Source organism: Pseudophryne corroboree, chromosome 1, assembly GCF_028390025.1.
Source record: "Pseudophryne corroboree isolate aPseCor3 chromosome 1, aPseCor3.hap2, whole genome shotgun sequence".
Lineage (NCBI taxonomy): Eukaryota > Metazoa > Chordata > Amphibia > Anura > Myobatrachidae > Pseudophryne > Pseudophryne corroboree.
This window is the reverse complement of record NC_086444.1, coordinates 1068928266-1069072444: the sequence shown is the minus strand read 5'-3', so window position 1 is coordinate 1069072444 and position 144179 is coordinate 1068928266. Positions and strand designations below refer to the sequence as shown.

At 45.3% G+C, this 144179-nt stretch overlaps 1 protein-coding gene across 1 annotated transcript; it reads right to left on the bottom strand.

Annotated features, from left to right (window-relative positions):
- Window positions 1-40460: 40460 nt before the first annotated feature.
- Window positions 40461-120356, bottom strand: CNGA1 (cyclic nucleotide gated channel subunit alpha 1). The gene is made up of 9 exons (XM_063956953.1): window positions 120253-120356; window positions 118638-118754; window positions 96856-96918; window positions 76668-76703; window positions 76319-76398; window positions 76177-76270; window positions 74136-74243; window positions 60933-61039; window positions 40461-41869 (listed from the first exon to the last, which is right to left on the bottom strand). The coding sequence occupies exons 1-9, from the start codon at window positions 120354-120356 to the stop codon at window positions 40461-40463; spliced, it is 2118 nt and encodes a 705-aa protein (XP_063813023.1).
- Between the last annotated feature and the right edge of the window lie 23823 nt (window positions 120357-144179).

The following is a 144179-nucleotide window of genomic DNA, read 5'->3' as shown; positions in this document are numbered from 1 at the left end:
CGGCTCTGAATGTATGTATATTTCTTTTTCATCCACTAGGGGTCACTGGAGTACTCTTGGGATATGGACGGCTTCCACAGGAAGAAGGCACTGAATAAATTAATTTTGAAACTACTCCTCCCCTCCATATCCCAGAGTACCTCAGTGCTTTTTCTGTGCTCGACACAGAAGACTTGTGGAGTTTGTCCACATTCATTGGATTTTTTCTAAGTTTTTTCTCTCAACAATTTACACATCCCTTCCCTCCTTCCAATAGGCGTGGGTCCGGGATAGTGGAAGCTGCTACTAGCAGCTGTGGGTGTCGGGCATCTCTAAAAAGAGCTCCCTCACACCACGTGCAGGCTGCCTGCAGGAAGCTGGACGGAGCTTGAACAAGAAGCCCCATCATAGCCCTCACTACAGGGAGTCCAGGTATGTTGGGTTGGGGCGGTCAACTCACACTGCCGCCCTGCTGTGTGGGGAACTGTATTGGGGAGAGCCGCCCGCCGCCGCTTCTAGCGCTGACGCCGCTAACAAGCCCCGCCGATTCCTGGAGCCGCGCGTGCATAGGTCGCTCCACGGCTCTATGCTGTGCGCTCTCCGGCTCCCGCTAGCCGCCTCCCGGCCGCTACTTCCAGCGCCGCCGCCTCTAACACCCCGCCGATTCCTGGAGCCGCGCGTGCATAGGCCGCTCCACGGCTCTATGCTGCGCGCTACCCGGCTCCTGCTAGCCGGCTCCGTGTAAACCGGCTCCGTGTACAGAGAACAGTACACGGAGCACGGGGTGGGGGGGGCACATAAGAAAAGTGCACTTAGCAGCAACAGTGATGCAGGGTTTTTTTAGTAGGCTATTAAGCCTTGGTAGCAGGATATATATATTTGCAGTTTAGTGGAGATAATCTGCATTTTTGTGTTATACTGGAAACTTGCCATATTTAACCATGCTTCCTGTTTTTTTCCTGTCTGTTTCCAGAGTTCCTATACTACATCTCTACTTCACTAAAAGCGCAGGGGTGTTAGGGGAATTTGGGATCAGGTTTTTCATATTACTGGCGTGCACTGCACTTAGCCAGATATATATATACAAGAACCTTAGTGCTATTTACTGAGTCGTGCAAATTGTCTGTGTTTGTAGTTTGTATTGTCTTTCTGCATAATGAGTAAGGCACCAGCAAAGACTAAGAAGCAATTTCCCTGCCATGTCTGTAAAAGTGTGTTGCCTGAAGGATCTACCACATGTACAGTATGTTTTGTGAATTCAGCTACAAATACAATTTCCACTCCAGTTTTAATGCCAGTTTCATCTCCGGACCCTCCATGGGCTATGCTTGCAAATGTCCTGGTTGGATTGCAATCAGAATTGGCCGCCACTCGTCAATAGCGGGAAGCGGCAAGATCTGAGTCTAAGATGAGACCGCTAGAGTTACTGGAGGGGTCTCAATCTTACCAAAAGTCCAAGTCCACCTTGGGTGGAAAGGATAAGTTTCTTTTCTCTTATGATTTGCCAGTTTCTGCTATGCTAGACCTCACTGCGGATGAGGGCGAGGAGGGCGAAATAGACCAGCAGTCAGATAGTGACGATTTTGACAGCCCAGGCATTGATAATCTCATCAGAGCGGTGCGTCAGTCTCTGAAGTTTACAGAAACTGAGGAGCCTCTGACAAATGATGAAGTAGTCTTTACTAAACGACAGAGATCTCCGATGTGTTTTCCTGTTTCGGAATCTCTTAATAAAATGTTACTAGAAACACGAAAGAATCCGGATAAACGGTTTTCTATACCTCGCAGATTTAAGTCGAGTTACCCATTTCCAGAGTCCATGACAGCTACATGGGAGAATCCGCCATTGGTGGATTCGTCCATATCTAAGCTTACAAAGAAATTAACCATACCAGTACCAACTGCTACTACGCTTAAGGACCCTTCAGACCATAAAATAGAAGCTATGCTAAAGTCCATGTATATAGCAGCAGGAGTGCTGCTGAGACCTGGGTTGGTTGGCATTTGGGTAACTAAGGCGCTAATGGTATGGATAAAAGAGCTCAAGTCGGCTCTACAGGACGATCATCTTATACTTCTCGCTGATCAAATCTGGGAAGCTGCTGACTATCTATGTACAGCTTCTAGTGACGTCTGTCAGCTCACTTCTCGCCTTTCATCATCGCTAGTTACAGCACGACGAGCACTCTGGCTACGTTCTTGGCAAGCGGAGGTAAAAAAAGGTATAGAGGCGTTACCTTACGGTGGCGAGGAGCTGTTCAGTCCTGAATTGGACAGATGGATTTCTGAGGCCACGGGAGGAAAGTCTGTTTTCTTACCATTGCCTCCAACGGTACCTAGACGCAAAAAATCGTTTAGACCTCAGTCCTTTCGTGGGCGCGGCAGAGGAGCGGCCACACTTGGTAGAAGAGGTCGGGGACGTGGTTTCCAACAAACCAACACAAGTCGTCAGGACGCTTAGGTCACCAACAAGCCAGTGGCATGACGGGCTCTCAGCCCATATCGGATCTCCAATTGTGGGAGCACGCCATCAGACGTTCCAGGGGGCGTGGCTTCAGACATCCACAGATGGGTGGATCCGCAATTTAGTGTTAAAAGGTACAAAATAGAGTTCGATTGTCTTCCGCCAATGCGGTTTTTCAAGACAGGTCTGCCTGTGTCGGACAACAAGAAGGCGGTTCTGCAGATTGCCATTTAGTCTCTGCTGAAAGCAGCAGTTTTGATTACGGTCCCTGTACAACAACAGGGGCAGGGTTATTATTCCAGTCTGTTTGTGGTACCAAAGCCGGATGGCTCGGTCAGGCCAATATTGAACTTAAAAGGTCTAAATCAGTACGTCACTTACTACAGATTCAAGATGGAATCTCTGCGGTCAGTAATTGCAGGTTTAGAGCCACAGGAATTCATGATTGCACTGAATCTCAAAGCTGCGTACCTACACATTCCGATTTGGCCACCTCATCAGAGGTTCTTGCGGTTTGCAATACGGCAAGACCATTACCAGTTTCAGGCTCTACCGTTTGGCCTTTCATCAGTGCCTCGGGTATTCACCAAGGTGATGTCGGTGATGATAACTTATCTCAGATCCCTAGGATTAATAATTGTTCCGTATTTGGACGATTTGCCCATCAAGGCTCCGTCTCAACAGATGCTTCTCCAACAGGCGTTGCTAACATACAATGTACTAGTTCGGCACGGTTGGATAGTCAATTTCAAGAAATCACATCTGATTCCATCTCAGCGACTTCAATTCCTAGGTATGATTCTCGATACGGTAAATCAAAGAATGTACCTACCAGAACAGAAAGTACAGGTTATTCGTCATCTAGTACAATTAGTACTCAAGCCACGCACAGTCTCGGTACATTTGTGCATTCGCCTCTTAGGCACAATGGTGGTGGCTTTCGAAGCGCTTCAGTTCGGAAGATTTCCCTCACGTCCTTTTCAACTAGATGTGCTAGCACAGTGGTCGGGCTCGCATCTGCAGATTCACCACAGGGTGAAGTTGTCGCCACAGGCCAGAGTGTCTCTTCTCTGGTGGCTAAAAGTACACAATCTAACCGCAGGGAAACGGTTCGGCGTCTGGAATTGGATAATTCTATCGACAGACGCGAGTCTCAGAGGCTGGGGAGCTGTAGTTCAAAGTTATCGGCTCCAGGGTCTCTGGGCAGATCACGAAAAATTGCTGTCTATAAATGTCCTGGAACTCCGGGCAATTTACAATGCGCTACGACAAGCAGTGCACATGTTTCGGTTTCAGACTGTTCAGGTGCAGTTAGACAATGCGACGGCGGTCGCATACATCAACAAGCAAGGAGGAACGAGAAGCCGCATGGCAATGCGGGAAGTAGCTCGGATCCTCAGGTGGGCCGAGTATCACCAAGTGATATTGTCGGCAGTGTTCATTCCGGGAGTGGACAACTGGGAGGCGGATTATCTCAGTCGTCGGGATTTTCATCCAGGAGAATGGGCATTAAATCCAGAAGTGTTTCACATGTTGGTCCAGAGGTGGGGTAACCCTCAGGTGGATCTGATGGCATCTCGCCACAATCACCAAATGCCCCAGTATGTGTCCAGAACGAGAGATCCAAAGGCAGTGGCGGTGGATGCTCTCACAGTCGCGTGGCCGTACAGCCTCGTGTATCTGTTTCCACCGTTTCCGCTGCTCCCTTTGTTGCTAAAACGGATCAAAAGAGAGTCCGTCACAGTCAGGGCGCCTCATTGGCCTCGGAGAGCTTGGTTCTCGGATCTCCGCGGACTACTCGCAGACGATCCTTGGCCGCTCCCACTACGTCCGGACCTGTTACAACAGGGTCCGTTCCTTTACCCCGATTTAGCGCGGCTGCGTTTGACGGGGTGGCTGTTGAGACCGCCCTCTTAAGAAGAGAGGGCATTCCTGAATCGGTTATACCAACCATGTTACGAGCTAGGAAGCCGGTTATGGCAGCTCATTATTACAGAATCTGGCGTGCCTATATAGGTTGGTGTGAAGCTTGGAAGTTTCCGACATCATCTTTTAAGTTATCTCGTCTTTTGTTATTTCTACAGATGGGGTTAGATGGAGGACTGCGTCTATCCACACTAAAAGTGCAGATATCTGCATTGTCAATTTACTTTCAAAGAAAATTGGCTCTATTGCCGTCGGTACACACTTTTCTGCAGGGAGTCCTCAGAGTACAGCCTCCATTCATTCCACCAACAGCGCCATGGGACTTGAATCTGGTTTTAGATTTCTTACAGTCCTTATACTTTGAATTCTTACAACAAGTGGATATTAAATTTCTCACTTGGAAAACAATTTTTCTTTTAGCCTTAGCTTCAGCAAGGCGTGTTTCAGATTTGGGTGCCTTGTCGTGCAAGCCACCGTATTTGGTGTTTCATGATGACAGAGCGGAACTTCGGATGAATCCCGCTTTCCTACCAAAGGTAGTGTCATCTTTTCACATCAATCAATCAATAGTAGTTCCTGTATTAACAGGAGATTCTGGAAGGTTGGATGTGGTACGCGCATTATGCGTTTATGTATCCCGAACGTCGACAGTTCGTAAGACGGATACGTTGTTTGTTCTCTATGATGCTGCCAAGATGGGTTGGCCAGCTTCTAAGCAGACCTTATCCAGATGGATTAAACTGACCATACGTCAGGCTTACCTTCATGCTAGGTTACAGCCGCCTACATCAGTAACAGCTCATTCCAAACGTTCTGTGGGAACGTCATGGGCAGCGAGTCGTGGAGCTTCTACGACACAGCTATGCCGGGCGGCTACATGGTCTTCAGTGCACACGTTTGTGCGCTTTTACAAGTTTGATACGTTTGCGGCATCAGCATCTAGCTTTGGCCGCCTAGTGTTACAGGTGCCAAACAGCTCTCCCGCCCACGGGGGAAACTTTGGTACGTCCCAAGAGTACTCCAGTGACCCCTAGTGGATGAAAAAGAAAATAGGATTTTGGTACTTACCAGGTAAATCCTTTTCTTTGAATCCATAGGGAGCACTGGACGCCCACCCAGAGCAGTTTACCTGGTTTGGGGTAAGTTCAGTAGATCTTATGGTAACACATTCTCACCGACTGGTTCAAATTTAACAAGTTCTAATCGGTAATGGTGTCAACTGTTTAGTTGTCAGTAATGTTGTGTCAACTTTATTGTTGTCCGTTATGTTATATGTAATTCTCCATGGTCAACCTCTCTATAGCTCCTGTTCGGCTCAGTAAAAAACACTGAGGTACTCTGGGATATGGAGGGGAGGAGTAGTTTCAAAATTAATTTATTCAGTGCCTTCTTCCTGTGGAAGCCGTCCATATCCCAAGAGTACTCCAGTGCCCCCTATGGATTCAAAGAAAAGGATTTACCTGGTAAGTACCAAAATCCTATTTTCTCTTACGTCCTAGAGGATGCTGGGGTCCACATTGGTACCATGGGTATACACGGGTCCCTTGGGAGCCATGGGCACTTTAAGAGTTTGATAGTGTGGGCTGGCTCCTCCCTCTATGCCCCTCCTACCAGACTCAGTTTAGAAAATGTGCCCGGTGGAGCTGGTCACAGCTAGGGGAGCTCCTAGGGGCTTTTCTAGTTTTATTATTTTTTAAAAGCTGTTAGGTACAGGGAGGCTGCTGGCAACAGCCTCCCTGCTTCATGGGACTTAGGGGGGGAGTAGGATCCAACCCTTGAGGTTAATGGCTCCTATCTCCGCTGACAGGACACTGAGCTCCTGAGGGTGTTGATCGCAAGCCCCGCAGCACTACCGCCACCCAATAACCAGAAGATGCGGTGGTGAGTACGATGCTGTCGCCCCGGTAAGCGGCAAGCCGGCAGGAATGGTGGCACAAGGGTGGGCTCAGAGGAACAGTTGCGCAGCGCTGTGAGGGGCGCCCTGGGCCAGCGCAATACCCTAACACTGGTCATCTGAGCTAACAGGGGCTAATCCCACTGTTAGCAACAATCACACCTCAGGCCAGTATAAAATAATAAATGCGGGAAGATGCGCCATTACAGGGGGCGGGGCTTCTCAGAGCGGATCCAGCACTCACCAGCGCCATTTTCTCCCTGCAGATCACACTACAGAGATGCTGACAGGGAGAGCTGCCCTCCACTTCACTCCAGTTATCCTCTACGGTACCAGAGTGTTACAGAAAGGGGGAGCGAGAGTGTAATAATACCCCTTTCACTGACGTCAGCGTTGACGCGGCGGGGGCGGCGCAAGAGATCACGTGATCTCCAAGCGCCGCCTGCTACATAGAGAGTGAACGGGAGCCGGGGCGCATTGATCCGGCTCCCGTTCACACAGACCAGGTTCCCGGGAGGATCCCGGGACCAACCCTGGTCGATTGCAGGGTTGAAATGCCGGGGCAGGAATCCCGGGATTTTGACCCTGTACCCTTTCACACTGAGAAATTTCCTGAGTTGGTGCGCGTTCATGTGCAATAACCCGGGAAATTTTGGGCTGTGTGAAAGGGGTATTATTCACTGTTTAATCTATTAAGGTTACTCAGTCAGCGCCAGGCATTTATCATAATAACTGCCTACTGGGGTGCTGTGTGTGCTGGCTCCTTATACTCTGTGTCTCTCTGAAGGTACTTTGGGGGAAACTGTGTCTGACATTTTCCTGTGTGTGTGTGTGTGTGTGTGTGTGTGTGTGTGTGTGTGTGTGTGTGTGTGTGTGTGTGTGTGTGTGTGTGTGTATGTTATATATCTCACATTACCATGTCTAGGGACCTGGAGAAGGCATAAGGAAGTGATAAACCAGTGATATGTGCAAGGTGATAAACACGCGAGCCAATCGGCTCCTAACTGTTAATTTACATATTGGAGCTGATTGGCTGGTGCGTTTATCACCTTGCACATATCACTGGTTTATCACTTCCTTATGCCTTCTCCAGATTAATACATCTGCCCCTCTGTATCTTGTGCTGCAGAGTGTGTGTCCTCTCCAGAGGAATCTATTCCACATACTCAGGAATGCAATATACAATCTCAGCCTTCTGAATCCGAACCCCCATGGGTGGCTTCTATTAAGGGAATGATATCCCAAATTTCATCTAGGATAGCTCATAATGAGACTGAAACACAGGTTTTGAAAAGATCTGTAGAGGTTTTGTCGTATTCTTCTCCCGCTACCTCAGCCAAAACCCCTGATATATATCCTAAAAAGCGTGCTCTTGCCCAATTAATGCAAGTCGACACGGATACTGACTCTGATACAGGAGACGGTGAGGGGGATATACTGGGGGGTGAGGCATCCCTTGCTAAGGGGGTGCAACTCATGATTGAGGCTATTAGTGACATTTTACACATTACTGATAACTCGGGTACCTGAGCAAGTAGAGGAGGCTTACTTTACTGACAATAAGAAATTCTCCCTTACATTCACCTGCGTCTAAGGAACTAAACGCATTGTTTGAAAAATCCTGGGAATACACAGAGAAAAAATTCCAGATCCCTAAAAGGGTTCTCATTGCTTTACCTTTCCCTGAGGAGGATAGAAAAAGTGGGAAAACCCGCCGATAGTAGACGCTTCTTTTTCTAGGTTGTCTAAGAAAGTGCTTTTGCCTGTCCCTGGGTCCACCGTTTTAAAAGAGCCGGCCGACCGCAAGATTGAGACTACACTCAAATCTTTATACACAGCAAATGGTGTAGCTTTAAGACCCACTATTGCTTGTGCATGGATTTCTAAAGCCATAGTAAAGTGGTCAGGCACTTTACTAGAGGTCAGGCTCTGTTTGGGGAAGCGCTAAATGCGTGGATCTCCACGGCAACTGTGGGTAAGTCAACTTTTCTTTCCTCTGCTACACCACCGACTAGAAAATCCTATCCTACGTCTGCGATGCAGTACTTTCGGACCACTAGAGTCCAAATCCCCCTCCACTTTCTTTAGAGGTGGTCGGGGGAAATCCCAAAAACCTGCATCTGCAGGTTCCCAGGAATAGAAACCTGGTTCTGTTTCTTCAAAATCCTCGGCATGACGGTGGACATCCCAGGCTGGAGATCGGGCAGGTGGGAGCAAGACTAAGAAATTTCAGTCATGTCTGGGCGTCCTCATGCCTGGATCCCTGGGTACAAAATATTGTTACCCGGGGGTACAGACTGGAGTTTCAAGAACTCCCACCGCACAGATTCTTCAAATCAGGCTTGCCAGCTTCGCTGACAGAAAGTGCTATCCTACAGGAAGCCATTCAAAAATTGCTAAGGTCAAATGTCATTGTTCCAGTTCCACCTCTCCTACAACACAAGGGTTATTACTCAAACCAGTTTGTGGTGCCGAAACCGGACGGTTTCGTAAGACCGATATTAAACCTAAAATCATTGAATCCCTACTTGAGGGAATTCAAATTCAAGATGGAATTTCTGAGAGCGGTGATCTCAGGTCTGGAGGAGGGGGAATTCCTAGTATCCCTGGATATCATCGATGCGTACCTTCACATCCCAATCTGGCCACCTCACCAGGCTTATCTCAGATTTGCGCTGCTGGACTGTCACTATCAATTCCAGGCACTGCCGTTTGGTCTCTCCACGGCACCAAGAGTGTTCACCAAGGTAATGGCGGAGATGATGCTACTCCTCCGCAAGCAGGGTGTGAACATAGGTGGTCATTCCGAGTTGTTCGCTCGTTGCTGTTTTTCGCAATGGAGCGATTAGGTAGAAAATGCGCATGCGCATGGTACGCAGCGCACATGCGCTTAGTTATTTAACACAAAATTTAGTAGATTTACACAGGCTCGAGCAACGTTTTTCCAAAGCTTGAGTGATCGTAGTTTGATTGACAGGAAGTGGGTGTTTCTGGGCGGCAACATGGCGTTTTCAGGGAGTGTGCTAAAAAACGCAGGCGTGCCAAGTAAAAATGCAGGAGTGGCCGGAGAAACAGGGGAGTGGCTGGCCGAACGCAGGGTGTGTTTGTGACGTCAAACCAGGAACTAAACGGACCGAGCTGATCGCAATCTAGGAGTAGGTCTGGAGCTACTCAGAAACTGCAAGGAATTATTTCGTAGCAATTCTGCTAATCTTTCGTTCGCTATTCTGCTAAGCTAAGATACACTCCCAGAGGGCGGCGGCCTAGCGTGTGCAATGCTGCTAAAAGCAGCTAGCGAGCGAACAACACGGAATGAGGGCCATAATTCCTTATCTGGATGATCTACTAATAAAAGCATCTTCCAGGGAAAAGCTGTTATGGAGTATTGCTCTCTCAACTCAACTGCTCCAGGATCATGGATGGATCCTGAACCTACCAAAGTCGAATTTGGAGCCGACAAGGAGGCTGTCCTTCCTGGGGATGATCCTCAACACGGAAGTTCAGAGGGTGTTGCTTCCGGAAGAGGAGGCATAAGCGATACAATCAATGGTCTGGGATGTCTTGAAGTCAACCCGGGTATCGGTTCATCAGTGCATTTGCCTTCTGGAGAAGATGGTAGCCTCCTACAAGGCTCTACAGTACGGAAGATTTCATGCACAGTCTTTTCAACTGGATCTCCTGGACAAATGGTCGGGATCTCATCTTCACATGCACCAGAGGGTCCGTCTGTCACCGAAAGCCAGAATCTCTCTCCTCTGGTGGCTGCAAACCTCTCACCTACTAGAGGGCCGCAGGTTCGGGATTCAGAATTGGATCCTCCTAACCACGGATGCAAGTCTCAGAGGTTGGGAGGCAGTCATCCAAGGGCAAACTTCCAAGGAAGGTGATCAAATCTGGAATCCATCCTTCCGATAAACATTCTAGAACTAAGAGTCGTGTACAATGGTCTTCTACAAGTGGCACATCTTCTGAAAGATCAGGCCATTCAGGTTCAGTCGGACAATGTAACGACAGTGGCCTACATAAACCGACAAGGCGGAACGAAGAGCAGAGCTGCAATGTTAAAGGTAACAAGAATCATCTTCTGGGCTGAAAAGCACGTGGTGGCGCTGTCAGCAATCTTCATTCCGGGAGTGGACAACTGGGAAGTGGACTTCCTCAGCAGACACTATCTCCATTCGGGAGAGTGGGGCCTCCACCCAGAGGTGTTCGCAGAGGTGACACGTCTTTGGGGCGTACCTCAAATAGACATGATGGCCTCACGCCTCAACAAGAAGCTTCAGAGGTATTGTTCCAGGTTGAGGTATCCACAGGCAGTGGCAGTGGACGCCCTGGTAACTCCGTGGGTGTTCAAGTCAGTGTATCTGTTCCCTCCACTTCCACTCATCCCAAGAATTCTAAAAATATTCAAAAAAACAAGAGTTCAGGTGATCCTCATTGCTTCAGACTGGCCAAGAAGGGCTTGGTATGCGGATCTTCTGGAGTTACTGCTTTAAGATCCGAGGCCTCTTCCTCTTTGAGAGGACCTTCTGCAGCAGGAACCGTTCGCTTATCAAGACTTACCACGGCCACATTTGATGGCATGGAGGTTGAATGCCAGATCTTACCTCGGAAGGGCATTCCGAACAAAGTTATTCCTACCCTGATACAGGCTAGAAAAGGAGTAACGTCAAAACATTACCATCGGATTTGGAAAAAGTATGTGTCTTGGTGTGAATCCAAGAAGTTTCCTACGGTGGAGTTTCAACTTGGACGGTTTCTCCTCTTCCTGCAAGCATGGGTGGATGTGGGCCTGCGCCTGGGTTCCATTAAAGTCCAGATTTCGGCCTTGTCCATTTTCTTCCAGAAACAATTGGCTGCCCTCCCTGAGGTTCAGACTTTATTGAAAGGGGTTCTGCACATCCAACCTCCCTTTGTGCCTCCTACGGCACCTTGGGATCTTAACATGGTACTGCAGTTCCTGCAATCAGATTCGTTCGAGCCTTTACAGGAGGTTGAGGTCAAGTTTCTTTCTTGGAAGACTGTCACACTGTTGGCATTGACATCTGCTAGATATGTGTCAGAATTGGGGGCATTGTCCTACAAGAGCCCCTACTTCATTTTTCATGAAGATAGAGCTGAGCTCAGGACGCATCAGCAATTTCTTCCGAAGGTTGTGTCGTCTTTTCATATCAACCAACCTATTGTGGTGCCAGGGGCTAATGACTCCTCAATTACCTCAAAGTCCTTGTATGTTGTGAGGGCTTTGAAGATTTATGTGAAGAGAACTTCTCGTCACAAAATGTCAGAGGCGCTGTTTGTCCTTTATGATTCCAACAAGGTTGGGTGGCCTGCTTCTAAGCAGGCGATTTCTCGCTGGATCAGGTTTACTATCCAGCATGCTTATTCTACGCCAGGATTGCCGTGTCCGAAATCCGTTAAGGCCCACTCTACTCGTAAAGTGGGTTCTTCCTGGGCGGCTGCTCGGGGTGTCTCGGCTTTACAGCTTGCCGAGCAACTACTTGGTCTGGGTCGAACACGTTTGCTAAGTTCTACAAGTTCGATACGTTGGCCTCTGAAGACCTAAAGTTTGGTCACTCAGTTCTGCAGGAGCTTCCGCACTCTCCCTCCCGTACTGGGAGCTTTGGTACATCCCCATGGTGCTAATGTGAACCTCAGGATCCTCTAGGACATAAGAGAAAATAGGATTTTAATTACCTACTGGTAAATCCTTTTCTCGTAGTCTGTAGAGGATGCTGGGCGCCCGCCCAGCGCTTCCTTTTCCTGCAGTTGTTACTTGGTCAGTACTGCCTTGTTACTTGGTTGAGTACTGCATTGTTACTTGGTTAAGTACTGTTGTTCAGCCGTTGCTGACTTGTTTCAAGCTGGTTGCTTGATTTTCTGTTGTTATGTGTGAGCTGGTGTGAATCTCACAACTATCTGTGTATTTCCTTCGCTCGAAGTATGTCCGTCTCCTCGGACACAGTTTCTACACTGAGTCTGGTAGGAGGGGCATAGAGGGAGGAGCCAGCCCACACTATTAAACTCTTAAAGTGCCCATGGCTCCCAAGTGACCGTCTATACCCATGGTACTAATGTGGACCCCAACATCCTCTACGGACTACGAGAAAAGGATTTACCAGTAGGTAATTAAAATCCTATTATTACTTCAACCCTCACTTTGTGATCACTATGCAAACAATTTATGCTTAGCAACTTTAACTCTATCATGATTTTCATGCAATTATAATACTTGTACTTCAAATTTTACTTATTAATCCATACTTCATGAATGTCTATATGCTGTTTGCCTAGTCCAATACAGTGTAATCTATCTCCTTTCATCAACATCACATTTTTCTCATTGGTAGCCTGTATTAATTAGCCATAGTCAGTGTCGTACTGGGCATGTAGGGCCCACCGAGGGATTGGAGTGGTAGGGGCCCATGTTTAGGGGTGTGGCCAGTCTGCAGAGGGGGTGGGCTTTGCCACCTCATTTGTTCGACTAACCATTAGAGAGTGCAATGTCTGGGCACCTTTATAAATATATACAGTAAGTCAGATGCTGCATTCATGATAATGTATCAGATTAATAATAGATTAATAACAGCAATGCAGTGTAGAAAATAAACCATTGTCCAGTATAAGGTAACATATGTATAATGTATAATTCAAGTGCACAATAGCAGAAGGTGGGCCCCCAGGCAGTGGGGCCCACCGGTGGTTTCCCCTGTACCCCTGTGGGCCAGTCCAAGCCTGGCCATAGTATTCTTAAATGCAATCTAGGTTCAGCTGTGCTGGTCAACGTGCGTCCACATTAGTAAGGAATTTGTAAATGAACAGCTGAACAACACCAGTAATCAAGTATTTGAATGTTCAACTTAAAAACTTGCACATACATTCATGCTCTAGCCTCAATACCTTCTTTCACAAACACTCCATGCACCTCATATTGTTGTACTTCATTGCACTTCATGGCATTCTCTCCAAAATAAGTACACTGTCTACTTTCCTTGCAACCCACCCCTCTGTACACATTGCTGCCTCAATTATCCACACACATCTTATTAACACTTATGAGCTTTTTACTCATCTTTGTACTTTAACAATAACAGCCACAACTGGACACCATCAAAAACATTCACAAAGCTCATACAAATATATCTACTTCTCTCTCCTACTGCTATTAGCTGGTGACATTTCACCTAATCCAGGCCCCAAACACCTGCCCCACTCGCATTTACCAGATTCACAGCAATATAGAAATACAGCTAACCTCATAAACATCACATGTCTCCTATCACCCTACAAATCACTAAAATGTGGCTTATGGAATGCACGCTCTCTGTTTGTAACAAACTAACATCCGTACATGATCTCTTTATATCTAACAACTTCAACCTGCTGCCTATTACAGACACATGGCTCACACAACCAGACACTGCCTCCCCTTGCGGCACTGTCACATGGTGGTCTCCACTTCACACACACACCACCAGGCCTGTTAACAGTAAAGGAGGTGGAGTTTGATTATTACTATCCAAATCTTTCGCATACACAGTTCTACAACAGGTACCATCACTTATATTTACATAATTTGAAGTACACTCGATCAGAATTTACACTCCTTTTTCTCTGCGTGTTTGCAGCTATCTATCGCCCACCTGGGCAACCCAAACAATCTCTAGATGATTTTTCTGCCTGGCTCCCTCACTTTTTATCCTATGACATCTCCACCATTATCATGGGGGATTTCAATATTGGTAATGATAGTCCAAAATCTACTCTCTCTAACCTCCTCTCTCGGCCTCTCACAATGGACTGACTCCTCTACTCATCAGGAGGGCCACTGCCTTGATCTAGTATTCACCAGACTATGCTCCGTTTCTGAACTCACTAACACTCCTTTCCCACTCTCAGATCACAACCTTATCACCTGCATGCTCTCCTCTAATACTTCAAACTCAGTGCCGCTGACATTCTCCAATCCTCCTCAAACCCACAGAAATATTAATGGAATTAATCTTCAAGAACTTTCCACTTCACTGCAATAACTGCTTTCACCTATTTCAGCATTAATTTCACACCTGAACCAGACTCTAGAGATAGCCCTTGATGAAGTGGCTCCAGCTACCCATCACACTCCACGTAAGCCTAACTGTCAACCGTGGTGCTCTACAGTAACAAGCCACCTACAAAAACTGTCACGTAAAGTTAAATGCCAGTGGCGTAAATTTCGTATTCCAAGTGACTTCCTCACATATAAGACTATCTACCTCTGGACACTGCCAAACAAACATATTTTCTAAATCTTATCTCTGCTCAAGCCTCTAACCCCAAATGACTTTTTAATACATTTAAATCATTTCACAACCCTCCACCCAACCCGCCAGCCACTATCAAGGCGCAAGATCTTGCTTCCTACTTCAAGGACAAGATTGATAAGATCCAAGATGAAATGGTATGCTCTTCCTCAACCAGTGACCTACTCAATTCCTTATCTGAACCCTCTGGCACTTTCTCTTAATTTGATCCCACAAGTGAAGATGAAGTATCAACACTCTTCTCATCCTGCTAATCTATTACCTCTCCTCTTGATCCTATACCTTCACAAATAAGTAAAGTTCTGTCTCCTGCGCTCATCCCAACCTTCACTAATATCTGTAATCTCTCTCTCTCTCTCTCTCTCTCTCTCTCTCTCTCTCTCTCTCTCTCCCCTCTCTCTACTGTTATCCTTCCTTCACTTTTCAAGCATGCAGTGATTACTCCCATTCTGAAAAAAACAAAATTCTGACCCTAACTCTCTCTCAAACTACCGTCCCATCTCTCAGCTCCCATGTCTCTCCAAGCTACTAGAGAAACTTGCCTACACTCGCCTCACACACTTTCTTAACTGATACAACTTATTGGACCCACATCAATTAGGCTTTCGCTCCCAACACTCCACAGAGACAGCACTGACTAAAGTAGTGAATGATCTGGTCACTGCGAAGTCTAAAGGCCATTATTCACTACTTATTCTTCTAGATCTCTCTGCTGCTTTTGACACTGTTGACCACTCTCTTCTCATTCAAACACTGCTTTCCTAGGTCTTCAGGACACAGCCCCTCTCTTGGTTCTTATCCTACCTATCTAATCGCTCTTTCAGTGTCCGTTTCTCTGAATCCATCTCCACTTCGCTACCTCCTTCAGTTGGAGTACTGCAGGGCTCAGTCTTAGGTCCTCTCAATCTATACCTCATCTCTTGGGAAACTAATCAGCTCTTTTGTATTTCAGTATCATCTGTATCATCAGTATCATTTCAGGATTTCAGTATCATCTGCACGCAGTATCATCAGGGGAGGATAGGTAGATTTGAGTATCATCTGCACGCAAATGATACTCAAATCTACCTATCCTCCCCTGATTTGTCTCTATCTGTATTGGGCCGGGTCACTGCCTCTCTGCCATTTCATCTTGGATGTCATCTCGCCACCTCAAACTTAATATTTCCAAAACAGAGTTAATTATATTTCCACCGTGCTGGGCGTCCCCCCGCATGTCAGAGTGAATGAACGTAGATGTGCTAAATTCAGCACATCTACGATCAACTCTGAATTACCCCCTAAGTACAATACATACTGTACACCCGAGCAGCCTCTACATATACATGCATCCTCATCACACATGTTTCAGGAAAGCAACTCTCAGCTACTGATTACTTCTATCTTCACATTGGCTGATTCAGAGACTTAGACTTAGATACGGCAATAATCACAGACACAGATATAGGAGGGTATCCAATTAGCCGTGGTTAGTTAGCCTGGCTAATTGTCCCTCCGGGGGCTATCAAGTTATCCCTGTTAAGCCAGCAAGAAACGCTGGCAGGTGAAACCAAATTCCTGGAAACAGCCTGTTTCTTCCGAAAAAACATTGAGAATGATAATGTTTAATTTTATTTTCTAGACAAGCAACAATGTGACAGGTTAGGCCCATATTAGGAAGGTGATAAAGGGTTTCCAGCAATGCCTGGGTCACTCCCTCACTAGCACACACAATGTCGATATGCCAACACCGAACAAGCAGGAGATGGTGCGGTACTCGCCTGGGGTTGCATACCACCACAACACAATCTCCAGTCTCCTGCACGGCTCGATGGTCTTGCAGTAGTTGGTGCTTCCCCTGGTGAGTGCTGGAGTGAGAAGTTCCAACAGGTAGTAAAACGTACCACGCGACACCTGAAAGTGTGCCATCCACTGCTCTGATCAATTAGTTGCGCTGGTAAATCTCAGGGTAGATGTAATGCTGCCCAAAATCAGGGTATTAGCCTTCTCCACCAGAAATTGCTCCCTTCTCCTCTTGGCATAAGACTGTGTCAGGTAGCACAGTACAAGCAGCTGCTTCAGGCTCTCATTTGCTGTGTGAAACAGCAAAAAACAGCAAGAACTCAGGAACTCCAGGCTACTCAGCAGTAACTCGTCGGCCATGGTTAATGCAATGCTGTGAGCAGTCACCACCCACTTTTCATGACCTCATCTCTGTGTGCCATAAAAACAGTCCATTTCTTATGACACACAAGTCTATTGCAGGGCTGACACGGGTTCTGTCTGAAAGGGGCCGACCCAGGAATAATCCGAGTTAAATGTGGTGTGTGAAAGGGGGTTAGGAACTGTAACCCGGGTTTTTCCCGGCATCACAAATCCTGAAAAAACCTGGGAATTTGAGATTTTTCTGTCTGAAAGTGGTATAAGTTACAGTATCTCGTAATGAGAAAGAGACGCAATACTTAAGACAATCTATGACTGAGTTTATGAAAAGAGACTCAGTACCCAAGCCAGCGTCTCAGTCCCCTGCCATTTGTCCGCAAAAACGCACTTTGGCCCGTATCCTTCAGTCTGACTCTGATGATGAGGGGTCAGGAATGAAGGAGGGTGAGGTGGACTCAGAGGTGGGGGAGGGTACTCTGTCGCAGGGAATAGAGGCTCTCATAGAAGCAATTAGAGAAGTACTAAATATCCCTGATAAGATTCCTCACTCTCCTCTGTCACCTTATTTTAATATAAAAATGAAATCCTCAGCCACTTTTCCTGTGTCAAAGGAACTTTGGGGTTCATTTCGACCTGATCATACGCTGCCGTTTTTTCGCAGCGCAGCGATCAGGTCACTGCTGCGCATGCATATGCACCGCAATGCGCAGGCGCGTCGTAAGGTACAAAGCGGATCATTGCTGTGCGATGGATTTAACAAAGAATCCATTCGCACAGCCAATTGCAAGTAGATTGACAGGAAGATGGGTGTCAACTGACCGTTTTCTGGGAGTGTTTGGAAAAACGCAGGCGTGTCCAAGCGTTTGCAGGGCGGGTGTCTGACGTCAATTCCGGGACCGGACAGGCTGAAGTGATCGCAAGGGCTGAGTAAGTTTTGAGCTACTCAGAATCTGCACAAACTATTTTTGTACTGCACAGCAAATATACACTCCCCTAGGGGGGGGCGACTGTGCGTTCGCACGGCTGCAAAAAGTAGCTAGCGCGCGATCAACTCGGAATGACCCCCTTAAATTTGAAGAACCGTGGGTTAGTCCTGATAGGAAATTTCAAATCCCTAAACCAGAGGTTCCCAAACGCGGTCCTCAAGGCACCCCAACGGTCCTGGTTTTAAATGTATCAATGCTTGGCCACAGGTGACTTAATTAGCACCTTAGTCAATTTGATTGAACCATCCGTGCTGAGCCATGGATATACCTAAAACCTGGACTGTTGTGGTGCCTTGAGGACCGTGTTTGGGAACCTCTGCCCTAAACGGTTGTTATCATCCTTTCCTTTTCCTCCTGAGGATAGGAAAAATGGGAAAATCCACCAATAGTAGATGCATCAGTATACAGGCTTTCAAGAAAAATTGTATTGCTTGTCCTGGGTGCAGCCTCCCTAAAAGACGCGGCTGATTATAAAATTGAGACAATGCTGAAATCCTTGTATGCAGCTGCTGGGGTGGCCCAGAGACCCACTTTAGTATGTGGGTGTATTACTAGAGCCATTGCCAAATGGTCGGGTAACCTGATTGAAGGGTTAGACACCTTGCCTCAGGAGGAGGTTATCTTGTTCCTCTAGCATATACAGTACTCGAATTTTATGGTGAAAGCCATAAAAGAAATAGGCTTGCTTAATGCATGCACTAAGGCTATGGCAGTGTAGCAAATAATTTACCACCCTTTATCTAAGGCGCTTCTCAATGAACCGTCAAGTGGATGTTCAATCTCTGTGATTACAGGCAGTGCCGTAACTAGACATTTTAGCGCTGTGTGCAAGAAACAGCATTTGCGCCCCCCCCATGTTAGTTACGGACATAAAAAATAGGGGTGGGGCTTCATGGAGCATCCATTAGTCACATAACTCTGCATGGTAGCGCCCGTTACTCACACTACACTGCACAGTAGCGTCTGTTACTCACATCACTCTGCATGGTAGCACCCATTAGTCACATTACACCACATGGTAGAGTCCATTAGTCACGTTATGCAGCATGGTAGTGTCCATTAGTCACGTTACGCAGAGTGGTGGCGTCCATTAGGGGCAATACACAGTGCGATAGCTTCGGTCAATTTCATTACACAGCACTGTAACGTCCGTCGGCCACATTACACAGCACGGCAGTGTCCGTCGCCACATTATACAGTACAGTAGCGTTCATCGGCCACATTATACAGCGCGGTAGCATCCGTCTGCCACATTACACAGCACGGCAGCATCCGTCGGCTACACTACACAGCACGGCAGCATCCGTCGGCCACATTACACAGCACAGCAGCATCCGTCGGCCACATTACACAGCACGGCAGCATCCGTCGGCCACATTACACAGCACGGCAGCATCCGTCGGCCACATTACACAGCACGGCAGCATCCGTCGGCCACATTACACAGCACGGCAGCATCCGTCGGCCACATTACACAGCACGGCAGCATCCGTCGGCCACATTACACAGCACGGTAGCATCCATCAGTCACATTACACAGCCAGCAGCATCCGATAGTCACAGACAGCAGTACTCAATGTGTGTGTGTGTATACACACACACACACACACACAAACATACAAACACATTAGATTAATGTATGTGCAGTTTTTGGAGTGTTTTGGGTTTTGTTTTACAAATCTTTCCACTGTATTGTACAACGTGATTTGTTTTAAAAATCACTGAGACACATTCCAGGATGAGTAAGAGAGACTGGCCTTGTGGTTAATGTTATTTAGTTTACTACCCGAAACAGTAATAAACACTAGAGATGTGCACTTGAAATTTTTCGGGTTTTGTGTTTTGGTTTTGGGTTCGGTTCCGCGGCCGTGTTTTGGGTTCGACCGCGTTTTGGCAAAACCTCACCGAATTTTTTTTGTCGGATTCGGGTGTGTTTTGGATTCGGGTGTTTTTTTCAAAAAACACTAAAAAACAGCTTAAATCATAGAATTTGGGGGTCATTTTGATCCCAAAGTATTATTAACCTCAAAAACCATAATTTCCACTCATTTTCAGTCTATTCTGAATACCTCACAATATTATTTTTAGTCCTAAAATTTGCACCGAGGTCGCTGGATGACTAAGCTAAGCGACCCTAGTGGCCGACACAAACACCTGGCCCATCTAGGGGGGAAATTTACTAAGCTCCCGATTTTGACCGAGATGCCGTTTTTTCATCAAAGTGTCATCTCGGTAATTTACTAAACACTAATCACGGCAGAGATGAGGGCATTCGTAATTTTTTGCAAGTCCAAGTAAAAAATTACGAATGAATACACCATCGGTCAAAACGCGGCTGTTTAAGTATGAATCTCGGTCATTTACTAAGAAGTGCAAAGCAAAAAACAAACAAACACTGCCGTGAAAAATTACAACTCGTAAAAAAGTGCTAAAAAAAAACAGACCTTTTTTTTTTATTCGTGATTGGATAGGCATGCACGGATCCATGAGATCCGTGCATGTATATCAGTGGGAAGGGGTGGGAAAGTGCTTATTTTTTCAAAAAAAATTGCGTGGGGTCTCCCCTCCTAAGCATAACCAGCCTCGGGCTCTTTGAGCCGATCCTGGTTGCAGAAATATGGGGAAAAAAATGACAGGGGTTCCCCCATATTTAAGCAACCAGCATCGGGCTCTGCGCCTGGTCCTGGTCCCAAAAATACGGGGGACAAAAAGAGTAGGGGTCCCCCGTATTTTTAAAACCAGCACCGGGCTCCACTAGCTGGACAGATAATGCCACAGCCGGGGGTCACTTTTATATAGTGCCCTGCGGCCGTGGCATCAAAAATCCAACTAGTCACTCCTGGCCGGGGTACCCTGGGGGAGTGGGGACCCCTTCAATCAAGGGGTCCCCCCCCCCAGCCACCCAAGGGCCAGGGGTGAAGCCCGAGGCTGTCCCCCCCATCCAATGGGCTGCGGATGGGGAGGCTGATAGCCTTTGTTGTAAAAGAAAAGATATTGTTTTTAGTAGCAGTACTACAAGGCCCAGCAAGCCTCCCCCGCATGCTGGTACTTGGAGAACCACAAGTACCAGCATGCGACGGAAAAACGGGCCCGCTGGTACCTGTAGTACTACTACTAAAAAAATACCCAAAAAAAGACAAGACACACACACCGTGAAAGTATAATTTTATTACATACATACACACATACATACATACTTACCTTAAGTTCCCACGCAGGTCGGTCCTCTTCTCCAGTAGAATCCAAGGGGTACCTGTTGAAGAAATTATACTCACGAGATCCAGGGGTCCAGGCTCCTCGGGAAATCCAGGGGTAATCCACGTACTTGAAAAAAATAACAAAACGGTGTCCCGACCACGAACTGAAAGGGGACCCATGTTTGCACATGGGTCACCTTTCCACGAATGCCAGAAACCCACTTTGACTGATGTCTAAGTGGGTTTCTTCAGCCAATCAGGGAGTGCCACGTTGTAGCACTCTCCTGATCAGCTGTGTGCTCCTGTCCTCACTGACAGGCAGCACACGGCAGTGTTACAATGTAGCGCCTATGCGCTACATTGTAACCAATGATGGGAACTTTCTGCCCTGCGGTTGACCTAAAGTGACGTCACCGCTGAGCAAGAAAGTTCCCAGCATTGGTTACAATGGAGCGCATAGGCGCTACATTGTAACACTGCCGTGTGCTGCCTGTCAGTTAGGACAGGAGCACACAGCCGATCAGGAGAGTGCTACAACGTGGCACTCCCTGATTGGCTGAAGAAACCCACTTAGACATCAGTCAGAGTGGGTTTCTGGCAGTCGGGAAAAGGGGATCCATGTGCAAACATGGGTCCCCTTTTAGTGCGTGGCTCGAGTGTCCGTTTTGTTATTTTTTTCAAGTACGTGGATTACACCTGGATTCCCCGAGGACCCTGGACCCCTGGATCTCGTGAGTATAATTTCTTCAACAGGTACCCCTTGGATTCTACTGGAGAAGAGGACCGACCTGCGTGGGAACTTAAGGTAAGTATGTATGTATGTGTGTATGTATGTAATAAAATTATACTTTCACGGTGTGTGTGTCTTGTCTTTTTTTGGGTATTTTTTTAGTAGTAGTACTACAGGTACCAGCGGGCCCGTTTTTCCGTCGCATGCTGGTACTTGTGGTTCTCCAAGTACCAGCATGCGGGGGAGGCTTGCTGGGCCTTGTAGTACTGCTACTAAAAACAATATCTTTTCTTTTACAACAAAGGCTATCAGCCTCCCCATCCGCAGCCCATTGGATGGGGGGGGACAGCCTCGGGCTTCACCCCTGGCCCTTGGGTGGCTGGGGGGGGGGGGACCCCTTGATTGAAGGGGTCCCCACTCCCCCAGGGTACCCCGGCCAGGGGTGACTAGTTGGATTTTTGATGCCACGGCCGCAGGGCACTATATAAAAGTGACCCCCGGCTGTGGCATTATCTGTCCAGCTAGTGGAGCCCGGTGCTGGTTTTAAAAATACGGGGGACCCCTACTCTTTTTGTCCCCCGTATTTTTGGGACCAGGACCAGGCGCAGAGCCCGATGCTGGTTGCTTAAATATGGGGGAACCCCTGTCATTTTTCCCCCCATATTTTTGCAACCAGGATCGGCTCAAAGAGCCCGAGGCTGGTTATGCTTAGGAGGGGGGACCCCACGCATTTTTTTTTATTATTTTACAGTGTTTAATTAAAAAAAAAAAAAAAATAAACCCCAGCACGGATCACACAGATCCGGCCGAGATTGATTGTAAAAAAAGTCGGCAGTGTTTTGCTAATCACTGCCGTAAAAATATAAAGAAAACCACGAATGACATCGACATCGGAACAAAAGAAAAACCCGAATACGACAGCTTAGTAAATTAGTCGTAATCAATTCAAAAAGTTGCAGTTTTACACTTTCGATGTCATTCGTGATTGAACTTTGACCTGAAACGGGAAAATACGAATCTTAGTAAATTTACCCCTAGGAGTGGCACTGCAGTGTCACGCAGGATGGCCCTTCCAAAAAACACTCCCCAAACAGCACATGACGCAAAGAAAAAAAGAGGCGCAATGAGGTAGCTGTGTGAGTAAGATAAGCGACCCTAGTGGCCGACACAAACACCGGGCCCATCTAGGAGTGGCACTGCAGTGTCACGCAGGATGGCCCTTCCAAAAAACACTCCCCAAACAGCACATGACGCAAAGAAAAAAAGAGGCGCAATGAGGTAGCTGTGTGAGTAAGATAAGCGACCCTAGTGGCCGACACAAACACCGGGCCCATCTAGGAGTGGCACTGCAGTGTCACGCAGGATGGCCCTTCCAAAAAACACTCCCCAAACAGCACATGACGCAAAGAAAAAAAGAGGCGCAATGAGGTAGCTGTGTGAGTAAGATAAGCGACCCTAGTGGCCGACACAAACACCGGGCCCATCTAGGAGTGGCACTGCAGTGTCACGCAGGATGGCCCTTCCAAAAAACACTCCCCAAACAGCACATGACGCAAAGAAAAAAAGAGGCGCAATGAGGTAGCTGTGTGAGTAAGATAAGCGACCCTAGTGGCCGACACAAACACCGGGCCCATCTAGGAGTGGCACTGCAGTGTCACGCAGGATGGCCCTTCCAAAAAACACTCCCCAAACAGCACATGACGCAAAGAAAAATTAAAGAAAAAAGAGGTGCAAGATGGAATTGTCCTTGGGCCCTCCCACCCACCCTTATGTTGTATAAACAGGACATGCACACTTTAACCAACCCATCATTTCAGTGACAGGGTCTGCCACACGACTGTGACTGAAATGACGGGTTGGTTTGGACCCCCACCAAAAAAGAAGCAATTAATCTCTCCTTGCACAAACTGGCTCTACAGAGGCAAGATGTCCACCTCATCATCATCCTCCGATATATCACCGTGTACATCCCCCTCCTCACAGATTATCAATTCGTCCCCACTGGAATCCACCATCTCAGCTCCCTGTGTACTTTGTGGAGGCAATTGCTGCTGGTCAATGTCTCCACGGAGGAATTGATTATAATTCATTTTAATGAACATCATCTTCTCCACATTTTCTGGAAGTAACCTCGTACGCCGATTGCTGACAAGGTGAGCGGCGGCACTAAACACTCTTTCGGAGTACACACTTGTGGGAGGGCAACTTAGGTAGAATAAAGCCAGTTTGTGCAAGGGCCTCCAAATTGCCTCTTTTTCCTGCCAGTATAAGTACGGACTGTGTGACGTGCCTACTTGGATGCGGTCACTCATATAATCCTCCACCATTCTTTCAATGGGGAGAGAATCATATGCAGTGACAGTAGACGACATGTCCGTAATCGTTGACAGGTCCTTCAGTCCGGACCAGATGTCAGCATCAGCAGTCGCTCCAGACTGCCCTGCATCACCGCCAGCGGGTGGGCTCGGAATTCTGAGCCTTTTCCTCGCACCCCCAGTTGCGGGAGAATGTGAAGGAGGAGATGTTGACAGGTCGCGTTCCGCTTGACTTGACAATTTTCTCACCAGCAGGTCTTTGAACCCCAGCAGACTTGTGTCTGCCGGAAAGAGAGATCCAAGGTAGGTTTTAAATCTAGGATCGAGCACGGTGGCCAAAATGTAGTGCTCTGATTTCAACAGATTGACCACCCGTGAATCCTTGTTAAGCGAATTAAGGGCTCCATCCACAAGTCCCACATGCCTAGCGGAATCGCTCCGTGTTAGCTCCTCCTTCAATGTCTCCAGCTTCTTCTGCAAAAGCCTGATGAGGGGAATGACCTGACTCAGGCTGGCAGTGTCTGAACTGACTTCACGTGTGGCAAGTTCAAAGGGCAGCAGAACCTTGCACAACGTTGAAATCATTCTCCACTGCGCTTGAGACAGGTGCATTCCACCTCCTATATCGTGCTGAATTGTATAGGCTTGAATGGCCTTTTGCTGCTCCTCCAACCTCTGAAGCATATATAGGGTTGAATTCCACCTCGTTACCACTTCTTGCTTCAGATGATGGCAGGGCAGGTTCAGGCGTTTTTGGTGTTGCTCCAGTCTTCTGTACGTGGTGCCTGTACGCCGAAAGTGTCCCGCAATTCTTCTGGCCACCGACAGCATCTCTTGCACGCCCCTGTCGTTTTTTAAAAAATTCTGCACCACCAAATTCAAGGTATGTGCAAAACATGGGACGTGCTGGAATTTGCCCAGATTTAATGCGCACACAATATTGCTGGCGTTGTCCGATGCCACAAATCCACAGGAGAGTCCAATTGGGGTAAGCCATTCCGCGATGATCTTCCTCAGTTGCCGTAAGAGGTTTTCAGCTGTGTGCGTATTCTGGAAACCGGTGATACAAAGCGTAGCCTGCCTAGGAAAGAGTTGGCGTTTGCGAGATGCTGCTACTGGTGCCGCCGCTGCTGTTCTTGCGGCGGGAGTCCATACATCTACCCAGTGGGCTGTCACAGTCATATAGTCCTGACCCTGCCCTGCTCCACTTGTCCACATGTCCGTGGTTAAGTGGACATTGGGTACAGCTGCATTTTTTAGGACACTGGTGACTCTTTTTCTGAGGTCTGTGTACATTTTCGGTATCGCCTGCCTAGAGAAATGGAACCTAGATGGTATTTGGTACCGGGGACACAGTACCTCCAACAAGTCTCTAGTTGGCTCTGCAGTAATGATGGATACCGGAACCACGTTTCTCACCACCCAGGATGCCAAGGCCTCAGTTATCCGCTTTGCAGCAGGATGACTGCTGTGATATTTCATCTTCCTCGCAAAGGACTGTTGGACAGTCAATTGCTTAGTGGAAGTAGTAAAAGTGGGCTTACGAGTACGACTTCCCCTCTGGGATGACCATCGACTCCCAGCAGCAACAACAGCAGCGCCAGCAGCAGTAGGCGTTACACGCATGGATGCATCGGAGGAATCCCAGGCAGGAGAGGACTCGTCAGAATTGCCAGTGACATGGCCTGCAGGACTATTGGCATTCCTGGGGAAGGAGGAAATTGACACTGAGGGAGTTGGTGGGGCGGTTTGCGTGAGCTTGGTTACAAGAGGAAGGGATTTACTGGTCAGTGGACTGCTTCCGCTGTCGCCCAAAGTTTTTGAACTTGTCACTGACTTATTATAAATGCGCTGCAGGTGACGTATAAGGGAGGATGTTCCGAGGTGGTTAACGTCCTTACCCCTACTTATTACAGCTTGACAAAGGCAACACACGGCTTGACAAATGTCCGCATTTCTGTTGAAATACTTCCACACCGAAGAGCTGATTTTTTTGGTATTTTCACCAGGCATGTCAACGGCCATATTCCTCCCACGGACAACAGGTGTCTCCCCGGGTGCCTGACTTAAACAAACCACCTCACCATCAGAATCCTCCTTGTCAATTTCCTCCCCAGCGCCAGCAACACCCATATCCTCCTCATCCTGGTGTACTTCAACACTGACATCTTCAATCTGACTATCAGGAACTGGACTGCGGGTGCTCCTTCCAGCACTTGCAGGGGGCGTGCAAATGGTGGAAGGCGCATGCTCTTCACGTCCAGTGTTGGGAAGGTCAGGCATCGCAACCGACACAATTGGACTCTCCTTGTGGATTTGGGATTTCGAAGAACGCACAGTTCTTTGCGGTGCTTTTGCCAGCTTGAGTCTTTTCATTTTTCTAGCAAGAGGCTGAGTGCTTCCATCCTCATGTGAAGCTGAACCACTAGCCATGAACATAGGCCAGGGCCTCAGCCGTTCCTTGCCACTCCGTGTGGTAAATGGCATATTGGCAAGTTTACGCTTCTCCTCCGACAATTTTATTTTAGATTTTGGAGTCCTTTTTTTACTGATATTTGGTGTTTTGGATTTTACATGCTCTGTACTATGACATTGGGCATCGGCCTTGGCAGACGACGTTGCTGGCATTTCATCGTCTCGGCCATGACTAGTGGCAGCAGCTTCAGCACGAGGTGGAAGTGGATCTTGATCTTTCCCTAATTTTGGAACCTCAACATTTTTGTTCTCCATATTTTAATAGGCACAACTAAAAGGCACCTCAGGTAAACAATGGAGATGGATGGATACTAGTATACTTATGGATGGACTGCCGAGTGCCGACACAGAGGTAGCTACAGCCGTGGACTACCGTACTGTGTCTGCTGCTAATATAGACTGGATGATAATGAGATGAAATCAATATATATGTATATATAATATCACTAGTACTGCAGCCGGACAGGTATATATATTTATTATGTAATGACTGATGACGGACCTGCTGGACACTGTCAGCTCAGCAGCACCGCAGACTGCTACAGTAAGCTACTATAGTAGTATGTATAAAGAAGAAAGAAAAAAAAAAACACGGGTAGGTGGTATACAATTATGGATGGACTGCCGAGTGCCGACACAGAGGTAGCTACAGCCGTGGACTACCGTACTGTGTCTGCTGATAATATAGACTGGATGATAATGAGATGAAATCAATATATATGTATATATAATATCACTAGTACTGCAGCCGGACAGGTATATATATTTATTATGTAATGACTGATGACGGACCTGCTGGACACTGTCAGCTCAGCAGCACCGCAGACTGCTACAGTAAGCTACTATAGTAGTATGTATAAAGAAGAAAGAAAAAAAAAAAACCACGGGTAGGTGGTATACAATTATGGATGGACTGCCGAGTGCCGACACAGAGGTAGCTACAGCCGTGGACTACCGTACTGTGTCTGCTGATAATATAGACTGGATGATAATGAGATGAAATCAATATATATGTATATATAATATCACTAGTACTGCAGCCGGACAGGTATATATATTTATTATGTAATGACTGATGACGGACCTGCTGGACACTGTCAGCTCAGCAGCACCGCAGACTGCTACAGTAAGCTACTATAGTAGTATGTATAAAGAAGAAAGAAAAGAAAAAAACCACGGGTAGGTGGTATACAATTATGGATGGACTGCCGAGTGCCGACACAGAGGTAGCTACAGCCGTGGACTAACGTACTGTGTCTGCTGATAATATAGACTGGATGATAATGAGATGAAATCAATATATATGTATATATAATATCACTAGTACTGCAGCCGGACAGGTATATATATTTATTATGTAATGACTGATGACGGACCTGCTGGACACTGTCAGCTCAGCAGCACCGCAGACTGCTACAGTAAGCTACTATAGTAGTATGTATAAAGAAGAAAGAAAAAAAAAAAACCACGGGTAGGTGGTATACAATTATGGATGGACTGCCGAGTGCCGACACAGAGGTAGCTACAGCCGTGGACTAACGTACTGTGTCTGCTGATAATATAGACTGGATGATAATGAGATGAAATCAATATATATATATATATATATATATATATAATTATATAATATCACTAGTACTGCAGCCGGACAGGTATATATATTTATTATGTAATGACTGATGACGGACCTGCTGGACACTGTCAGCTCAGCAGCACCGCAGACTGCTACAGTAAGCTACTATAGTAGTATGTATAAAGAAGAAAGAAAAAAAAAACACGGGTAGATGCTAGGTGGTATACAATATTATATATATATTATATACAATTATATATATATATATATATTAAACTCATAAACTGGTGGTGATTATTAAACTGGTGGTCAGGTCACTGGTCACACTATCAGCAACTTGCAAGTAGTACTCCTGAGTCCTAAGCAGACAATCGCAATATATATTATACTGGTGGTCAGTGTGGTCACAAACAATGGCAGTGTGGCACTCTGGCAGCAAAAGTGTGCACTGTACGTTATATGTACTCCTGAGTCCTGAGTCCTGCTCTCAGACTCTAACTGCTCCCCACTGTCAGTGTCTCCCCCACAAGTCAGATAATACAGTCACACTATCTCTATCACTTCAGCAAGTACTAGTAGTAGTAGTACTCCTCCTAATGCTCCCCAAAATTACTACTGTGTTTCTCTCTGTCTCAATCTCTTCTCGAATCTCTATAAACGGAGAGGACGCCAGCCACGTCCTCTCCCTATGAATCTCAATGCACGTGTGAAAATGGCGGCGACGCGCGGCTCCTTATATAGAATCCGAGTCTCGCGATAGAATCCGAGCCTCGCGAGAATCCGACAGCGTGATGATGACGTTCGGGCGCGCTCGGGTTAACCGAGCAAGGCGGGAAGATCCGAGTCGCTCGGACCCGTGTAAAAAAACCTGAAGTTCGGGCGGGTTCGGATTCCGAGGAACCGAACCCGCTCATCTCTAATAAACACATAATGGACCGTAAATAATACCTACATGATAAGACTCTGCACGAGGGACGGAGAGGAGGAAAGAGACTTCACTCCTGTGAAGCCAGCAGCAGCCGTCTATGAGATGAGTCATCTCCAGCACCCGGCAGTGTTTGCACAGTGCTAGAGCAGGAGGGGGGCGGACCGAGCAGAGGGGGACTGAGTGTGGGGAGAGAGCTGCGCCGCTGCCTGCTGTGACTAATGTAATGTATATTAGCAGCGCTGCCTCCGGCAGGGAAGGTGCCGGGCACAGCGCTACTAATATTACATTACACTACAGCGGGCAGTGCTGTAGCTGATGAGGAGAAATGAGTGTGGAGCGGATGTTGCACCCACAGCCTAACTGCGCTGTGTGCGAAGCCCCCTTCGCACACACGTAGTTACGGCACTGATTACAGGGATGATTGCCCTTAAAAGATAGAACATAACACAGACATAGCATAATACTGTGACAGCAATGAAGCACACAATAAATGGATAAAAGATCCAGACTGGTACCAAAAGGAGTGGTCTACTAATAGTAGACAATATCGCTTTTTATGGAGCGGATCACCGACTTGGGAGTGTTCTGAGCCGTCTTACTGCATGGAAGATTTTTCTTTCTTGCTTCAACCAATTTTACATATGTAAAGGAAATAGTACTGGGATAGTGTATTACCATAAAAAATTTATTTCCACAAACAACATAAGATCTCTAAAAGATGGGTTCTCACCAGACTGAGTGGTCTACACAAAGGTAGACAAAAGCGTTTGTTTATGAAAACTACCAGGCGTCCCCAGGAGTGATCGTCCCCAGCCAGGCGAGAGATCCACCAAAGTCGTGCTACCTTGATTAGTTTGTGCCCTTATCCCTGGGTCATAGATCTTATTTCCCATGGCTACAGACTGGCGTTCCAGGAGCTCCCACCTCACAGATTCTTCAAATCAGGCTTACCAGTTTCACAAGAGGCAAGTATAACTTTACAGAATGCCATTCAAAAACTGGTACAGACTCAGATCATTGTTCCAGTTGCACCTCATCTGCAAAACAAGGGGTACTATTCCAACTTGTTTGTAGTACCTAAACCGGACGGTTCGGTAAGACCGATTCTGAACCTCAAGTCACTGAACCCATACTTACAAGTGTTCAAATTCAAGATGGAGTTTCTGAGAGCGGTGATCTTTGGTCTGGAGGAAGGGAAATTCCTAGTGTCTCTGGATATCAAGGATGCGTACCTTCACATTCCGATCTGGCCGCCTCATCAGGCTTCTCTACGGTTTGCACTGCAGTACTGTCACTACCAGTTCCAAGCCCTGCCATTTGGTCTCTCCATGGCACCAAGGGTGTTCACCAAAGTGATGGCAGAGATGATGTTTCTATTCCGCAAACAAGGAGTGAACATAATTCTGTACCTGGATGATCTTATGATAAAGGCACCGTCCAGGGAGCGGTTGTTGGACAGCATGGGCCTCTCAACCAGACTACTCCTGGATCACGGGTGGATTCTGAACCTATCAAAATCTCACCTAGAACCAACACAGAGGTTGGCTTTCCAGGGAATGACACAGAGTCTCAGAAAGTGTTCCTTCCCTTGAAAAAGGCAATGGTAATCCAGTCAATGGTTCAGGCTGTCCTGAAGCCAACCTGGATGTCTGTGCATCTGTGCATTCGCCTTCTGGGGAAACATAGTGACCTCTTATGATTCAGTGTGGAAGGTTTAATGCGAGGCCCTTCTAGATGGATCTGTTGGACAAATGGTCCAGATCGCATCTTCACATGCACCAGAGGATCCGTCTTTCGCCACAAGCCAGGATCTCCCTCCTGTGGTGTTTACAGACGTCTCACCTAGTGGAGGGTCGGAGGTTCAGGATTCAGAATTGGATTCTGCTATCCACAGACGCAAGCCTCAGATGTGGGATGCAGTCATCCAGGGGGTGCAGTTTCAGGGAAGATGGTCAAATCAGGAAGTCGTCCTTCCGATAAACATCCTGGAACTCAGGGCCATATACAACACCCTTCTGCAGGCCTCATCTCATTTTCAGAATCAGGCCATTCAGGTCCAGTCGGACAATGTGACGGCAGTGACATACATAAACCGACAGAGTTTAACGAAAAGCAGAGCCGCAATGTCAGAGGTGTCAAGAATTCTTCTGTGGGCGGAAAAATACGCGTGGCATTGTCAGCGGCCTTCATTCCGGGAGTAGACAACTGGGTAGCAGACTTCTTCAGAAGACACGACCTGCACCCGGGGGAGTGGGGCCTTCACCCAGAGGTGTTCCGGTGGTTGGCACGTTGGTGGGGATATCCACAAATCGACATGATGGCCTCTCGACTCAATAAGAAGCTCAAGCAGTATTGTTCCAGGTCGAGGGACCCACAGGCAGTGGCGGTAGACGCTCTGACAACTCTGTGGGTCTACCAGCTGGTGTACGTGTGTCCTCCACTTCTGCTGATCCCAAGAATTCTAAAAAGAATAAAAAGGGAAAAGGTTCAAGCAATCCTCATTGCCCCGGACTGGCCATGAAGGGCCTGGCATGCGGATCTTCTCAAGATGCTCCTCGAAGATTGGTGGCTTCTCCTCTTTGCAAGGATCTTTTGCAACAGGGCCTGTTCGTCTATCAAGACTTACCGCAGCTAAGTTTAACGGCATGGAAGTTGAACGGCTGATTCTAGCCAGGAGAGGGATTCCTGACAACGTCATCCTCACTATGATCCAAGCCATGAAGGGGGTAACGTCTAAACATTACCACTGTATTTGGAAGAAATATGTCTTTTGGTGTGAGAGCAGACAATATTCTGCGGTGGAATTTCATCTGGGACATTTCCTGCTTTTTCTGCAGTCGGGAGTGGATGTGGGCCTATGTCTAGGTTCCATAAAAGTACAGATTTCGTCCGTGTCTGTTTTCTTTCAGAAACAATTGGCTTCTCTCCCTGAGGTCCAGATGTTCTTAAAAGGTGTTCTGCACATCCAACCTCCCTTTGTGCCTCCCACGGCACCTTGGGATCTATATTTGGTGCTGCAGTTCCTCCAATCGGACTGGTTTGAACTGTTACAGGAGGTTGACGGAAAGTACCTTATGTGGAAGACTGTCACACTGTTGACCTTGGCTTCAGCAAGACGTGTGTCGGAGCTAGGGGCCCCTACCTAATTTTCAATGAGGACAGAGCTGAACTCAGAACTCGTCAGCAATTTTTTCCTAAGGTGGTGTCTGTGTTTCACATCAACCAACCTATTGTGGTTCCGGTTGTTACGGACACCTCTGCTACTTCAGAGTCTTTGGATGTTGTGAGGGCTTTGAAGGTGTATATAAAGAGGACAGCTCGTCACAGGAAATCGGACTCGCTGTTCGTTCTCTGTGATCCCAGTAAAATTGTGTGTCCTGCTTCAAAGCAGTCCATTCCACGCTGGATCAGGCTCACTATCCAGCATGCTTATACCACGGGAGACTTGCCAGTTTCAAAATCTGTACAGGCCCACTCTAATAGGTCGGTGGGTTCTTCTTGGGCGGCTGCCCAGGGTGTCTCGGCTTTACAACTCTGCCGAGCAGCTACTTGGTCAGGTTCGAACATGTTTGCAAAGTTTTACAAGTTCGATACTTTGGCCTCTGAGAACCTTCAGTTTGGTCAATCACTTCTGCAGGAACCTCAGCACTCTCCCACCCGGTTTGGGAGCATTGGTATTTCCCCATGGTACTAAATGGATTCCCAGTATCCCTTAGGATGTAAGAGAAAATAGGATTTTAATTACCTACCGGTAAATCCTTTTCTTGTAGTCCGTAGGGATTACTGTGCGCCCGCCCGATGCTTCGTTCTTCTTGCACTGTTACTTAGTTAAGTATTTTGGTTTGTTCAGCTGTTGCTGTTCCTGGTTCAAGTTTGGTTAGCATGGCTTTCCTCTTGTTTTGTGTGTGCTGGTTCGTAATCTCACCACTTTCCTTATCTACCCTTCTCTCAAAGTAAGTCCGTCTCCTCGGGCACAGTTTCCTAGATTGAGTCTGGTAGGAGGAGCATAGTGGGAAGAGCCAGCGCACACTATCAATTTCTTAAAGTGCCCATGGCTCCTAGTGGACCCGTCTATAACCCAGGTACTAAATGGATTCTCAGTATACCCTATGGACTATGAAAAAAGGATTTACCGGTAGGTAATTAAAATCCTATTTTTTGTATTGGTTTAAAACAAAAAAGTGACTTGAGGAAACATATTTATAGACCTCTACTTGGCCTGTTCGGTGTTAAGATGCACTGTAAGGAGTATATAGGGGCATTTTGTTATTTTTTTTGAATTAACCAATGGTTAACGTCCTCTCTCTTAACCTTAAAGGTCTCAGTTCCCCAAATAAATGGTGACTGGCCCTCTCTACAGTTCACCAATACAGAGCTGACATTGTGGCCCTCCAGGAGACACATATTTTTTCTTCATCACACCCTGTTTTTAAAGATCATAGATACCCCACATGTTATACTGCTAATGGCTCCACTAAACGCAATGATGTCGCTATACTATTCCACAGGAATACCCTTTTTACTCTACGATGACAAATTATTGATAAAAATGGACAGTATCTTATACTTGTTGGTGATTTAAATGATACCTTAGTTACTCTGATCTCATTATTTGCTCCCAATTTCCACCAAATCCCCTTTCTCCGGGACACTTTTGAGGAACTTTATAAAGTTAGACAAGATGCACTTATACTAATGTTTTTTTTTTATTTAGTTCTTGATCCAAAGTTAGATATATCCTCCTTTCAAACTCAACACTCCTTTTCGAGAGATGTAGGCCCTTCTCTGGCTTTTAAGAAGCTTCTTTCGAAGTTTGACTTGTACGATGCCTGGCGCACTTCTCTGCATGACGAGAGAGAGTACACCTTTTTCTCCGCTGTCCATAATAGCTATTCCAGAATAGACTTCATTCTTTTGGATAAGTGGGTTCTCCAACACACTCGGAGAATAAAGATTCTCCCCCTTACTTGGTCCGACCGTGCTACCATGTTATGGACTTGGGACACGGGTCAATATTTTCCCCCTGAACGTCCCTGGTGATTTCCAGAATATCATTTAACAAACCCTGAGACTCTGAAAGCTCTTACTGATTCTTTAACGCTGTTTACGCAAGCAAACTCACCAGATGATACTTCTATCTTCACTTATAGGTGTGCCTTAAAAGCTGTACTTCGTGGTATATTTATCTAGAAAGGCGCACAACTCAAAGCCCGTTCCAGAAAAACTCAGGCTGACTTGGAGTCGACCCTCCGGTCTTTGGAGTTACGGAACCAGACCCATCCCACTAGAGTTGTACGTAAGCAGCTTCAGGAGGTCAGAAACCAGCTTCAGAAACTCTCTATTCAACGCATGCAGTCTGCTCTTGCCCGCCTTCGGCAAACATTTTACACAGCTGGCAATAAAGATACTCGTCTCCTAGCACACAAACTCCACGGGTGGCCATCCCTTAACTGCATTATGGGGGTCATCCGAGTTGATCGCACGCTACCGATTTTTGCTGCGGTGCGATCAGGTCTCTACTGCGCATGCGTATGCTCCGCAATGCGCACGCGCGTCATACGGGTACAATGCGGATCGTTGCTAAGCTATGGATTTATCGAAGAATCCATACGCACAGCCGATCGCAAGAAGATTGACAGAAAGAGGGCATTTATGGGTGTCAAATGACCGTTTTCTGGGAGTGGTAGGGAAAACGCAGGCGTGTCCGGGCGGTTGGAGGGCGGATGTGTGACGTCAATTCCGCCATCAAAAAGACTGAAGTGATTGCAAGGGCTGAGTAAGTCTAGACCTACTCTGAAAGTGCATAAAATGTTTTTGCAGAGCTCGGCTGCACAGGCGTTCGCGCCCTTGGAAAGCTAAAATACACTCCCCCGTGGGCGGCGACTATGCATTTGCACGGCTGCTAAAAACAGCTAGCGAGCGATCAACTCGGAATGAGGGCCTAAATGTCTTATCACTTCTTCAGGTAAACCATGTCTCAACCCTCTCAATATTGCTAATTTGTTTTCAGAGTTTTATGCCAAATGATATAACTTGCATGAGGACTCCTCCATTCCCCAACCCTCTACCACTTCGATATCCTAATTTCTAGATAGTCTCTCCCTCCCGTCCTTGGATGAGCATAGCCTGGCGTCTTTGAACGCCCCCTGGTCCTTGGAGGAGATTCAACTTGTCTTTCGACAATTACCAAAAGGAAAAGCTCCCGGCCCATACAGTTTCATTAATTCTTTTTATTCTGCATTCAGTGAGGTCCTTTCCCCCCTTCTTCAGCTTTACTCACAGGCTTCCAGTTCTGGCTCTTTTCCAACAGAAATGGTCGAAGCCCAAATTGTGACTGTACCAAAATCTGGTAAGGACCCCTCTGCTTGTAAGAACTATCGACCCATAGCCCTCCTTAATACCGATATTAAATTTTTTGCCAAATTGATAGCTAACCAACTGAACCCTCTACTCCCACAGCTGATACATCCGGACCAGGTGGGATTTGTTATTGGACGCCAGGCTTCTGATAACACCCGTAGGGTCTTAGACCTGGTTAAATGGACTTCACGTACTAATTCACAACTCCTTCTCCTCTCTCTTGATGCCGAAAAGGCGTTTGATCACCTTCATTGGGGATACATGTACCAGGTATTGTGCAGGTTCGGACTCCAGGGGGACATTCATCGCTCTATACTGGCCCTTTATAATGGCCCCTCAGCTAAAATTTTTAGTAATGGTTTCCTTTCATCTCCCTTTCAAATCTCCAATGGCACTAGACAGGGATGCCCCTTTTCCCCTTTTATTTGTAACCAACCCACCTTGTTGCTCTCCTTACATATTATAGTAGAAAGTTTTAGGGCTGCTTCATATTACAAATTGAATACTACCAAATTTGAAGCCCTCCCCATTAACATTCCTACTACAACCCTGGCATCCCTGAAGATGCATTTTCCATTCACCTGGAAAGACTGTTCCTTATTATACTTGGGTATATTGATTCCCTCCCACATTCAGAATGTTCACACTGTTAATTATGTTCCTTTGCTGACTCAATTGACTTCCTTAACTTCTACTTGGATGAGCCACGAGGTCTACTGTTTGGGCCGCCTAGCCACATTCAATATGATGTTGTTACCAAAGTTGATGTATCTGTTTCGGGCTATCCCCTATACTATCCCCCGTAAATTATTATGTCAAATGAGACGGTTGCTGTTAGCATATGTGTGGAAACGTAAACCCCATCAGTTAGCTTATAGCTGTATGATCTGTTCTAAATCACAGGGAGGTCTTTCCCTTCCCGACTTATCGAGGTACCATGAGGCTGCTATGCTTTCCCAGTTATGCGATTTCTTTCTCCCCCCACATTCTAAGCCCTGGGTAGATTTGGAGTGTGGCCTTTTTCAAGATTTTTCTCTCCCTGACCTCCTTTGGTTACCTCAACAACTCCGACCAAATTCTATATTATCCCCACCTACTGTCCTTGACACCTTGAAAGTTTGGGACCTTAGACACACCACTCTTTTTGAGCTTACTCTCCCCACTAGAAACCTGTCGCTCTGGGCACTTGATAAATTATTGCCTCACCTCCACATCTCTTATTGGATGCGCCTTGGTATTGAATCCCTTGCAGATATGTTTTCCCCATCCTCCACCCTATCATTTACTGATTTTAGTGCCAAATTCAACTAGGATCCCTCAGCTTGGTTTTATTATCTTCAGCTTAAGCACTGGGTGGATGTAATGGCTGCTACTCCCAATGTTTCTCAAACCCCCCCCCCCCCCCCTCCAGACTGTATTTTAAAGAGAATAACCAGATCTTCTTCCCGTAGCGTCATCTCCTCTTGGTATAGTCTACTCTCACCTCCAACCCTGACCGCTAAATCTACGTCTCAAATTTACTGGGAGTCCGACCTTAACCGTACTTTTACACTTAAAGAATGGAAAATGATTTATCTCTCTTCTTTTTCCCTATCTAAATGCACCAACCCTACGGAAATGCATATTAAGCTATTACATAGATTATATTTCACCCCTTCTAAACTACACAGAATATTGCCTGCTACTTCCAAATTTTGTTGGTGCCTTTGTCATTGTGAGGATAGAATTTTCCATGTTTTCTGGGAATGCCATACGCCCCTTTTGGCTTAAGGTGTTTAACCTACTACGAGAGGTCACCGGCCTTACTTTACTCCAGGATCCCTCCCTAGCCCTCTTTCATTGGTACCCCAGTATAGTTCCTAAATCTGCCCGTTATGTCCTTGGCCATATTTTAATTTCAGCTAGAGCTACTATTGCTCAACATTGGAAGTCTCCCTCACCTCCTCCATTCGAAAAAGTTATTTCCAAAACCCAATTCCACTTTTAAATGGAGACCAGGGAAATCTTGTACTCTGCCGCCCCGTCCTCCCCTATCATGAAGTGGCTCCTTTGGCATATCTATTATCTATATCACACAGGGTAAAGGCACCCCCTCCTCACGCTCTCCTCAGAGCCCTCCAATTAATTAAAATGGACTTCCGACTGAGGAAACTACATGACTTGTGTGACGTTTTTTATGTTACTGTTTGATGCTATTGGATAACCTGTCTACCCCTTTCTTTATATTTTTTGTCTCCCCTATATTGCTAGGGTGGTATTCATGTGATCACATGACCTCCACCGACATCCCGCCCCCTCACTATCTCGCCCCCTCACTATCCCGATGGTCGGCATGCCGACCAACAGGGACTATTTCCACTCGTGGGTGTCCACGACACCCATAGAGTGGGAATAGAACCCGTGGCGACCGCAAGTCGCCACCGAGCTCGAAGCGTGGCGAGCCCAGCGAGCCCGCAAGGGGCTAGCTGCACTTGCCCTTCCCCGCCAGGATCCCGTCGTCGGTATGCTGCCGGGATCCCGGCGTCGGTATGCTGACCGCCGGTCAGACTTACTACACCCATATTGCTACCCTTCCTTTTTTTTTTTTTCTCTTCTGTACCCCTGTTTATTTGCATAAACTCAATAAAAATCTAATGTAAAAAAAAAAAGAATTGGAGGTGTTACCGCTAGGAACCAATCAGATTCTACTTATCATTTACCTAGCACCTTATAGAAGATAATAGCTAGAATCTGAGTGGTTGCTATAGGCAGCATCTCCACTTCTAAAAACCCACACCTTAGTACCCCTAAAAGTGATTGCTGCATTTCTGCAGAGAATGTACATAGCAGACAAAGACATATAAGATAACAAACAAATTATCACACACGTGAAAATATGGTTTCAGTTTATTTGTAAAATTTTTTTGTTTCCAGAAACATTTTTCTTCATAAAAATTTAACTTAAAGATTTAGTAAATCTCAAACATTATAAAAAGTCTTGAAGTGTTACTAAATAGATATCTCCATTGATATTCTAAGTTACTACATTCACCACAACCTCTGCGAGCAATTAAATTATTGAAAATTCCAATAGCATTCATACTGTATTAATATTCTCCCAAATGTTCCTTGGGGATCAGTATGTAATGCTGGCGGCCGGGATCCCAGCTGTCAGTATACTCACCAGGCTGCGGGCACGGTGGCTCGCTGCGCTCGCCACAGGATGTATTTTCCCTCTAAGGAAGGTATTCAATTGTTTGAAAACTCAGTTGGGTGTCTGTTTTTTCCTATCTAATAGACAGGAAAAAACAGACGCCCAACCGACTTTTCAAACAATTGAATTCCACCCTATGGGTTTTGTGAATAGCTATATTGCCTGACTCTGGGTGCACCACCAATTTGATAATATTGAGGGTATCCCCTTCAATCTTTTTATTTTGGTTTCTTGAAATCTTCTTCAATTCTTTACTAACTGGTGCAGACTCATCCTTTTTGTGTTACCCATAGAGGGAGAAAAGCCTGTGGCAGCGGGATTCCAGCGGTAGTCGGGATTCCGGCATCGGCATTGTGACATCCGGGATCCCGACTAGCGGTATGTTAACTGCTTCCCGTTCCTTGATATACTGATACACATACTGTACCTTATAGTAGTGCCCTAGTTGATTTTATGATTGATAGTGCTACCTAGTATATGTTATGCCTGCAGCAGTGCCTTAGCAGACATTATACTGTACAGTGTCCATGGTTCATATTATTCCATATTACAGTGCCCCAAGTAAACAATATGCCCCATTGTATTATCGCCAGTACACATGCCACACAGTGCCCCACTTCACATTTAGGGAGATATGTACTAAACATTGGAGAGTGATAAAGTGGAGAGAGATAAAGGGAGGAATTCAATTGTTTGAAAAGTCAATTGTGTGTCTGTTTTTTTCCAAATAATTGAATACCCCCCAATGTATGAGCCAATCAGCTCCTACCTGTATTGTTACAGTGTTTGAAAAATGACAGGAGATGATTGGTTGGTATTTTCTCTCTCCCCATTTTATCACCCTCTAAGGCTTGGTACATTTGAATCAGGAAGTGGGCCCCCTACGTCTCTGGGCCCCATAGCAATGGCACTACCTTTACCCACTATAGCTATACCCACATTTGGGACAAAACATGTCCATGACCACTTTTGGTATTTATTTTAATTCTAAGTCTTCTTATATCTACTTTTATAATCTTGTAGTGGCTCTGGTATGCACAATGATTCAGTTCAGCTACAGTCAGAAAGACAGCATACTACTATATCCTGAACGTACAATATGTATGTATCACTTCTTAATCCAACCAATAGCATTTAACACCAAGAGGACTACGTCTAGAAAATATGGGGCTGATTCCGAAGAAAGCAATAACAGCAAGTACAATAATTGCACCTTAGCAGGAACATGTTGCACGCCATTGGGGGAAGATGGAAAATGTGCAGTGAGATTTAGATTTGGGTGGGTCATGTACAAACTCAAATTGCAGTGCAAAAATATAGATGTCTAGTATTTGTGGGCTACATGCAAAAGCAGCCACTATTTAGCCTCATGCCAAGGAAAAAAATGATTTGTACCCATTGAATTTCAACATGGTTTGTTCCATATATAAAGTTACTTGCTATTTTGCTTTTGCTCAGAATCAGCCTCTAAATGTATAAAATTGTGTTGACTGTTAAAGTAACTATTAAAATGTATTTTCTTTATTTTTTTATCCATAGTTAACACACTTATTAATTGCACATTATGGTTCTTTCAACCGTTTATTCTACTTTACATGTTATGTATGTTAGACAATTTGCTCTATGATTAATTCTATAATGTTCATATTTCATAGCATATTATTTAAAACATTTTTTTTGAGAAAACATATATGCAGCAACTGTGCTTTCAATCAGTTCAGTTCTATGCCATGCTCCTGATAATGTCACCATGTCACCAATATTCCAAGCTGGTGTTAAACTAACACGGCAATATGTCTAAGTCTGTCCTCTCATAATTATCCTGTAAAATTAATGGACATATATTTATATTCAAAACAGTAATAATCTTCTCTCTCTCTCTCTCTCTCTCTTCGTTCAGTGTCACCGTATATAATGCTGGTGTTATAAGGTAAGTGATAGATTGGTTACATTCCTCACTCAGTTGGTGTCCAGATACTTTAGTGAATTTAACTACTATTTTGTAGTTGGTTCTGGCTCTTCTGTTTGTGCCTCTGTTTCTACAACCTCAGGTGCCTCAGCCTCAGGCTTTAGCATTTTCTCAATTTTGGATACTCGCTGTTTAAGTTTCTGTTGCGCTGAGTCATACTCAGCTAACAGTCTAGCAAATTTTGTTTGCAGATTGTCAACTAAGCCTTCCATGTGAGCCACCTTTTCTTCAATGTCTTTGGGATCGACGCCAGAATTGGCAATGTCTAAGTCTAGAAGGCCGTCCTTCATGAGGATCTGCCTTCCCTTTTCCTCCAACATTGCTTTAGCATCAGGGTATTCTGTTAGAGCTTCCATTAGGTCATCTTTAGAGAGACAGAAGAGATCAGAATACCCAATACTTTTAATGTTTGCTGTTCTTCTGTTACCAGCTTTGCTGCCTTTGATGTTAAGGATACTGATCTCACCAAAATAGCTACCATCGCTCAAAACCACAAATTGCGTAATTCCATCATCTGCAACAACGGCAAGTTTACCTTCTTTAATAATGTACATTTCCCGCCCAATATCTCCTTTCCTGCAAATGTAATCTCCAGGGCTGTATACCTGAGGTTGTAGCTTCAAGACCAATTCAATCAATAGTCCAGCTTCACAATCAGCAAAGATACGGACTTTCTTCAGGGTGTCCAGATGGACATTTATAGCGATTTCCGCTCTTAATTTGTCCGGTAAGTATTTCAACACGTCTCTTTCATCAACAGCTTTTTTATTTGTCCATAAATAGTCAAACCACTTAATTACTCTTTTTTCTAAATCCTTGCTGACTTTACGGAAGTGCATGTACTGTTTGATAGCATCAATTCTCCCTTGGAACTCTGCTCTGGCTGCATTCATGTTTGATATCATGGAACCGACATTACCGACGATGGTAGCGAAAATCAAGACTCCCACTAAGAAATCAGCAACCACAAACCAGAACTCAGAGTCTTGAACAGGTGGTGGGGTTTCACCAATAGTAGTCAGGGTCAGTGTTGACCAGTACAGACTATACACATACTTTCTGGCCAGACGACCATAGTCTGGGTCTGAAATGTTAGGGTAGACCCAAGTATCTTCTCCAAAACCTATGGCTTTCGAAATTGAATAGTAAACACAAGCATTCCAGTGGATGATGATCACGATGTACATGATGAGGTTAGAAATCCTGAAGATGTTTGGATAGTTGGTCCTTGTTTCGGTTCTCTGGAAGAATTCAAACATGCGAGCGATTCTGAGCAGTTTATTGAGCCTAAGTTCTGGATAGTTCAAGCCGAATTTCAAATATAAAATGTCTGTTGGTATAATGGACAAAATATCCAGCTTAAATTGCGTCGTCTTTTTGTATTTATCTCTCAGTTTGCTTTCATCTTTGACAAGAAGACCTTGCTCCAAATAACCTTGAAATTAAACAATTAATGTCAGTGAATATGGAACTGTTAAAATTTTTGCACAATGTAAAATAGTTTTCATATACATCTCATAGGTTGCACTATATTATAGCAAGTTAAAAAAATATTGAGAAATCTGTCTTGTTCAGGAATATGTTTGGACTCCGCATCAACACTGAGCTTAAATAAATACTCGTAAATATCGTTTTCCTTCCTAAAAAAATCAGCATTATTAATCAAGGGTTCTCTCTGGCAGTATTACATTACCAGCCCACCATCAGAAATACCCCCAAAACGTAACAAGTATGGCCACTTCATCTTCACAGTGACCTTTTCATAACTAAATAATTTTTTAGACACTGTAATTTTGTATTACAATACCTGTAAAATACCACTTATTGCGGTATAGGCCTGATTGAGATTTGGTTGGAGTAACTGTGTGTGTCGAAAAGTACCGATGTTCAGTACTTTGCGCATGCTCCGCACCCGTACTGCGCATGTGCAGTATGGGCGTATGGGTCTGCGAAGTCGGTTGCACTACGGCATCAGACGGTCAGTGATTGACAATCTAATCTAGGCAACGGCCTCCGTTTTGCCACACAGAGGCATGTTTCCACCTTTACAGGGGAGGGACGAGGTCAGGATTTCTGTCAGAGGATGGAGATTTGCTGGCCTCTAGGTTGGACTTACAGCAGCTAGCTTGTGCAACCCCGATAGCACCAGGGAATGATCCTTTACTTGGACGCAGTTCGGGTCAGTAATGCAGCAGGAAGTGTGACACGTCCCTGCTGCATTACCATATATCTATGTAAGTAGCAGCGATACCTACTCCAGCCACATCTGAATCAGGCCCTATATCTATACATATACTGTAATAAACTGTAAGGGTTGTGTCTGTACATAGTTTCTTTTTTCTTAGAAATATATTTCTAGGGACTGTTTATGAACTCTGTTCTGGCATCACGTAAAACTGGTGGATGAATTTGTTTTCACTATTATATAGCTTAGTGACCTAGAAAGAAACTGAGGTATGTATGATCTTGATGTGACACCAGGGAGAGGAGCAATAAAGGAAAAAACAGACGCTTGACCCTCGGCGCACTGAAAGTTGGTGCTGTGTTCATGTTTCTGCAGAACTTGACTCCGCCCAAGTTATGCAACAGAACCCAACTTAAAGTAACTGCTCTGCAGGGGAACCTAATTGAGGCAGAGATTCTAATGTGACACAGGTGAGACTGTGTTTATACCACATATAACCCTTATCTACAACAATTTTTCTTTTCAGTTTAAGTTCCTTCAGTTTCCGGTAAGTGTCTGCTTTGCTATGACGATCAACAAGTCCTAGGGGCAATTGCTCAGGGCTGAAGGTGTAGATCCCAGGACCAGCTGCTTCTCCCATGAGCAGCTTGATGTGGCTTGATCATGAGCTAGTAGCCCCAAGTATCTGTTTGTGTTACTCCCTGAAGGAAAAGTTGCAAATATTGGGCCTAGTGCAGGTCTGATCGCAGCAGCAAATTTGTTAGCTAATGGGCAAAACCATGTGCACTGCAGGAGGGAGGGGGGGACGGGACAGATATAACATGTGCAGAGAGAGTTAGATTTGGGTGGGGTGTGTTCAATCTGAAATCTAAATTGCAGTGTAAAAATAAAGCAGCCAGTATTACCCTGCACAGAATATAACCCACCCAAATCTAACTCTCTCTGCACATGTTATATCTGCCCCCCAGTGCGCATGGTTTTGTCCATTAGCTAACGAATTTGCTTCTGCAATCAGATCTGATTTTGGCCCATTGTTTACAAAGAAATTTTGTAATCAATGTGTACAATGTAAAATATATATCACAACATTAGATAGCACTACTGTCTTTGTAAAACTAATTCCGCTCAGCAATAACAAAAATACATGCGAGCTAAGCTGCAGGCAAACGCTAGTGCATCATCATCATCATCATCATCATAATAATAATAATAATAATCCCTTAATCCCTTTCTAAAGGTTTTCAGCCATACTAATAATAATCATCCCTAGTATAAACTTTTAATGCAACGCAAAAAACTAAGTTCAACGATTATTTTATCTCCACCCCTCCTAACTCCCTCCTAACTATTCCATCATTTCAGAGATGTTTTCTCTATATCAGTGGTTCATACTTGCCTACCTGACCCTCTCCATGAGGGAGAAAATGCTCTGTTCCTGGACTTTCCTGGTAATGTATGATTGCCATCACCTGTGGTGAAACGCCTTTCTTATCAATTAACTAGCTCACCACAGGTGATGGCAATCATACATTACCAGGAAAGTCCAGGAACAGAGCATTTTCTCCCTCATGGAGAGGGTCAGGTAGGCAAGTATGCAGTGGTTCCCAACCTCGGTCCTCAAGTACCCCCAACAGTTCGTGTTTTCCAGGTCACCTAGCATTTGAACATGTGTATTCATTACTCACTGACAGGTGGAGCTAATTATTTCACTTGCAATCCGTGAGGAGACCTGGAAAATATGAACTGTTGGGGGTACGTGAGGACCGCGCTTTGGAACCACTGCTCTATACCTTTCAAACTCCAACTATTTCAAATTATACTGAGCAGATTTAAGAGCCTATCAGACACTTTTCAGGTCCAAGTATCAGTAAAGGTACAGTATGTGCATCATGTCCAAACGGACCTAAAAAGAAGACAATTTACCAAGTACATAGGATTTGGGGCTGCAGAGTTGTTAGCAAACCAAAAAAGTTAGCAACTGTGCAAAACCATGTGCACTGCAGGTGGGGCAGATATAACATGTGCATAGAGATTAAGATTTGGGTGGGTTATATTGTTACTGTGAATGGTAAATACTGGTTGCTTTATTTTTACACTGCAATTTAGATTTTAGTTTGAACACACTCAAATCTAACTCTCTCTGCACATGTTATATACCACCCCACCTGCACTGCACATGGTTTTGCCCAACTGCTAACTTTTTTGGTTTTCTAACAACGCTGAATAACCCCCATGTTGCACTGCAGGAGGGATCACATACAACACAAAAATAAAGGTAGTATTACAGATAGTAAATACAATAACAATGTTTCTGCAGCAGGGTACACTGTGTTCCACAGGGAATACATTGGGGTGTAGAGATGGATCTTGATCCAGAGGCACCAACAGGCTAAAGCTTTAGGCCCTCATTCCCAGTTGATCGCTAGCTGCCGTTGTAAGCAGCGCAGCGATCAGGCTAAAAATTGGCATTTCTGCGCATGCGTATGCTCTGCAATGCGCAAGCGCGACGTACGGGTACAAAGTCCTTTGTGGTTTTGCAAAGGTTCTAGCGTCTGTTTCATTCGCACTGGTGGCCGCAAGAAGATTGACAGGAAGGGGGCATTTCTGGGTGGCAACTGACAGTTTTCAGGGAGTGTTTGCAAAACGCAGGCGTGTCTAAAAAAACGCAGGCTTGGCTGGGCGTTCGCTGGGCAGGTGTGTGACGTCAAATCCAGACACGAATAGGCTGAAGTGATCGCAAGCGCTGAGTAAGTCTAGAGCTACTCAGAAACTGCACAAACTGTTTTTGTAGAGCTCGGCTGCACTTGCGTTCGCACTTCTGCTAAGCTAAAATACACTCCCCAGTGGGCGGCGGCATAGCGTTTGCACGGCTGCTAAAACTAGCCAGCGAGCGATCAACTCAGAATGAGGGCCTTAGACTGTCCCAGGATGCATTGCGGGGCCTCCTCTATATAACCCCGCCTCCAGGCACTGTGAGCTCAGTTTTAGAGTTGGTGCCTGCATTAACAGGGGGGGCTGCGTATGATGAATTTATGATTAATCTGTGACAGGTAGTCATCATAAATTCACCTTCCCTATGCCAATTATATACTTACCTCTGCCATACCAAATATACACTCACCTGTATCCTGATTCCTAACAAAATGGTTACCAATACTCCAAGCAATACTAATTCTACGATTTGTAACAATAACATGCACATACTTACCTCTGTTAGGCTCCCGCAGCAATTACCCACCACTGCTAGGCATCCACATTTAAGTCACATTCTTTATGGCAAAAATATATGCTTATTATAATGGTGGTCATTCCGAGTTGTTCGCTCGCAAGCTGCTTTTAGCAGCTTTGCACATGCTAAGCCGCCGCCTACTGGGAGTGAATCTTAGCTTATCAAAATTGCGAACGAAAGATTCGCAATATTGCGAAAAGACTTCTCTGTGCAGTTTTTGAGTAGCTCGAGACTTACTCTGCCAGTGCGATCAGTTCAGTGCTTGTCGTTCCTGGTTTGACGTCACAAACACACCCAGCGTTCGCCCAGACACTCCTCCATTTCTCCAGCCACTCCCGCGTTTTTCCCAGAAACGGTAGCGTTTTTTCACACACTCCCATAAAACGGCCTGTTTCCGCCCAGAAACACCCACTTCCTGTCAATCACATTACGATCACCAGAACGAAGAAAAAACCTTGTAATGTCGTGAGTAAAATACCTAACTGCATAGCAAATTTACTTGGCGCAGTCGCACTGCGGACATTGCGCATGCGCAATAACGACTAATCGCTCCGTTGCGAGAATAAAAAATAACGAGCGATCAACTCGGAATGACCACCAATGTTTACCTGGAATAAACTATCATTTTAAATAACACATAGCCCGTTTATCATACCGGCCTTTGTAAAATATACACACACATATATATTTACTATGCTCATATACACTCATTATGCTCCGTCTATGAAACTTCCGATACTTTATTAATTTATCTTTGTTTGTGTTTTCTTCTGATATGTCATCCCGTTATATATGAACATATATGGTCCTAAATAAATATAAACAATGTTCATGGTCCTTAATAACCAATAACAAGGACCTACAGTATATGTTAACTCATTATCGGTAATGGGCACCCATGTGCCTGAAAGTAATTATAACTACATAGCATGCTTCTTACCATTAGGGACACAGATAGTGGTAAATTTATACCGACAATCTTAACATGCTTGCAGTGACTATATGCTAGCAATTTACGTGCTCCCTCCCATTTAATATACAAAGAGTAGGAGTAGATTTTGACCAATTGGAGGAGGGGGGGAGGCCCCTATGACGCTTTTTATAGCGTCACTGGAATACCCAGCCGTAGGAGTGATCAAGCCCATCAGTCGGGCGAAACGCGTCTCCACGGCAACCAGCAGCAGGAAGTACGCGGCGCCTTCTGGACCTACGTCAGAAGTAACCCTCACAGAAGTCCGCGGTCAGCTGCCCGTCCTCAATGAGCAGGGAGGACGCGGCACCCCCGGACTCAGCAACAGCGGCAATCTTCATTCCAGCCCGCGGTTAGCTGTTTGACCCTAACAAGGTGTCCTGCTCCAATACAAACGGTAACGGGAATTAACCCGGGATTTCCTCTTACTTAGCCCTGCTCCATTGGAATTTTCATATACTGTACATTCTGCTAATAATGATAAAACAACATTAACAGATGCCCATATTAACGGAAGCTTTTATGACAGTGCATGAAGAGGTTTTCTTGTTCACACTTTCGGAATTTCTTCTTGGGGTTATTACATTTTGAATTTTCCTTTATTCTGTCTGACCAGCAATTGTTATATATTGGCGGTTGTGATAATAGGTATTCTACCAATATTGGTTTACAGAAATAATCGGGGATCCACCCAGGATTTTCTCATATTTTGTTCTGCTATATTGGAATATCATATACTGTGTATTCCCCCACAAGTGATAAAGCATTGGTAATAGATGTTTATATAAATGTAATATAGCAGTTTTAGTGACAGGGTATGAAGAGGTTCCCTTGTTTACATTCCTGGATTCTTTCTACGTTTTGGGGTCTCTAAAATTTGAATTCCCCCTCCCCCCCTTTTTTTCAGACATGTAATTGTTACATATTGGCTGTTTCAAAAATAGGTACTTTAATAATATTGGTTTATAGAAACATTACCGACAAATATTCAATATAGTTATAGTAAATACTGTATGTTTCTTATATATTTCCTCCTCTGTCTGCTTTCTCTGTACTCTCATTGGTGATTCAGCCTAATACCAACAATCCCTGTGTCAGTTTTACAACTGACGGGTTTAGCTGTCTAACACCAACAGCAGATCCATCTCGTTTATCTATATATCTATGTCTACAATTTTGAAATTTTTCCACATCCGTGAACTCTCATCAACGATTCAGGAGGAGATGCACTTATAATTTACTACCAAACCACACTTAAATTGCCTAATCTCGTCTGATCTTGGAAGCAACAAAAGGGGTCATTCCGAGTTGATCGTAGCTGTGCTAAATTTAGCACAGCTACGATCATCTTCCCTGACATGCAGGGGGACGTCCAGCACAGGGCTAGTCCGCCCCCCGCATGTCAGTCTGCCCCCCCCCACCGCACAAATACAAAAGCATCACGCAGCTGCCGTCGTCCAGCCCCTCCCGCCCAGCGACTGCCTCTGCCTCAGAGGCGATCGCTAGGCAACGACGACTGCCATGCGCCGGCGCACTGCGGTGCTGACGCATGCGCAGTTCCGACCCGATCGCTGCGCTGTGACAAACTGCAGCGCGTGATCGGGTCGTAATGACCCCCAAAGTGTTGGGCCGGGCAAGTATCAAGAGGGGGACCTCCTGAGAATACCCGATGTAGTAAGTTCTGGATCCTAATTTGTTTCTTTTGAAAATGCATTGGTTAATTTTTTCTTTTATTCAATTGTTTTAAGACCTCGATTCTGCTTTATGAAATATCAGTATGGAATAAATTCGATGTGGGGTCAACTTTACTGCTACTTAAAATTCAATATAGAAAAGTGTTATACTTTTGGTCACTAGAGGGCGCCGTGGTACAGTCAGGACCATAGAAACACTCCTGCTGCATATAAGGCATTGAGCCAATAATTCAAATGATCCTTTTTTCTTAACATAATAGATAAGATACAGATGTGACTAAAAAATTATTTTTCTACTCCTAACATATCCTTGAAAACCTTGAAAAAGTATTACAGGGCGTACCGTATTTTCTAATTTTTACTTTATCTATAATAAAGGTTATGTTTTAAATTTATAAATTACTATATACATAATAAAACCTTTCAATAATTTATTTACTGTAATGAGTGCGCCAGACAAGGGTCTTTTCTTTCTTGTCTGTTTGAGGAAACTACAACGCAAGTTGATGTCCCTGACCTGATGGAGGCTATTAAGCTGATTCTATAAATCGATGATGATGCAGATCCCACTACTGCGTCTAAGAAGCCTGATAAATTTAAACGTCAGAAGGTAACTAAAGTAGTCTTACCGCATTCTGACCATCTGGTTGACATATGTCAGGAACCCTGGTCTTCTCCAGGAAATAAATTTTCCCTGTCTAAAAAGATGCTAGCTCATTATCCTCTCTCCGCTGAGTTGTGTAACAAGTGGAAAATCCACCGCCGGTGGATTCCCATATCACTCGTCTTGTGGTGTAATCTGCTCTACCTGTCACCACTGTCACCTCACTGAAGGAACCGACAGATAAGCGCGTCGAAGGATGCCTGAAGACTATTTACTGGTGCTGTACATAAACCCACTATAGCAGCCTCCTGGGCCGCAAAAGGAATTGAAGCATGGGTTCAGGCAATAGAGGAAGAGCTGCCTCAGGATATATCTGACACTGCCAGACAATATCTGTCTCATATTGCCACCGCCTCCCACTACATTCAGGAGGCGTCCTTTGAGTCAGGTGTAATGGCGGCCAAGGCACCGACTACGTCCATCCTGGCTCGGCGAATTTTTCTGTGGTTGAGGTCATGGAAGATGGACCTGGACTCCAAAAAGACCTTGTAGGTAAGGAAGATATCCTGTTTGGGGAGGATCTGAATATGATTGTAACTGACTTAGCGGCTGCTAAGATTGCATTTCTCCCAAATACTAATCCTTCTGCACAGAAGGCAAAGAGTACCACTTTTCGTTCTTTTTGACCTCAAGAGAAAGCAAAAGGTCAGGCATACACGAGACAAACTCGTGCTCCCAAAACCACTAAGCCCAAAGCAAAACAATCCTGGGCTGCCCATCAGCCTGCTTCTAAACAAGACAAATGCAGTGGACAAAGATGTGGAATCTAAATAGAGTGCGCACTAGTTATCAGCTTGATAAGGTGCAAGACACACAGAGGCAACTCTCTAAAATACCTCCACCCCAAGCAAGTTGGGAACAATTGCAAAAAAGAAAGTGGTGTCAATACATACAACCAAGCGCGTCAATAGGGAAATTTCATCCTGGCACTAGCACGTGTGGTCCTATCCCTGAGGATCTCAGATTTGATGTAATACCAAATGGGGGAAGGAATAAAGTGCATATAGTGAAGCACAGTTATAACCGGTATAGGTCAGAATAAAGTGCATAAAGTACAGCACAATTAAAAACAAATTTAATACAAATAAATGCACATATAGCAGCAGAAAAGATGGGCACCAGGTTCGCTCCAAGTTATGCTAACCTCTTTATGGGGGCATGGGAGGAGCAATACGTTTGGGATAATAATCCCTTTGGAGCGAGCCTGGTGTCCTGGGTCAGATACATAGATTACGTGTTTTTTATATGGAGGGGGGATGCTCCCACACTGAATGTTTTTATGACTATTTAAACCGGAATTCCATCAATGTATCTTTTACTTTTGAGAGTAGCAACAAAGAAATACACTTTCTGGATGTGACGGTATATCCAAAAAATGGTGTACTACAAACCAAGAATTATAAAAATAAACACGGATTCCAGAGCATATCTTAAACAAAACAGCTGTCACCACCCAGATAGGTTGGGGTCTATACCCTGCGGACAAATACGGCGTCTACGGAGAAATTGCACCGAGACTGCCGTCTTTGAGGAACAAGCGAGCAAAATGCAGAAGGATTTTATAGCGTCAGGTTATTTGTCTGATAGGGTTGGGGACACAACCAGGAAAGTGGGAAAAATAGAGAGGAGAGAACTTCTTCATAAAAAAAGAAAAAACATCGAACCTCCAACCCACACCCTTTGAATGGGCTTTTATCACGTATTTTAATAGTCGGTATAGGGAGTTGGAGAATATTTTAGGGAAACATTGGGATATCCTCAAAAGAGACCCCATAGTGGGAGAGAAACTCCCAAGTAAACCGAAGTGCATTTATAGGATGACCCCGAATTTGAGTAATGCATTAGTTAAGGGTTCATTACCCCCCGCAAAATCACTACCAACAATCAAATCTAAAGGGTTCTTCTGATGTGGTATGTGCATCGGGTGCCGTACAATTAAAGGGGACGGCAATAATAAAACTAGTGAATTTAAGGTGAATGAGAAGAAGGTGAGGAGGATTGACACTTTTGTCACCTGTAACACCAAAAATGTGGTGTATGCAGTTGAATGCACATGTGGACTTTTTTATATTGGTAGAACCTCCAGACCCCTGAAGGTGCGGATAAGCGAACACCTTAGAAATTATGGAAATGGCCTGGCGACGCATGCCCTGTCAGACCATTTCCGCACCGTACATAATAAAAACCCTGCTGACATTAGGAGATTTTTAGGTGTACAGTGGGTTAAAGACAATTGGAGACAAAGGGATCTCCCAACACAATTGGCAAAAGTGGAAATAAGGTTCATCTATGAACTAGGCATGCTGCAGCCAGGTGGGCTTAACCTCGATTTCGAGGTGAAATGGTTTTTGTGACATATTACTCCTTCTATGTGTATGCACATTTCTGCACTTTATTTCCTGCATGTTACACTTTCAGGATTTAGACATTCTTGGGATTTTAATTGTGATACTGTCATATGATGTAATCCACTGAGTTTCTGTTGTCTTTTTGTTTTTTCATATATTCTTTCCGGCATGTTTATTATAAATTATATACCCTCTTTTGGACTTATGAGAATCTCCACGTCTGGCAACTAACATGGATTCACCCTCTGCTGACAATGGAAAAAGCGGGTTTCCATGGAGACGGACGCGGCTGGCCGGGCTCCACAACTACAGACAGGATGGGCGGAAGCGGAAGGTGACGGTGAGGCGCAGAAAGGGCTCATGGGACATGTAGTAAATGGATGTATAGGAGCCACCTGCGCCCGCCGCTCCGCGATTGGTAGGGATTGCATTTAAATAGAGGAACTAAAGGAAATGGACACTATACTGCTGGATGCCTTGAAAAAGACCCGATGTAAAGGTTAGAAACGCGTTGGCTGAATCCAAACTTTGACTGACCCAGGAGATCCAGTGTGGAGGACCAGTGGACACGGTGCTGGAGGTGCTGCGGTTGCTGTGGACTCACAGACTTATATGCTCTTTTTTCACCTGCTTCTGGTAATTGCACTTTATTGGACTCCCTGTGTGGATAACATCTTTTCTGCTGCTATATGTGCATTTATTTGTATTAAAATAAGAATTTACTTACCGATAATTCTATTTCTCGGAGTCCGTAGTGGATGCTGGGGTTCCTGAAAGGACCATGGGGAATAGCGGCTCCGCAGGAGACAGGGCACAAAAAGTAAAGCTTTAGGATCAGGTGGTGTGCACTGGCTCCTCCCCCTATGACCCTCCTCCAAGCCTCAGTTAGGATACTGTGCCCGGACGAGCGTACACAATAAGGAAGGATTTATGAATCCCGGGTAAGACTCATACCAGCCACACCAATCACACTGTACAACCTGTGATCTGAACCCAGTTAACAGTATGATAACAGCGGAGCCTCTGAAAAGATGGCTCACAACAAATAATAACCCGATTTTTGTAACTATGTACAAGTAATGCAGATAATCCGCACTTGGGATGGGCGCCCAGCATCCACTACGGACTCCGAGAAATAGAATTATCGGTAAGTAAATTCTTATTTTCTCTATCGTCCTAGTGGATGCTGGGGTTCCTGAAAGGACCATGGGGATTATACCAAAGCTCCCAAACGGGCGGGAGAGTGCGGATGACTCTGCAGCACCGAATGAGAGAACTCCAGGTCCTCCTTAGCCAGGGTATCAAATTTGTAGGATTTTACAAACGTGTTTGCCCCTGACTAAATAGCCGCTCGGCAAAGTTGTAAAGCCGAGACCCCTCGGGCAGCCGCCCAAGATGAGCCCACCTTCCTTGTGGAATGGGCATTTACATATTTTGGCTGTGGCAGGCCTGCCACAGAATGTGCAAGCTGAATTGTATTACACATCCAACTAGCAAAAGTCTGCTTAGAAGCAAGAGCACCCAGTTTGTTGGGTGCATACAGGATAACAGCAAGTCAGTTTTCCTGACTCCAGCCGTCCTGGAACCTATATTTTCAGGGCCCTGACCACATCTAGCAACTTGGAGTCCTCCAAGTCCCTAGTAGGCGCAAGACACCACAATAAGCTGGTTCAGGTGAAACACTGACACCACCTTAGGGAGAGAACTGGGGACGAGTCCGCAGCTCTGCCCTGTCCGAATGGACAAACAGATATGGGCTTTTTTGAGAAAAAAACCACCAATTTGACACTCGCCTGGTCCAGGCCAGGTCCAAGAGCATGTTCACTTTTCATGTGAGATGCTTCAAATCCACAGATTTGACTGGTTTTAAAACAATGTGTTTTGAGGAATCCCAGAACTACGTTGAGATCCCACAGTGCCACTGGAGGCACAAAAGGGGGTTGTATATGCAATACTCCCTTGACAAACTTCTGGACTTCAGGAACTGAAGCCAATTCTTTCTGGAAGAAAAATCGACAGGGCCGAAATTTGAACCTTAATGGACCCCAATTTGAGGCCCATAGACACTCCTGTTTGCAGGAAATGCAGGAATCGACCGAGTTGAAATTTCTTCGTGGGGCCTTCCTGGCCTCACACCACGCAACATATTTTCGCCACATGTGGTGATAATGTTGTGCGGTCACCTCCTTTCTGGCTTTGACCAGGGTAGGAATGACCTCTTCCTGAATGCCTTTTCCCTTAGGATCCGGCGTTCCACCGCCATGCCGTCAAACGCAGCCGCGGTAAGTCTTGGAACAGACATGGTACTTGCTGAAACAAGTCCCTTCTTAGCGGCAGAGGCCATAAGTCCTCTGTGAGCATCTCTTGAAGTTCCGGGTACCAAGTCCTTCTTGGCCAATCCGGAGCCATGAGTATAGTTCTTACTCCTCTACGTCTTATAATTCTCAGTACCTTAGGTATGAAAAGCAGAGGATGGAACACATACACCGACTGGTACACCCACGGTGTTACCAGAACGTCCACAGCTATTGCCTGAGGGTCTCTTAACCTGGCGCAATACCTGTCCCGTTTTTTGTTCAGACGGGACGCCATCATGTCCACCTTTGGTAATTCCCAACGGTTTACAATCATGTGGAAAACTTCCCCATGAAGTTCCCACTCTGCCGGGTGGAGGTCGTGCCTACTGAGGAAGTCTGCTTCCCAGTTTCCATTCCCGGAATGAAACACTGCTGACAGTGCTATCACATGATTTTCCGCCCAGCGAAAAGTCCTTGCAGTTTTTGCCACTGCCCTCCTGCTTCTTGTGCCGCCCTGTCTATTTACGTGGGCGACTGCCGTGATGTTTTATCCCACTGGATCAATACCGGCTGACCTTGAAGCAGAGGTCTTGCTAAGCTTAGAGCATTGTAAATTGCCCTTAGCTCCAGTATATTTATGTGGAGAAAAATCTCCAGACTTGATCACACTCCCTGGAAATTTTTTCCTTGTGTGACTGCTCCCCAGCCTCTCGGGCTGGCCTCCGTGGTCACCAACATCCAAAACTGAATGCCGAATCTGCGGCCCTCTAGAAGATGAGCACTCTGTAACCACCACAGGAGAGACACCCTTGTCCTTGGATATAGGGTTATCCGCTGATGCATCTGAAGATGCGATCCGGACCATTTGTCCAGCAGATCCCACTGAAAAGTTCTTGCATGAAATCTGCCGACTGGAATTGCTTCGAAGGAAGTCACCATTTTTTTACCATGGCCCTTGTGCAATGATGCACTGATTTTAGGAGGTTCCTGACTAGCTCGGATAACTCCCTGGCTTTCTCTTCCGGGAGAAACACCTTTTTCTGGACTGTGTCCAGAATCATCCCTAAGCACAGGAGACTTGTTGTCGGGATCAGCTGCGATTTTGGAATATTTAGAATCCACCCCTGCTGTTGTAACAGTATCCGAGATAGTGCTACTCCGACCTCCAACTGTTCCCTGGACTTTGCCCTTATCAGGAGATCGTCCAAGTAAGGGATAATTAAGACGCCTTTTCTTCGAAGAAGAACCATAATTTCGGCCATTACCTTGGTAAAGCCCCGGGGTGCCGTGGACAATCCAAACGGCAGCGTCTGAAACTGATAGTGACAGTTCTGTACCACGAACCTGAGGTACCCTTAGTGATAAGGGCAAATTTGGGACATGGAGGTAAGCATCCCTGATGTCTCGGGACACCATATAGTCCCCTTCTTCCCGGTTCGTTATCACTGCTCTGAGTGACTCCATCTTGATTTGAACCTTTGTAAGTGTTCAAATTTTTTTAGATTTAGAATAGGTCTCACCTAGCCTTCTGGCTTCAGTACCACAATATAGTGTGGAATAATACCCCTTTTCTTGTTGTAGGAGGGGTAATTTAATTATCACCTGCTGGGAATACAGCTCGTGAATTGTTTCCCATACTGCCTCCTTGTCGGAGGGAGACCTTGGTAAAGCAGACTTCAGGAGCCTGCGCAGGGGAAACGTCTCGACATTCCAATCTGTACCCCTGGGATACTACTTGTAGGATCCAGGGGTCCTGTACGGTCTCAGCGTCATGCTGAGAGCTTGTCAGAAGCGGTGGAACGCTTCTGTTCCTGGGAATGGGCTGCCTGCTGCAGTCTTCTTCCCTTTCCTCTATCCCTGGGCAGATATGACTCTTATAGGGACGAAAGGACTGAAGCTGAAAAGACGGTGTCTTTTTCTGCAGAGATGTGACTTAGGGTAAAAACGGTGGATTTTCCAGCAGTTGCCGTGGCCACCAGGTCCGATGGACCGACCCCAAATAACTCCTCTTCCTTTATACGGCAATACACCTTTGTGCCGTTTGGAATCTGCATCACCTGACCACTGTCGTGTCCATAAACATCTTCTGGCAGATATGGACATCGCACTTACTCTTGATGCCAGAGTGCAAATATCCCTCTGTGCATCTCGCATATATAGAAATGCATCCTTAAATGCTCTATAGTCAATAAAATACTGTCCCTGTCAAGGGTATCAATATTTTTAGTCAGGGAATCCGACCAAGCCACCCCAGCTCTGCACATCCAGGCTGAGGCGATCGCTGGTCGCAGTATAACACCAGTATGTGTGTATATACTTTTTATGATATTTTCCAGCCTCCTGTCAGCTGGCTCCTTGAGGACGGCCCTATCTATAGACGGTACCGCCACTTGTTCTGATAAGCGTGTGAGCGCCTTATCCACCGTAAGGGGTGTTTCCCAATGCGCCCTAACTTCTGGCGGGAAAGGGTATACCGCCCATATTTTCTATCGGGGGGAACCCACGCATCATCACACACTTCATTTAATTTATCTGATTCAGGAAAAACTACGGTAGTTTTTTCACATCCCACATAATACCCTCTTTTGTGGTACTTGTAGTATCAGAAATATGTAACACCTCCTTCATTGCCCTTAACGTGTGGCCCTAATAAGGAATACGTTTGTTTATTCACCGTCGACACTGGATTCAGTGTCCCTGTCTGTGTCGACCGACTAAAGTAAACGGGCGTTTTAAAACCCCTGACGGTGTTTTTGAGACGTCTGGACCGGTACTAATTGTTTGTCGGCCGTCTCATGTCGTCAACCGACCTTGGCGCGTGTTGACATTATCACGTAATTCCCTAAATAAGCCATCCATTCCGGTGTCGACTCCCTAGAGAGTGACATCACCATTACAGGCAATTGCTCCGCCTCCTCACCAACATCGTCCTCATACATGTCGACACACACGTACCGACACACAGCACACACACAGGGAATGCTCTGATAGAGGACAGGACCTACTAGCCCTTTGGAGAGACAGAGGGAGAGTTTGCCAGCACACACCAAAAACGCTATAATTATATAGGGACAACCTTATATAAGTGTTTTCCCTTATAGCATCTTTTTTATATATTTCTAACGCCAAATTAGTGCCCCCCCTCTCTGTTTTAACCCTGTTTCTGTAGTGCAGTGCAGGGGAGAGCCTGGGAGCCTTCCCTCCAGCCTTTCTGTGAGGGAAAATGGCGCTGTGTGCTGAGGAGATAGGCCCCGCCCCTTTTTCGGCGGCCTCGTCTCCCGCTCTTAACGGATTCTGGCAGGGGTTAAATATCTCCATATAGCCCCCGGAGGCTATATGTGAGGTATTTTTAGCCAAAAATAGGTTTTCATTGCCTCCCAGGGCGCCCCCCTCCCAGCGCCCTGCACCCTCAGTGACTGCCGTGTGAAGTGTGCTGAGAGGAAATGGCGCACAGCTGCAGTGCTGTGCGCTACCTTAAGAAGACTGAGGAGTCTTCATGCCGCCGATTCTGGACCTTCTTCTTGTTTCAGCATCTGCAAGGGGGCCGGCGGCGAGGCTCCGGTGACCATCCAGGTTGTACCTGTGATCGTCCCTCTGGAGCTAATGTCCAGTAGCCAAAGAAGCCAATCCATCCTGCACGCAGGTGAGTTCACTTCTTCTCCCCTAAGTCCCTCGTTGCAGTGATCCTGTTGCCAGCAAGACTCACTGTAAAATAAAAAACCTAAGCTAAACTTTTCTAAGCAGCTCTTTAGGAGAGCCACCTAGATTGCACCCTTCTCGGCCGGGCACAAAAATCTAACTGAGGCTTGGAGGAGGGTCATAGGGGGAGGAGCCAGTGCACACCACCTGATCCTAAAGCTTTACTTTTTGTGCCCTGTCTCCTGCGGAGCCGCTATTCCCCATGGTCCTTTCAGGAACCCCAGCATCCACTAGGACGATAGAGAAATTTGTTTTTAATTGTGCTGTACTTTATGCACTTTATTCTGACCTATACCGGTTATAACTGAGCTTCACTCTGCACTTTATTCCTTCCCCCATTTGGTATTACATCACATCTGAGATCCTCAGGGATAGGACCACACGTGCTAGTGAGTCCAGGATGACATTTCCCTATTGACGCGCTTGGTTGTATGTATTGACACCACTTTCTTTTTTGCAATTGTTCCAAACAAGACAAGCCTGCTGCATGACGGGGCGAGCCTCCCCCTGGCGGATCCAAGGGTGGGAGGCCGACTTCTGCAATTCAGCCACGTCTGGTTAGAGACCACTTCAGACGCATGGGTGTGAGAAGTCATCTCTCATGGGTACGCAGTCTCTTTCAAGAGACGTCCCCCTCGCCAGTTCCGATGGTTATCCCTTTGGACCTGTTGAAGGCGCAAGCTCTACACCTGGTTGTGCGTTCCCTCCTGGATACAGGAGTGGTAGTGCCGGTAGCCCTGCTCCAGAGAGGCGGAGGTTACTACTCGACCCTGTTTCTTGTCCCAAAATCCAATGGGTCTTTCTGGCCTATACTCAACCTCAAATCACTGAACAAATTTGTGAGAGTGTCCAAGTTCCGTATGGAAACGCTGTGCTCGATTGTACTGGCCATAGACCCCGGAGATTATATAATATCCCTGGATATACAAGATGCCTATCTGCATATACCTATTGCCATATCGCATCAGCAATATCTGCAGTTTGCTATTGGCAATCTTCATTATCAGTTCCAGGCTCTGCCGTTTGGACTGGCCACGGCCCTTCGGATCTTCACCAAGGTTATCTGGACGACCTGCTGATCCTGGTAAACTCCCAAGATGTCCTCCTCAGTCATCTGCAACTGATGGTAAACTTCCTACAAGCCCACGGGTGGCTCGTCAACTGGAAGAAGTCCTCGCTGGTCCCTGCTCAGAGCATGGTGCACATGGGGGCACTACTGGAGACACACAGTCAAAGACTGTTTCTGTCTCTGGAGAGAGTCCTGAAACTTCAGGACAGGATAAGATGCCTCCTCTCTCGCCCACGAGTGACGATACACTCGGCGATGCAAGTACTAGGCGTCATGGTGTCGGCGTTCGACATATTAGAGTACGCTCAATTTTATTCCCGCCCTCTACAGAGGTTAATCCTTTCCAGGTGGGATGGCCTGCCTCATCGGATCAGGTCTCAAATGATCTCGTTGACTCCGGAGGTTCGTCTGTCACTGACCTGGTGGCTACACAGGACCAGCAGTTAAGCAGGGGCAATCCCTTCTGGATTCTCAACTGGATCCTCCTGACTATGGACGCCAGTCTAAGGGGTTGGGGCGCGGTACTGGAGCAACACTCTCCCCAGGGTCGGTGGATCAGGGAGGAATCTCTCCTCCTGATAAACATTCTGGAATTGCGGGCAGTGTTCAGTGCTTTGACTCTTGCCCTGCCTCTGATACGGAACAGGCCTGTTCAAGTACAATCAGACAATGCCACCATGGTGGCTTACATATATCATCAAGACAGCACTCCAAGCCGCATGGCAATGATGGAAGTGTCAAAAATTCTTTGTTGGGCGGAACGCCATCTGCCAGCAATATCAGCAGTGTTCGTTTCAGGGATCCTCAACTGGGAAGCGGACTTGGATGTGGTAAGGGCTCTCCGTGTTTATGTGGAGAGGACTGCCTCTATTAGGAGGTCAGATGCCCTTTTTGTACTTTTTGGTTTACACAAACATGGCTGTCCTGCAAATAAGCAAACTTTGGCCAGATGGATTTGAATGGTGATTGCACAAGCTTATGCGCAGGCTGGGCTCCTGGCTCCTGCTGCTATTAAGGCCCATTCTACTCAGTCTGTTGGACCTTCTTAGGCGGCCTGCCATGGCATGTCCGCAGAACAGTTGTGCAAGGCGGCTACGTGGTCCTCAGTGAACACGTTCATTAGGTTCTATGCCTTTGATTCTTCCACCTCCCAGGATGCTTCCTTTGGACGCCGGGTTCTCATACCTGCTAAGGTGCATCCCCTCCCTTGAAGAACTGCTTTAGGACATCCCCGATGTATTCCCTGTGGAACACAGTGTACCACACTGCAGAAAAGGAGATTTATGGTAGACTTACCATGGTTAAATCTCTTTCTGCGAGGTACACTGGGTTCCACAAGCGCCCACCCTGACGCACTTAGCTTCTTTGGGTTTGTATGGCATTACCCACTGGTCCCTTCTCCTATCGTGAGAACGTGGTTCTGTGTGACTAACATCTGCCTTCTCTTTTACCTGCTTCTGCATTGGACTGGTTAACTAAAACTGAGCTCACAGTGCCTGGAGGCAGGGTTATATAGAGGAGGCCCCGCAATGCATCCAGGGAAAGTCTAAAGCTTTAGCCTGTTGGTGCCTCTGGATCAAGATCCATCTCTACACCCCGATGTATTCCCTGTGGAACCCAGTGCACCTCGCAGAAAGAGATTTAACCATGGTAAGTCTACCATAAATCTCCTTATCTGGACCCCTTGCATCGCATGTTTTCTACAGATACAAGTTTGCACCCTTTGGCAGGATTTGCTTATATCTCTAAATGAGGCCCAGAGGCAGATTATGGGATGTAGTTACGAGACCGGCAGTCGGGATCCCGGCGGTCAGCATGCCGAAGCTGGGATCCCAACTGCCAGAATGCCGACAGGGGGCCGAGGGCTATTACCACTCGTGGTCCACTACACCCATGGAGTGGGAATAGAACCTGTGGCAAGTTCAGAGAGCCACGAGCCTGCAAGGGCTATCGGAGTTTTGTCGGTCGGGATCCTGGCGTCGGATTGCTGACAGCTGGGATTTGACCGCCGGTCTCGCATACCCAACCCAGATTTACTGAATGTCATATTTCCAAGCGGCTGATGATTAGTGATTCTGAAAAATTGATTTAAAGCGGCAACAGAAATAAATGCTAAACTAACCTGGTTTAGCATTTATTTTGTTTGCTGCTTTAAATCCAACAGTCAAAGCCTCAGATTCCCAGATATTCACAAAGGACACATTAATGGGCGCTGTATTCTTCATAGACCAATGATTACTCTTGTTATATGCATTTATCTTCCATTCACAACAGGGCAAACATATGTGCCGACAGGTTCTCAGAAAAGCTATACGGATGTACTGTATGGATACATATGATTACCTGTCCTTGTTCTTACAAACATGTCTGCAATATAGATGGCATCGGAGAGGTAGTCCAGCACATACCATGCTTCCAAATAGTCTTGTTGGAGTTCATCAAAGCAGGCTCTACGGAAAGAGAACATGGACAGAGTCTGGTCAGTGCTATGGGGTTTCTCATCCTTGCTGATACAAACTATAATTTAACATAGGGGGTTATTCAGGTTTGTTAGCAAACCAAAAAAGCACACTGATGGGCAAAACCATGTTGCACTGCAGGTGGGGCAAACTAATATTAATTTACAACTAATAAACTGATGGCTGAACATTATTACTCCTGAATAAAATGACTTTAGTATGTATATGTAGATGGATGGCATTCCATAATGTTTTCCAGCCTTTCTCTTCTAAAGAACGACTTCAGTGTTCTGGGCCGGCCCCTTTATGATTTCACGGCTTTACCTTCTTGCCCTGGGCTCCAATACCTCCACCACCAACCCTTGTTTGCCTCCTCCTCAGTCTCTTTCCCTGTCTCTACATGTCTCCTATTTCCTTATTATTATTATTATTACTACCAGTTATACTGTATATACAGTATAGTGCACATATATTCCGCAGAGCTTTAAAGAGAATATTTGGGCATTCACATCAGTCCCTGCCCAAGTAGAGCTTTCAATCTGTTTTCCCTACCATTAGTACACGCACGCACATTAAAGCTAGGGTTTATCTTGTTGGGAGCCAATTAACCTAAATGTATATTTTTGAATTGTGGGAGGAAACCAGAGTACAAGGAGAATATACAACCATTACACCACCATATGTGCAGCACATTTCACCATCCGCACTGTATTACAATAATACGGAGGGTCTCCAGTTATTCTGACTCTCTTATATATATCTACATACTGTATATCTCACAAATGTTATCATCTCTGTAGTCATTTTACTATCCATATTTTGTGATTATGTTATGCTCATTATTATTTGTGCTTGCCTGACCTCTGGGCCATTTTACAGGTATGGGCACACTGGGCAGCTGCTCAGGGCCACACAATCCTGGGTGCATATGAGTAGGTGCGGGTGGTGGTCACACAATCAGAGCGGTGTGGCAGCATTCTCTACCTGTCTCCCAGCCTGCAGACAGTGAATGGCTGTCAGCATGCTGATTAGTGAATGGCTGGATCGCTGACAGCCATTCATTGTATGGAAGATTGTGGAGATACGGTGCAGGGCATTTTGTATGTTTTTTTTTATTGGTTCCTGTGAATGGGTGTGTAGGGTCCCCAGTGCCATTGGCATTTTTATTACGGGTGCAATATATATGGTGCATACGGGACCTTTGGCCCAGGGGGGCCCACACCACACACACTGCACCCATGTTGTTTTAATACTTTCCTTTGCTGGAGTCCCGCAACGGGTGCTGGAGCCACAGCAGCCGCAGTAAAAATCACACCCAAAATGGCCGCAGCGCATGAGCAGTACAAAATTTGTCTCCGGACCACAGTTGGCAGCATGTTTCCGGAGACCTACACATGCACGTAGTAGACACAATGCTGGAGCCTACAGTGCAGACTGGATGCATTGTGTTGCCAAGGGCCAACAAATTTGTGAATACAGCCCTGTCTGACTTTGGATATAAATACAACTTAAAGACAAAAATAAAGCATTTCTCTATGCCCCCACTGCACAGGCAAGATCACAGAAAGACAGGTCTTGCTTTACGCACAAGGTATGACTGGCTAGAGAGTAGCGCTCAGCATAGTAAGTTATGCTATCTCCCATTGTGGCCACCTCTTTCCATCTCCCAACTTAGTTAGTGCTTGCGCAGCAAAGGACCTGAATGATGGAAGTTACCCATAAATTAGTATACAGCCTCCTGAGCTAATTCAGTGTAATCACTTAAAGTATGGCGCTCTCTCCCGAGTAGAAGTGAAGACACATAGAAAAGCTTATGTCTATTGTAGAGATGAGCGCCTGAAATTTTTCGGGTTTTGTGTTTTGGTTTTGGGTTCGGTTCCGCGGCCGTGTTTTGGGTTCGACCGCGTTTTGGCAAAACCTCACCGAATTTTTTTTGTCGGATTCGGGTATGTTTTGGATTCGGGTGTTTTTTTCAAAAAACCCTAAAAAACAGCTTAAATCATAGAATTTGGGGGTCATTTTGACCCCATATTATTATTAACCTCAAAAACCATAATTTCCACTCATTTTCAGTCTATTCTGAATACCTCACACCTCACAATATTATTTTTAGTCCTAAAATTTGCACCGAGGTCGCTGGATGACTAAGCTAAGCGACCCTAGTGGCCGACACAAACACCTGGCCCATCTAGGAGTGGCACTGCAGTGTCACGCAGGATGTCCCTTCCAAAAAACCCTCCCCAAACAGCACATGACGCAAAGAAAAAAAGAGGCGCAATGAGGTAGCTGTGTGAGTAAGATTAGCGACCCTAGTGGCCGACACAAACACCGGGCCCATTTAGGAGTGGCACTGCAGTGTCACGCAGGATGTCCCTTCCAAAAAACCCTCCCCAAACAGCACATGACGCAAAGAAAAAAAGAGGCGCAATGAGGTAGCTGTGTGAGTAAGATTAGCGACCCTAGTGGCCGACACAAACACCGGGCCCATCTAGGAGTGGCACTGCAGTGTCACGCAGGATGGCCCTTCCAAAAAACACTCCCCAAACAGCACATGACGCAAAGAAAAAAAGAGGCGCAATGAGGTAGCTGACTGTGTGAGTAAGATAAGCGACCCTAGTGGCCGACACAAACACCGGGCCCATTTAGGAGTGGCACTGCAGTGTCACGCAGGATGTCCCTTCCAAAAAACCCTCCCCAAACAGCACATGACGCAAAGAAAAAAAGAGGCGCAATGAGGTAGCTGTGTGAGTAAGATTAGCGACCGTAGTGGCCGACACAAACACCGGGCCCATTTAGGAGTGGCACTGCAGTGTCACGCAGGATGTCCCTTCCAAAAAACCCTCCCCAAACAGCACATGACGCAAAGAAAAAAAGAGGCGCAATGAGGTAGCTGACTGTGTGAGTAAGATAAGCGACCCTAGTGGCCGACACAAACACCGGGCCCATTTAGGAGTGGCACTGCAGTGTCACGCAGGATGTCCCTTCCAAAAAACCCTCCCCAAACAGCACATGACGCAAAGAAAAAAAGAGGCGCAATGAGGTAGCTGTGTGAGTAAGATTAGCGACCGTAGTGGCCGACACAAACACCGGGCCCATTTAGGAGTGGCACTGCAGTGTCACGCAGGATGTCCCTTCCAAAAAACCCTCCCCAAACAGCACATGACGCAAAGAAAAAAAGAGGCGCAATGAGGTAGCTGACTGTGTGAGTAAGATAAGCGACCCTAGTGGCCGACACAAACACCGGGCCCATTTAGGAGTGGCACTGCAGTGTCACGCAGGATGTCCCTTCCAAAAAACCCTCCCCAAACAGCACATGACGCAAAGAAAAATAAAAGAAAAAAGAGGTGCAAGATGGAATTGTCCTTGGGCCCTCCCACCCACCCTTATGTTGTATAAACAAAACAGGACATGCACACTTTAACCAACCCATCATTTCAGTGACAGGGTCTGCCACACGACTGTGACTGATATGACGGGTTGGTTTGGACCCCCCCCAAAAAAGAAGCAATTAATCTCTCCTTGCACAAACTGGCTCTACAGAGGCAAGATGTCCACCTCATCATCATCCTCCGATATATCACCGTGTACATCCCCCTCCTCACAGATTATCAATTCGTCCCCACTGGAATCCACCATCTCAGCTCCCTGTGTACTTTGTGGAGGCAATTGCTGCTGGTCAATGTCTCCGCGGAGGAATTGATAATAATTCATTTTAATGAACATCATCTTCTCCACATTTTCTGGATGTAACCTCGTACGCCGATTGCTGACAAGGTGAGCGGCGGCACTAAACACTCTTTCGGAGTACACACTTGTGGGAGGGCAACTTAGGTAGAATAAAGCCAGTTTGTGCAAGGGCCTCCAAATTGCCTCTTTTTCCTGCCAGTATAAGTACGGACTGTGTGACGTGCCTACTTGGATGCGGTCACTCATATAATCCTCCACCATTCTTTCAATGTTGAGAGAATCATATGCAGTGACAGTAGACGACATGTCCGTAATCGTTGTCAGGTCCTTCAGTCCGGACCAGATGTCAGCATCAGCAGTCGCTCCAGACTGCCCTGCATCACCGCCAGCGGGTGGGCTCGGAATTCTGAGCCTTTTCCTCGCACCCCCAGTTGCGGGAGAATGTGAAGGAGGAGATGTTGACAGGTCGCGTTCCGCTTGACTTGACAATTTTCTCACCAGCAGGTCTTTCAACCCCAGCAGACTTGTGTCTGCCGGAAAGAGAGATCCAAGGTAGGTTTTAAATCTAGGATCGAGCACGGTGGCCAAAATGTAGTGCTCTGATTTCAACAGATTGACCACCCGTGAATCCTTGTTAAGCGAATTAAGGGCTCCATCCACAAGTCCCACATGCCTAGCGGAATCGCTCCGTGTTAGCTCCTCCTTCAATGTCTCCAGCTTCTTCTGCAAAAGCCTGATGAGGGGAATGACCTGACTCAGGCTGGCAGTGTCTGAACTGACTTCACGTGTGGCAAGTTCAAAGGGCATCAGAACCTTGCACAACGTTGAAATCATTCTCCACTGCACTTGAGACAGGTGCATTCCACCTCCTATATCGTGCTCAATTGTATAGGCTTGAATGGCCTTTTGCTGCTCCTCCAACCTCTGAAGCATATAGAGGGTTGAATTCCACCTCGTTACCACTTCTTGCTTCAGATGATGGCAGGGCAGGTTCAGTAGTTTTTGGTGGTGCTCCAGTCTTCTGTACGTGGTGCCTGTACGCCGAAAGTGTCCCGCAATTCTTCTGGCCACCGACAGCATCTCTTGCACGCCCCTGTCGTTTTTTAAAAAATTCTGCACCACCAAATTCAAGGTATGTGCAAAACATGGGACGTGCTGGAATTTGCCCATATTTAATGCACACACAATATTGCTGGCGTTGTCCGATGCCACAAATCCACAGGAGAGTCCAATTGGGGTAAGCCATTCTGCGATGATCTTCCTCAGTTGCCGTAAGAGGTTTTCAGCTGTGTGCGTATTCTGGAAAGCGGTGATACAAAGCGTAGCCTGCCTAGGAAAGAGTTGGCGTTTGCGAGATGCTGCTACTGGTGCCGCCGCTGCTGTTCTTGCGGCGGGAGTCCATACATCTACCCAGTGGGCTGTCACAGTCATATAGTCCTGACCCTGCCCTGCTCCACTTGTCCACATGTCCGTGGTTAAGTGGACATTGGGTACAACTGCATTTTTTAGGACACTGGTGAGTCTTTTTCTGACGTCCGTGTACATTCTCGGTATCGCCTGCCTACAGAAGTGGAACCTAGATGGTATTTGGTAACGGGGGCACACTGCCTCAATAAATTGTCTAGTTCCCTGTGAACTAACGGCGGATACCGGACGCATGTCTAACACCAACATAGTTGTCAAGGACTCAGTTATCCGCTTTGCAACAGGATGACTGCTGTGATATTTCATCTTCCTCGCAAAGGACTGTTGGACAGTCAATTGCTTACTGGAAGTAGTACAAGTGGGCTTACGACTTCCCCTCTGGGATGACCATCGACTCCCAGCAGCAACAACAGCAGCGCCAGCAGCAGTAGGCGTTACACGCAAGGATGCATCGGAGGAATCCCAGGCAGGAGAGGACTCGTCAGAATTGCCAGTGACATGGCCTGCAGGACTATTGGCATTCCTGGGGAAGGAGGAAATTGACACTGAGGGAGTTGGTGGGGTGGTTTGCGTGAGCTTGGTTACAAGAGGAAGGGATTTACTGGTCAGTGGACTGCTTCCGCTGTCGGCCCAAGTTTTTGAACTTGTCACTGACTTATTATGAATGCGCTGCAGGTGACGTATAAGGGAGGATGTTCCGAGGTGGTTAACGTCCTTACCCCTACTTATTACAGCTTGACAAAGGGAACACACGGCTTGACACCTGTTGTCCGCATTTCTGGTGAAATACTTCCACACCGAAGAGCTGATTTTTTTGGTATTTTCACCAGGCATGTCAACGGCCCTATTCCTCCCACGGACAACAGGTGTCTCCCCGGGTGCCTGACTTAAACAAACCACCTCACCATCAGAATCCTCCTGGTCAATTTCCTCCCCAGCGCCAGCAACACTCATATCCTCCTCATCCTGGTGTACTTCAACACTGACATCTTCAATCTGACTATCAGGAACTGGACTGCGGGTGCTCCTTCCAGCACTTGCAGGGGGCGTGCAAATGGTGGAAGGCGCATGCTCTTCACGTCCAGTGTTGGGAAGGTCAGGCATCGCAACCGACACAATTGGACTCTCCTTGTGGATTTGGGATTTCGAAGAACGCACAGTTCTTTGCGGTGCTACTGCTTTTGCCAGCTTGAGTCTTTTCATTTTTCTAGCGAGAGGCTGAGTGCCTCCATCCTCATGTGAAGCTGAACCACTAGCCATGAACATAGGCCAGGGCCTCAGCCGTTCCTTGCCACTCCGTGTGGTAAATGGCATATTGGCAAGTTTACGCTTCTCCTCCGACAATTTTATTTTAGGTTTTGGAGTCCTTTTTTTACTGATATTTGGTGTTTTGGATTTGACATGCTCTGTACTATGACATTGGGCATCGGCCTTGGCAGACGACGTTGCTGGCATTTCATCGTCTCGGCCATGACTAGTGGCAGCAGCTTCAGCACGAGGTGGAAGTGGATCTTGATCTTTCCCTAATTTTGGAACCTCAACATTTTTGTTCTCCATATTTTAATAGGCACAACTAAAAGGCACCTCAGGTAAACAATGGAGATGGATGGATACTAGTATACAATTATGGACGGACTGCTGAGTGCCGACACAGAGGTAGCTACAGCCGTGGACTACCGTACTGTACTGTGTCTGCTGCTAATATAGACTGGTTGATAAAGAGATGTAGTAGTAGTATGTATGTATAAAGAAGAAAGAAAAAAAAACCACGGGTAGGTGGTATACAATTATGGACGGACTGCCCAGTGCCGACACAGAGGTAGCTACAGCCGTGGACTACCGTACTGTACTGTGTCTGCTGCTAATATAGACTGGTTGATAAAGAGATGTAGTAGTAGTAGTATGTATGTATAAAGAAGAAAGAAAAAAAAACCACGGGTAGGTGGTATACAATTATGGACGGACTGCCCAGTGCAGACACAGAGGTAGCTACAGCCGTGGACTACCGTACTGTACTGTGTCTGCTGCTAATATAGACTGGTTGATAAAGAGATGTAGTAGTAGTAGTATGTATGTATAAAGAAGAAAGAAAAAAAAACCACGGGTAGGTGGTATACAATTATGGACGGACTGCCCAGTGCCGACACAGAGGTAGCTACAGCCGTGGACTACCGTACTGTACTGTGTCTGCTGCTAATATAGACTGGTTGATAAAGAGATGTAGTAGTAGTAGTATGTATGTATAAAGAAGAAAAAAAAAAAAAACCACGGGTAGGTGGTATACAATTATGGACGGACTGCCCAGTGCCGACACAGAGGTAGCTACAGCCGTGGACTACCGTACTGTACTGTGTCTGCTGCTAATATAGACTGGTTGATAAAGAGATGTAGTAGTAGTATGTATGTATAAAGAAGAAAGAAAAAAAAACCACGGGTAGGTGGTATACAATTATGGACGGACTGCCCAGTGCCGACACAGAGGTAGCTACAGCCGTGGACTACCGTACTGTACTGTGTCTGCTGCTAATATAGACTGGTTGATAAAGAGATGTAGTAGTAGTAGTATGTATGTATAAAGAAGAAAGAAAAAAAAACCACGGGTAGGTGGTATACAATTATGGACGGACTGCCCAGTGCCGACACAGAGGTAGCTACAGCCGTGGACTACCGTACTGTACTGTGTCTGCTGCTAATATAGACTGGTTGATAAAGAGATGTAGTAGTAGTATGTATGTATAAAGAAGAAAGAAAAAAAAACCACGGGTAGGTGGTATACAATTATGGACGGACTGCCGAGTGCCGACACAGAGGTAGCTACAGCCGTGAACTACCGTACTGTGTCTGCTGCGACTGGATGATAAATAATGATATAAAAAATATATATATATCACTACTGCAGCCGGACAGGTATATATTATATAATGACGGACCTGCTGGACACTGTCTGTCAGCAGAATGAGTTTTTTATAGAATAAAAAAAAAAACACCACACAAGTGAAGTCACACGACGAGTGTTTAACTTTTTCAGGCAATCACAATATAGTATACTATACTACTAACTATACTGGTGGTCAGTGTGGTCAGGTCACTGGTCAGTCACACTGGCAGTGGCACTCCTGCAGCAAAAGTGTGCACTGTTTAATTTTAATAATAATATGTACTCCTGGCTCCTGCTATAACCTATAACTGGCACTGCAGTGCTCCCCAGTCTCCCCCACAATTATAAGATGTGTGAGCTGAGCACAGTCAGATACGAGTGTTTAACTTTTTCAGGCAATCACAATATAGTATACTATACTACTAACTATACTGGTGGTCAGTGTGGTCAGGTCACTGGTCAGTCACACTGGCAGTGGCACTCCTGCAGCAAAAGTGTGCACTGTTTAATTTTAATAATAATATGTACTCCTGGCTCCTGCTATAACCTATAACTGGCACTGCAGTGCTCCCCAGTCTCCCCCACAATTATAAGATGTGTGAGCTGAGCACAGTCAGATATATACATAGATGATGCAGCACACTGGGCTGAGCAGTGCACACAGATATGGTATGTGACTGAGTCACTGTGTATCGTTTTTTTCAGGCAGAGAACGGATATATTAAATAAAACTGCACTGTCTGGTGGTCACTGTGGTCAGTCACTAGTAAACTCTGCACTCTCTACAGTTCTACAGTACTCCTAATCTCCAGTAAATCAGGTCAATCTCTCTCTCTCTCTCTTCTAATCTAAATGGAGAGGACGCCAGCCACGTCCTCTCCCTATCAATCTCAATGCACGTGTGAAAATGGCGGCGACGCGCGGCTCCTTATATAGAATCCGAGTCTCGCGAGAATCCGACAGCGTCATGATGACGTTCTGGTGCGCTCGGGTTAACCGAGCAAGGCGGGAAGATCCGAGTAGCTCGGACCCGTGAAAAAAAACATGAAGTTCGTGCGGGTTCGGATTCAGAGAAACCGAACCCGCTCATCTCTAGTCTATTGTATATGCAGGTTCTCTCAGGGGCGTAGCCAGAACTTTGTGGGCCCCATTGCAACATTTTGAAGGGGCCCCCATCCCAATGCTTCTAGAGAGACACTTCTCTGCAGCAGTTGTTAATTTATGCCATATATTATTAGTGCCCTAATTCATTTTCTGAACCATAGTAGAGCCTTATTTAATGTTATGCCTCATAGTAGTGCCCTAGTTTCTTTTATGAATCGCAGTAGTGCTCAAGTTCACCCTATGTCACATTTCAGAGCTGCCAGTACACATTACGGCGCACAGTACCCCCAATTCACATTATGATATACAGTATAGTGCTCCCAGTTCATATTGTGCCTTATTACAGTGCCCCGGTTCATATTATGTAAAATTAAAATGCCCTCCAGTTAATTTTATACCACACTACAATGAGCAGGTCCAGGGGCATACCTAGATATAGTGCAGGCCGCAAGGAAAAAGTTTGAAAGGGCTCCTATGTTTCACTCAATGGCGAAAAAAGTATATAACACATGTAACTTTGATAAGGAAAGTGTGCCCCTCTCAGCTCTGGGCCCCATAGCAGCTGCACTGCCTGCACCTATGGTAGCTACGCCCTTGGGTTCTCTGTATTGCCTAATTACTGTAATGTTAGATCAGCTCTGCAATGTTACCTTAGCGAACTGTCATAAGTATAATGTACAATTTTCTTTCTGGATTAAAGTTGCATGTGAATTAAATACAGCAATTTAAAGCAATATGAAAACTTTCTTGTTAAAATACGAGTTATATTCCTTTGTTACTAATTCAGTGTATTAGGGGGGTCATTCTGAGTTGTTCGCTCGGTAAAAATCTTCGCATCGCAGCGATTTTCCGCTTAATGCGCATGCGCAATGTCCGCACTGCGACTGCGCCAAGTAAATTTGCTATGCACTTAGGAATTTTACTCACGGCTTTTTCATCGTTCTGGCGATCGTAATGTGATTGACAGGAAATGGGTGTTACTGGGCGGAAACAGGCCGTTTTATGGGCGTGTGGGAAAAAACGCTACAGTTTCCGGAAAAAACGCAGGAGTGGCCGGAGAAACGGAGGAGTGTCTGGCCGAACGCTGGGTGTGTTTGTGACGTCAAACCAGGAACGACAAGCACTGAAATGATCGCAGATGCCGAGTAAGTCTGGAGCTACTCAGAAACTGCTACGAGGTGTGTAATCGCAATATTGCGAATACATCGTTCGCAATTTTAAGATGCTAAGATTCACTCCCAGTAGGCGGCGGCTTAGCATGAGCAAATCTGCTAAAATCCGCTTGCGAGCGAACAACTCGGAATGACCCCCTAGGTGTATGGCCAGATTAAGGCTTGTTGGGACTCCATAGCAACCAATTTGTGAGGGCCCTACCAATAACATTTTCAATAAAATATGCTGGCTGTGTTATTAAAATGTGTTAAACATAATGTATTGCCCCCAGTTCACATTGTGGACCAGATGTACTAAGTCTTAGGGGGATATTCAGTTACCCGCACTGACTGTCGAGTGTAAAAGTATCGTCGGGGTGGGGGGGTATCTAATTAGTCCCAATAAGCCGGCGCATGCTGCGGCTTTACAGGGATTTGTTTCACCTGCCTATGGCAGGTGCAGCAAATTCCCCGAAAGCAGCCCCGTTCTCACCAGAAAACGGGGCTGTTTCTAGCGAAAATACACAGGTTTCACTGAATCAGCGTCTTTTCGGGTGAAAAGGATGTTTTTTCCAGGTTCAAAAACATTGATGAAACATCGGGAAATATCACCCGAAGCTTCATCGGCGGAAATTGAATATCCCCCTTAAAAAGTGATAAAGTGGAGAGTGATAAAATACCAGCCAATCAGCTCCTAACTGCCATGTCACAGTGTCACGATCCGGGTAACTAAACGCCATTTCCTACCGGTCAGGTGTCTCCTGAGATTGGCTCAGCGTGCCAGGGCCAGGTTATAACTATGTTTTCTTATAACTCTTTTGGGATTGCCCGCAGCGCTGGCTCAGCGGCCTTCTTAGTGTACTCACCTAAATGTGGTATGGCGCTTTCCGTCCCGTCACTGCCGTGCCCGTAGTCTCACCTCATGGAAGCTGAGTGAGGCGCCCTCCGTCTGCTGCGGCCGCTGCTGCCATCCCTGTGGCCACTGAGCGTAGGTGGGAATGAATAGAGCCTCTGCTGCTGCGGCTTCCGCCGCCATTGCCGTTTGACACATGGTTCCTCAAGAGTATCTTTTCCCCTTCAAACTGGGTCATGGGCGCAGCCATGTTGGAGTGAATCACATGTTGCTCTCCTCTCCAATCCGCAGCGCTGCTGCTGCCTCTGCATAATTGTCAGCCAATCCCTGTTATCCTACAGGTATAAATATCCTGTCCCAGCACCCAGAAGATTGTCAGTGCTTCAATTGTCTCTCCAGTGAATCTAGTCTGCAGCTTCACTAATGACTTTCCTGTGAATGCTCTCTGCAGTATAGCCTGACTCTCTTGTGTCTACCCTCTGCAGTGCAGCTCCAACTCCCCTGGGGTTATATCCTGTGGTGCAGCCTGTCTCCATTGCTCCCGCACCCAGTATCAGCAGAGTGTGTACTCCGGCTTCCAGCAGCCACTCTCCAGCGGTTCTCTGTTTCCACTAAGTACTTTACCTGCGATCCCCAGCATCACTAAGTACTTCACCTGCGATCCCCAGCATCACTAAATACTTTACCTGCGATCCCCAGCATCACTAAGTACTTCACCTGCGATCCCCAGCATCACCTAGTACTTTACCTGCGATCCCCAGCATCACTAAGTACTTCACCTGCGATCCCCAGCATCACCTAGTACTTTACCTGCGATCCCCAGCATCACTTTATGCTTTATCTACACTTCAAGCTTCACAAGGCATCTCAAACTAAAGCTCAGGTTACTGGTCTCAAACCAGTAGGAACTCAGAGACTCTTTCTTTGATAGTTATTATTTTGTTGCACTTTCTTTGACTTTATTACTTAATAAAGACCCTTAAAGGCACTTTCTGTTGTCGTGGTCACGCTTTCGGGCTTTGGTACTACTGCTTCTGCGCATGTCTAGGAGTCCCATCTCACCTCCTAAGTTCAGATACCCGTCAGCCCCTACAACTGAGGCTTCCCGCTACCGACACCAGCCCTCAGTTGTGACACACATGCTGTTTGAAAATTTACAGTTATGAGCTGGTTGGCTGGTAGTTTATCACTCTCAACTATATCACTTTTCTAGGCTTAGTACATCTGGCCCTAAGCCTGAAAGAATCCCTAGTTCACATATGCCACAGTGACCCCCATGCTTGTGATGTAGGTTCTGTGTGGGAGGGCCCCTGGGCGACCAGCACATAGGCCCTATTGTTAATACAGCTCTGACTAGGTATAATCTAGTTGCCGGGTAAATTTTAAAACAGTGACAGATATAGATTATAGTTAATTTTTTTAAATACATATGGCCCCCATTTATCAAGCTTTGGAGAGTGATAAATAGCACCGTGATAAAGTACCAGCCAATCAGCTCCTAACTAACATGTTACAGGCAGTGTTTAATAAAATGACAGGAGCTGGTTGGTTGTTACTTTATCACCGTACTATTTATCACTCTCCAAGGCTTGATAAATCTTGGCCTATATAGAGTAAAGGGGGGTACACGCGGAGCGATAATCTAAGCAATCTGACTAGATTGCTTAGATTTTCAGCAAGATCGCTCCGTGTGTAGCCCTAACAGCGATAGCGATGCGCAGCCCCGCGCATCGCTATCGCTGCTGCAAGATTGGCCTGCATGCAGGCCAATCTAGCGGGTCGCTCACTTCACCCGCTGGGTAAAGTGAGCGGCCCCCCGTCTCCCCCCGCACGCTCAGCGCAGATCGCGCTGTGCTGAGCGGCGGAAGAGATGTGTGCTGAGCGGTTCGCTCAGCATACATCTCTACAGCATCGGGCCGTGAGTACTGGCCTTAAGCATTTTCTCTGGAGAAAAGATTGGGCAGCAAATTACGAACTGTAGAAGGTCACCTTGCTATAAGCATGGTCCAGTTGTACATTACCGGCATTGTAATACAAAATAGCCAGTTGTAGTACAGGTTCCCAGATGGGTCAATAACATAAATCTCTTTTTTTTTCCTGGAGAGAAGAAACAGAAAATGCAGAAAGATTAATAATAATAATAATAATAATAATAATAATAATAATAATAATAATAATATCAATTATGGTTTGCATTATTATTTATATAGCACCTAGAACATCTGTGTAATACACACTCAGGACATTATAAAAGTTAAATGCTTTTAAAATGTTTTCAAACATTATGCAATGAGAGTCTTGCTCAAAAGCTTAGTAGTATATTTACTAGAATGTAGGTTTTAGAAGTGGATATTTTTTGCCCATAGCAACCAATCAGATTATTCTTATTATTTATCTATCACCTTCTAAAATATAATACAGGGCATCCGGAAAGTATTCACAGCGCTTCACTTTTTTTCCACATAACAGCCTTATTCCAAAATGGAATAAATTATTTTTTTCCCTCAAAATTCTACACTCAATACCCCATAATGACAATGTGAATTGCAAATTTATTAAAAATAAAAAACTGAAAAATAACAAATGAGCAAAGTGGCCTTCATCATCCGTAAATGGAAGAAGTTCAGAACCACCAGGACTCTTCCTAGAGCTGGCCGCCATCTAAACTGAGCGATCGGGGGAGAAGGGCCCTAGTCAGGAAGGTGACCAAGAACCCGATGGTCACTCTGCTACAGCTACAGCGTTCCTCTGTGGAGAGAGGAAAACCTTCAAGAATGACAACCATCTCTGCAGCAATCCACCAATCAGGCCTGTATGGTGGAGTGGCCAGACGGAAGCCACTCCTTAGTAAAAAGCACATGGCAGCCCGCCTGGAGTTTGTTGCCAAAATGCACCTGAAGGACTCTCAGACCATGAGAAACAAAATTCTCTGGTCTGATGAGACAAAGATTGAACTCTATGGCATGAATGGAGGAAACCAGGCACCGCTCATCCCCAGGCCAATACCATCCCTACAATGAAGCATGGTGGTGGCAGCATCATGCTGTGGGGATGTTTTTCAGCAGCAGGAACTGGGAGACTAGTCAGGATAGAGGGAAAGATGAATGCAGCAATGTACAAAGACATCCTGGATGAAAACCTGCTCCAGAGCGCTGTTGACCTCAGACTGGGGCGACTGTTCACTTTTCAGCAGGACAGTGACTCTAAGCACACAGCTAAGATATCAAAGGAGTGGCTTCAGGACAACTCTGTGAATGTCCTTGAGTGGCCCAGCCAGAGCCCAGACTTGAATCCAATTGAACAAAAAATAAATTTATTCCATTTTGGAATAAGGCTGTAACATAACAAAATGTGAAAAAAGTGAAGCGCTGTAAATATTTTCTGGATGAACTGTACCTAGAATGTGATTGGTTGTTATGGGCAACATCTTCACTTCTAAAATCCCGCACTTTAGTACCCCTTCCAATCTGAGAGAAAAACTAGGTGGTGGAAGATTTACGTTGACAAACTGTGTAAAGAAAGAATATGTAAATCAGATTGTGGTGTGAGAACTTTCACTTGATCTGACAGATTGTGAGCTCCTACCAATACAGACATTTGAGTGCGTGTACCCATTTGAAATAAAAGATATCAGATAGCAGAAAATAATACTTTGTTAAAGGCTTAAGAAAAGGGCAGCATAGGTGGAAGGGGGGTGAGGCCATCCCCGGGCCTCTTATTTATTTGAGATGGTGTGGACAAACCTCACTCAGCTCTTATTAATGAAAGTCCACAGCAGTTTTCACAATAGGAACACAAAATTGTACATGACCCCTTAATACTGGGACCCAAAAAGTTTCTTGGTGGCCCTGATTTCTGACAGGTAAAAGAGAGTAAGTGCCTTTTCTATTTAGCCGGGAGTGGGTCATTGTCTTCTCTAGTAGTTGTGCTGTTTTTTTGTTGGGTTTATTGAGACTGAAAACCAGTTTCTATAAGGAATTATAGGAAAGATGTTGTCCCTGAATCTTTCATTTTTAAGTTGTGGACTTACTCATCTTTTTTGTCTTTATCTTTGTCCTTGTCTTTGTCCTTATCAGCCTTCTCTTTCTCCTTTTCTTTCTCCTTTTCTTTCTCCTTTTCTTTCTCTTTTGCGTTGTCTTTATTATTTTCCTTTTCTTTTTTGTCTTTTGCACCTTTTTCTTTGTCTTTGTTTTTTTCTTTGTCTTTCTTCTTTTCTTTGTCTTTTTTCTTTTCCTTTTTATGATCGGATTTACTATAAAGGAATAACATAGAAAATAGGAAGAAGCAGTAAAAGCAATATAAAACTATTAGAGGCTCCCCAGCTACAAGCATGTTTTATAATGTGGCTTTTCAATATTTTCTTCAGATGATCTTATAGTACTGATTAATTGTTTATATCTAATAATTAGCCATCATACCCATAAAACCCAGTCTATTGGAGCATTTGCAATAGATTTATTAAGCCATGATGTAGTAAATACAGTATATACAGATGTATGTTCTAAATATTTCCATACATACTCCTTCTTTTCTTTTTTCTTTTTCTTTTTTTCTTCTCTGAAAAAAAACATGGAATAATGAAAAATATAATATATGTATTGCATACACTAAATGTTGGGCTGGCTGCACAAAATGTATATTTTAGGATAGTGGCAAATATTGAATCCTGTTTTAAAAAATGTTGATGAAGTGGCGGTGACTCTAGACCTTCTACAGTATTCAAGCGTTGTCACAATTGTTGCTGCATTTGATGTACTATGGCAGACACACCTACCCTTCCCGACATTGAAAAGGGAGTGATCTATTTCTACCGTAAGTGGGGGGCCACCGCTGAATGCCCGCCACCTGTCATTCATTTTGTGATCACATCCTTCCGGCAAAGTTGATTGCGATTTTCAGCTGTCTGCGACCAGGTCTGAATAGCTCCCTTTGTGTGTAACTGAAAGCACTGATGGGAGTTCTACGTGGGGACAGGGATTACTGTCTGAAGCACTAAGAGTATTTCACACATAGAGTATGAGGCCTATTGGATTTCCTTTCATAGCCTCCCCCCACCCCATTATGTATTTACCTTTGTATCCCCTGTTGATTTGTCTTGGTCAACCTATAAAGGTATATTTAATTTATTATTCTCAATCAGGTCTTTATTAACAGGATACTTATCCAAATGATATGAGTATTCATATCACCCTTTGGAATGCATGATTCTGGATATATTAATATATATAATACCTTTCCCCTTGGTGCTGCCATTATTTTGTAGTAACCTCTGGCTGGCCTTAGATGTTATTGCACTCATATTTTTGTTTTTGTGACTGTGATTGCACTTATGGAATTTAGATCTGTCTTTTATATTCTGTTCATAATTGTTTTTGTGAAAAACTCAATAAAGATATTTTTGGAAAAATAAAAATCATGCACTATATTGAAATCATATTTGCATATTGAAATAAAGCAGGAGATGCCTATGCAGGAAGTTAACATGAGATATGCAGGAGATACATTAAAAATCTGATTTAACCTGGGCTTACTTACGGTAATTTATATAGAGCAATCCTTTTACTTTAATAAGAAGACTAAGCAGAGAGTCATTCAGGAAACAATCAGTGCTAAATTTGGGAGTAGACCAATACCACTTTGACACAGGTAAGTAGATAGAGATGTATGTAGAGAAATGTAAATAAGTCAGGAACTTTACTGGCCGTATTATACAAATGTTTTATTTGCTTTAATGATAGACAAAATTCGATGAAACGTAATAAATATCAGGCTATTTATAGTATACTTGCTTGTATAAAAATATAAGATTTACAGATGAGTCCACATTACCCTGACCTACAATCTCGCCATATAGCCCTGTTTGGTGCACCATGGACTTTGCGTCAAAGCCACACCATTGCATGCAGCAGCTGCGACTGGGTAGCAGTTGGTTTACTGACGGCACAATATCGACGGTCATAACCCTGACAGACAAAATACCGACACGGTCAAACTACCGACATTCATTATGCCGACATGTTCAAAATGCCGACAGTCAGAATACCAACATCATTTGAAATGCCAACCCTGTCAAAATGCCAACATGCATTTTTAAGGAATTTTTGCCCCAAAACAGACTTCTTCATACTTTACCCATCCCAGTGGACCTGGAGGGGGAATATTCTAGTGTGCTGAGCGCAGTGAGGAACCATGGGGGTCATTCCGAGTTGATCGCTCGCTGCCGATTTTCGCAGCGCAGCTATCAGGTAAAAAAATGGCAAAACTGCGCATGCATATGCACCGCAATGCGCACGCACGTCGTACGGGTACAAAGAGCATCGTTGCTGTGCAATGCTTCTAGCGACAAATCCATTCACACCGCCGATCGCAAGGAGATTGACAGGAAGAGGGCGTTTATGGGTGTCAGCTGGCCGTTTTCAGGGAGTGGTAGGGAAAACGCAGGCGTGACCAGGCGTTTGCAGGGCGGGTGTCTGACGTCAATTACGGGACCTCTGTCGCTACGATCATCGCACAGGATAACTAACTTCAGGGCTGGTCTTGTTTTGCACAAAATGTTTTTTGTACCGCTCGGCTGCACATGCGATCGCACACTTGCAAAGCGAAAACACACTCCCCTGTGGGTGGCGACTATGCGTTTACACGGCTGCAAAAAGTAGCTAGCGAGCAATCAACTCGGAATGAGGGCCCATGTCCAAAGCATAGTGAGCCATGTGAGGGGATGCGGTACATTTTACAGTGTCCATGTTGACCTATGTCGACAATGAAAACCCCCCAGAAAAACTCATGTCTGTATTTTGACATGTCATCATTTCAAATGTTGGTATTCTGACTATGGGGGTAATTCTGAGTTGATCGCAGCAGGATTTTTGTTAGCAGTTGGGCAAAACCATGTGCACTGCAGGGGAGGCCGATATAACATGTGCAGAGAGAGTTAGATTTGGATGGGTTATTTTGTTTCTGTGCAGGGTAAATACTGGCTGCTTTATTTTTACACTGCAATTTAGATTGCAGATTGAACACACCACACCCAAATCTAGAGATGTGCACCGGACATTTTTCGGGTTTTGTGTTTTGGTTTTGGATTCGGTTCCACGGCCGTGTTTTGGATTCGGACACGTTTTGGCAAGACCTCCCTGAAATTTTTTTGTCGGATTTGGGTGTTTTTTTTTTACAAAAAACCCTCAAAAACAGCTTAAATCATAGAATTTGGGGGTCAATTTGATCCCATAGTATTATTAACCTCAATAACCATAATTTCCACTCATTTCCAGTCTATTCTGAACACCTCACACCTCACAATATTATTTTTAGTCTTAACATTTGCACCGAGGTCGCTGGATGACTAAGCTAAGCGACCCAAGTGGCCGACACAAACACCTGGCCCATCTAGGAGTGGCACTGCAGTGTCAGACAGGATGGCAGATTTAAAAAAATAGTCCCCAAACAGCACATGATGCAAAGAAAAAAAGAGGTGCACCAAGGTCGCTGGATGGTTAAGCTAAGCGACCCAAGTGGCCGACACAAACACCTGGCCCATCTAGGAGTGACACTGCAGTGTCAGACAGGATGGCACTTCAAAAAATAGTCCCCAAACAGCACATGATGCAAAGATAAATTAAAGAAAAAAAGAGGTGCAAGATGGAATTGTCCTTGGGCCCTCCCACCCACCCTTATGTTGTATAAACAGGACATGCACACTTTAACAAACCCATGATTTCAGCGACAGGGTCTGCCACACAACTGTGTGTCTGAAATGACTGGTTGGTTTGGGCCCCCACCAAAAAAGAAGCAATCAATCTCTCCTTGCACAAACTGGCTCTACAGAGGCAAGATGTCCACCTCCTCCTCATCGTCTGATTCCTCACCCCTTTCACTGTGTATATCCCCCTCCTCACAGATTATTAATTCGTCCCCACTGGAATCCACCATCTCAGGTCCTTGTGTACTTTCTGGAGGCAATTGCTGGTGAATGTCTCCACGGAGGAATTGATTATTCAATTTGATGAACATCATCTTCTTCACATTTTCTGGAAGTAACCTCGTACGCCGATTGCTGACAAGGTGAGTGGCTGCACTAAACAATCTTTCGGAGTACACACTGGAGGGGGGGCAACTTAGGTAAAATAAAGCCAGTTTGTGCAAGGGCCTCCAAATTGCCTCTTTTTCCTGCCAGTATACGTACGGACTGTCTGACGTGCCTACTTGGATGCGGTCACTCATATAATCCTCCACCATTCTTTCAATGGTGACAGAATCATATGCAGTGACAGTAGACGACATGTCAGTAATCGTTGGCAGGTCCTTCAGTCCGGACCAGATGTCAGTACTCGCTCCAGACTGCCCTGCATCACCGCCAGTGGGTGGGCTCGGAATTCTTAGCCTTTTCCTCGCAACCCCAGTTGCAGGAGAATGTGAAGGAGGAGCTGTTGACGGGTCACGTTCCGTTTGACTTGACAATTTTCTCACCAGCAGGTCTTTGAACCTCTGCAGACTTGTGTCTGCCGGAAAGAGAGATCCAACGTAGGTTTTAAATCTAGGACCGAGCACGGTGGCCAAAATGTAGTGCTCTGATTTCAACAGATTGACAACCCGTGAATCCTGGTTAAGCGAATTAAGGGCTCCATCCACAAGTCCCACATGCCTAGCGGAATCGCTCTGTTTTAGCTCCTCCTTCAATCTCTCCAGCTTCTTCTGCAAAAGCCTGATGAAGGGAAATGACCTGACTCAGGCTGGCAGTGTCTGAACTGACTTCACGTGTGGCAAGTTCAAAGGGTTGCAGAACCTTGCACAACGTTGAAACCATTCTCCACCGCGCTTGAGTCAGGTGCATTTCCCCTCCTTTGCCTATATCGTAGGTAGCTGTATAGGCTTGAATGGCCTTTTGCTGCTCCTCCATCCTCTGAAGCATATAGAGGGTTGAATTCCACCTCGTTACCACCTCTTGCTTCAGATGATGGCGGGGCAGGTTCAGGAGTGTTTGCTGGTGCTCCAGTCTTGGCACGCGGTGGCTTAATGCCGAAAGTGGCCCGCAATTCTTCGGATCACCGACAGCATCTCTTGCACGCCCCTGTCGTTTTTTAAATAATTCTGCCCCACCAAATTCAATGTATGTGCAAAACATGGGACGTGCTGGAATTTACCCACATGTAATGCACACACAATATTGGTGGCGTTGTCCGATGTCAGAAATCCCCAGGAGAGTCCAATTGGGGTAAGCCATTCTGCGATGATGTTCCTCAGTTTCCATAAGAGGTTGTCAGCTGTGTGCCTCTTCTGGAAAGCGGTGATATAAAGCGTAGCCTGCCTAGGAACGAGTTGGCGTTTGCGAGATGCTGCTACTGGTGCCGCCACTGCTGTTCTTGTTGCGGAAGGCAATACATCTACCCAGTGGGCTGTCACAGTCATATAGGCCTTAGTCTGCCCTGCTCCACTTGTCCACATGTCCGTGGTTAAGTGGACATTGGGTACAACTGCATTTTTTAGGACACTGGTGACTCTTTTTCTGAGGTCTGTGTACATTCTCGGTATCGCCTGCCTAGAGAAATGGAACCTAGATGGTATTTGGTACCGGGGACACAGTACCTCAAGCAAATCTCTAGTTTCCTGTGAATTAACGATGGATACCGGAAACACGTTTAACACCACCCAGGCTGCCAAGGCCTGAGTTATCCGCTTTGCAGCAGGATGACTGCTGTGATATTTCATCTTCCTCGCAAAGGACTGTTGGACAGTCAATTGCTTACTGGAAGTAGTACAAGTGGTCTTCCGACTTCCCCTCTGGGATGACGATCGACTCCCAGCAGCAACAACAGCAGCGCCAGCAGCAGTAGGCGTTACACTCAAGGATGCATCGGAGGAATCCCAGGCAGGAGAGGACTCGTCAGTCTTTACAGTGACATGGCCTGCAGGACTATTGGCTTTCCTGTCTAAGGAGGAAATTGACACTGAGGGAGTTGGTGGTGTGGTTTGCAGGAGCTTGGTTACAAGAGGAAGGGATTTAGTTGGCAGTGGACTGCTTCCGCTGTCACCCAAAGCTTTTGAACTTGTCAATGACTTCTGATGAATGCGCTCCAGGTGACGTATAAGGGAGGATGTTCCTAGGTGGTTAACGTCCTTACCCCTACTTATTACAGCTTGACAAAGGCAACACACGGCTTGACACCAGTTGTCCGCATTTCAGTTGAAATAATTCCACACCGAAGAGGTGATTTTTTTTGTAATTTGACCAGGCATGTCAATGGCCATATTCGTCCCACGGACAACAGGTGTCTCCCCGGGTGCCTGACTTAAACAAACCACCTCACCATCAGAATCCTCCTTGTTAATTTCCTCCTCAGCGCCAGCAACACCCATATCCTCATCCTGGTGTACTTCAACAGTAACATCTTCAATTTGGCTATCAGGAACTGGACTGCGGGTGCTCCTTCCAGCACTTGCAGGGGGCGTGCAAATGGTGGAAGGCGCCACCTCTTCCCGTCCAGTGTTGGGAAGGTCAGGCATCGCAACCGACACAATTGGACTCTCCTTGGGGATTTGTGATTTAGAAGAATGCACAGTTCTTTGTTGTGCTTTTGCCAGCTTAAGTCTTTTCATTTTTCTTGCAAGAGGATGAGTGCTTCCATCCTCATGTGAATCTGAACCACTAGCCATGAACATAGGCCAGGGTCTCAGCCGTTCCTTGCCACTCCGTGTCGTAAATGGCATATTGGCAAGTTTACGCTTCTCCTCAGACGCTTTTAATTTAGAGTTTTGGGTCATTTTACTGAACTTTTGTTTTTTGGATTTTGCATGCTCTCTACTATGACATTGGGCATCGGCCTTGGCAGACGACGTTGATGGCATTTCATCATCTCGGCCATGACTAGTGGCAGCAGCTTCAGCACGAGGTGGAAGTGGATCTTGATCTTTCCCTATTTTACCCTCCACATTTTTGTTCTCCATTTTTTAATGTGTGGAATTATATGCCAGTAATATATCAATAGCAATGACCTACTGTACCGTACTGCTATATATTATATACTGGTGGTCAGCAAAATTCTGCACTGTCCTCCTACTATATATACTGCGCAAAACTTAAATGCACCACAGGTATGGATGGATAGTATACTTGATGACACAGAGGTAGGTAGAGCAGTGGACTACTGTACCGTACTGCTATATATTATATATTGGTGGTCAGCAAAATTATGCACTGTCCTCCTACTACTGCGCAAAACTTAAATGCACCACAGGTATGGATGGATAGTATACTTGACGACACAGAGGTAGGTAGAGCAGTGGACTACTATACCGTACTGCTATATATTATATACTGGTGGTCAGCAAAATGATGCACTGTCCTCCTACTACTGCGCAAAACTTAAATGCACCACAGGTATGGATGGATAGTATACTTGACGACACAGAGGTAGGTAGAGCAGTGGACTACTGTACCGTACTGCTATATATTATATACTGGTGGTCAGCAAAATTCTGCACTGTCCTCCTACTATATATACTGCGCAAAACTTAAATGCACCACAGGTATGGATGGATAGTATGCTTGATGACACAGAGGTAGGCAGAGCAGTGGACTACTGTCTACTGTACCGTACTGCTATATATTATATACTGGTGGTCAGCAAAATTATGCACTGTCCTCCTACTATATATACTGCGCACAACAACTAAAATGCACCACAGGTATGGATGGATAGTATACTTGACGACACAGAGGTAGGTAGAGCAGTGGACTACTGTACCGTACTGATATAATACTGGTGGTCACTGGTCAGCAAAATTCTGCACTGTCCTCCTACTATATACTACAATGCAGCACAGATATGGAGCGTTTTTCAGGCAGAGAACGTAGATATTTTCAGCACACTGAGCACAGATATTTGCAAGCACACTGAGCACAGATATTTGCAGCACACTGAGCACAGATATTTGCAGCACACTGAGCACAGATATTTGCAGCACACTGAGCACAGATATTTGCAGCACACTGAACACAACTGAGAGAACGCTGCACACGTCCTCTCCCTATCATCTCCAATGCACAAGTGAAAATGGCGGCGACGCGCGGCTCCTTATATAGAATACGAATCTCGCGAGAATCCGACAGCGGGATGATGACGTTCGGGTGCGCTCGGGTTAACCGAGCAAGGCGGGAAGATTCCAGTCCGCTCGGAACCGTGTAAAATGGGTGAAGTTCGGGGGGGGGGGGGGTTCGGATTCCGAGGAACCGAACCTGCTCATCACTACCCAAATCTAACTCTCTTTGCACATGTTATATCTGCCTCCCCTGCAGTGTACATGGTTTTGCCCAACTGCTAACAAAAATCCTGCTGCGATCAACTCAGAATTACCCCTTATATCGGAATTTCTACCATGTTGGCATACTGAATGTCGGTATTTTGACCGTGTCGGTATTTTCACTGTTGGTCAGTGGCTGTCGGGGATTATGACTGTCGGTATTGTGTCCGTTGGTAAATCATACTGAACCCACTGCGAGCAACTAGGTCACTAAAAGTGATAGACTGAAGACTGCTACAATTGAGCTGCGCCATTCATCCCACCACTCAGCGTTGTGCTTAATCTATGACTCTATGCCAACTCCATTGTGACATAAATTCTAAGCACCAAGGACACGAATAAGTGACTTTGTATGTAGCTCTGATGTAACAAAGATGTTGAATTCAGAAATAAAAACAAATATCCTGGAATCGCTACCCGTCAAACTCGTGTCATGCGTCTCGTGCCACATGGCGCAAAGAGGATAGGTGTATGATCACACATCTGTAATAAGATGTATGTTTCTATAATCCGAAAAATACTGATATGAAATTATTGCTTAACTCATGGCTTTGAATATGTAACAGGTTTTTCTTTGGAATCTGTTGTGCATATTATTATCTTGTGCCTCTACGTATATAAGTGTATTGCCATGTATGGATTTGTTATTTAGATGCATGAAAGTGTGATTCCGTATAGAAAAGGGGAAGAGAGCACTGTCTGCCCTTTATACTCAGTGTTGATCTATTCCCAATTTTTGGGAGTTTCTATAACAAAACTTCCAATGCAGGTTTAGTGTAATGGTCGGGCTGACGTGCCGGAAGCGGAAGTGAGGAGGAAGCCGGGAGTCAGCGAAGCGGCGCCAGGCGGAGCGGGCAGCGGGTGATCGTCAGGAGGAGCGGAGCGGGCAGCGGTGAGCACGCAGCAGGGGATCGCTGCCGCTGTGGTCTGTGTGTGTGGGCAGTGTGTGTGAGCGGCTGGGAGCAGAGTCCAGCGGGGGATCGCTGCTGCCACTGTTGTGTGAGTGCGAGGCTGCTGGGCTAACTACAGTGCTGCGTGAGTGTGTTTGTGGAATTGTGAGAGTGAGAGGGCACTGCTGTTACCGCGGTTTGTGGATGGATTGATTGATTGTGTGTGTGTGTGTGAGGAAGAGGGAAAGGTGAGTGCTGCTGCTGGGTGAGTGTCTGGGGGTGCGCTGCTGGAGGTAGGAAAGAGTGTGAGTGCTGCTGCAGGGAGAGAGTGAGTGAGAGAGTACTGCCAGGGGAGTGAAAGTGTGTGAGGGCTGCTGCTATGGGAGTGAGTGTGTGCTGCTGAAGCCACAGCCTGCGCATGTGAGGTCTGCGGTCTGTGGACGAAACAGGAGCCGGAAGCTGAATGAAAAGGAGGTGCAGAAGACTGGAACAACTGCAAGGAGGGGTATCGGTGTAGCAGGAGAGTTTCCACTCAGATAAGTATTGATTACCTACTTATTGTGTATTGATTGTATTGGCTAGTTAGTTTTTATTCTTTTATTTTTCTTTCGGAAAGTAATAGGGAGTTAGGTTATTTATTTTTTTACCTACTTATTGTGTATTGATTGTATTGGCTAGCTAGTTTTTATTTTCTTTATTGTTCTTTCGGAAGGTAATAGGGAGTTAGTTTTTCAAACAGATGGGAGGGGCCGTGATTGAGAGTCTCACTCAGTGCGTGTCGTGCAAGATGTATGCGCACCTGGAGCAGCCGACCCAGGGCGAATACATATGCGCGAGATGTGAGCGAACGGTTGCCCTGGAAGCCCAGGTAACTGATCTAGAGTAGACCGTTACGCGACTGAGGGATATTCACAATCTTGAGCGAAGTTTAGATAATCAGGTAGGCAGTTGGGTCACTGTTAGAAGGAAGAAAAAGAGGGGGAGGCACGACATCTCGGATCAATCAAACCCGAACAAATTTGCCAGATTGGACGAAGATTCGGTGGATGATAGCGATGAAATGACGGAGTCGGAGGAGACTGCAACCTCTAGCAACTGGAGGAGTGGTCCCTCTGGCTCAGATGGGATGAAAGCTAGAGAGGCACCCAGGCAGATGGTGGTGGTAGGGGACTCTATCATCAGGAAGGCAGATAGGGCAATCTGCTACCGGGATCATGATCACCGTGTGGTATGTTGTCTCCCATGTGCTCGGGTATGGCACATCGTGGACCGGATAGATAGATTATTGGGAGGGGCTGGAAAAACCCGGCGGTCTTGGTACACGTTGGCACCAACGACAAAGTTAGTGGTAGGTGGGATGTCCTTAAGAAAGACTATAGGGACTTAAAAAAAGGACATCTAAGGTAATATTCTCCGAAATATTACCAGTGCCACGCGCTAGCCCAGGGAGACAGAGGGATATTAGGGAGGTAATGTGTGGCTTGGGGACTGGTGTAGGAAAGAGGGGTTTGTGTTCTTGGAACACTGGGCGGACTTCTCAGTCAGACGCCATCTTTTTTCTCGCGATGGATTGCACCTGAATGAGGAAGGGGCTGCGGTGCTGGGGGGAAGGATGGTTAGTAGGTTGGAGGAGCTTTTAAACTAGGAGCCTGGGGGGGAGGGTTTAGCTAGAGACTATGGGTCATGCAGTGAGAATAGTAGGGATGGTGGTAGAGAGATAAAAGCGGTTGGAGAAGGGGGGAGGGAAAGTGCAGCCGGTAAGGGTATTTACATGGGTTCTAATAAGGGTATCAAGAAAGGTATTGCCAAAGCATGAACTACTAACAATTATGTGTCATCTTCACAGCCTATAGAAAATGATGTACAGGACATAAGGGAAAATACTAATGTCAGGGTGGTAAATTTAGACGGGAATATTGGGTTGATCAAAGAGAAAAGTAATGTGGGCAATACTAAGTTCGGTGGGGTTGGAGAGGGAGCGAGAAGGACAGTCTGTATCAGTAACTCAAGGGATGCACTAGTAAAGGATAGGATATCTTTAAAAAAACAAGCGAATAAAGGAACCACTAAACTAAAATGTATGCTTGCAAACGCCAGAAGTCTAGCAGGTAAAATGGGGGAATTGGAATTGTTAGCATCAAAGGCTGAGTATGACATTATAGGTATTACGGAAACATGGTGGGACGACTCTCACGACTGGGTTGCAAACTTAGAGGGGTATTCTCTTTTCAGGAGGGACAGGGCAAGCAAAAGAGGAGGAGGTGTATGTCTTTATGTTAAACCATCACTTAAACCATACTTAAAGGAGGTTATCTATGAGAAAACTGGCGATGATGTGGAGTCACTATGGGTTGAAATCTCAAGTGGGGGTATTGGTGCAAAAAAACTAGTCATAGGCACATGCTAAAAACAGCCGGATATTAGCATACATGAGGAAGAACAACTCTTGCTGCAAATCGAAACGGCTGCGGGATTGGGGGACACCCTTGTGATTGGGGATTTTAATTACCTAGATATAAACTGGAGTAACGATTCATGTGCTAAAACGAGGGGCAACAGGTACTTAAATATGTTAAAGGATCACTACTTGTCTCAATTAGTCGAGGACCCAACTAGGGGTAAAACTACCTTGGATCTAGTAATTACTAATTATGTGGATATTATATCAAACACTAAAGTTGGGGAGACTTTGGGTAACAGTGATCACTATATGATCACATTCGACATCAGTTTCAGGAAACATAGCTACAGGGGTTCCACCAAAACTTTTAACTTTAGGAAGGCTAATTTCAGTATGCTGAGATGTGCACTTAACGACATAGAGTGGGAGATTCTGTTTAATAACAAGAACACTTCGGAAATGTGGGATGTTTTAAAGGGGTTGCTGGATAGCAATATTCATAAATGTATTCCCATGGGCAGTAAACGCAAGAGTATTAAACTCAAACTGATGTGGCTTAACAAGAAGGTTAAGGCAGAAATGGATAAAAAAAAGCGAGCTTTCAAAGCAATTAAATCTAATGGAAAGGAAGAGTCTTTCAAGTATTACAAGGAATGTAATAAGAAACGCAAAAAAGCAATAAGAGCAGCTAAAATGGAAAATGAAAAGCAAATTGCTATAGAGAGTAAAACCAATCATAATTTTTTTTTAAATACATAAACGGTAAAAGGTTAAAAAAGGAGACTATAGGTCCAATAAAAGATGAATTTGGAGAATTGATAAATTATGACGAAATAAAAGCGGAAATACTGAACAAATTTTTTTCATCAGTATTCACCAGAGAAGAACTGATGGTGGAAGTAGAGCATAACAATTGTGACAGTAATGATTCATGGTTAGATACTTGTCTAAGTGAAGGAGTAATCCACGAGAGACTAAGCAAAATTAAGGTTAATAAATCACCTGGTCCTGATGGACTTCACCCGAGGGTTCTTATGGAGCTTAGTTCACAACTAGCATGACACCTATACTTGATTTTCAATAGTTCAATTAGATCAGGCATGGTACCGAAGGATTGGCATATAGCTGAGGTAGTGCCATTATTTAAAAATGGATCCAAAAATCTTCTGGGTAACCACAGACCAGTTAGTTTAACGTCTATAGTGGAGAAAATATTGGAAGGAATTCTAAGGGACAACATACTGGAGTATCTACAGACCACTAGGATTATTAGCAAGAACCAGCATGGGTTTGTGAGGGACAGGTCATGTCAGACTAACTTAATTAGCTTCTATGAGGAAGTGAGCAATAATCTTGATCAGGGAAAAGCAGTGGATGTGGTCTTCCTAGATTTTGCAAAAGCCTTCGATACATTGCCTCACAGGAGACTGATCATCAAATTAAAGGAGCTGGGCCTAGGAAAAACTATTTGCACATGGTTAAGCAACTGGTTGGATAGCAGGGTACAGCAAGTAGTGGTCAACGGGAAGTCCACAACCTGGTCCCCAGTAGTCAGCGGAATACCACAAGGGTCCGTACTCGGACCACTACTGTTCAACATATTTATCAATGACCTAGAAATAGGCCCTCAAAAGCACAGTATCAATCTTTGCAGATGATACTAAACTGTGTAAGGTAATTAACTCGGAATTGGATGTGGAGTCCTTGCAGAATGATCTATCTAAACTTGAACTCTGGGCATCTAAATGGAAAATGAGGTTCAATACAGACAAATGCAAGGTTATGCATTTCGGGACTAAAAACAAACTCGTTGCCTACATATTAAATGGGGAACGCCTAGGTGAAACAGATTTGGAAAAAGATTTGGGGGTACTCATTGATAATAGGCTGAATAACCATACACAATGTCAAAGCGCAGTAAAGAAGGTAAGTAAGGTGCTTAAAATAAGAATTTACTTACCGATAATTCTATTTCTCGTAGTCCGTAGTGGATGCTGGGAACTCCGTAAGGACCATGGGGAATAGCGGCTCCGCAGGAGACTGGGCACATCTAAAGAAAGCTTTAGGATCACCTGGTGTGCACTGGCTCCTCCCCCTATGACCCTCCTCCAAGCCTCAGTTAGGATACTGTGCCCGGACGAGCGTACACAATAAGGAAGGATTTTGAATCCCGGGTAAGACTCATACCAGCCACACCAATCACACTGTACAACTTGTGATCTGAACCCAGTTAACAGCATGATAATAGAGGAGCCTCTAGAAAAGATGGCTCACTACAACAATAACCCGAATTTTTTGGTAACAATAATTATGTACCAGTATTGCAGACAATCCGCACTTGGGATGGGCGCCCAGCATCCACTACGGACTACGAGAAATAGAATTATCGGTAAGTAAATTCTTATTTTCTCTGACGTCCTAGTGGATGCTGGGAACTCCGTAAGGACCATGGGGATTATACCAAAGCTCCCAAACGGGCGGGAGAGTGCGGATGACTCTGCAGCACCGAATGAGAGAACTCCAGGTCCTCCTCAGTCAAGATATCAAATTTGTAGAATTTTACAAACGTATTTGCTCCTGACCAAGTAACTGCTCGGCAAAGTTGTAAAGCCGAGACCCCTCGGGCAGCTGCCCAAGATGAGCCCACCTTCCTTGTGGAGTGGGCATTTTAAGATTTTTGGCTGTGGCAGGCCTGCCACAGAATGTGCAAGCTGAATTGTACTACAAATCCAACGAGCAATCGTCTGCTTAGAAGCAGAAGCACCCAGTTTGTTGGGTGCATACAGGATAAACAGCGAGTCAGATTTTCTGACTCCAGCCGTCCTGGAAACATGTATTTTCAGGGTCCTGACCACGTCAAGCAACTTGGAATCCTCCAAGTCCTTAGTAGCCGCAGGTACCACAATAGGTTGGTTCATGTGAAATGCAGAAACCACCTTAGGTAGAAAATTTGAGGACGAGTCCTCAATTCTGTCCTTTCAGAATGAACTATTAAGTAAGGGCTTTTATATGATAAAGCCGCCAATTCTGACACCCGCCTGGCTGAAACCAGGGCTAACTCGTCACTTCCATGTGAGATATTTTAAGTCCACAGTGGTGAGTGGTTCAAACCAATGTGACTTTAGGAAAACTCAACACAACATTGAGATCCCCAAGGTGCCACTGGAGGCACAAAAGGAGACTGTATATGCAGTACCCCTTTTACAAATGTCTGAACTTCAGGCACTGAAGCCAGTTCTTTTTGGAAGAAAATCGACAGGGCCGAAATTTGAACCTTAATGGACCCTAATTTTAGGCCCATAGACAGTCCTGTTTGCAGGAAATGGAGGAAACGACCCAGTTGAAATTCCTCTGTAGGGGCCTTCTTGGCCTCACCCCACGCAACATATTTTCGCCAAATGCGGTGATAATGTTTTGCGGTTACGTCTTTCCTGGCCTTGACCAGGGTAGGGATCTTCAGGATCCGGCGTTCAACCGCCATGCCGTCAAACGCAGCCGCGGTAAGTCTTGGAACAGACAAGGCCCTTGCTGGAGCAGGTCCTTTCTTAGAGGTAGAGGCCACGGTTCGTCCGTGAGCATCTCTTGAAGTTCCGGATACCAAGTCCTTCTTGGCCAATCCGGAACCACGAGTATAGTTCTTACTCCTCTCCTTCTTATGATTCTCAGTACTTTTGGTATGAGGGGCAGAGGAGGGAACCCATACACTGACTGGTACACCCACGGTGTTACCAGAGCGTCCACCGCTATTGCCTGAGGGTCCCTTGACCTGGCGCAATATCTGTCTAGTTTTTTGTTTAGACGGGACGCCATTATGTCCACCTTTTGTTTTTCCCAACGGTTTACAATCAGGTGGAAGACTTCTGGGTGAAGTCCCCACTCTCCCGGGTGAAGGTCGTGTCTGCTGAGGAAGTCTGCTTCCCAGTTGTCCACTCCCGGAATGAACACTGCTGACAGTGCTATCACATGATTTTCCGCCCAGCGAAAATCCTTGCAGCTTCTGCCATTGCCCTCCTGCTTCTCGTGCCGCCCTGTCTGTTTACGTGGGCGACTGACGGGATGTTGTCCGATTGGATCAAAACCGCCTGACCCTGAAGCAGGGGTTTCGCTTGACTTAGGGCATTGTAAATGGCCCTTAGTTCCAGAATGTTTTTATGAAGAGATGTCTCCAGGCTTGACCATAAGCCCTGGAAATTCCTTCCCTGTGTGACTGCTCCCCAGCCTCGCAGGCTGGCATCCGTGGCCACCAGGACCCAGTCCCGAATGCCGAATCTGCGGCCCTCTAGAAGATGAGCACTCTGCAACCACCACAGGAGGGATACCCTTGTCCCTGGTGACAGGGTTATCCGCAGAAGCATCTGAAGATGCGACCCGGACCATTTGTCCAGAAGGTTCCACTGTGCGTGGAATCTGCCGAATGGGATTGCTTCGTAGGAAGCCACCCTTTTTTTTTTTTTTTTTTTTACCCAGAACCCTTGTGCATTGATGCACTGAGACTTGGTTCGGTTTTAGGAGGTTCCTGACTAGCTCGGATAACTCCCTGGCTTTCTCCTCCGGGAGAAGCACCTTCTTTATGGACTATGTCCAGAATCATCCCTAGGAACAGAAGACAAGTCGTCGGAACCAGCTGCGATTTTTGGAATACCTGATATAGTGCTACACCGATCTCCAACTGTTCCCTGGATCTTACCCTTATCAGGGAATCGTCCAAGTAAAGGATAACTAAAATTCCCTTCCTTCGAAGGAATATCATCATTTCGGTCATTACTTCAGTAAAGACCCGGGGTGCCGTGGACCATCCCTACGGCAGCGTCCGAACTGATACAGTTCTGTACCATAACCTGAAATACCCTTGGTGAGAAGGGTAAATTTTGACATGAAGGTAAGCCTTCTTGATGTCCCGAGACATCATGTAGTCCCCTTCTTCCAGGTTTGCAATCACTGCTCTGAGTGACTCAATTTTGAATTTGAACCTCTGTATGCAAGTGTTCAAAGATTTTAGATTTTAGATTTTAAAATCGGTCTCACCGAGCCGTCTGGCTTCGGTACCACAATAGTGTAGAATAATACCCCGTTCCCTGTTGCAGGAGGGGTACCTTGATTATCACCTGCTGGGAATACAGCTTGTGAATGGCTTCCAAAACTGCCTCCCTGTCAGCGGGAGACGTCGGTAAAACAGACTTTTGGAAACGGCGAGGGGAATACGTCTCGAATTCCAATTTGTACCCCTGAAATATTATCTGAAGGATCCAGGGGTCTACTTGCGAGTGAGCCCACTGCGCACTGAAATTCATTGAGAACGGGACCCCACCGTGCCTGAATTTGTAAAGCCCTAGCGTCATACTGAGGGCTTGGCAGCGGCGGAAAAGGGTTTCTGTTCCTTGGAACTGGCTGATCTCTGCAGCCATTTTCCTCTCCCTCTGTCACGAGCAGAAAAGAGGAACCCTTTTGTCCGCTTGCCAACCAGGACTGCGCCTGATAATACGGCGTCTTATTTTGAGAGGTGACCTGGGGTACATCCCCTCTTTTAAGGCAATACTTCCAAATGCCGTTTGGAATCCGCATCACCTGACCACTTTACTGGAATAATTGGACAACGCACTTATACTTGATGCCAGTCGGCAAATATTCCGCTGTGCATCCTGCATACATAGAAATGCATCTTTTAATTGCTCTATAGGCAATACTATACTGTCCTTATCTAGGATATCATATTTCCAGTCAGGGAATCCGACCACGCCAACCCAGCACTGCACATCCAGGCTGAGGCGATTGCTGGTCGCAGTATAACACCAGTATGTGTGTAAATACATTTTAGGATACGCTCCTGCTTTCTATCAGCAGGATCCTTAAGGGCGGCCATCTCAGGAGAGGGTAGAGCCCTTGTTTTTACAAGCGTGTGAGCGCTTTATCCACCCTAGGGGGTGTTTCCCAACGCACCCTAACCTCTGGCGGGAAAAGGAATACTGCCAATAACTTTTTAGAAAATATCAATTGTTATCGGGGGGAAACCCACGCATCATCACACACCTCATTTTATTTCTCAGATTCAGGAAAACTACAGGAAGTTTTTCCTCACCAAACATAATACCCCTTTTTTTGGTGGTATTCATATTATCAGAAAGGTGTAAACTTTTTCCATTGCCTCAATCATGCAATGTGTGGCCCTATTGGAAATCACGGTTGTCTCTTCACCGTCGACACAGGAGTCAGTACCCCTGTCGGCGTCTGTATCTGAGGTAACGGGCGCTTTAGGGCCCCTGTATGAGACGTCTGGACATGCACAAGCTGAGTAGCCGGCTGTCTCATGTCAACCACTGTCTTTTATACAAAGCTGACACTGTCACGCAATTTCAACAGTACATCCACTCAGGTGTCGACCCCCTAGGGGGTGACAACACAATTTCAGACACTCTACTCCGTCTCCTTATCATTTTTCTCCTCATACATGTCGACACCAACGTACCGACACACAGCACACACACAGGGAATGCTCTGATAGAGGACAGGACCCCACTAGCCCTTTGGGGAGACAGAGGGAGAGCTTGCCAGCACACACCAGAGCGCTATATATATACAGGGATAACCTTATATAAGTGTTTTTCCCTTTATAGCTGCTGTATTGTTATATACTGCGCCTAATTTGTGCCCCCCTCTCTTTTTTAACCCCTTTCTGTAGTGTAGTTTGACTGCAGGGGAGAGCCAGGGAGCTTCCCTCCAACTGAGCTGTGAGGGAAAATGGCGCCAGTGTGCTGAGGAGATAGGCTCCGCCCCTTTCTCGGCGTCCTTATCATCCTTTTTCTGTATGTTATGGCAGGGGTTAAATGCATCCATATAGCCCAGGAGTTATATGTGATGCATTTATTTTAGCCATATAAGGTTTTTTATCGATTTATTGCGTCTCAGGGCGCTGCCCCCCCCAGCGCCCTGCACCCTCAGTGACCGGAGTGTGAAGTGTGCTGAGAGCAATGGCGCACAGCTGCGGTGCTGTGCGCTACCTTATCTGAAGACAGGATCGTCTTCTGCCGCCGATTTTTCCGGACCTCTTCGCTCTTCTGGCTCTGTAAGGGGGACGGCGGCGCGGCTCCGGTGACCCATCCAGGCTGAACCTGTGATCGTCCCTCTGGAGCTAATGTCCAGTAGCCTAAGAAGCCCAATCCACTCTGCACGCAGGTGAGTTCGCTTCTTCTCCCCTTAGTCCCTCGATGCAGTGAGCCTGTTGCCAGCAGGTCTCACTGAAAATAATAAACCTAAACTAAAACTTTCACAAAGAGCTCAGGAGAGCCCCTAGTGTGCACCCTTCTCGTCGGGCACAGAAATCTAACTGAGGCTTGGAGGAGGGTCATAGGGGGAGGAGCCAGTGCACACCAGGTGATCCTAAAGCTTTCTTTAGATGTGCCCAGTCTCCTGCGGAGCCGCTATTCCCCATGGTCCTTACGGAGTTCCCAGCATCCACTAGGACGTCAGAGATAACGGGGAATTGAGTCAAGGGACTCGGATGTAATCCTGCTGCTGTCTAAAGCATTGGTACGTCCGCACCTGGAATATTGTGTTCAGTTTTGGGCACCTCTGTATAAAAAAGATATCGGTGAACTCAAAAGGGTTCAAAGGCGAGCTACTAAATTGATTAAAGGCCTAGAGGGGCTGGTTTATGAGGAAAGGCTTACTAGGTTGAATATGTATACACTAGAAAAGAGGCGTCTAAGAGGAGATATTATTAATATCTTCAAATATGTAAAGGGACATCACAAAGAGTTATCAGAGGAATTATTTATTAAAAGAACACAGTTTAGGACACGTGGGCACTCGCTTCGGCTGGAGGAGAGAAAGTTCAGAACGCGACGGAGGAAAGGGTTCTTCACTGTTAGGGCAATTAGGATGTGGAATTTCCTGCCAGGGAAGGTGGTAATGGCGGACTCTGTAAATGGATTTAAAAAAGGAATGGATACATTTCTGAATGAAAATGATATCCAAGGTTATAATATTTAAAATATCAACATGGTTAATCCGGGGGTTATATGAGTTATAGTAGTTAACTAGTCATAAAACATTATTTAGCGGGTATGTGGAATCATCACAACTTAATACAGGTTGAAAACGATGGGCAATTTGCCTCTTTTCAACCTCAATTACTATGTTACTATGTATATGTTACTATATATATATATATATATATGTGCAAAAAGAAGCTGGCAGCGCCACAGATACAGTATCTAAGGTTTATAAACAACAGTAGAGGAAAAAATATATATATGTTCTGTAGTAAATAGCAGAACAACACCTGATGGACACTCCCTTATGCAGTTTAGGGCGTCAGCTCAGGCACCTCAAAAAATTGTAAGCACTGGTATATATGCCTACTGGTTTCTAAAAATGGTGGGGGGGATATGAGGTATTTCAAGCGACCAAGGTGTCTAATCAATGATGAAGAAAAACAGGTACTATAAAATAGTAGAATTTAATATTAGGAGTACAAAGCACTAAAAAACTACTAAAAAAGAGTAACATGCAAAAAAAATGGAATTAAAATGTAGCTAAGTCGGTACAAAAAAGAAGTAAAAAGGGAAGGGGGTTTAGGCTAAAAAATATCAAGGGCACACGTAAATTTTTTTAAATACAAAATGCATAGGATAAAACACAGGAAAAGGTGAGGAGAGGTAGCTTATCTTTTAAGAGTATGAGATGAGGGTGACATTCTGATTTCATCTCATACTCTTAAAAGATAAGCTACCTCTCCTCACCTTTTCCTGTGTTTTATCCTATGCATTTTGTATTTAAAAAATTTTTTTTTGTGTTTTTTATGTATTCTTATGAATTCTGATACGTGTGCCCTTGATATTTTTTAGCCTAAATCCCCTTCCCTTTTTACTTCTTTTTTGTACCGACTTAGCTACATTTTAATTCCATTTTTTTTGCATGTTACTCTTTTTTAGTGCTTTGTACTCCTAATATTAAATTCAACTATTTTATAGTACCTGTTTTTCTTCATCATTGATTAGACACCTTGGTCGCTTGAAATACCTCATCCCCCCCCCCACCATATATATATATATATATATATATACACACACATATATATATATATATATATATATATAAAATAGTATTATAATGATATACTTACTCATCCTTGTTGTTACTGTTGTTTATGTTACAGCCCGCAGTTGTGCCAGGAAGATGGTGCTCCCTAATAATTATAAGAATAAAATAATTACTTACTCGGAGCATAAAGGGTGTTAAGCACTAACAAATGCCCATCAGCCCAGATTGTGTACACACTGGAACAATTTCAATAAAGGATGGAATGATCATGTTCTATCCTTCATTAGCATATTGCAGGATGCTAGCAATATCGCCTGGTTTGATGTGCAGTACATCAAACCAGGCATCCATCCCTAGTGACTGCGGGAGCGTGCAATCCCCCGTACACACTGAGCGATATGCTGTTTCATTACGAAATGGCATATTGTCACGACATCGCTCCAGTGTTCCCAATCTGCAAATGATTTGTTTTCATTAGAATTCAACAGGATTACAGAGTAATAATATAATGCAGCACTTTACTTAGTAATGAATACAAGAAACTGTATATTCATATCTAAGCTAGGTGGCGGTCTGTGGAACCCAAAGCTGGAAAACTGACAATTAGTAATGTTTCTTACACGTGTAATGGGTGTATTTGCACCTTACCCACAAATACCATGGGTAGAGCTTGCAAAAACTTGAGTAATCATTTCTCATGGAGGATCTCGTCTGGATACACAGGCATGAGAGACCAAATAACAACAGTACTTTGAAGAGCACTATAGATACCCTGGTAACCTGGGATAAAATGATACATCTCACTCAGGAACTTAAGGGGGGTACACACAGAGAGATCCGTGCTTAATTTCTAAGCAATCTGACTAGATTGCTTAGAAATTAAGCACGGATCTCTCCGTGTGTATGCCCCATAGTGATGCACTTCACTATCGCCGGTACTAGATTGGCCTGCATGCAGGCACAATCTAGTACATCGCTCACTTCACTGTGCTGTGAAGTGAGCGCCTCCCATCACCCCCTCGCTTAGCACACATCGCGCTGAGTACTGAGCGGGGGGAAAGATGTGTGCTGAGCGTTCTGTGATAGATCGCTCAGCACACATCTCCCCGTATGTACGCCCCTTTAGCCTTCTCGCTACTAACATCAATAAATTAATCCACAAATACACAAGTTACATGAATATACATACAGCATATATGTATACTCTTGTAATAACTGTCAAAGTCAGAAAAATGTCTCAATGCACGTTGCCATATTTGCACCGCACACTGGTCCGCGCTGCGCGTGCATGCGCTCTCCCGTGGATTCGCATACCCGCAATAACGTGCACTCGCAGGCGCGGTATGCGTATTTACGGTAGAGTTTATGTAGTCGTAGCGTGCGACTCATTCGTTACAAATGTTCACAATTAATGTAGTTTATAGATCATGGTCCCTTTGATAGATTCTGAAAGTTTGGTTAAAATACAATGTCCCAGAGCTGAGGAATCCCTCTTTATATCGTACAAAGGGTCTAACAGGAATCATACAGCAGTGTTTGGTACCCATCGGAAGAGTATTTAATTAGCAATATTCCGGTGTTGGTTTGGAGCGTATTAATCGCTCGTGCGAATAGTTATGGACATAAGAAGTTTATGTCCATTTCTATTATTTACACATACTCAGGTATGCGGCGGGAAACCCAGTTTCCCACCCACCTGAGCTGTTGGAAATCGTCACAGCCCACCTGTATGAATCACCCTATGACCTTTTGTTATGATGCAGGGCCGAATTCCTTCGGCCAATGGACAATGGGATTGTAGGACCAGGAGATTGCATTGTGTGTGGGGCATAAATAGGCAGGCCGACCACATCCAGCTCTCACTCTCTCATCAACGGTTATCTGCTGATAGCCGGGAGCTGGATATCGAGGCGCAGGCGATCATACCCTTTGTGCGTAAGTTTCTCTCCGTTATCATTGTCTTTCTGTGAGCCAATTTCTCTCATCTCATCTCTCTCTCTCTCTCTCTCTCTCTCTCTCTCTCTCTCTCTGTTCTGTTCTCTCATATCTCCCCTAGACTAGGCTAGTATTGTATTGTATTAGATAGTATTGTATTGTATTGCATTTAGGTCAGTGTAGTATTGTCTTTTTGTATTTATTGTTTAGTTCTGTGGTTAGGAAGTCTCTGTTATATTGTAGTGTATCATTTGTACTGTTATCCCCTTTTTACAAGTATATTAGATATAATACAGTTAATAGGCTTTGGAACCTAAACCAGCATCTGTGTATTTCCTATAGTGTTAAGTGTTCACTTGAGCGTCGGTGACGCTCAAGCAGCTTTGTAGTTAGTCAGGTTACACAAGGTTGCACTTACACGCTGTACTCACATTAAGGTATTCAGTGTATTTCATTGGTATAAGGTTTTATCATAAAGGTATAGTGTTGTAAGCGTCTGCATCGCTGGTGACCTCCTCGTGGTCTCGAGCGTATGCTACGCTACAGCGAATCATTCCCCTAGACATAACCAATAACGTGTCCTGTGATCGCTGGGCCGTGAGCGAACGTGACGCTTGAGCGTCTCGCCTACGGCTGAGCGATCGTTACGCAACTAGCGTACCATTACGGTACTTCTTAAGTAAACAGCGTACAGTGTTCTTAGCTTCATAAAGGGTTGTTATAAGGCAAAGGAATTTAGCATTGTCAATTGCGGGCTCGTCCTATACTTCTCACATCTGCACTAGGTAGATCAGCAGACATTATCCCCCAGCAAAGGGTGGGAGGTTGTCTCACAGTGCTGGCGGGATAAGCGTCTGCTTCGCTTAGATAAAGAGTGCTGAAGGAACCCGGTAACCGGAAGTAAGAACAAAACGCTTGTGTCTTTTTAAAACTGTTTATTTTTCTTCTGTCTTGCGTATACACGCACGCATACATATATCTGCATTTTCTGTTTCATTTTCGTATATCACTATTCCTGTTTGCCAAATTTTATAGTTGATAGAAAGTGCTAAAAAGAGATTTGCTGTTATTTAATAGTAGAGGTGATAGTTAAAGTATAGAACAAACACACGGTTTGTCTGAGATACAAGGCAGTCAGTGTGGATTGCGGTAGATGATCAAGGATCATTTACATTGATAAAAATATATTGTGTTACGGTGGATCCTTTGCATTGCATACACGTGTCGCTAACAAAGACTAGCGTACGCAATCCAAAAGGCAGACGCACGCAGCGTTCATTACGCAACGTAGCGTCCGGTTACGCCCACGTAGCTCAAGTTGTGATAAAGTGAAGTAACGCAAAGGCGATAATTAACGCACAGCGGTAGATAACGCGAAGCGGTAAATAACACAAATCTATTTTTGGAAAATCTGAAATTTAGTTTAACAGATCCTGCTCCTAATTGGTAACACTTTTGGCCTAAAGACAATTTCTGCGCAGAAATAGATATAGAAACAAAAGTGTACATGTGTTGAGTGAGTGTGTTTTGTATACAAAAGTTTATATAACTTTAAGGTGGAACCAAAAGGAAAGCCGGGTACTCGTCAAGGGACATACGTGTAAGTGACATATACGGTGGCCAGGGAGGCATCCCTGGTTAAATAATATTTGAGCATTAGAGTATAGCGGACCATAACAAGACCAGGAGGTCATAAGGAACAAGACCAGGAGGTCGTAAGGTAAAAGGTCCGCTATAAAAGTCCAGTGGCACAACGCCTGGGGTGTTGGTGCAGAACCCATATAGGCCATACAAGCTCTGGCTGAAGGAATCGCAGCCGGAAACATAGATTCCATTGATCTTTCAGTACATGACAAGTAGTGCTCGTGTACTGAACGATTGGACCGCACGTAATTGTGTGCAGTAGTTAGTAATCTGACCTAATACCATTAGAGTAAAGTGGTCACAAACGCTATCTGTACATTCTGACGTGATTTGTGTAATTTTTTATTTTTGGAAGGGAAGTTCGCTGGTCACTCAGGAACTATCTAACAACCCCAACTTTACTGGAAAGAGTAAGTGTCCTGCGGGTAACCCTCATATGTTCCAGTAAACTAAAGGTTCACAGGGGCCCTAGGTTGGGTACAGCAGCTCTGGCTACAGTGATTGCAGCACAGGCCAACGTGGGCGAGAAGTAAGTGGGGTACTTGATAAACCACCACCGCCGGCCTGCCCAAGGACATCTTGGTTTGTTTGTAAGGGTTCGCTGAAAGCCTTGATATTCAAGGAGGAATAAGCAACGCCTGCAGATTATGGGGGCCATTTGTTCAGGTAGGGGGCGATCAACCCTGGTTCAGGTTGATTCTGTGAACCGACCAGTTGGGTCGGCACGATATGTAATGTGTGAAAAATATGGAATTCACACCGAATCTTTATGTGATGAATGGGAGAGAATGACTGTACAAGACAGGGACAAGTTCCCAAGAATAGGTAGCTTTAGTCCAGAAGTGTTACAAAATTTAAGGAGGAGGATATGTCTCGTAAAATCAACAAAGAGACGAATTCAACATCATGATTGTTTACAGTTATGGCACCAGGAAGGTGAGATACAGAGAGGTTTGGCTCTGGCGGCAGGATCTGGGGCAGTCAGGAAGTTGATTGCCACAGCTCCTCCTCCACCATACATTGCAGGAGAGAAGTTGATTGCGGAGAGAAACGCACTGGGTTGTAAAACACAAACTCTTAGTAACCCTGTAAATGTTAATGATGTTAACCAAATAACTCATGCAAGTATTAACCCGTGCAAGATGTACCCTGTTTTGAACCTTCCTCAGGAGTGTGATCAAGAAGACGAGTCAGCAACAATTTCAGCTCTCTCTCTTGCAGCCACCATAGCAGAGACCACAGTAGGCACAGCGACACCCACGAGATTAGTGAAAGCCCCTAGCGGAGGGATAGGTGAGGTCGTGTCAACGGGTAAGTACGGCACCATGCACTACACTGAAACAATTGTACCACAACAAGCAGTAGAATCTACACAGGAAGAGGCTGTTAGAATTGCTCCTGTAAGGGTAATAGCAGTTCCCAATGGAAAAACAGATGTGTCTGGAGCCACTCCCATAAGGAACATTGCCATGTACACTCCATTTTCCAGAATGGAATTAAGAACAATAGTGTCCGAATTTCCTGACCCCAGGAAGGATTTAGTTGCTAGCCAAAAATACATCAGGGATCTAGGTAACACTGTAGAACCCAACAACAAGGATTGGCAGATACTGCTAAGAGCTTGTTTACCTTCCAATGTTGATGCAACTCAGTTTTTAGCTGATTGTGCATTGGATAAAGATGTACCGCTTACAGACGTGTACAACAAGGATAATGTAAAAAGGATAAATTTACAGCTAAAAGAGTATTTCCCAGCCGTTGTTAAATGGAATAAAATATTTTCCATTAAGCAAAAGGAGTCCGAAACGGCAACAGAATATTTTCACCGGGCACTATTAGAAATGGCAAAGTACACTGGTATAGAAGACATTAAGACCAACCCAAACCATCGAGAAGTAGCAGTATCTGTACTGATGGATGGTTTAAAGGAAACATTAAAGACTAGGGTTCAGACCACGCAACCATGCTGGCGAGGTCTGTCAGTGTCCGGCTTGAGAGAGGCTGCTATTGATCACGACAGAAACATCACTAGGCACAGGGAATCGCAAAGTGATAAGTTGATGTCCGTAAGTATACAGGCGCTGACCACAAGGCAGCCTGCGTATGTACCACCGAATCCTGTGGGTAAGGCAAGTGTAATAACATGTTTTTCTTGTAACAGACCGGGACACTTTGCACGAGAATGTAGAACAAAGAATGTACAAAGATCTTTTAAACCCCCTAGACAACAACACAACACACGACATTGGGAGCAGGGTCCACAGAGGCGGAGTTTTGAGCCACATACAGGGGAAACAAAAAGATATCCCCCGAACAGAGATTGGCATGCCTCTGGTAGTTCCCAGCTAACTCCCTCACAAGTAGTTGCTGCCAGCGGGATTCTGGGAGGTCAGCATACCCAATAGGGGTGTGGCCATACCTGTAATCTGCAGCCAGTTAAGTTGATTGCCAGTCTTGGAAACGAACCAGAAATTGCAATCAATGTAGCTGGTAAAACTTTAAACTTTCTTGTAGACACAGGGGCGGCCAAGTCAGTGATAAATTCGACAGTGGGCATGAGAACCACTGGTAGGACAATTCCAGCCATGGGAGTAACAGGAGTAGTCCAGCACTACCCTGTTAGCAAACCAGCCGAGATTACAATAGGGCCTTTGCATACCAAGCATTCCTTTTTGCTGGCTGCATCTGCACCAACTAATCTCCTGGGGAGAGACTTACTATGTAAAATGGGTTGCGTCATTTATTGTACTCCTGAAGGTGTATTCTTGGACATTCCTGAGAATCACGCTCAGGAAGTACGAGACATGTTAGACTCCCCATCAAAATTAATGTCACATTCCATTATGACAAATAGGAATCCATCCCAAGTAGAAGAGATGATATCTCAGATACCAGAGTCACTTTGGACAAAAGATGGACAGGACACTGGATTAATGGCAAACGTAGCTCCAGTAGTTGTGCAAGTAAAAGATGGTAGGATAGCTCCAAAAATCCCACAGTATCCTCTGAAGCCAGAGGTGGAGCTAGGAGTTTTTCCCGTAATAGAGCGCTTGCTACAACAGGGCATTCTAGTAAGAACGTCCAGCACCGCAAATAGTCCCATCTTCCCTGTTAAAAAGAGTGGGGGGAGGGGTTACAGGCTAGTGCAGGATCTAAGGGGGATTAACAAAATAGTTGAGAGTCAGTTCCCCGTAGTGCCTAATCCAGCTGTCATCCTAATGCAAATTCCTCCCACTGCCAAATTTTTCACTGTTATTGACCTCTGCTCCGCTTTCTTTTCGGTACCTCTGCACCCTGACAGCCAATATTTGTTTGCATTCACATACAGAGGAGTCCAATACACGTGGACTCGGTTACCCCAAGGTTTCATAGATAGTCCAAGTATATTTTCTCAGGCTTTGCATGATTGTTTACAGTCTTTCCAACCAGACAGTGGATCAGTATTGATACAGTATGTGGACGATTTATTATTGTGTTCAGATTCACTGGAAGCATCTCTGAAGGATACGAAACAGCTCCTGTTTCATCTTTCAGACACAGGTCACAAGGTTTCCAAAGACAAGTTGCAATTATGCCAAGCTAAGGTAAAATATTTGGGACACTGTCTAACACAAGGACTGAGACACCTGACCGCTGATAGAATCCAAGCCATTAGAGACATGACACTGCCACAAACCCAGCAACAGATCAGGACGTTTTTAGGAATGTGTGGGTATTGCCGTAATTGGATCCCAGGGTTTTCCATATTGGCGCTACCTTTGCAGGAAATGGTCTCTTCAAACAAACCTGATCGGATTTCGCATACAGACGAATCTGAAACAGCATTTGAGAGACTCAAACAGTGCCTAACGCAGGCACCAGCACTAGGTATGCCAGACTATGGGAAACCCTTTGAACTATACGGAACAGAAAGTGCTGGGTGCGCAGCAGGTGTACTAACACAAAAACACGGTGATGCCAGCAGGCCAATTGCATACTACAGCGCTCAGCTAGACACGGTAGCGCGATCCCTCCCCACATGCTTGCGTAGCGTTGCGGCGATAGCATTACTAGTGACAAAAAGCGAAGATGTCGTGCTAGGCCACAACCTCACAATCCATACACCGCATGCGGTATCTGCCTTATTGAATTCTGCCCAAACCAGACACGTCTCATCAGCAAGGTTTACAAGATGGGAATTGGCATTAATGGCCCCCGTAAACATCACCATAAGGAGATGCAGCGCATTAAATCCTGCAACATTTCTCCCAGGTGTGCCTGGTCAGACACAAAGGGTGGAAGGTGAGAGTGATGGGGAAGGAGGATTTAATGCAAAGGAAGATACACATGATTGTATGGAATATTTGACCCAAAATTTTACCGCAAGGCCTGACATCAGTGACAATCCACTGAAAGATGCAGAACTCACGTTCTACACGGACGGTAGTTGTCACAGACAGTCAGACTCGGGAGACTTGTGTACTGGATACGCAGTCGTAGATGACCAAGACACCATAGAAGCGGAACCGCTAGGCCCACCTCACTCAGCCCAGGTTGCTGAACTGGTCGCCCTAACCAGAGCATGTGAATTGGCTAAGGGTAAGTCAGCCAATATCTACACCGATTCCAGATACGCGTTCGGGGTAGTCCATGATTTCGGAGCGCTATGGCGGCTCAGAAATTTCATGACGGCAGCTGGTACACCGATAGCGCATGCAGCTCACATAAAAAGGCTTCTAACAGCGATACAGGAACCCGACAGAGTGGCTGTTATCAAATGTAAAGCACATACATATAGCCAAGACCCAGTATCCCTTGGTAACAGCCGAGCAGACGAAGCCGCAAAGCTTGCAGCTGCTACCCCCACATGGACAAACACCACACAGTTGATGGTATTTAATACCATCAACACACAGAAGTTGTGTGAGATGCAGAATCTGTGTTCCACACAGGAAAGAGCAGTCTGGAGGGCAAAGGGATATGGCCAGGAGTCCTCAGGGCTCTGGACGGATGGACATGGTAAACCAGTGGCCCCCAGGGCATACCTTCCATGTCTGGCTGAAGCAGCTCACGGGCTGACTCATCTAGGCAAGGAGGGGATGTGCAAATTGGTAAGAGCATACTGGTGCGCCCCAGGATTCTCCTCTCATGCGAGTAAAAGAGCAATGTCATGCCTTACCTGTCTGAGAAAGAATATTGGAAAAGCAATACCTACAGAACCATCCCATATCCCACCTGCCGGCGGCCCTTTCCAGGTAATACAAATTGACTTCATTCAATTACCCCCATGTCGAAATTTGAAATATGTACTTGTCTGTATAGATGTTTTCTCGAATTGGGTCGAGGCTTTTCCAGCAGCTACAAATACCGCTATGTTTACAGCTAAGAAAATTGTGCAGGAATTTGTATGTAGATATGGTATCCCTAGAATCATTGAAAGTGATAGGGGTACCCATTTTACAGGTGATGTCTTTCAAGGAATGTGTAAATTGATGGGTATTGATAGCAAGCTGCACACTCCGTACCGTCCACAGGCGAGTGCGAAGGTCGAAAGAGTGAACAGCACTATTAAAAATAAATTGAGTAAAGTAATGGCAGAGACAGGATTGACGTGGCCAGAAGCTTTACCCATTGTTTTGTATAGCATCAGAACCACTCCCAGGTCCCCTCTTAATCTGTCTCCTTTTGAAATCTTGTTTGGTCGACAACCGCATGTCATGATTAACCCTCAGGATGATTTGAAATGTAACAATGAAGTAACTGTAAAGTACTTGATTAACATGAGTAAACAGTTGAGGAATCAAAATGATAATCTGAAGTTGGTGATTCCTGATTTACCAGATAGTAATTGTCATGACATTGAACCTGGGGATTATGTAATGATACGAAATTTTCTACGCTCAGGTTGTCTTATTGATAGATGGGAAGGACCATACCAGGTCTTATTGACTAGCACCACAGCATTGAAGGTTGCTGAGAGAGAGACTTGGGTCCATTCATCCCACTGCAAAAAGGTTGCTGATCCAGAGAAGTCCCGCGATAAGGAACAGACGGTAGAGGTTGTATCACTGGAGTGTCTGTTCCAGGAGGATTGAGGCGGCACCTGAGCCTTGAAGACCGAAAGCAGTTGTCGACTCCCTTCTCCCTTTTATTGTTTTTCTCCACTTCCCAGCCCCTCTCCCTTAAAATTTCTTTTTCCCCCTCCTCATTCTTCTCTATTTCCTCCTCAAAGATGGACTTGCCCCAAGAGACTGTGATCCGGATTTTGATGTTAACCATGATGTTGACCAGAGCAGTCTGTTCCGGCGAGAGTACCATAGAGGTCGAAAGAGGTTCTGGAATGGGTTCCGATTATGATGATGGAGGCGTAGTTTTCCAAGATCAACCAAACCAACAAGCAAAGGCGAGTATCAGAAAACGATCCGATAGAAGAAATTGTGATGGATTGTTAGCTGAAGAAAATTGTATCTGTAGGCTCTGTGATAATCTGGTTGAAGATGGATGCATAAAGAAATGCCAATCTAGTTTTAATATCCATATAGACCGGCATCCATTGAGTGACTATCACTCCTTAGTGGGTAACGTGTTAAACCAAACAGATTGTTGGGTATGCTCTCAAGTACCTCAGGGTCACAGCAAATCAGGGCTAGTACCATTTCCTTTAACGTTAGGGGAGGTACTTGAGCTAAGTGGTGGGAGACCGGTGGACCGGAGGTTTAACATCTCCAGCCCTCCTAGTTTGAAGCTCCACCAATACCATGTGGATAGGTCCCTCATATGTTTTAACATCTCCAATCCCAGAAAACCGGGAAATTGGGAAGTGTCATGGAGCAACCTTACCATGACCTTTTCACACAGAGCAGATAGAATGCCTACAGATACAGAGCTCGTACGCCACATAGCCAGTAGAGGAAAATCTTTCCGGTATCGATATACCTTAGGAAATAGGATTACTAGAGTTGGAGAGGTATCACCAGGATACTGTGCTCATATCGTACAAACCGATACGTGCATTAAGCAGTTGGAAGAATTAGGGTCAGGAGATTTCACCTGGAAGGTTTGTAACATGGTCATGTCCTTCTCCGTCCCTTATGTTCTCCCCGATGATGCATATTTCATATGCGGGAGAAAGGCGTACAAATGGCTAGCCCCAAACTCTGAAGGATTGTGTTATATTGGAAAAGTATTGCCTGAAGTGATGACTGTTACACATGACAAAATGAAGGACATACACCGTGGTGCCCAAGCTCCTTATACTCACACTCACTACGAGCACCGGGTTAAAAGACAACTGTCAGAAAGGTTAGAGCATCCGGCCTCTGATCTTATCCATGAATCCACCGGGATTCAGGTTCTGGTAGCGTTAGATTTCACTCGTACCGCTCGGGGAGTGATGAATTATAAATACATTTCCGCACTCGCCAATTTGTTAGATAATATCACTGAAATGTATGATGACACGTTTAGATACACTGGAAGAGAACTTCAAGCTTACAAAACAGAACTAGTTCAGCATAGGATGGTTCTTAATTATCTTACAGCAGTAACAGGCGGATATTGTGTTACATTGGCAACACAGTACGGCATAAAGTGTTGCACGTATATCACAAATAGCACCGAGGATCCGGTAGAGGTCATAGACCAAAAGATGGACGATATTCTCCAATTGAAGTGGGAATTTCGTCGAAAACACAATCTCACCCTTGCTGCTGTAGGTAATGAGCTGACTGGTTGGGTGTCATGGTTGAACCCGCGAAATTGGTTCTCCGGTTTGGGAGACTGGGCTCAAGGAGTCATAATGGATGTTGGAAAGTTTCTACTATGTATCTTAGGTGTCGTTATATCGATTGGATTGATATTTAGATGCGGGCAGGCTTTAATGAGGTGCAAACAAAGTACAAAAGTGATGAGCTTGAGGAGTGAGGAAACTGTAATTAACCTGGATTTGATTTATGACCCAATGATAGAAACCAGAATGTGATGAAAATGCGATTATACGGTCCGTTTCTTTCACCTGTTTTTCTGCTTTTCTCCAAGATACAAAGACCCCCTTGGACGAGGAAGCTGACGAGACGAGATGTATACAGACAACGGATTGACCAAAGAAGAAGATTTGACAACTTTAAATATGGACACTTGATGAACTTTGCCATAGATCCCCAGTTTCCCTAGTATCTTTAAACTCACGCTAGCCCAACATTTTTGTAAATCTGATGGCTCAGACAAAGCTATTTGCTCATGCCTAAGGAGCAATACAGCGCAAAGAAGACGACTCTCAACAGATACCGAAAACAACTTCGACGACAGATGTACATTTCCCTGACATAGAATATCATTGCATTTTTCGTAAGTGTTCTTTATCTTCATCTCTACAACCCTCAGGTAACGACACACATAGACGATAGGGAATACAGGCACAGATATCAGCAACCACATACCTCCCCCATTCATGTATCATCAACTAAAATGTGCATCCCCATTTTGTTACAACCACAGCCGAAAAGAGCTCGGTAAAGTTTGACAGCCCATCCACAGACCTGTACCACAGGATAAGAAGGAATTCAAATGTATACTTCGCAATACCTCGAAGCTTGATTTACAACACGTACGGCACGATGATACATGACCCCCCCAAACATGGATTCATACACACATGCTTCTGCTATCTCACTAGGTCATACCCTCTTCACACCTTCTCCTCTCTCCTCCCCTACCCAACCATGGAAATCAATTAACCCCTGACTTACATTTTTCTCCTTAAATGTTTTGTGGCAGTTATTATTGACTGCCAAAGGGTGGACTGTCAAAGTCAGAAAAATGTCTCAATGCACGTTGCCATATTTGCACCGCACACTGGTCCGCGCTGCGCGTGCATGCGCTCTCCCGTGGATTCGCATACCCGCAATAACGTGCACTCGCAGGCGCGGTATGCGTATTTACGGTAGAGTTTATGTAGTCGTAGCGTGCGACTCATTCGTTACAAATGTTCACAATTAATGTAGTTTATAGATCATGGTCCCTTTGATAGATTCTGAAAGTTTGGTTAAAATACAATGTCCCAGAGCTGAGGAATCCCTCTTTATATCGTACAAAGGGTCTAACAGGAATCATACAGCAGTGTTTGGTACCCATCGGAAGAGTATTTAATTAGCAATATTCCGGTGTTGGTTTGGAGCGTATTAATCGCTCGTGCGAATAGTTATGGACATAAGAAGTTTATGTCCATTTCTATTATTTACACATACTCAGGTATGCGGCGGGAAACCCAGTTTCCCACCCACCTGAGCTGTTGGAAATCGTCACAGCCCACCTGTATGAATCACCCTATGACCTTTTGTTATGATGCAGGGCCGAATTCCTTCGGCCAATGGACAATGGGATTGTAGGACCAGGAGATTGCATTGTGTGTGGGGCATAAATAGGCAGGCCGACCACATCCAGCTCTCACTCTCTCATCAACGGTTATCTGCTGATAGCCGGGAGCTGGATATCGAGGCGCAGGCGATCATACCCTTTGTGCGTAAGTTTCTCTCCGTTATCATTGTCTTTCTGTGAGCCAATTTCTCTCATCTCATCTCTCTCTCTCTCTCTCTCTCTCTCTGTTCTGTTCTCTCATATCTCCCCTAGACTAGGCTAGTATTGTATTGTATTAGATAGTATTGTATTGTATTGCATTTAGGTCAGTGTAGTATTGTCTTTTTGTATTTATTGTTTAGTTCTGTGGTTAGGAAGTCTCTGTTATATTGTAGTGTATCATTTGTACTGTTATCCCCTTTTTACAAGTATATTAGATATAATACAGTTAATAGGCTTTGGAACCTAAACCAGCATCTGTGTATTTCCTATAGTGTTAAGTGTTCACTTGAGCGTCGGTGACGCTCAAGCAGCTTTGTAGTTAGTCAGGTTACACAAGGTTGCACTTACACCCTGTACTCACATTAAGGTATTCAGTGTATTTCATTGGTATAAGGTTTTATCATAAAGGTATAGTGTTGTAAGCGTCTGCATCGCTGGTGACCTCCTCGTGGTCTCGAGCGTATGCTACGCTACAGCGAATCATTCCCCTAGACATAACCAATAACGTGTCCTGTGATCGCTGGGCCGTGAGCGAACGTGACGCTTGAGCGTCTCGCCTACGGCTGAGCGATCGTTACGCAACTAGCGTACCATTACGGTACTTCTTAAGTAAACAGCGTACAGTGTTCTTAGCTTCATAAAGGGTTGTTATAAGGCAAAGGAATTTAGCATTGTCATAACATAGTAATCATTTATAATAATGATTATTTAAGTACACACTGAATAATTATTGGTGATTTGTAAATTTGTTTGTGCTAAGGAATAGCATACTCCTTACTCTTCAAATACCACTAGGTAATTGGGGCATATGTATCAAAGCTTGGAGAGTGATAAAGTGTACAGAATAAAGGGGTCTATTCATGTAGAAAGCAAAAACTAAATTGTTACTTATCACTATAGATCGCAACAGTTCAATGCGATACAGTATATAGCTTTGATAAGTAGCAGTTGATGTATACTTGTGCTTCTGGCGATGCAATCTGGTATCCAGGGCACCAGCGGTGCATTCTTCTCCTGTGGTCCCCTCAGCGAGGCTGGCAAGTCCCCTTTGCGCATGCGCCACCGGCTGCAGTCCCGGAAGGCTGCAGGTGCTGCTGGGAGTTCAGGGGGTGGAACTAGAGCCGGGCAGAGAGTATTGAGCGCCCCTGCAGTTTCCACACTGAAGTTCAAATTGCGCCAACCTGAGATGGTGAATCTGAACTTCATGGAGAAGCAGAAAGCTGAGCTTCCCGTCCTTTTATGAATAGCATTCACCTTACGAAAGTATGGTGATGCGATTCAACCATGGAGCAGGTGTGATGCTGGAGAAGTCAGGAACTTCTCCACAGTAACCCGCTCTGTGAATAGCCCAAAGCAGAGAAAAAGAAAACAGGGATTTCCTCTGCTTTATGAATAGACCCCAAAGTACCAGCGAACCAGCTCCTAACTATCACGTTACAGGCTGTATTTGAAAAATGTCAGGAGCTGATTGATTGGTACTTTAAGGTAGATGTATGAAGCAGTGAAAAGAGTGGAGAAGTTGCCCATGGCAACCAATCAGCTGCTACGTATAATTTTATAGCATACACTTGATATGGGTGGTCTTCAGGTTGCCGGCTGCCGGGATCCTGGAGCACAGTGTACCGGCGCCGGAATCCTGACAGCCAGCATACCGACACTTTATCTCCCTCTTGGGGGTCCACAACCCCCCTGGAGGGAGAATAAATACGCTGTCGGTATGCCGGCGGTCGGGATTTCGGTGCCGGTATGCTGGTCACTGGGAGCCCGGCCGCCGGCATACAATACTACACCCACTTGATTTATGTTACTTAACAGCTGATTGATTGCCATGGGCAACTTCTCCACTGGCACATTTTCCCCTTATCGCTCTCCACTTTATCTCTCTCCAAGTGTTGATACATATCCCCCTATGCCCTGTATAAAAGCACTTATAACTTTATTCCTTATGAGTTCTTATATGAGTCCTTGCTCATTCTTGCCGCTAGCTGCATCAAACCTGGGTCATTTCCCAGCGACTTGCATGCCCACAGCCATGCATGTACACTACGTATGCACCTGCGATCCATAGGATTGCATATACTCCCGGGATAGCAGAACAAGGACACATCTGTACTAGTGTGTGTGATTGTGCCATATCTCAAACAGGTAAACCACCTAGTTTATTACAATAGACAGTGGTGGGTAAATGGGAGATGGCATTTGATTGTGTTAAAACACATTTAGATGAGATTATTATTTCTCTGACGTCCTAAGTGGATGCTGGGGACTCCGTCAGGACCATGGGGAATAGCGGCTCCGCAGGAGACAGGGCACAAAATTAAAAGTTTGACCACTAGGTGGTGTGCACTGGCTCCTCCCCCTATGACCCTCCTCCAAGCCTCAGTTAGGTTTTTGTGCCCGGCCGAGAAGGGTGCAATCTAGGTGGCTCTCCTAAAGAGCTGCTTAGAATAAAAGTTTGTTAGGTTTTTTATTTTCAGTGAGTCCTGCTGGCAACAGGCTCACTGCAACGCGGGACTAAGGGGAGAAGAAGCGAACTCACCTGCGTGCAGGATGGATTGGCTTCTTAGGCTACTGGACACTAGCTCCAGAGGGACGATCACAGGTACAGCCTGGATGGGTCACCGGAGCCGCGCCGCCGGCCCCCTTACAGATGCTGAAGAGAGAAGAGGTCCAGAAATCGGCGGCTGAAGACTTCCCAGTCTTCTTAAGGTAGCGCACAGCACTGCAGCTGTGCGCCATTGCTCTCAGCACACTTCACACCGCGGTCACTGAGGGTGCAGGGCGCTGGGGGGGGGCGCCCTGGGCAGCAATGTAATTACCTTTACTGGCTAAAAATACATCACATATAGCCCCTGGGCTATATGGATGTATTTAACCCCTGCCAGGATTACAGAAAAAACCGGGAGAAGAGCCCGCCGTGAAGGGGGCGGGGCCTATCTCCTCAGCACACAGCGCCATTTTTCCCACACAGATCCGCTGGTGGGAAGGCTCCCAGGCTCTCCCCTGCACTGCACTACAGAAACAGGGTTAAAACAGAGAGGGGGGGCATTTTTTGGCGATATTATTATATATTAAGCTGCTATAAGGGAAAACACTTACTATAAGGTTGTCCCTGTATAATTATAGCGCTTTGGTGTGTGCTGGCAAACTCTCCCTCTGTCTCCCCAAAGGGCTAGTGGGGTCCTGTCCTCTATCAGAGCATTCCCTGTGTGTGTGCTGTGTGTCGGTACGTGTGTGTCGACAGGTATGAGGACGATGTTGGTGTGGAGGCGGAGCAATTGCCTGTAATGGGATGTCACCCCCTAGGGAGTCGACACCGGAATGGATGGCTTTATTTATGGAATTACGTGATAGTGTCAACACGCTACAAGGTCGGTTGACGATATGAGATGGCCGGCAAACCAATTAGTACCTGTCCAGGCGTCTCAAACACCGTCAGGGGCTTTAAAACGCCCATTACCTCAGTCGGTCGACAGACACAGACACGGACACTGACTCCAGTGTCGACGGTGAAGAAACAAACGTATTTTCCAGTAGGGCCACACGTTACATAATCACGGCAATGAAGGAGGCGTTACATATTTCTGATACTACAAGTACCACAAAAATGGGTATTATGTGGGCTGTATAAAAACTACCTGTAGTTTTTCCTGAATCAGATGAATTGATTGAACTGTGTGATGAAGCGTGGGTTACCCCCGATAGGAAGTTGCTAATTTCAGAGAAGTTATTGGCATTATACCCTTTCCCGCCAGAGGTTAGGGCGCGCTGGGAAACACCCTCTAGGGTAGATAAGGCGCTCACACGCTAATCAAAACAAGTGGCGTTACCGTCTCCTGATACGGCCGCCCTCAAAGATCCAGCTGATAGGAGGCTGGAAAATACTCTAAAAAGTATATACACACATACTGATGTTATACTGCGACCAGCAATCGCCCCAGCATGGATGTGCAGTGCTGGGGGGGTTTGGTCGGAATCTCTGACTGGAAATATTGATACCCTGAATAGCGACAATATTTTATTGACTATAGAGCATTTAAAGGATGCATTTTCTTTATATGCGAGATGCACAGAGGGATATTTGCACTCTGGCATCAAGGGTAAGTGCGCTGTCCATTTCTGCCAGAAGAAGTTTATGGACGCGACAGTGGTCAGGTGATGCGGATTCCAAGCGGCATATGGAAGTTTGCCGTATAAAGGGGAGGAATTATTTGGGGTCGGTCTATTGGACTTGGTGGCCACGGCAACAGCCGGAAAATCCACCTTTTTTACCTCAGGTCACCTCCCAACAGAAAAAGACACCGTCTTTTCAGCCTCAGTCCTTTCGTTCTCATAAGAACAAGCGGGCAAAAGGCCATTCATATCTGCCTGAGGCAAAGGAAAGGGTAAGAGACTGCAGCAAGCAGCTCTTTCCCAGGAGCAGAAGCACTCCCCCGCTTCTGAAAAGTCTTCAGCATGTCGCTGGGGCCTTACAAGCGGACTCAGGTCCGGTGGGTGGGGGTCGTCTCAAGAATTTCAGCGCGCAGTGGGCTCACTCGCAAGTCGACCCCTGGATCCTGCAGGTAGTATCACAGGGGTACAGATTGGAATTCGAGACGTCTCTTCCTCGCAGATTCCTGAAGTCTGCTTTACCAACATCTCCCTCCGACAGGGAGACGGTGTTGGAAGCTATTCACAAGCTGTATTCCCAGCAAGTAATAGTCAAGGTACCCCTACTACAACAAGGAAAGGGGTATTATTCCACGCTGTTTGTGGTACCGAAGCCGGACGGCTCGGTGAGACCTATTCTAAGTCTGAAATCTTTTGAACACTTACATACAAAGGTTCAAGTTCAAGATGAAATCACTCAGAGCAGTGATAGCGAATCTGGAAGAAGGGGACTTTATGGTGTCCTTGGACATCAAGGATGCTTACCTCCATGTCCCAATTTGCCCTTCAAACCAAGGGTACCTCAGGTTCGTGGTACAAAACTGTCACTATCAGTTTCAGACGTTGCCGTTTGGATTGTCCACGGCACCCCGGGTCTTTACCAAGGTAATGGCCGAAATGATGATTCTTCTTCGAAGAAAAGGCGTATTAATTATCCCTTACTTGGACGATCTCCTGATAAGGGCAAGATCCAGAGAACAGTTAGAGGCCGGTGTAGCACTAACCCAAGTAGTGCTGCAACAGCACGGGTGGATTCTAAATTTTCCAAAATCCCAGCTGAGCCCGACGACACGTCTGCTGTTCCTAGGGATGATTCTGGACACAGTTCAGAAAAAGGTTTTTCTCCCGGAGGAGAAAGCCAGGGAGTTATCCGAGCTAGTCAGGAACCTCCTAAAACCAGGAAAAGTGTCAGTGCATCAATGCACAAGAGTCCTGGGTAAATGGTGGCTTCTTACGAAGCGATTCCATTCGGCAGATTCCACGCAAGAACCTTTCAGTGGGATCTGCTGGACAAATGGTCCGGATCGCATCTTCAGATGCATCAGCGGATAGCCCCGTCTCCAAGGACAAGGGGGTCTCTTCTGTGGTGGTTGCAGAGTGCTCACCTTTTTGGAGGGCCGCAGATTCGGCATTCAGGATTGGGTCCTGGTGACCACGAATGCCAGCCTGAGAGGCTGGGGAGCAGTCACACAGGGAAGAAATTTCCAGGGAGTGTGGTCAAGCCTGGAGACTTCACTTCACATAAATATACTGGAGCTAAGGGCAATTTACAATGCTCTAAGCCTGGCAAGACCTCTGCTTCAGGGTCAGCCGGTGTTGATCCAGTAGGGCAACACCACGGCAGTCGCCCACGTAAACAGACAGGGCGACACAAGAAGCAGGAGGGCAATGGCAGAAGCTGCAAGGATTTTTCACTGGGCAGAAAATCATGTGATAGCACTGTCAGCAGTGTTCATTCCGGGAGTGGACAACTGGGAAGCAGACTTCCTCAGCAGACACGATCACCACCCGGGAGAGTGGGGACTTCATCCAGAAGTCTTCCACATGATTGTGAACCGTTGGGAAAAACCAAAGGTGGACATGATGGCGTCCTGCCTCAACAAAAAACTGGACAGGTATTGCGCCAGGTCAAGAGACCCTCAGGCAATAGCTGTGGACGCGTTGGTAACACCATGGGTGTACCAGTCAATGTATGTGTTCCCCCCTCTGCCTCTCATACCCAAGGTACTGAGAATTATAAGGCGAAGGGGAGTAAGAACGATACTCGTGGCTCCGGATTTGCCAAGAAAGACTTGGTACCCGGAACTTCAAGAGATGCGCACGGAGGATCCGTGCACTCTACCTCTAGACTTACCGCGGCTGCGTTTGACGGCATGGCGGTTGAACGCCGGATCCTGAAGGAGAGGGCTCCGACGGAGGAATTTCAACTGGGTCGATTCCTACATTTCCTGCAAACAGGATTGTCTATGGGCCTCAAATTGGGGTCCATTAAGGTTCAAATTTCGGCCCTGTCGATTTTCTTCCAGAAAGAATTGGCTTCAGTTCCTGAAGTCCAAGCTTTTGTCAAAGGAGTACTACATATACAGCCCCGGTTGTGCCTCCAGTGGCTCCGTGGGATCTCAATGTAGTTTTGGGATTCCTCAAATCCCATTGGTTTGAGCCACTCAAATCGGTGGATTTGAAATATCTTACATGGAAAGTGACCATGCTACTGGCCCTGGCTTCGGCCAGGAGAGTGTCAGAATTGGCGGCTTTTTCGTACAAAAGCCATATCTGATTTTCCATTGGGACAGGGCAGAACTGCGGACGCGTCCTCAGTTTCTCCCTAAGGTGGTATCAGCGTTTCACCTGAACCAACCTATTGTGGTGCCTGCGGCTTCTAGCGACTTGGAGGACTCCAAGTTGTTCGACGTTGTCAGAGCCTTAAAAATATATATATATATATTTCAAGGACGGCTGGAGTCAGAAAGTCTGACTCGCTGTTTATACTGTATGCACCCAACAAGCTGGGTGTTCCTGCGTCTAAGCAGACGATTGCTCGTTGGATTTGTAGCACAATTCAACTTGCGCATTCTGTGGCAGGCCTGCCACAGCCAAAATCTGTAAATGCCCACTCCACAAGGAAGGTGGGCTCACCTTGGGCGGCTGCCCGAGGGGTCTCGGCATTACAACGCTGCCGAGCAGCTACGTGGTCAGGGGAGAACACGTTTGTAAAATTCTACAAATTTGATACCCTGGCTAAGGAGGACCTGGAGTTCTCTCATTCGGTGCTGCAGAGTCATCCGCACTCTCCCGCCCGTTTGGGAGCTTTGGTATAATCCCCATGGTCCTGACGGAGTCCCCAGCATCCACTTAGGACGTCAGAGAAAATAACTATTTACTTACCGATAATTCTATTTCTCGTAGTCCGTAGTGGATGCTGGGCGCCCATCCCAAGTGCGGATTGTCTGCAATACTTGTACATAGTTATTGTTACAAAAATCGGGTTATTATTGTTGGAAGCCATCTTTTCAGACTATCCTCTGTTATCATGCTGTTAACTGGGTTCAGATCTCAAGTTGTACAGTGTGATTGGTGTGGCTGGTATGAGTCTTACCCGGGATTCAAAATCCTTCCTTATTGTGTACGCTCGTCCGGGCACAGTATCCTAACTGAGGCTTGGAGGAGGGTCATAGGGGGAGGAGCCAGTGCACACCACCTAGTGGTCAAACTTTTAATTTTGTGCCCTGTCTCCTGCGGAGCCGCTATTCCCCATGGTCCTGACGGAGTCCCCAGCATCCACTACGGACTACGAGAAATAGAATTATCGGTAAGTAAATTCTTATTTTCTATTGTTAATTTACAGGGCCGGATTAAGGTCTGTGGGGGCCCCTGGGCAACAAATTTGTGGGAGCCCCACACACTGTCCTCACAACTGCAATAAAAACCGTCCTCCTCGGCAGCTGAGCTGTTCCTTTACTGCTGCGGTCGCCGAGGAGCTTCACTCACAGCAGTGTGAAGTCTCGCGAGATAATGTCAAATCTCGTGAGACTTCACACTGCAGTGAGTGAAGCTCCTCGGCGGCCGCAGCTGTAATGGATCGTTTCAGCTACCGAGGAGTACGGAGAGGAGACAGATAAATGCTGTACTGCTACTCCGATGTTTTTTTTGCAGTAGTGAGGACAGTGTATGGGGGCTCCACTTGTGTGGGGGCCCTGGGACGACCGCACTTTCCACCCCGCTGTTAATCCGGCTCTGTTAATTTATAAGGATCTCACAATGGTTGGTTAATTTGGTACTTTGTTTAATCGTAAAATCATACTTGCCACCTTATAAATATTCCCCTCCAGGAAAGCTCCCAGTGGGGAGATGCAGCTGATCACTGAGGGGTAGGTGTGGGGTGCTTCTGTTCATTAGGTCCTCAAGATGACGGGGGTTCTCTGGGATTTGTGTCATTGAACCCCACATCCCACCCATTTCAGTAGAAAGTGGCCGGGTTCTGGGAGGGTGACCTACTCCTCCAAGAGTCCGTGGGAGTCACCAAAATTCTGGAGTCTCCCAGAGAGGAGGCAAGTATGCATAAGACATCTGCAAACAGAAACAGCTTAATGCTGCCTATACAGATAGATTTATCAAGCCTTGGAGTGATAAATAGCACGGAGTGATAAATAGCACGGTGATAAAGTACCAACCAATCAGCTCCTAACTGTTATTTTTCAAGCACAGCCTGTAACATGGAAGTTAGGAGCTGGTTGGTTGGTACTTTATCATTGTGCTATTTATCACTCTCCAAGGCTTGATAAATGGGGCCATAGTACTTACCGGTGTAGTACTGCAGTCACCGCATGTATACGGTTCTTGCTTGAATATATGCTGTAGCATTTTACATGTTCTGCTGTATATACTGCATCAGTGTTCTCTTCTTGTTTATTTAGAAATCTGATTTTGGACAAGATAAATAGTACATACTGTAAATGCTGTTTATAAACCTATAAAATTGCCATTGCTACAGTGGCGAGGGATGTTTCAAAGGTTCTAATGTCTCTACACACTGGGCGATGTTTTAGTGATTTTATCAATCAACGATATTATCGATGGTCGATTTTTCCGCCAACGATTTTTGCCTACACATTGGACGATATCGATGACCAATTTGGACGATATGAGAGTACATACATCTATATCGTCCAAACTGACTTGCATGTATAAACAAGGATAGAACAACGATGAACAATCGCGGGGCCGTGCATTGTTCATCATTGATGCATACACACTGACCGATATGAACGATTTTTTAACGATCACGATCTCATTCATAACGATCAGTGTATCGGCAAGTGTGTAGGGCCCATTACAGTTTTCTCATGTTTGCCTGGAAGAAACTCATGTGTAAAGGTACAATTGTCTCAGGTGATCTGAGCACTGTGTAATATAAATATGCAAGTGCATTTGTAACATTATGCGCTGCACGTATATATATGGCATTTGTGGACACCAGTTATTGGAGAGTTGGAACGGGCACTCATGTGCAGGTTACGTTACTATTGATTGTCAAGTTATAATTATACAAATAAAAGCATACCCCTTTGAGAAGTTTTATGATAGACATTGTAGTGATGATTACCCTCTGTATGTACTAATAAAAGTCTGTGAGTGCCTAATGTAAGAATACTCAAACTGTTTCTGTCTGTATTCTGTAGTAGAATTTTATTCTTAGACGCACCTCCCCTTATAACATCATAAGTAATCGTTAAAGGGAACAGATTGTGATCATCTTTATTCCTGTGCGATAGCCTAACCCTATTGTGATCACTGCTAGATTTTAGGTTACATGAATCTGAAGATCTGTGCACATAAAAGTAAATACTTAAACATTTTAGTATGGAAATGGCATCTTATCACATACTGAATTCAGTAAATGTAATAACTTTTTTCTCTTTTGCAGATACTGTATGTAGCAAGGTCCTGTTATTTTTAAAATTTTTATGTTGACGACAACGGTGCTGTATAACTTTTCAACTACGACTTCCAGCATTCTATTGCAGCCCTGTGATGTGATCTATGAGTCCAAAAGGTTCATGATTGAGGGCTGGGTAGATGCCTACAAACATTGGCGTACAGTGGGCCCCCCTCCCTTATACTCTTCCACTGTCACCCTCTTACAATTGATATGCATGCGCAGAAGATAGCAAAGGCTCTGGCACATCTTTTCGAGGGTATCACTCGTGACCCGGAAGCTGGTACAGTCAGAACTTTGCATAGAGAGGGGGACCTGCTGCACTGACCCTGAGAGGTTTGTTATTGTGCAGTGCGGGTCCTCCCCTGCACCCAGGGTCCCATGTGCTCTGCAGTGCATACCCTGCACCTATTATAGATATGACCTGGGAGAGAGCAAAGACAGCAATAGACTTGCTATGGTGATAAATTAGATACGTACCTGCATTCGCCATTTTCCATTCTGTTGATCTCTTCATCCATGTCCTGTATTGATACTTTAGGTATAGTGCCATAAGTATGATGAGTATTAATTAATTTGGCCATTGTATAGCTTCCTAAAGGAAAAAATAACAGATAATGAACATGGCCCTCTTATACTGCAAGTTGACTTTGTCTTTAGTTAATTTTGATATCTAGAAAAACTGATACAGGGTGTGTGATACTTTAGACTCTTTCCATAGCCTCTTCTATCATCTCTGTCACCCTGATATTACATGTGACACTGCATCATTTATCACTGTGATACTACATGTGACACAACATTATCTATCACCCTGATACTACATTATCTATCACCTTGATTCTACATGTGACACTACATTCTCTACCACCCTGATAGTACATTATCTATCAGCATGATTCTAAATATTACACTACATTATCTATCACTGTGATACTATATGTGACACTATATTATCTATCACCCTGATACTACATGTGACACTACATTATCTACCACCCTGATACTACATGTGACACTACATTATCTATCAACTTGATACTACATGTGACACTACATCTCTACCACCCTGATACTACATGTGACACGACATTATCTATCACCCTGATACTACATGTGACACTACATCTCTACCACCCTGATACTACATGTGACACAACATTATCACCCTGATACTACATTATCTATCACCTTGATTCTACATGTGACACTACATTCTCTACCACCCTGATACTACATTATCTATCAGCATGATTCTAAATATTACACTACATTATCTATCACTGTGATACTATATGTGACACTATATTATCTATCACCCTGATACTACATGTGACACTACATTCTCTACCACCCTGATACTACTTGTGACACTACATTCTCTACCACCCTGATACTACATGTGACACTACATTCTCTACCACCCTGATACTACATTATCTATCAGCATGATTCTAAATATTACACTACATTATCTATCACTGTGATACTATATGTGACACTATATTATCTATCACCCTGATACTACATGTGACACTACATCTCTACCACCCTGATACTACATTATCTATCAGCATGATTCTAAATATTACACTACATTATCTATCACTGTGATACTATATGTGACACTATATTATCTATCAACCTGATACTACATGTGACACTACATTCTCTACCACCCTGATACTACATGTGACACGACATTATCTATCACCCTGATACTACATGTGACACTACATCTCTACCACCCTGATACTACATTATCTATCAGCATGATTCTAAATATTACACTACATTATCTATCACTGTGATACTATATGTGACACTATATTATCTATCAACCTGATACTACATGTGACACTACATTATCTACCACCCTGATACTACATGTGACACTACATTATCTATCAACCTGATACTACATGTAACACTACATCTCTACCACCCTGATACTACATGTGACACGACATTATCACCCTGATACTACATTATCTATCACCTTGATTCTACATGTGACACTACATTCTCTACCACCCTGATACTACATTATCTATCAGCATGATTCTAAATATTACACTACATTATCTATCACTGTGATACTATATGTGACACTACATTATCTATCACCCTGATACTACATGTGACACTACATTCTCTACCACCCTGATACTACATTATCTATCAGCATGATTCTAAATATTACACTACATTATCTATCACTGTGATACTATATGTGACACTGTATTATCTATCACCCTTATACTACATGTGACACTACATTCTCTACCACCCTGATACTACATGTGACACAACATTATCTATCACCCTGATACTACATGTGACACTATATTATCTATCACCCTGATACTACATGTGACACGACATTCTCTACCACCCTGATACTACATGTGACACCACATTATCTATCACCCTGATACTACATGTGACACTACATTATCTATCACCCTGATACTACATGTGACACTACATCTCTACCACCCTGATACTACATGTGACACTACATTATCTATCACCCTGATACTACATGTGACACGACATTATCTATCACCGTGATACTACATGTGACACTACATTCTCTACCACCCTGATACTACTTGTGACACTACATTATCTATCACTCTGATACTACATGTGACACTACATTATCTATCACCCTGATACTACATGTGACACTACATCTCTACCACTCTGATACTACATGTGACACTACATTATCTATCACCCTGATACCACATGTGACACAACATTATCTATCACCCTGAAAAGGGGAAACAGTAGGTGTTTGTTGTTTTCTGTTATTTTATTATACAGTTCATGAAAAAACAAAACAAATTTATGTTCAGCTTCTCAGTTAGCTGATGGAGAGATGTTTTGTACCTAAGCAATAGTCACTGACCTAAATGCTATTGCTTTTGGGCCAATTCCAGTAACAATACACAAAGGATAATAAAATGTAACATCAAAAAAAGCTAAATATTATAGCAAGACAGTAAATATAGGAAATAATTATTTTCCATAGGAATTATAGACTGGTTCCCTTTAATAAAGTGTCAAAATAAATGTAATATATAATGGTACAGAGCTGTACGGAGAAAACAAGTTGGGGGAATTAACTCCTTAAAGCAGATTTACTGGCCAGATTCACCTGGTAAGTTATAAAGAAAACTTTGATATATTAGTAATGCATAAATTACTGTTAAAACTAAATTGAAGAACAGTTTTAAATGTTAAAAAAAAAAAAAAAGCTTTTTTTGTGTTAATATAGACAAGTTAGGGATACTGGGTTTTAATTTAAACATACTGATAAATGAATACACAATAATGAGGACTTTATCAATTATTGTTATGTGAGTTATGTGATGTCAAAAGATTTAGAAATCACTTGTTAAAGTCAAACATCAGAATTAGAGTAAATATTATTATGATTCACTCATTATATAACATAACATTTCACTCATTACTTTGCTTTTAAAAACGAAACAAACTGCCTAGGTATGATTCTGATGTACAGTAGTACTCTGGGGAAATCGAGGCATCTGAACATGTACAATCACCACTAGAGGTCACTCCTGGATTTATTTAAAGTAATGCTTGTTTAGTCTACGGCCCAAATGTATTAAGCCTGAAAAAGTGAATAAGTGGAGACGGATAAAGAGTGATAAATGACCAGCCAATCACCTCCTGTCATTTTTCAAACACAGCCTGTTACATGGCTGTTAGGAAGCGGATTGGCTGGTTATTTATCACTCTTTATCCGTCTCCACTGTATTGCTTTTTAAGACTTAATACATTTGGGCCGTAGTACAATCAGAATCAGGTAATACTCTGCAGGTTTATTTTGTTTTATTTTTCTTAAGTAGCATAATGATAATGGTTTTATAAAGTGCATAGAGTGATTTTGATGTAAGACTTTTTGCTTGCAAACCCATATTGAACTGTGGGCCTAATTCATATATTTGGAATTGTACAACCGAAAGGAAGTGGCTGTGCATTTCCATGTAAATAAATTTAAATGCAGCGGGAGGTGTCTGTAGGAGATAGACACCTCCTGCATGCATTTGCCAGATCTGAGTGCTGTGTCTGAAGATGCAGCTTCAGATCACCATTGCGACCATCAGTTGCGATTCACAATGTTTTTAGGCATCGGTTAGCCTAGATAAGCTGAAGCTTACTCAGCAAGCCATCGGATCCAGACACTTCCGCGTCCAGTAAGTCCCGAACCCGCCACACCTGCAAAACGGTACAGCATGCCAATCAAGATACGGCTGACAATGGGATGTGAGTGATGTTGCAAGACCCGTTCTGCACATGCACAGACACCACGCAATTGGATTTTTACGTAAACCATCGGGTTTACATTTGAGTTGTGTGCTGGACCTTTTTTACTGGATTTGAATTTGGCTCTTTCGGATTTGCACTTGCCAAGCCGCCATTACTGGTTTTGGATCCTATCCGTTTGATAGATAGACAGTGTCTAGTTAGACAGTCAATAGATAGACACCATATATTAGACAGACTTTAGGTCGACAGGGTCAAAAGCTTGGCATGGAAAAGGTCGACAGATCAAAGGTCGACATGGTCAAAAGGTCGACATGAAAATGGTTGACATAAAAAAGATAGACAAATGTTTTTTTTTTATGTAACATGTTTTTGGATTATTTCATACTTTCTCTATCCATGTCGGCATAGAGTTGGTTATAAACCTTGTGGCGAGCGCAGCGAGCCACCGTGCCAGAAGCGTGGCGAGCGAAGCGAGCCCCGCGAGGGTATGCCTTTCTACAATTGGGGGTCCCAGATAACAAAACTATCCACACAAACCACAAAAATGCAAAAAACATGGTGTCTACCTTTTTCATGTTGACCATTTTCATGTCGACCTTTTGACCTGTCGACCTTTTCCATGTCGACCTTTTGACCCTGTCGACCTTTTGACCCTGTCGACCTAATGTCTGTCTAACATATGGTGTCTATCTATTGACTGTCTAACTAGACACCATCTATCTTTCATACCGGAACCGTTTTGGATTTGGATTTGCATTTGTTTTCTCAACAATAGATCTATATATTTTCTATTTCTTTCTATTTTTGAACTTGCAGCTCGGGTTCAAACTGCGTGGAGTCACAGGGCTTATAGATGCACGTGAACAAAGCGCACTAGGGTAAAAGCCACCCATCTGTACAAACAATAGATATCTTTTTTCTCCACTTCAGTACCATGAGGTATAGACTGTTCCACAGGAGCCATGGGCACTTTAAGACTTTCCAAGGGTGTGAACTGGCTCCTCCCTCTATGCCCCTCCTCCAGACCTCAGATTTAGAAATGTGCCCAGGCAGAATGGATGCACTCCAGAGGAGCTCTACTGAGTTTCTCTGAAAAGACTTATGTTAGGTTTTTTATTTTCAGGGAGAACTGCTAGCAACAGTCTCCCTGCTTCGTGGGACTGAGGGGGCAGAAGTAGGAACCAACTTCCTAAAGAGTTTCATGGCTCTGCTTCTGGCTGACAGGATACCATTAGCTCCTGAAGGGAACTGAACGCTAGCCGTGCCTAGATGCTCACTCCCACAGCACACCGTTACCCCCCTCACAGAGCCAGAAGTCAGAAGACAGGTGAGTGTTAGAAGACAGATCTTCAATCAAGAAAGTGACGGCTAAAGATACCGCGCGGCTGGCGGGAGCGCAGCGCGCCATGTTGCCCACACATACACAGGCACTGCAGGGTGCAGGGGTGGGCGCCCTCGGTAGCATGAAACCTATGGAAACTGGCATAAATAAGGGGCATAAGTTGCTGAGGCACAGTCCTATCCCTGCCAGTATAAAAAATGACCTCATAAAAGCTGAGGAGAAACACGCCATTGAAGAGTGCAGTTTCCTCCTCAGTCAGCCAGCACACTGCTCAGCGCCATTTTCTCTCCTCAGGCTGCAGAGACAACGCTGGTCCTCCTCCACTACTGAACAAGTATCAGGGTGCAAAACAGGGGGCCACAGTGAATTTGGTGCTATATAGTTGTGTGATTAACATAAAAGCGCTGCATGTCAGTGGGCATTTTGTGTTCACAGACATTGTGTTACTGGCGCTGGGTTGTGTACTGGCAAATCCTATCTGTGTCCCTCTGACAGATTTTACTGTGGGTCTGTCCCCTATAAGTCCCGGAGTGGCTGTGGTGTGGTTGTGCACGTGTGTGACATGTCTGTGGCAGGGAATTTTTCCTCTGTGGGAGACATGTTAGGGACACAGAGGTGTAATATGACACCAAGAGCCTGACTGGGTGAAAGATTACATGATAGTCTGAATCATATCAGTAAGAGGTTGGACTGAATCTCATACAGAAAACTGAAAATAATCTTTTGAAGATGTGATTTTTTTATAGTTCTGCCTTTCATCCACAGGGACCCCTCTGGGTCACATACAAATTTGCACAAGTAGTACAAACTGATACCGACACGGACTCTGATTCCTGTGTCGACACTAGTGATACCAGGGGAATAGGTCCTAAGTTAGTAAAAAAGCATTTAAACATGTTTTAGCTATAAAGGTGGTGTTAGAAGTTACGAAGCCCCCCTCTTTTACCACAAGGAGAGGGTTTACTTTAGTATAGAAGTAATGTAATTTTCCCTCCACCTCAGGAGTTGAACAGTCTCTTGGAGGGAGTCTTATTTAACCTGAAAAGAAATTTCATATTCCCAAATGGAATTCAGGCAGCTTATCTTTTTCCAAAAGGTGGGAGTCACCCCGCATTTTAGACAGGGCCCTGTCATAAAAGAGTGTCAAAGTCGAAAAATATCATGATGCATATGCCTTGTACTAACCCCTCATGCACATGCCCGCTGCGCGTGCGCACACTCTGCCGTGCGTGCACATATCCGCAATTTGCGTAAAGATCGCTCCGGCGATCACGCGCGTGGTATGCGCATTTATGGTAGAGTTTGTGAGCGTCTAGCGTGCGACTCGATCGTAGCATATTTAACCCATATAGTGTGTTTTGTAGTTAATATTCCCCTAGACAAAGTAGCAAGTATGTTTAGTTTAACCTGTTCCTGGACAGAGAGATTCCTCTTTACATGATAGGAAGGGTCAGACAAAAGTTGAAAGGTGGTGTCTAGTATCCAGCTGTAGGGTATTTTAAGGGTAACATTCCGATGATAGTTAGGAAAGGATCGCTCGCTCTTGCGGATAGTTATGTACAAATGTAGTTTATGAACATTAACTGTATTTGCTGTGAATTACACATGCGGCGGGAATCCTGAGGATACCTCCCACCAGAGCAGTTGGGGAAAGACACAGCCCACCTGTTCAAATCCACCTATGACCTTTGCTATAATGTGGAGACACATTCCTGTGTCCAATGAACAATGAGATTACAAGGTACCATTGTATTGTGAATGTATGTTGTGCTATATAAAGACCACCATTGCCTGGCCAGCCTCACTCTCTCTGAAGGCTTTCTCCCTGAATGCTGAGGACTGGATCCAGGTCGCGCTTGCGAATCATTCCCACGTATGTATTATTCTCTGTAGCCATTTTGTTCGCCATTTATGTTCTCATTTGTTCGTTCTTGTTTGCAATTGTGCGTCATTGTTCACATTATTTTCTGTTATTCTGTTTAGATTTCTATGTTAGTTTGTAGTGTATAACTTGTATTGTGTTTCCCTTTTTCTCTAAACCATCCACGGCAGTGTTAGAGCTGCTGTGGTTTTTAAATCCAAACCAGGTCTTGTGTTTTCACTGTTTACTGCAAAGGGCTTTTCTTAGCATCTCAATCGCTCAAACAGCATACACATTGTTAAGGTTTTTAAGCGTTACATCATTGTAGTATCTGACTACTAAGGTTTAGAGAATAAGCATATTCTTACTGTGTTTTATTAATAAGGTTTACTGCGTATCATTCTGTGAGTGTCTGCACCGCTCGTGTCTCACTCTCATGGCGCAGCGACCGCTACGCCAATTGTTATGATTCCCGTACTCCAGACCAGAGGAGATCTTTATGGCAGAGGTCTGAGTACTGGAAAGATATGCTGGTACGGGAGCAGGAAAGCCTAGTAACCCCTGGCGCCCTAACTCCGTTGTCTCGCCCGTGTTATCAGAAATCCCCTGCGAGACTATGGTTGCTTGAGCCCATGGCAGCCGCGTTCGAAGGGCGGATTATGTCTGCCCAACCCCGATGCCCCCTCAGGTCTTAATGGGAGACAAAGGGAAATCCGAGACAGGGTGATAACAAGGGGCCCTCTGACTAAGCAACCAGGCCAGGGGTTACAAGCTATCTAACTTAAACCAAAAGTATGTGCGGACAAACCGCCAGGGAAAAGGACAACCAAAGATCCACTGATCCGTTACTCCTATCCAGCACCGCTGGATACCAGAGTGGATTTGTGGGAGCGAAATCCTCCGCAAAAGCTCCAGAACACAATAAACTAAATAATAAATAGTAAGCGGTCAAGCCGCAACACACGGCTACGCCGCGACTCACGAACACCACAGGATGTTAAAGGTGCTCGGTCGGACTCCAGGAATAGATGACAAATTCCGAGTACTGGATCACTGAGGACAGGAACAACCGGGTTGAGCAGGACTGGAAACTCTCTGTAACTGACACAGCAAACAGGAAGCTATCACCGGCGTCTGTGAGAAGTCCTGAGAGTGCTTAAATTTGGGAGCCCTCCAATCATGATCCAGACAGGGTAATCACATAATGATGCCGTGCAGCTGCATGCTGCACGGCCAGAATACACAAGCACTGATTAATTAAGACCCAGCAACGGGGAACGCGGTCTGACCGTGGCGTCCCCGTTGCTAGGGTCTGAGCGGCTCCGTGCGCCCGGCGTCTAGCGTTGCTAGGGAGCCGGCGGCTGTCTGCCTGCGGCGTCCCTAGTTGCTAGGCGCCGGGCCGCACTGACGGGCGGACCCTCGGCGCCTAACACCAATAGCGTAGCAGTACGGTACTCGGTACGCCTATAGCGTGCTTGATACGGAGCGTGAATCCGTGAGCGTACGTGTCCCTCGTGCGTCGCGCCCATGGCCTAGCGTCTGTTACGCTAAGTACGTACCCCTACGGTACTCAGTACGCAAATAGCGTACTCAGTCTGTAATAGTGTATAACTTTATGTTTAATGGTAATAATTGACATTATCAATTGGGGGCTCGTCCGGTCCTCCTCATATCCGCAGCCTTGCAGGACAAGGCAGACTTCTATCTATCAGCAAAGGGCGGGAAGGTATTATCCCCTGTTAGCCATTTGGTGGTCGGGGATACAGTAGTGCTGATTAGATAAGCGTCTGCTCCGCTTGGTTTGTAGGGATGCTGGTGGGATCCGGATCCGAAAGGTAAGAACGTTAAGCTATTGTCTTTTAAATCTGTTAAATTTCTGTTTGGTGCAAACTGCACACGTAACACACGCACATACCTGTATTTTCATTTGTGTATTTTCGCATATCTACCCTCTTGTTTGCCATTAGCATTGATCTAGTGCTGAGAAATTTGTTGCTATTTAGTTAAAAGTAAAGGGTATTACTTAAGGGAGTAATTGTAAAGCACACACGCAGCCTGGCCCAGTTATAAAGGTTTATACAGGAGATACTGTGCGGTGCTTGGTAAGCGATTATAGTTAAATATCGTTTACATTTTATAGAAGCGCGTTATTTGTGTTACGTATCCGGCCTGTGTACACGTGTCTCTGACCGCGTGCGAGACTGCGTACGCAACGCAAAGGCCTACACACGTGGCGTATATTACGCAACGTGCGTACGGATACGCCCACTAAATACAAATCACACGATAGCATTGTTTTAGTCTAGTAGATACGGAAGCCACGCGATAATAGCACAAATTTGTTCAGTTTCCAAAATTTTAGTTTAAAAGATCCTTCTCTTATTGCATCACCTCTGGGATTAGCCTGTTTCACCTGAATGAAAGTAATTTTCTGTACAGAAAAATCAAAGTGTATATGAGTGAGCAGGAGTGAGTGTAAAAATAAAGGTTTTGTGAACCCATAATTCGGGATCCCGTCGGAGACCACATCAGGTGAGTGGACACTTGGTGGCGTGGAAGTGGCTTTCTCACGTTAACATTGTATAAGGTATAAAGGAGCAATTAGTATTACAGCAGACCAAAAGGTCGGCGAAGTCAGAAATCCGTTTAAGGTAACTAGCGAAGTTCTGAAAACCCTGACTTGAGAAAGGTCAGAGGTAGTGAGCGCAGCGCCGGGGGTTTGCGTAGTACCCATATAGGCCCGTTTTGAGAATACGCCCCGGCTGAGGTTTCGCAGCCTAAACAATCGATTCCGCTGGTCGCTCGGCGGATAAGTAATAGTTACTTATACGCAGTGTGACTGGACCGCACGCTACTGTGTACATTAGGTAGTTCACCTTGATACCCACTAAATTTGCTGCGGGATCATAGACGCTAATTGTACAGGTAAACGTGATTTGTGTAGGTTTTTTTTATTTTAAGGGAGTTTCGCTGTTCACTCAGGAAATCTCCAACAACTGATATTTACTGGGAGGGGTAGCATACTCCCACACGCTCTCAGTAAATAGAGGTTACAAAAGATCCCGAGGTTGGGTACTACCGGCACTGGGCACAGGGCTTGGTGTATAGGCCAATAGGGGCGTGAGTGGGTGAAAGCGCTCGGAGAACTTTCACAGTCGCCTTACCACTGAGTAAGTTGGTTTTTGTAAGGGTTCGCTGAGAAGGCAATACCTGCAAAGAATGGGGGCCAGTTGCTCAAGTAGGGGACGATCAACAAGGGTTCATGTTGATATTTGTCGGCCCAAAGGGTCAGCGAGGTACATAATGTGTGAGAAATATGGATCACACGCAGAGGTCTTGTGCAATGAGTGGGAACGTATGACTGTGAACGATGGGGAACAGTTCCCTAGGGTAGGCAGTTTTAATCCTGAGATTTTGCAAAATTTAAGGAGAAGGATATGTCTGATAAAATCCGGAAAGCAACGGATTAGACATTATGATTATTTACAGTTATGGCAACAGGAAGGTGAGATACAAAGGGGATTAGCTCAAGCAGCTGGTTCCAACCCTAGCAGGAAACTGATAGCAACAGCACCACCACCACCACCATACATGACAGGGGAGAAAATGGCTACAGAGAATGGCATACTGGTATATGATAAAAGTGCACTTAATAAATGTATTAATGATAAGAGTAAAGTAGATAAGTGTATTGATGCTAATGCTAACCCGTGCAAGTTGTATCCCATCTTAAACTTCCCTCAGGACTGGGACCAGGAAGATGAGCCCACAACGATATCGGCACTCTCTTTAGCAGCCACCTTACAAGAGACTACAGTGGGCACGGCCCAACCAGTAAGAGGAGTAGCGAAGGCCCCTAGTGGAGGGATAGGTGAGGTCGTGTCCACGGGTAAGTACGGAACTGTACATTATGCGGAAACAATTACACCTCACATTGTAGAAGAAACACAGAGTGATGTAATTGAACTTAATCCTGTCAGGGTGATCGCAGTCCCAAATGGAAAGACTGACGCTCAGGGAGTCACTCCCGTCAGGAACATTGCGATGCATTGCCCCTGGTCCCGGACAGAATTAAGGACAATTATGTCTGAATTTCCTGATCCCAGGAAAGATCTAGCCGCATGCCAAAGGTTCATTAAAGAACTAGGTAACGCCGCCGAACCCACTAACAAAGATTGGCGGACAGTACTGCGGGCATGTTTGCCCTCTACTATTGACCCTTTGAAATTTATTTCTGATTGTAAGTTAGATGAAGAGAAACCTCTCACTGATGCATACAATCAGGAAAATGTTAAACAGATCAATCTGCAGTTAGGAGTATATTTCCCAACTGTTGTCAAGTGGAACAAAATTTTCTCCATTAGACAAAAAGAAGGTGAAACTGCTTCTGACTATTTCCATAGGGCATTAGAGGAAATGGCTAGATACACTGGAGTTGTAGATATTGAGGAAAATGTGCACCATAGGGAAGTAGCGGTTTCTGTATTAATGGATGGGTTAAAGGAAGTGTTGAGAACTAGGGTACAAACCACTCAAACTAACTGGAGAGGTATGTCGGTGGCTGCTTTGAGAGAGACCGCTGTCGGGCATGATCGGAACATCATTAGACACAGGGAGTCACAGGGCGATAAGCTGATGGCAGTAAGTATACAGGCCCTTACAACAAGGCCACCTCAGCCTAAGCCCCAGACCCCTGATGGTAAGTCGTATGTGGAAAAATGTTATAACTGTCAGAAGGAAGGACATTTTGCACGAAACTGCACCTATAGAAACCCACATAAGGTATATCGACCCCCTAGACTGGAACATAACACACAGTATGATGCACGCAAATGGGATCAGGGACCGCAGAGGAGGAGTTATGAGCCACATGCAGGGGAAACAAAGAGGTACCCACCAAAGAGAGACTGGCAGGGAGGGCCACAACTTACAATAGGGGTCAGGCCACACCTGTAGTCTGCAGCCAGTGAAATTAATTGCGAGCCTTGGAAGTGAACCCGAGGTCACAATTGATGTAGCTGGTAGATCACTACCTTTCCTTGTAGATACGGGGGCGGCCAAGTCAGTGTTAAATTCAACAGTGGGTATGAAAACCACTGGTAAAACAATTCCAGCCATGGGAGTAACAGGAATAGTACAACACTACCCTTTAAGTAAACCAGCAGAGATTACGATAGGGCCTTTGCAGACCAAGCATTCCTTTTTGCTAGCTGCATCGGCTCCGACTAATCTACTTGGGAGAGATTTACTGTGTAAGATGGGGTGTGTCATATATTGTACTCCTGGAGGTGTGTTCTTAGATAAACCCGAGAATCACGCTCAGGAAGTGCAGGATATGTTAGACTCCCCTCAAAGGTTAATGTCACACTCTGCTGTTACAGACAGGTGTCCATCCAAGGTAGAGGAAATGATCTCCCAAATACCGGAGTCACTTTGGACCAAGGATGGACAAGACACTGGATTGATGGCAAATGTAGCTCCTGTGGTAGTTCAAGTAAAAGATAGTAGGATAGCTCCAAAAATCCCACAGTATCCTCTGAAGCCAGAGGTGGAGTTAGGAGTTTACCCAGTAGTAGAGCGCTTGCTACAACAGGGCATTCTGGTTAGGACGTCCAGCACTGCCAATAGTCCCATCTTCCCTGTGAAAAAGAGTGGGGGGAGGGGTTTCAGGCTAGTGCAGGATCTAAGGGGGATCAACAAAATAGTTGAGAGCCAATTCCCCGTAGTGCCAAATCCAGCTGTCATCCTTATGCAAATCCCTCCCACTGCGAAATTTTTCACTGTGATTGACCTCTGCTCCGCTTTCTTTTCGGTTCCTCTGCACCCTGATAGCCAATATTTGTTTGCATTTACATACAGAGGAGTACAGTACACCTGGACTCGTTTACCACAAGGTTTCATTGACAGCCCAAGTATTTTCTCACAGGCTTTGCATGATTGTTTACAATCCTTTCAACCTGAGAGCGGATCAGTATTAATACAGTATGTAGATGACTTACTGCTGTGTTCTGATTCACTCGAAGCGTCCTTGAGAGACACGAAACAGCTTTTGTTTCATCTTTCTAATACGGGACACAAGGTTTCAAAGGATAAGTTGCAGTTATGCCAGACCAAGGTAAAATATTTGGGACATTGCTTGACACAAGGACTGAGACACCTCACCGTTGATAGAATACAGGCGATTCGCGACATGACTCTGCCACAAACCCAGCAACAGATTTGCACTTTCCTAGGAATGTGTGGGTACTGCCGCAACTGGATCCCAGGGTTTTCCATACTGGCCTTACCTTTACAAGAGATGGTCTCATCAAACAAACCAGATCAGATTTCGCACACAGATGAGTCCGAACTGGCATTTGAGAGACTCAAACAGTGCCTATCGCAGGCACCAGCATTAGGTATGCCAGATTATGGGAAACCCTTTGAACTGTACGGTACGGAAAGTGCTGGGTGTGCGGCAGGTGTTTTAACCCAGAAACATGGTGATGCCAGTAGGCCGGTAGCCTACTACAGCGCTCAGCTAGACACTGTAGCACGATCTCTCCCCACATGCTTGCGAAGTATTGCAGCGATAGCATTGCTAGTGAGTAAAAGCGAAGATGTAGTGCTAGGACACAACCTGACCATCCATACACCTCATGCAGTGTCAGCCTTACTGAATTCTGCCCAAACCAGACACGTCTCATCTGCACGGTTTACAAGGTGGGAATTAGCACTAATGGCCCCTGTAAACATCACCATAAGGAGATGCAGCGCACTAAATCCTGCAACGTATCTCCCAGGTGTGCCTGGACAGGCACAAAGGGTGGGGGATGAGAGTGATGGTAAAGGAGGATTTAGTACAGACACTGACACACATGATTGTATGGAATATTTGACCCAAAATTTCACTGCAAGGCCTGACATCAGTGACAACCCACTGGAAGGTGTAGATTTTACTTTTTACACTGACCGTAGTTGCCACAGACAGACGGACTCGGGAGACTTGTGTACTGGATACGCAGTCGTAGATGACAAATGCACCATAGAAGCGGAACCCCTGGGCCCACCACACTCAGCACAAGTTGCTGAGCTGGTCGCCCTAACCAGAGCGTGTGAATTGGCTAAGGGTAAGTCAGCCAATATCTACACGGATTCTAGGTATGCCTTTGGAGTAGTGCATGATTTCGGGGCCCTATGGCGCCTCAGAAATTTCATGACGGCAGCTGGCACACCCGTGGCACATGCGACCCACATCAAAAACCTTCTAGCAGCGATACAGGAACCTGACAAAGTGGCTGTTATCAAGTGTAAAGCCCACACATACAGCCAAGACCCAGTGTCACTTGGTAACAGCCGGGCAGACGAAGCTGCTAAATCAGCAGCCAGCACCCCCATACAGACAGACATCACACAACTGATGGTATTCAATACTGTAAATACACAGAAATTGAGTGAAATGCAAAATTTGTGTTTCCCACAGGAAATGGCAGTCTGGAGGTCAAAAGGATATGGCCAGGAGTCCTCAGGACTCTGGACAGATGGACAGGGTAAGCCAGTGGCACCCAGAGCATACCTTCCAAGTTTAGCTGAGGCGGCACATGGTCTGACACACCTAGGCAAAGAAGGTATGTGCAAGTTGGTAAGAGTCTACTGGTGCGCGCCAGGATTTTCTTCTCATGCGGGTAAGAGAGCAATGACATGCCTCACCTACTTGAGGAAGAATATTGGAAAGGCAATACCAACTGAACCATCCCATATCCCGCCAACGGACGGCCCTTTTCAGGTAATACAAATTGATTTCATACAATTGCCACCTTGTAGAAATGTAAAGTATGTATTGGTTTGTATTGATGTGTTTTCAAATTGGGTTGAAGCGTTCCCCGCTGCCACAAATACTGCTACGTTTACTGCAAAGAAAATTGTGCAGGAATTTGTGTGCAGGTATGGTATCCCTAGGATAATTGAAAGTGATAGGGGTACCCATTTTACAGGTGAAGTCTTTCAGGTAATGTGCAAATTAATGGGAATTAATAGTAAGCTGCATACTCCGTACCGCCCACAGGCGAGTGCGAAAGTGGAAAGAGTAAACAGCACTATTAAGAACAAGTTGAGCAAAGTGATGGCTGAAACTGGATTGTTGTGGCCAGAAGCTTTGCCACTTGTATTGTACAGCATCAGAACAACTCCCAGGTCCCCTCTTAACCTGTCACCCTTTGAGATTCTTTTTGGTCGACAACCCCATGTAATGATTGACCCCCAGGATGATTTGAAATGTAACAATGAAGTAACTGTAAAGTATTTGGTTAAGATGAGCAAGCAGTTGAGGAATCAAAACAGCAATCTAAAGCTAGTGATTCCTGATCTGCCAGACAGTAATTGTCATGACATTGAACCTGGGGATTATGTAATGATTCAAAACTTTCTACGCTCAGGTTGTCTGATTGACCATTGGGAAGGACCGTACCAAGTCTTACTGACCAGCACGACAGCATTGAAGGTTGCAGAAAGAGAGACTTGGGTCCACTCGTCCCACTGTAAGAAGGTCGCTGACCCAGAGAAAGCCCGTGACAAAGAGCAGAGTGTGGAGGAAACCATATCACTGGAGTGTCTGTTCCGGGAAGGTTGAGAGCCAGGACTGTTGTCACGGCACCTGAGCACAGAGAACTACAGGATCAGAGGCGGTTGTCGCACCAGTTTTCTTTCCCTCCTAATTATTTTCTTTACCTCCCATTACAACTCTTTCTTTCTCCTCCTGCAAGATGGACTTGCCCCAAGAGACTGCATTCCATGTTTTCCTGTTGACCCTGTTGTTGACCAGTGCAGTCTGTTTCGGTGAGAGTACCAGAGAGGTCGAGAAAGGATCTGGAATGGGTTCTGATGACAAGGATGGATTCGTAGAATTCCAAGAGCAACACAATCACCGAGCAAAGGCGAGTATCAGAAAACGATCTGGTAGTCATGACACTAGGAGACATTGTGAAGGATTGTTAGCTGAGGAAAATTGTATCTGTAGGAATTGTGAAAACATAGTTGAGGACGGGTGCATCCAGAGATGTCAGTCCAGCCTTAATATCAACATGGACCGTCATCCATTGAGTGACTATCACTCATTAGTTGGTAAGGTTTTAAACCAAACAGAATGCTGGGTGTGCTCACAAGTACCTCAAGGTCAGAGCAAGTCAGGACTAGTGCCATACTCTTTAACAATAGATGAGGTACTTGAATTAAGGGGTGGGAGACCGGTGGACAAGAAATGTAATATTTCTAGGCCTCCTAGTTTGAAGCTCCACCAATATCATGTAAATAGGTCCTTAGTATGTTTTAACATTTCCAATCCCCGAAAGCCGGGAAATTGGGAAGTGACATGGAACAACCAAACCATGGCATTTTCACACAGAGCCGATAGAATGCCCGTAGACTCAGAGCTTATACGCCAAATAGCCAACGGTGGGAGATATTTTCAGTATAGGTACACTCTAGGAAGTAGGACCATGCGAGTTGGAGAAGTATCACCAGGATACTGTGCGCATATCATACAGCCTGATACGTGTACTAGACAAATGAGAGAGTTAGGGATAGGATTTTTCACCTGGAAGGTTTGTAATATGGTGATGTCATATTCTGTCCCATATGTCCTCCCCGATGATGCATATTTCATATGTGGGAGGAAGGCGTATAAGTGGCTTGCCCCAAACTCAGAGGGATTGTGTTACATTGGAAGAGTGTTACCAGAAGTAATGACCATTACCCATGATAAAATGAAAGACGTTCACTGCAATGCTCAAGCTCCTTACACTCACACTCACTACGAACACATTGTTAAGAGACACCTTATAGATAGGACAGAGCATGCAGCCTCTGATTTGATCTACGAATCCACCGGGATTCAATTCTTACAAGCGCTAGATATCACCCGTACCGCCAGAGGAGTTATAAATTTTAGGTATATAACTGCACTAGCGAACCTGATAGACAATATCACCGAGATGTATGATGACACCTTCAGGTATACTGGGAGAGAATTGCAAGCTTACAAAACGGAACTGATCCAGCACAGGATGGTTCTCAATTACATCACAGCGGTGACAGGCAGGTATTGTGTCACCCTAGCAACTCAGTATGACGTGAAGTGCTGTACATATATCACAAACAGCACCGATGACCCAACCGAGGTCATAGATCAAAAGATGGACGATATCTTGCAATTGAAGTAGGAGTTCCGAAGGAGACACAACCTTACCCTTACTGCTGTGAGTAATGAACTGACCGGCTGGGTTTCATGGTTGAACCCACGCAATTGGTTCTCAGGTTTAGGAGAATGGGCTCAAAATGTTATCGTGAATGTAGGGAAATTTCTCCTTTGTATCCTAGGAGTTGTCATAATGATTGGAGTGATATTCAGATGTGTTCGGATTTTAATGAATTGCAAGCGCAGTACCAAATTGATGAGTTTAAGGAGCGAGGGCATTGTTACAACAACTGGTTTAATTTATGACCCATCAATCGAGACAATGCTGTGATAAAATGTGATTCCACGGTCCGTTTCTTTCACCCGTTTCTCCTTTGTTTTTCTCCAAGGTAAAAAGACATCCACTCGGAAGAAGATTTTGATGCACATCTCTACAGACCTTTTGATGAACATTTCTACAGACCTTTGATGAACTTTTTCACAGACTTTGCGAGACACTTTAGAGACTTTAACTTTCTATAGACACTTGAAAAACTTTGCTTACCACGAACAGCAAAGATACAGAAATCCAGACAAGACTTCAACAAGACATCCAAGGACAATTACACCCATTATCATATGAATGTATTTATAACAAATGTTTCTTATCTTCATCTCTACGATCTTCAGGTAGTGACACACATAGTCGACAGGTGATATAGGTACATATATTAGCACTCACATATTTACCCCCTCCATGTATCATCAACTAATGTGCACCCCATTTGTTGGAACTAAAAGCCGAAAAGAGCTCGGTAGAGTTTGTTAGCCCACTTACAGACCCTTAATACGGGATATTAAGGATTCAATGTATACTTCGCAATACCTCGAAGCTTGTACGGCACGATGATACATGACCCCTCAGACATGAATTTCATACATACATGCTTTTACTATCCCACTAGGTCATACATTTCCCACCTTCTCCTCTCCTCCCTACACCCAATCATATATAGGTATTTCACGGTATTATATATTTTTCTGCTTGAATTGTTTAGATAGTGGCAGTTATTGTTGACTGCCAAAGGGTGGACTGTCAAAGTCGAAAAATATCATGATGCATATGCCTTGTACTAACCCCTCATGCACATGCCCGCTGCGCGTGCACACACTCTGCCATGCGTGCACATATCCGCAATTTGCGTAAAGATCGCTCCGGCGATCACGCGCGTGGTATGCGCATTTACGGTAGAGTTTGTGAGCGTCTAGCGTGCGACTCGATCGTAGCATATTTAACCCATATAGTGTGTTTTGTAGTTAATATTCCCCTAGACAAAGTCAGCAAGTATGTTTAGTTTAAACTGTTCCTGGACAGAGAGATTCCTCTTTACATGATAGGAAGGGTCAGACAAGGGTTGAAAGGTGGTGTCTAGTATCCAGCTGTAGGGTATTTTAAGGGTAACATTCCGATGCTAGTTAGGAAAGGATCGCTCGCTCCTGCGGATAGTTATGTACAAATGTAGTTTATGCACATTAACTGTATTTGCTGTAAATTACATATGCGGCGGGAATCCTGAGGATACCTCCCACCAGAGCAGTTGGGGAAAGACACAGCCCACCTGTTCAAATCCACCTATGACCTTTGCTATAATGTGGAGACACATTCCTGTGTCCAATGAACAATGAGATTACAAGGTACCATTGTATTGTGAATGTATGTTGTGCTATATAAAGACCACCATTGCCTGGCCAGCCTCACTCTCTCTGAAGGCTTTCTCCCTGAATGCTGAGGACTGGATCCAGGTCGCGCTTGCGAATCATTCCCACGTATGTATTATTCTCTGTAGCCATTTTGTTCGCCATTTATATTCTCATTTGTTCGCTCTTGTTTGCAATTGTGCGTCATTGTTCACATTATTTTCTGTTATTCTGTTTAGATTTCTATGTTAGTTTGTAGTGTATAACTTGTATTGTGTTTCCCTTTTTCTCTAAACCATCCACGGCGATGTTAGAGCTGCTGTGGTTTTTAAATCCAAACCAGGTCTTGTGTTTTTACTGTTTACTGCAAAGGGCGTTTCTTAGCGTCTCAATCGCTCAAACAGCATACACATTGTTAAGGTTTTTAAGCGTTACATCATTGTAGTATCTGACTACTAAGGTTTAGAGAATAAGCATATTCTTACTGTGTTTTATTAATAAGGTTTACTGCGTATCATTCTGTGAGCGTCTGCGCCGCTCGTGTCTCACTCTCACGGCGCAGCGACCGCTACGCCAATAGCGTAGCAGTACGGTACTCGGTACGCCTATAGCGTGCTTGATACGGAGCGTGAATCCGTGAGCGTACGTGTCGCTCGTGCATCGCGCCCACGGCCTAGCGTCTGTTACGCTAAGTACGTACCCCTACGGTACTCAGTACGCAAATAGCGTACTCAGTCTGTAATAGTGTATAACTTTATGTTTAATGGTAATAATTGACATTATCAAGAGAAAAGGTGTTTCTCCCTGCGCCTGGAATGGCTTCACTTAAAGAGCCGACAGACCGCAAGTGAGTGAGGTGATCTATTGATGTGGCACTACTCAGGTCTACCATTGTCTGTGCGTGGGTGAGTAGTGCTATTGAAAAGTGGTCAGAAAACTTGTCATTAGACATTGACACAATAGATGGAGACGAGATATTCCTAACGTTAGGTCATATCAAAGACGCTGCTGCGTACGTACTAGAAACCATGAAATATATTGGTCTCTTGAGATCAAGAACCGCTACCATGGCAGTATCGGCTCGGAGAGCGTTGTGGAATCGCCAGTGGAATACAAGTCCACCCCAGCTTCTGCCAAATCTGCAGCATGACGCTGGGGCTCCCTTGCGGGAGTCCGTTCGGGTGGGAGCACGTCTGAAACTTTTCAGTCAAATCTAGACTCAATCTGGCCGGGACCCATGGGTCTTACAAATAGTGTCCCATGGGTACAAACTAGAGTTTCAAGATGTCCCCCCATGCTGATTTTTCAATTCGACCTTGCCAGCTTCTCTTCCAGAAAGAGAGGCAGTAACAACGGCAATTCAAAAATTATGTCAGGATCAGGTCATTGTCCTGGTACCCTTGTCACAGCAAGTAGAAGGTTTTTATTCAAGCCTCTTCGTAGTTCCAAGCCGGACGGCTCGGTCAGACCGATTTTAAACCTGAAAAATCTGAATCTCTACCTGAAAAGGTTCAAGTTCAAGATGGAATCCCTGAGGGTAATGATTTCTAGTCTGGAGGAGGGGGACTTCATGGTGTCAGTAGACATAAAGGATGCTTACTTAAATGTTCCCATTTATCCTCCTCATCAAGCTTATCTGAGATTCGCAGTGCAGGATTGCCATTACCAGTTCCAGACGTTACCGTTCGGACTCTCCACGGCACCGAGGGTATTCACCAAGGTGATGGCGGAGATGATGGTCCTCCTTCGTCAAAAAGGAGTCAATATAATTCCTTATCTGGATGATCTCCTGATAAAAGCGAGATCCAGGGAACAGTTGGTGCAGAACATCGCACTCTCCCTGCCAATACTCCAACAACACGGTTGGTTTATGAATTTTCCAAAGTCGCAGTTGGAACCGACGACAAGATTGTCCTTTTTAGGGATGATTCTGGACACAGAAGTACGGAGAGTATTTCTTCCAGTGGAAAAGGCTCTGGAAATCCAGAAAATGGTCAAAAAATATTGAAACCAACAAGCGTGTCGATCCATCAATGCATTCGGTTGTTGGGGAAAATGGTAGCGGCCTACGAGGCCATACAGTTTGGCCGATTTCATGCCAGAATATTCCAGTGGAACCTGTTGGACAAGTGGTCCGGATCTCACCTACATATGCACCGGAAAATAATCCTGTCCCCCAAAGCCAGGATTTCGCTCCTGTGGTGGCTACACAGTTCTCACCTACTAGAGGGACGCAGGTTTGGGATTCACGACTTGGTCCTAATAACCACGGATGCAAGTCTCCAAGGCTGAGGAGCTGTCACACAGGGGGAAAGCTTCCAAGGAAAATAGTCAAGTCAGGAAACCTGCCTTCACATAAACGTTCTGGAATTGAGAGCCATTTACAACGGCCTTCTACAAGCGGTACATCTTCTTCAAGATCCCGTGCAGATCCAGTCGGACAATGTAACAGCAGTCGCGTACATAAACAGGCAAGGCGGAACGAAAAGCAGAGCGGTAATGGCAGAGGTGACAAGAATTCTCCACTGGGCAGAAAGACATATAAGAGCTCTGTCAGCAATTTTCATTCCGGGAGTAGAAAACTGGGAAGCAGACTTCCTCAGCAGACACGATCTCCATCCACGAGAGTGGGGCCTCCACCAAGAAGTCTTCGCAGAGGTGACAAGTCTTTGGGAAGTTCCTCAAGTAGACATGATGGCATCTCGTCTAAACAAGAAGCTTCAGAGATATTGTTCCAGGTCGAGAGACCCTCAAGAAATAGCAGTGGATGCACTGGTGACCCAGTGGGTGTTTCGGTCGGTATATGTTTTCCCTCCACTTCCACTGATTCCAAAAGTTCTCAAAATAATAAGAACAAAAGTTCGAGCAATCTTCATTGCCCCAGACTGGCCAAGGAGGGCTTGGTATCCAGATCTTCAGGAGTTGCTCATAGAAGATCCTCGGCCTCTTCCTCCTCGAGAGAACCTACTACAGCAGGGGCCGTGTATGTATCAAGACTTACCGCGGCTACGTTTGACGGCATGGCTGTTGAGCGTCGGATCCTAGCCCAAAAGGGTATTCCCAAGGAAGTCATCCCCACTCTTATTCAGGCCAGGAAAGGAGTAAGGTCTAACCATTCCACCGTATTTGGAGAAAATATGTCTCTTGGTGTGAATCCAAGAAGGCTCCTACGGAAGAGTTTGAGTTGGGACGTTTTTCTCCATTTTCTGCAGGCTGGTGTGGATGCGGGCCTTAGATTGGGGTCAATCAAGGTCCAGATTTCGGCTTTATCAGTTTTCTTTCAAAAACAATTGGCCTCCTTTCCAGAAGTTCAGACGTTCGTGAAAGAGGGTTCTGCACATCCAGCCTCCATTTGTGCCTCCAGTGGCACCATGGGACCTTAATGTGGTGTTGCAGTTCCCTCAGTCAGATTGGTTTGAACAAAAGAAAGAAAAAAGATTGGCTGCACCTTCAGTGTTGTTAGTATACCATCATTGTGGAGAGCTGACAACCAAAGTATGTAAAATATATTTATTAAAATAATAATAATATTAACACACCAATAAAAGACTATTACACAATATATAAAAGACTTGTAAATTTGTATATACTCTGAAAAACCGTAAATATATCTAATGAACGGTATCCACAATTGAAAGAATTAAAGCAATGTATAGAATATTAGCTCAGTGTAGATTTGTAACACTGTTTAAAAAATGTATCCTTATTCTTACATGCTTATTAGGATTGTATCGCTTAAAAAGTTTAACTTAGTGGCAGATCTTGCTACAGGTGCAGAGGCAACATGCACACTCTAGCTGGTGGAAAACATAGAAGTCCCGACAGTAAATAAATGTCAATTATTGATATATATAATTATCTGTCCTGGGGCTATAAACACAGAGCGTCCTCGGTGAAGTCTACTAAAGCCCACTGATTAATTAAACAGGGAGAAGGAGTGAGCTGGATTGCTCTAACAGAGGCTGCTGTATATTTACCGGCGTCTTTAAGATGGTTTGACCAGGGTCTTCATGTGATCTCCCGAGGGCTAGGGGAAGTCCTTTGATGCCCACTTAGATGAAATGACCGATATTTGTAGTCAGGGCTGCTGCTATTGATTGAATGCGCCGTGCAGTAGCTGTGGCCAGGGACGCCGTAAGTGGGTTACTTGTACGGAGAGTCCTCTGATAGCTGTGGGCGCCGTATGATAGCGCTGGCCGTAGCCGTCCTTAATTGCAAGGAGAAACCTCTGCTGGCTGTACGCGCCGTACAATGGCGCTGACCGAAGCCGCCGTTTGTTGCAGAGGTTTCAACGGGGAGAGAGCAGCCACTGGAAATATGAAATAAAGTGCAAGGTGGTAGCGTTGGCCGGAGCAGCCTCTTATAAATTAAGTGGATCTTCTGTGGAGTAATGGGAGGCGTCCCCGTGAATAAGCGATGCCAATGGATAAAGTTCAGTAGTTGGTGATCAGCGTATAGGGGGAGGAGCCTAACGCGTTTCGTCACGAATCACGTGACTTTTTCAAAAAAGCGCACCAAACAGTACAAGCACTCTCCTTAGCAGTTTCATTCACCTTAATGCTTTAATATACAACTAAATAAACAATGGGGTTTTGGTTTATGAATTGTACAATGCATGTAAGCTTGCAGTCAACTCCACGGGACTCCATTTCACTGCAAGTCCTACTCTATCACATAAACTTTCACATAGATTTTTTAGAGGCCTGGCAAATGCTACTTCATAGGAAAAAAATTTGCTTACCTGGTTTAAAGCTCACCTGCCACACTTACAGTATGACTTTCAAAGTGAGACAGTCACCAACACACCTAAACAGCAGCTGACCCAGGTTAAAGGTAAATGAGCTTAGGGGTGCATGAGAGAGAGATATGATCACAAATGGGCTACTTAAAAATGAAACCTATTATACACATATACGGGAATCCACTGCACTCGCCATTCCCAGAAGAGGGGTGAACTCACATACTCCCCACCCCTAGATTGGGGTATGGTGGGCTTTGACCACCTAACTCAAATATATATACAAAGAACCCTGCACTCTTCTTAGCAGTTTCAT

Coding starts and splice junctions, on each gene's coding strand:
- CNGA1 (XM_063956953.1), bottom strand. CDS start 120,356: ATGGCCAAATTAATTAATACTCATCATACTTATGGCACTATACCTAAA. Junction 74,244..76,176: donor GATAAAGACAAAAAAGATGA/GTAAGTCCACAA, acceptor TCTTCTCTCCAG/GAAAAAAAAAGAGATTTATG. Junction 61,040..74,135: donor TGGACCATGCTTATAGCAAG/GTGACCTTCTAC, acceptor CTCTTTCCGTAG/AGCCTGCTTTGATGAACTCC.